At 31.9% G+C, this 134116-nt stretch overlaps 3 protein-coding genes across 4 annotated transcripts; all 3 read right to left on the bottom strand.

The window, feature by feature from the left end:
* Window positions 1-12702: 12702 nt before the first annotated feature.
* Window positions 12703-36719, bottom strand: LOC148604840 (cholecystokinin receptor type A-like). Of its 2 annotated transcripts, none has more exons than XM_088550583.1 (3): window positions 35992-36719; window positions 14993-15382; window positions 12703-13407 (listed from the first exon to the last, which is right to left on the bottom strand). In XM_088550583.1, exons 1-3 carry the CDS (start codon window positions 36305-36307, stop codon window positions 12788-12790), a joined length of 1326 nt encoding a protein of 441 aa, XP_088406709.1. In that variant the 5' UTR covers window positions 36308-36719; the 3' UTR covers window positions 12703-12787. The 2 variants fall into 2 exon arrangements, with proteins under 2 accessions (XP_088406709.1, XP_088406710.1); XM_088550584.1 differs by lacking the exon at window positions 35992-36719 and adding an exon at window positions 20222-20341.
* A 14276-nt stretch (window positions 36720-50995) lies between these two features.
* On the bottom strand, window positions 50996-94894 carry LOC148604839 (glutamate receptor 3-like). Its single transcript, XM_088550570.1, has 19 exons — window positions 94503-94894; window positions 93946-94011; window positions 83136-83294; window positions 71998-72252; window positions 67345-67535; window positions 66740-66793; window positions 65302-65460; window positions 63813-64031; window positions 61872-61979; window positions 60881-60994; window positions 59864-59939; window positions 58325-58467; window positions 56696-57051; window positions 55715-55913; window positions 54786-55030; window positions 53534-53642; window positions 52714-52851; window positions 52116-52238; window positions 50996-51728 (listed from the first exon to the last, which is right to left on the bottom strand). The coding sequence occupies exons 1-19, from the start codon at window positions 94633-94635 to the stop codon at window positions 51657-51659; spliced, it is 2919 nt and encodes a 972-aa protein (XP_088406696.1). The 5' UTR covers window positions 94636-94894; the 3' UTR covers window positions 50996-51656.
* Window positions 94895-132082: 37188 nt separating this feature from the next.
* On the bottom strand, window positions 132083-132978 carry LOC148604838 (snaclec 3-like). Its single transcript, XM_088550588.1, has 2 exons — window positions 132793-132978; window positions 132083-132411 (listed from the first exon to the last, which is right to left on the bottom strand). Exons 1-2 carry the CDS (start codon window positions 132911-132913, stop codon window positions 132212-132214), a joined length of 321 nt encoding a protein of 106 aa, XP_088406714.1. The 5' UTR covers window positions 132914-132978; the 3' UTR covers window positions 132083-132211.
* Window positions 132979-134116: the final 1138 nt, after the last annotated feature.

The raw sequence follows: 134116 nt of genomic DNA, 5'->3' as shown, positions 1-134116 counted from the left end.
TTAATCTCTGCATCACTGGCTTTGTTCAGAAATTTTTCAGTAGAATGTTAGAAAAATGAAGTTTTTGACAGAGTTATCCGCCCTTTAAATGTTCATTTTCAATTCATTTCAATGGAGTTGTAACTCAATGGGCCAGAATGATATGGAAAATCTTGTCTCTTTTCAAAGTAAACTTCAAAATAGTGGTTTTTCTCATACAATGTTTCACTCAGTGCCTGATTCTTACAGATACTGACACTTAATATGTTCACCAAAGAAAACCAGTATAAAAAGACGATGTAGAACAAAAGGAAAGTACACTAACAATATATAACAACTAGCAATGTAAAACTAGATAAAAATATAAATGACCCAAACTCTTTTAGTGTAAATTTTACTAATACACAGACAGATATTGTAGCATATTCACGTGAAATTCATGTGAATCGAGATTGAACATAAAATTATCATGAAACAAACGTACTTTTCATGTAATATTCATTTCACATGAACTTCCTGTGATAATTTCACGTGAAGACTCGATTCAACAGGAGTTCATGAGCATTCTTTCAAAGAATTTATATCCTTAGCTCAAATGAAAATGATATGAAATTCGTTTGATAATCATGCGGAATTACTTTGCTTATGTTGAAAGCCTTTTATCTTTTATATTTGAAATATTAATATGTCTTACAATTCAGGGGACCTGACCTGTTTTTCTCCAAAAAAAAAAACAAAAAACAAACAAAAAACAAACAAAAAACAAACAAACAAACAAACAAAAACAAAAAACAAACAAAACAAAAAACAAAAAACAAATAGTATCAAGTTCTGTTTATTACTCCAAACTGTTCTAATCGAACTAATTGGTAACCAAATTAGTTCATACATTTGTACATGTCCCACATTTGAATTCTGTTACATACGATTTTAGTTATAATACAAAATCTATTTGTAATAAATATGAAAGGATAGATCAATTCGTCTTGTATTGTGACGTGTTCTAAGACCATTATATGATGGTTTGCAAATTAGAAAGATAACTTCATTTAAACTTGTCTTGGCCGATTTGACATCATCGTCTATTTCGATCAATAAATATTATGCTAATTAAGTTACCGACGTATACTTAGCAAAATATTGGGTGTTTATTTGGCTAACGAAGAAGTTTCTCGGATGTAAATGAAAGTCCAAAAAAATGTAATTAAAGTAACATTGACAATGTAAATAAACGAAATAAACACGATTTATCATGACATTGTCGAGTCGACAGATATATAAACAAGGTTCTGTTTTGGTAGGTAATACTTAGATTAAATTCCCGCCCAAGCTTTTCGTTTGAATGACCTCTATAATTATCATTTGTTCTTAAACGAAATGTCTTTAATTCAAATCTGAATGTATTTACACTAACGCAATGTAATCCTATACATACGCATGAGGAATACTAAACAAATCCATCTACATGTAGTCTTTCCTGAAATAATTTGAATACTGTTTTATGTATTTTGTTCCTGACATACACTGAATACGGTAGTATGAGGTCCTTTATACATATAGACATACCCAGAATACTGTGCTATATGGTTCCTTTTTTGCATATTCCCAATACTGTACTATGTGGTTACATTTTTACATATTCCAAATACTGTACTATGAGATTCCTGTTTGACATATCTCGAATACTGTTCTATATGGTTCCTTTTTTACATACCCCGAATCCTGTAATATGTGGTACCTTTTAAACATACCCCGAATGCTGTGCTATATGGTTCCTTTTTGACAAACCCTGAATACAGTGCTATATGGTTCCTTTTTACATACCCCGAATACTGTGCTATATGGTTCCTTTTGACATACCCGAATACTGTACTATGTGGTTACTTTTTGGCATACCATGAATACGGTAGCATGAGGTCTTTTACTGAGATACCCCGAATAGTGTGCTATATGGTTCCTTTTTGACATATCCGTAATACTGTGCTATATGGTTCCTTGTTTACATACCCCCAATACTGTTCTATGTAATTCCTTTTTACATACCCTAAATATTGTACTATGACATAGTCTATGTTGTTCCTTTTTGCCATATCCCGAATAGTGTGCTATATGGTTCCTTTTTGACATATCCCTAATACTGTGCTATATGGTTCCTTTTGACATACCCGAATACTGTACTATGTAATACCTTTTTGACATACCCCGAATACTGTACTATATGGTTCCTTTTTGACATACCCCGAATGCTGTGCTATGTGGTACCTTTTTGACATACCCCAAATAGTGTACTATATAGTTTCTTTTTGACATACCCCGAATACCGTATTATATGGTTCCTTTTTGACATACCCCCAATACTGTACTCTATGGTCCTTTTTTTACATACCCCCAATACTGTACTATATGGTTCCTTTTTGACATATCCCTTATACTGTGCTATATGGTTCCTTTTGACATACCCCGAATACTGTACTATGTGGTACCTTTTTGATATACCCCAATACTGTACTATATGGTACATTTTTGACATACTCCCAATACTGTACTATGTGGTTCCTTTTTGTTATACCCAGAATACTGTCCTATGTGGTTCCTGTTTGACTTTCCCCGAATACTGTACTATATGGTTCCTTTTTGACATACCCCCAATACTGTGCTATATGGTTCCTTTTGACATACTCGAATTCTGTACTATGTGGTTACTTTTTGGCATACCATGAATACGGTAGCATGAGGTCCTTTACAGAGATACCCCGAATACTGTGCTTTATGGTACCTTTTTGACATACCCCGAATACTGTACTATATGGTTCCTTTTTGACATACCCAGAATACTGTGCTATGTGGTACCTTTTTTGACAGACCCCAAATAGTGTACTGTATGGTTTCTTTTTGACATACCCCGAATACCGTATTATATGGTTCCCTTTTAATAACCCCCAATACTGTACTATATGGTAACTTTTTGACATACCCCGAATAGTGTGCTATATGGTTCCTTTTTGACATCTCCCTAATACTGTGCTATATGGTTCCCTGTTTACATACCCCCAATACTGTTCTATGTGATTCCTTTTTACATACCCTAAATATTGTACTATGACATAGTCTATGTTGTACCTTTTTGACATACCCCAAATAGTGTACTATATAGTTTCTTTTTGACATACCCCGAATACCGTATTATATGGTTCCTTTTTGACATACATCCAATACTGTACTATATGGTTCCTTTTTGACATACCCCGAATACTGTGCTATATGGTTCCTTTTTGACATATCCCTAATACTGTGCTATATGGTTCCTTTTGACATACCGAATAGTGTACTATGTAATACCTTTTTGACATACCCCGAATACTGTACTATATGGTTCCTTTTTGACATACCCCGAATACTGTGCTATGTGGTACCTTTTGACATACCCGAATACTGTACTATGTGGTTACTTTTTGGCCTACCATGAATACGGTAGCATGAGGTCCTTTACTGAGATACCCCCAATAGTGTGCTATATGGTTCCTTTTTGACATATCCCTAATACTGTGCTATATGGTTCCTTTTGACATACCCGAATACTGTACTATGTGGTTCCTTTTTGTTATACCCAGAATACTGTCCTATGTGGTTTCTGTTTGACATACCCCGAATACTGTACTATATGGTTCCTTTTTGACATACCCCCAATACTGTGCTATATGGTTCCTTTTTTGACATACCTTGAGTACTGTACTATGTGGTTTCGTTTTTACATACCCCGAATGCTGTACTACGTGGTTTTTTTTTTTTACTTCCGTAGGTGGTAATAATTCAAAATGGCTCCTGAAAAATTCGAAAGATCTTCTGGAGATCCTCAATTCAAGATTATTTTCGGAATTAAAACCTATGATTTTTCAACAATTTGTTCTTCGATTCATCATACTCAGTTACAATCTCGGCTAAAAAAAACATTATATATCGTTGTTACTCTAAAAAAAGACGGCACAACTAGATACAAATATATAGTTCTTGGTAGAGATTCCTCATTGTAAAAAATGATTCCAAACCATCTTCCAAGTATACTAAAGGAACTGTTTGCAAAATGCTGGAATTTTTCATCGACAACATATTTGACAAGTGTGGTAGACGCCTTTTCCAACATTCTAATGAGAACAAATTTTGCTTCTCTACTTGCTGCCTAATTCAGTCACTTTTATGAGATTGACTTTATAGCTGATCTGATCCGAAAGAAAGAACACCGTTTACCTATATCTTTTAATCTCAGCTTCCGCTATATAGATGACGTATTAGCATTAACAATCCTTGTTTTGGGGTTGTGATACATCGCATCTACCCCAACGAACTTGAGATAAAGGATACAACAGACGCTGCGAAGTCAACATCATATCTTGACCTGTTGTTGGAGATCAATGGTAAAGGAAAATTATTGATCAAACTTTACGACAAACGTGGTGACTTTTCATTCAGAATTCTCAACTAGCCTTTCATCTATGACAACATCTTTTCAGCGTCTGGTACGGAGTTTTCATATCACAACTCATTAGGATTGTTTAACGATAGTACGTCATCCATATAGCGGAAAACACACAATCAAACATACTTGACACACACACACACACACACACACACATGTAAACACTTTTCTACACTCATTATTAAACTGTAATTTTTTGTCAACGAACCATTCCTGTCTCTGTTATATGTTTAAGTTTGACATAAAGCTTGCGGGAGAAATTTGTCTACGGTATACCACCGACAATACCAAACTTATTGTTTTGTTGAATACACAAAGAAAGAAGTTCTAACGTACCTGATATGTATCTGAAATGAACTAATGCGTGGGTCTGCTATAACTCTTTTACTACTGTCTGAATATGATTGTATTGCCATTGTTAAAACTCAAATAGGTTATAGCACAACGGTATTGGGGATAAATATTTGCTAGTGACCATTTCAATTGAAGCAAATTCGTCGCTTGTAGAAAGAATTGATAAACTATTGAAGGTTGATTGACCTTTTTTACAAGGATTTGAACTCAAATGAATTGATATTCTAGGACTGATCTCTGTACGTTTGTTTTCCAATGCCTTGAGGATTTACCAATATTACAAATATCCGATACAATTACCCTAGACTGTGAAAATAGAATTTCGAAAAATTATTAGCGCACAGAGATTTTTGCTGTGATGTTTGCTAACAATTAATGGAAGCATGATATTTTTATCTTGCAAATTTTCAAAGTTTTAATCAAGTATATTAAAGTTCCCCATAAAACCCTATTACGTAATCCATACATGTACAAAATACAAGGCATGAAATACCGGTATATATCAAACATTTATACCTAAAACTAGCTTAAATGTTTTAATGTATCAGTAATTTGTATAACATTCCTCATCTGCAATTGTTAATAATGAGAAGATCGGCAAATTGACATATATATGACTATAAATACATAACAAAACTAGAATATGTCAACAAATGTGTCTTGCATATTTTTCAACGGTAGATATGCTAATTATATGCATTGAGGCGGAGCCTCGCATTTCCTACCCGTTCCGTCGCCTCATCACATATCTTCAATAATTTTCGACAATGTACCTATATTGTTTTTGTCCTGTTATACTAATAGTTTTGTGCGTGTATACGTGTTTAAAATAAAATTTTAAAATGCATATCCCCCGAGGAGCCCCGATCGTTCAACCTGAAGAAAAAAAAATTAATACGCATGGCGCATGACTCAGTAAACATTGAAATTCAATCCGCACCATTTTATCCGTCAAAGCTGTTTGAAGAAAATAAGCAATGTATCAAAATTTATTTAATTCCAAGAGACAATTAAGTAAAATGAACAATAAATACAAATATTTTGAATGTTGTAAAGTCGATTTTAAGAACATTAAAGTTTTGAATTTCGCGAGGACGGTGGAAGCTGACTTGTTTCTGTTTGGTATATGGCAGTAGGGTACAGGGGTGAAATTTGTGCAATAGTTTCTTTGGGATTTGAAATATTTGTTTAAGATTTTTGAAGAAGAGGAGGCAGTTGTATGGGCAGATCTATAATGTAGTGTTCCTCTGATTCATTCTCTTGGGGTTAAGGCAGTAATAAATACAAGACCATAATAGTGTGCTAGTCATTTGTCTCTTCAAGAGTTTTATCATATTGTAATGCTTCAATTTCTTGAAGTGGGGACCAGTTTATGTTAAATTGTGACGGACAATCTGGCTCTGAGTCCGACATGACTGAAATGACAGGGGAAGTCGTCTGCAAACTGATAATGAATCAAATCTGAACGAGATTTGGGATTTGCCATATATATGACGATGAAAAAAATACAAACCAAATCATTATTTGGTTTACATAAAATCTTTTATTTCATTCGGGTGAAAACGAAACAAAACAGCAAAAAAAAAGGATTAACCGGATATGCAATCGCAATTTGTTTATATCGTATCTATGGTGGCGGCCATGATTAGTTTACGCATACCAGAAAAAAGTAGTTCCGATCACGTGAGTGGGAGAAGCCAGAAAGTCGATAACCTGCTAATGTACGGATACAGCAAAAAAAAAATAACCGTATACCTCTATTCGTTTAACAAATTACCTCTTTGCAGGATAAAATGTACATAACCGTTTATATTGTATTGTTTATCGAATGTAAATATTGACCTCCGGTCTTTGGAGAGGGGTCATGTAGGCAATGCCTGCTGCCCAATCGTATTCAGCCTTATACTGACAGGGGCGTAGCTAGGCATCAAACATGTTGTAGGAAAACGATTTTCGGCTTTTATGAAGTGAAATATCGCCTCGCTGGGAATATATTCATGTCTAGCATCCGATATTAATTGTGAAAAGAATCATTCGCAATGTAATGAATGGTTTAAAAAGGTTAAATAAAGTCAAGACGTCCGTTTTTTTCTGGTGGCAAAGTGTGAATACGGTCTAATAAGCAGACGATTATGTGATTGAATATGCATAATTGCAAGTTTTGAAAGTCTCTCGTCTCCCATTGTAGCTCGTAAATAATTATTGACCTGGCGCATTACGTTACATGTATGTTCGCTATCAGCGGAGGATGCAAGTATTGTCAACAACACGGCAAACATTGCACGCACATGAAGGGAAAGATCTTTGATAGTTGCATTTAGAGTTTTCAGTTATTGCATTGTCTACGATTCTTACAAACTCGTTTCCGATTATAACGCAGTCTTGAAGCTGGGATCAGCTTTCTTGTCGTTTTAATTCCGTTCCTCCATATTCCAACGCACTAAGTCAGAAAATAGTTTGCCAGACAATCGGATATTGCATTAGTAGAAAATACCTTTTCTCCACTGTCTTTGGTGAGAAAAGCACACAAAAAGTACAATAAATTGCATCAGTAATCATAAAATAATGCATCCATGAGTGTTCTCTTTGCCAGGAAAATTGCAGTTTTCTATTCTTTGACCAAAAAGTCCTACAAAGGTACATATAGTCCTTTTTTAGTGGTAGGCGGAATTAAGAGTACATGTAGCAGGAACATTTCTTGACAAGCGTAGGCATGAGATCGGACCAAAGACCTTTGTATGCGAGCACCTTGGCACGGATGAACACATGTGCTGTTCTATTTAAGTCTCAGTTATTGTCATATTTTAAACATCAGCGTGTAACGGAATGCATACGTTTTTTTTTCAAATAAAAACGCCTTTTTTCTTTAACATCAAACATGTCAGTACAAGACAATAATATTCCTTTACCACGTAAACGAGTTGAACGTATTATCTGATGTGAAGGCTACATAATACTTGATTGCCTATAACACAACTGTGTTGTGTGTGTTTATTTTTGTTATTTAAAGAAATATAAACCTATGAAAATTTAACAATATCAATAACAACTCCGCCAAAAATTGTACAAGACAATTCATCACACAAGATATCATGACCCTCCGTCCGCCGAGAAATCCGGCAATAATTGTCCTAAGACCTGTCCATTTAACATCTTGCCAAAAGGATCTGGTTATTAGAGAATTGAAATTTTTTAAAACCAATCAGACGAATGTTCAGTGTTTTTTTGTTTATTTGTTTGTTTGTGTGTGTGTATTAAATTTAATCATTTAAATCTGGGTTCAGAGAATATCAGTTCGTTATCTGATTGTTCACGATATTTTTTATATCAAAAATGGAATCATAACTGTTGAAGAAATGCCCCTAAAAAATTAATGGTTGGTCCCTATGACTACTGTATAGCACTATTTCATCGTTGGTTATCAGGAAACATCAGTTGTCTAGTTCACGAATCCCTCAGTATATGCTGGAGTGCTCATTGGGTAGGGGACCAGATTGTCAGCTGTGCTTTTAACACTTCAAGTGAGTCTTCACTTCTCACCTCTTTTCCTTACTTGATTTTCGTATATGTATTGGGAATATCTGTGAGATGGTAAGATGCGCTTGTTTTGACATACATGTACAATATGTCCTGTCGACCCTGCAAACTAAAAATATGCCCCAATATCACACCGTGTGGGATCAGTGGCGGATCAAAGGGGGAAGAGATCCTGGACAAAACGAGCAAATATTGGCCATGAATCCCCTTTTTTCTGGCATTCCTCTGGAATTAATCCTGAAACTTCCACTCTTGACATGGTTGAAATGTTATTTCATGGCAAAAATAATCTACCTGCTGGGTTACTTGGAAAGATAACAATCGTCTCACTAAACACTCAAAAGTTTTCTTCTTACTGCGTCATTAAAGTCTGACAATTTAGCCGTATAAGGATAAAGATGTTCGTGGTCGATATTCTGTGAAGAGGATAATTCAGGAGCGTTAATTTCTGGTGGATTTTTTGTTACTATTAGTAACTGCAATGTCTTTTTCAGGGTGAGAAGCTGCACTCTGAGGTTGTCCGCTTTAGAAATCTCTCTCATTCTTTTGAATATCTCATCCAGTGTCCTCACTTTTCGCTTGGATTCAGCCATGACTATACACCATCATAGTCACATACAATGCCTTTTAACTTGAGAGGTAAACCAAATTACTATAAATATCACGTGATGTCGTCCAAGAAACATGACAGAATACTTCATTAAACAGTATATGCAGGGAGAGTACTTTATTGCAATTTAAGGTCCCTTGTACAAAGGACCCGGATTGTTTTCACATTTTAGCTTTTGTTTCCACATAAAAAAAATTGTGTTGGCACATTCCTACATTGCTTAATGGTAGCTACGCCCGCGACGGAATAAAATATTGCTTAAACTAAATTGACGTAAACCAGAGTATGATCGGGTCAATTTGAAACAGAAATACATTGGTAAGGACATGTATACGCTAATCACTATAGAATTATACAGAACGTATTTAATAACATTTATTTAGACATATATATTTATGGTTATGCCAAAAATAAACATGCATACATTTTCAAAATTAAGTCTAAGCAATATTATTATATAAGTGAGTTATAAATTGTTTATGTTTTGAAGTTTTATTTTCGACATTTAAGTTGTCTGTTTGAAAAAAAAAGATATTCAATAATTATATCAGAGTTATTGGCATTTAAGTTGTATATTCAAAAATAATATATTCAATATTAAATCATTTCTGAGTTATTCACACCATTGAAACATTTAAATTATATAACGATGCCCCTGATTGGTAGTGCTCGCTACTTACCAAGTATTGAAAAGCAGGCGTCCTGCTCGTTTTGATGGATTTATAAGCTCCCTGTCCTTTTCTGTCAATTTTTCTTGAATAGATGTTATTACTTGCATAATGTACCTTTAATGTGCACCTTTTATATACCCTTTTGTATCTGGACCCATCAATCAGAAACATCAGAAATGGAGACAACCACTCTAAAGAAAATAAAGAGAAAAACAACGATTGCTTATCTATCATATATTTTAATTTAAGTGTCCTCCCTTTTGAAGAACGTCTCATGACTGGTTATTTTAGAGATGCACTTTGTTAAATTGTTTTTCGAATTCAAGTGCTACCCAAAATTAATACTATTGTCTTAGTTGGGATGATAAAGCAGAAACATTTGCGTTAAAACATCTTTAACTGTCAACAATCCTGTTTAAATATATTCGATATTGTGCCAATAGCCAGAACCACAGATATTAATTAATCGGTGTTATGTCACGTTAGCCTGCGTTTCTTATAAAAATAGTATTACAATAACACATTATAGCGCTCAATCTGGTAAATGATCCCTTTTATCATGATTTTATAACATCAATAAAGTGTGTTTATTGCCGTATATTGCCATACTGACATTTATCATTGTCGGTTGAGCGATGCTGCTTGTTTTCTTGTGTTTAATAAATTTCATGCAATCCTTTAGAAGAAAAATTTAATAATATAAAAGTTATTTACAATATTGCATTGACAAAGACGAATGTTTACCAATAGTAGTCCTTCGAGCAAAGTCACAGTAATAATACGATTTCAATCAAAATACATTTTTATATCAATGGTTTTTTTGCCATGATACGACAATAAATAATAGTCTATTGAAGTCACTAACTATCTACGCACGAACAAAAGCAATCAGTTAAACATATCGAGGATGATAAAATTGAATTGAGCAACATAAAATAATGAAAAACAAAAAATAAAACAAAAAATAAAACAAAAAACAAAAGACAAAAAAAACAAAAAAAAATATGGTTTAAAAGCTGGATTTGGAAATATACGTTACTTTTTAGGGGACGCTTCGTATAATTGCTCTATACCTTATCATATAGGCATGGATGAAGAAAACTTTCATATGTAAATGAAGGTTTCCTGAGAATTTGATGTGAGAAGCAGGTTATTTTCACACATTTCTTACGTTACGTCTGAATACTACAAAATAATGGCTTGAAATGTAGTTTCCTTATAATACATCCGATGATATTATCATTGGACTAATACTGCGACCTGTTGTTTCTCATTCAAATGTATTGCATTTTTTTTTATTGGGTTTTAAATCTTCTTACACATTTGTTGCTTTGTTAATTGTATAGTTTTGAGAACATAGCTTAGTCGACATTCTCAAAAAGAAGGGCGTTTTACAAGTTACTTACTCCCTGAGGAGGGGGCTTTGAACGTATAAAACATTAACAGATATGAACGTGTGATTCCCGATGATGCATGTTTTAAAAGGAAAATGATGCGACGAATTAAAAGTAGAGTTCTCTTTGGCATTATTTGACGAATGTAAGACAACCGGATGGTCACAAAAATTCCAAGCTTAAATAGTCGTTTCTATGGATTTTTAGAAAATTATTTTTTTCGCTATTTTCTATCGATGTGCTCTTTCTGTTTTTATCACATTTAAGCTTTTATTTGAAACATCATGAAATCATACCAAGTTACTTTGATGGTTACAAATGTACATGAGATTGATGTCAAATGATGAATACAAACGTTCTAATGATTTGTATGGGTTATTCCTTTACCATAAACTTCATGAAAATAAATAAGTTAATTTGTTAACAATGGGGTTAAATATACAGTTCGCTGACAAAATGAAATATAAAAATCAATCACATCAATTGAAACAACATATTCAAGTAAAGTTATGTATATTTCTCAATTTCTCATATTGATATGTTGCTAGGAATTAGTTCAGGTGTTTTTCTCCTACCCATAAATCAACATAGTAAATCCCTGGTATATGATCCAACAACACCCGAACATATGGGATCTGTTAAGACGTGTTCCTAGCTACTAAAAATCCTAGACGTTTATTATGGTACGGAGGAAAGCATTGTGTCTCTGCAGTCTTAAGTTTAATTGCCTAGCAACACGTTTACATAATCCCATTAACCCGGTTGTTGGTAGGCCATATATGTTCCCAGGTGTATAAAATATTACTTTATAGAACGCCACTAATTATATAGCACTATCAATGCTCATTTACGTTTGTTATTTTGTATGCATTATTTTGGCCATTTTATGTTCTTTGTGATGTATGTCTGTTTTCCATGTCTGGTCTTTTTCCCTGGATTACATTCTTTTGATTTACCGCTAGAAGCTTGGTTCCCTTGATTACTCTATCATAACTCATTAAACCATGTATTTGTGTAACATGTAGGGTTCTGTCAAAGGTAGTACTCTTTACTTGAATAAACGACTCTATTCTATCAAACTGGTAAAATATTGAAGTCGTTTCTTTAACGTTAGTATTTTTTGCCCTTGTATATCTACGGATATGCACGTAATAAACTTATTATATACAGATACAGTAAATATTTGTTAAGATACAGAAGATTTAATCGAATGTGAAAAACAATAGTTCTACAGTTATATGTTCACTGATGTTGTAAGTTTGTGTTTAGGTTTTTTATTGTATGTATCAATAAGAAGGGATTGACATTTGTGTTCTTCTTGTGGTCCTAAATCATTAAAATGTAGAACACTATATAAGAAGAAATTGAAAATACAACAGAGCAAAAACACGGACAAGAACAAAAACAAAATTTGAAAACAGAGCAAGACGACATATAAAAAGAACAATTCCGGTTATGCATCTTGTTATCCTTGCCTTTCAAAATAAAGTATACAGTCTTATTTCAAAAGGTAGTCGTAGGCGTTGTAGTTCATTTATAAGGATTTAGTTGACATCAAAATGTACTGATTCCGAATCTCGTTTCAAAAACAATTTTTGAATTCGATACTTTGGCAATTCTAGTAGTATGTAGTTAATGTATATTTGGCTTTATCAATTTAAGTAAACGACTATTTCATGAGTTTTCGCTTTTCTTTTATTACACCAAAATGTCATAACATACTATAATTACATTTCATGGCAAAATTAGATAAAACGAACAGTAGTATTTATACCGCAGCGCCATCACTCGAATTGCCAATTACCACAAGTAAAGATTGATCATCAGGAGAAACGTTTCTATCATTCGGTGACAGTCTACATGTGTTCTTTGACCTTACGATACTAAGTTTAGTCCCATTCAGTTTCATAGAAGTACTGTGGCTTGAGAATCTCCGAGTAAGTCTAGGACGACAGCATCCTAAAAGCATCATAAAAGACTGTCTAAACTTTTGATTCATAAAACAGTAAGTTATTGGGTTGCACATGGTTGACACATAGGACAAAACAAATATCAGAGTGAACTTTACAGGTGTAAAATGAGTTCGCAAACTTTCCACGTGAAACGTTTTCCAAGTTAAAAATACATACAACGGAGTCCAGCAGATGAAAAATTCTAGACAAACAACAACTAGCATTCGTATTACTTTCAACTTTGCTGCTCTGTTTCGTTCCGGATTCGAGCGCCTTATTCCTCTTCTGAAATCTCGATTACGACGTGCTGGTACTGAATCTGCGCTTACGTACCCATTATCAGGAGAAGAATTTTGCGTCCCATAGTTGGCGTACTTTGCAGAGTTTGTTTCATCATGGTGTGTAAATGAGCCAGAAAGTACACCGTTTGAAACACCTGAAAATAATTAAATAAATTGATGCTTAATAATAAAAAAAATACTTATTATGCTTTTGAAGTAACTAATTGGTGTATAGCGTTGAATGTTTATGGACAAGGAATGAACAGTTACTGTCTGTGGTTTTTTATTGCATGAAAGTCTTTTAGATCAATGAATTCATATGACGTTACTACACTACTATTGATAAAAAGGACATTTACGCAGATTTTTAAAATTTGCATTATTTTGTTTAGGTAATTTGTTTTTACGCACTTAATGTCCAAGTGGTTGTCGTGGTTGGTCCGAGTTGCTTCATTTGTTTTCTCGTATATGCCTCGTGAGTAAATAACTTCAAGTTAAACTACCCCTAAAAGCAATTAATGGAACGTTTTAAATGAAACTCTAGTACATTTTATAAATAAGTTTACGTGCGGTTGTCTTATTAGATAAACTTTTAGTTGAAATTAAACGTTACGACAATGACATAAATCTTGAACATAGTTGCAGTTTTTTTTCACCATTTCGATTTTTCTCAATGCATTTTATTGACATTAATTAATCCTTGCCATTCTCGCTGAAACAGTTATTTCATTACCGACCACTTTATGTCGATCAAATTTGACATTTACCGGGTAAAATGAATTACCAAACATCTTAAATTCCAAGAAAAAAGGATAACTATCTTAAGATCCTAATGAGTGATGATGAATTCAAAAGGATGTAGAAGCAGTAGCATGTCAGACATGTTTACCGTTTAATGGTAATGGCTGAAGAAATGCTCACAATGTTAGGACGACAGTAGTAACTGTATAATGGATGGGAGGATAATTTGCATATATATATATTGCGATGCTGTTTTGGTCGTTCCCTCTGCGGGACTCGAACTCGTACCGCAGTGACATCTATGGCCCCTAGCTGGTCTAGGGCGCTGGACTTAGTGGAGGCGGTGTTGCCATAGATTTTACAGCGGTACGAGTTCGAGTCTCGCAGATGGAACGACAAAAAATTTGCATCGCGAATTTGACAGTTCTAACAACAATGGAATAAATTTAAGTTGTGATGCCATAACTAATGGCAAGGTTTCCAATAATGAAATCGCCTTTTTGAGGATTGAATGAAAAGAAGATCACCAAAGGGTGGGGTATGGTGGTAAATGGTAAAACATGAGGAAAACAAAAGAATGATACTTTTATTTCAATTTATGCCTATAATTGAACATACAAAGGGAGAGTTTTGTCTTTGAATTGGGTTTGATTTTGTTAATATACAAAGAAAACTTCAAATATCAACATCAGCATAATAAACTTGAAACAGTTAAGAAAACATTTTACATGAATTTTCACTTAATCTTTCTCAAGATTTGTCATTTACTTTAAACATTACTAATTGACAGATTTTACCAGAAGACATCAGTTAAATTGTAGCTCAAAAGTCAATTAAAACACGTCTAAACAACCTTATAGTAAACATGCAAAATTATGCAGTTTTCGGGTATCTCGGTGACTGAATTGATAGGTCCTTCCGGATCTTCACTTATTCATGTACAGGTGTAAAATGTCCGCATATCTTTATTCAATAGGACTAATGTATATTTTAACCTACCATTTGAATCTTTCTGTTGAAGATGTGATGTAATACCATCCCACAATGTAAAAATGATGCATCCATACGCAATAACCATTAGCACAAATGGACCAAGAAGCAGAATTAAATTAAGAAAGACTGTGTAAGCCTTTTCCAACTCTTCACTTTCCCATAGTTCATCGCACTTATATTTAACAATTTCAATGTTTCTTATTTTCAACTTCTTGTACTTAGTACATATTGCCACTGGTATTACAACAATGGCAGCCATGAGCCAGCAGACAATGATTACTTTGTAAGAATGTGATAATGTCTGCCATCGCCTTGAACGCAACGGACGACATATACCGAAATATCTTTCCAGTGAAATGGCAACCAATGTAAAGCAGCTAACTGTAACTGACACACCTAAAAAAGTAAATGTACTAGTTATTTTTTTTAACTGTAATCATCACATTGTTCATGTCTTTAAAAGACTAAATTTAATTCTTAACAAAAGTGAAATATCAAGTACAGAACAGATCATATAATGAGTATCAGACATGCGTAAAGAAGTGTATTGAGTATATGTATATTGGTCAAAATTAACTTATCTTATATTAAGTGTGGCAGTATATTGGATATTGAAATAAGATTTTTTTACATCCTTTTTTATGCTCTAATCTTCATCCTTACAATATTTTTAGGCGTTGATACGAAGTCGTCAGTTTTTACCAATGTGTTAATTAACTCTATGATGTGTTGCTTACCATTGTTTACTTTTTACTTTACTAAAATAAAATAGCTGAACTTTGAACCTAACTTTAATACATGTCTTATAGTACATGTAGGTATCTGTAGGGATGAATACATGTATCACATGTATGTCAGTATCATAAGCCCTTTCTATGCATTGAGACAGGAAGTGCTTTCACAATATAATGGATGAATGTAGTGATTTCAAGATCCTACTGAGGTATTTGATGAATTGCATCGTTGGGCAGTGGTGTGCAATGACACAAACGAGTCTTCAAATCTAATTTCAAATTTCCCTTTGACTGCCGGAGCAAGAATAGATCTGACAAAAGTCAGTTATTTCAGGAATAAGGATAGTGTTTATATAATAGAATTTAACAAGCGTTTTAACAGATCTGATGTTGGATGATAATCGTCTTTAATTTACATGATATTTTTTTAAAAATCGAAATCCGATTCATATTATTTCCAAACTTGGTTAATGGTTACGAACAAAGAATGAATTCATTAAAACGTTATGTCTCAATATGTTAAATAAAAGTAGATAGCTCATACTGAGAAAGATATAGTAACGACCGTTTTTGATACAAATTCCTGCTGCTTGGTAATCACCGTAAATGTCGTCTATCTCTGATACGAATACTCTGCCATTATTTTTTGACAAATTAATAACTCATTGATTATACAGGAATCAGAAACTTAGATTCTCTGAATTATTATTTTCCAAGATAAGATCTGTTTATCAACAAGAAGTTTCTTTTGTCAAATTATCGTTTCGTTATCCAATAATAGTTGTCTTAGTTTAAGTGCACCGGCAGGGCAAAGTCCTATCTTTAATTTGTCATATTTATTTTTCACATTCATGAAAAGTCACATTATTTAGCAATATCAATGTTATATGTATAAAACATACAATTTGAAGATTCACAGACACACATTGGTAGCTTTTTTGGAATGCTGTCAAATGAAAAAAAAACCCAAAAAACAAAACAGTTTTTTAATGTACTTTATAAGAAGTCTATTTGCAAATCAGACAAGAGGTGATTCATATACATGTTACGGGAATGGATATGGTAAATACGTCAACAACTCCACCGGGATGAATAATGCTAGATCAAGGCCACCATGATTCTACAATGAATGACGAGGAAACTCTCATACCACAGGGCGGGCTGGGACTGGTCCCAAGCATTTTTTATACATATGTACACAGCTACAACGAAAGAGTTGCCTTTTTACACTCCAGCACAATGAAAGTAAACTGAAAGTGAAAACGAAACAATACATGCAGAAGCCAGAAAATTAAAAAAAAAAAAACACTTTAGAGAATTTTTTTTTAATTTCTTATCCAGAAATAAATACCACATAACCATGAAATAATATTTATGTAGATTGTACTGTACCATCGACTAGATTTACTAGAAATATGTTGGATATAAATGTACGGTGGATATGTATACCAAAAAACTATAGTTACGTAAAATGTGATGTGCCTTCGTTGTTCGATGGGTTTTTTCTGTGTAAATTATGTTGTCTACTATTGGTTTTGTCTGGTTTTGAAATGGATTTGTACTTATCAATATATCAAATGTTCAATGATCATGATAAAGATGATACGAATGGCGTACCATAGATAAATTTAGAAAGATTGCATCGTTAAAGTTTACCTTTAAGTAACAAACACCTATTTAGATAATTGCTTCCTGGTACGTTTAATGATTTCTGCAAGTTCCTGACAAAGTTATGAATTAAAAATGAGAACGCGAATTTCACCATAACAAAGGAAAGAACAGCTGTAGGCGAGACAAACAGAACAGTTTTCTGTATTATAATCGGAATTATATGAAATATGCTCTATATACTTGTAAAACATGCTCTATATACATGTAATAACTTCACGATATGACGATATAAATTGAAAACAAAATACAAATTAAACAAATACGGATACAAATGGTAAACATGCTGTCAAAGTCACTCTTTAGAAAAAGTATGTGAGTAAGTGCCAGTAAAACCAATGTTGCCAAGCATTAAAGCCACGACACTGAAGACAAATGTGAGAGATTTAAAAAAAAAGAAAAAAAAAACTACGCTAATATTATTCAAGAAAAAGCTTAGTTTCTATCTAATGGTGTGCCTTGTTAAGCATTCATATACTATCTGATAATTTACTAAAATAAATTACGAATTAAAGACAGCTTATTGCCTAATCAATTCGCCAAAATGCCAATTCTTGTATCTTCTAGTTTATCAGCAGTATATAGACAAAGATTTACCAATTCAAATATATATATATATCAATTAAAATACTGAGGTTCACAACTCTTATCTTTTATTTACTTTTTTTCGCAGCGAATGTCTTCAAAATCTATACTCAAAGAAACCTGTCTAAATCGAACCCTGGATATTCCAATCCAAAAACTTGTTTAAACCAGACGCATTGAAAAGTCCATTTGTAACAATTTAAATGCACTTTGAACCCTGTATAATCTAAAGTCTGTCTTTACAAAAGTTTCTTATCTTATCCGTATCTTATCTAAGTAATCGCCAAATTATGTGCAGTTGTCATTCAATCACATAAAAGCTCTCTTTAGCTAGGTTTTACATAATTCCATCTTAGGCAGTAATGCAGTGATGAATGATGATTGTTTGCCCTATATTGAAAGTCTAACGTTCGTTTTATACCATGTGTCCTTTCGTCTTGTTTTTTTATCTAATCACAGTACTGTAAAATATCTCTTCTCTGTAATTACGTTTAATGGCATTTCAAGATAAGCACATTGTTGATATTTTCAGTGTGTGGATTGCTGCAAACTAACATGTTACAGGTCTTTATACGTACGGCCTCAATGACCAAAATGAAGAAGGGTATCAAATTTCCTGTTGGGAATGATAGATTAATCAACTAGATTCTAACTTGCGTAAGTGCTAAATTTAGTACGGACATCAAAACTAATCACTCAATCTGTCTGGACGACTCAGTTATTATTGTCATTGTACAAAAGTTACATTGCTTACATAGCGTTCATTTAAGAACCATACATGGTGAGTTATTGGTTAAAGTATTATATTTTTTTTATTTCAGTATATTTTAATATTTGACTACGATAAGAGAGCTAAACTTGGTCAAACTGAAAACAATCCTTTTAATTTAATTTCTAACCGATTAAAGTTAAAATTAATGCGTATTTCTTCATCAAAGCCTTATCAGTTTGACATTATTTAATTTCCAGACTACGGACTGATCGACGTTAATGACGTCACAGTACCAAGTTAGTTTATGGAAAATAACCTATCTTGCCCATTTGAGAAATAAACAATCGAATAAAATTTTCATTTAATATCCTTCATATCTAGAACATAAAATTTAATCAAGGAATTCGTATATTCTTTTCTACATATAAATATATCAATATTTTTATCTATGCTATTTAGTTATTAGCTTACAGTTCGGGGAACAGGGAAGATTTTTCCTTGATTGGATAACAATCACCTGACGAATTTTTTGGAAGTCATCGGACATTTGGATAGGAGAAAGATATTTATACCTTTTTTCTGACATATAATCTTATACATTTAGAAAGAGTAATCAAGATAATTAAGATTATAGCGAAAATAAAAAGAATGTTATACATGGACAAAGACTAAAAATGGAAAACCGATACACATAATAAAGAACATAAATAACCAACATAATACGTACAAAGCAACAAAAGTAAATGAGCAACTTGCACTACAGTGGAAATTTGTAGCATCGACCAGGTACATCTGTAGGGTAAGCGTTATCTGTTTCTCTAGAAACACGAACGGAGTTGCTCATAAAAAGTCAAGTCCAGGGTACACGAAAGAGGAAAGGAAAACTATGACCCGTTGAACAAATAAATGAACAACTTTATTTTCTGATAGATAGTTTAAGTCGCCTTCTCTGTTGTCCAATCAACCTCTTTTAGTGATTTTCGTTTGATAAGCAAAAAAGACTAATGCTATTCACCAAACATCATCATTGTATGCGCTATAATCTATAGAATTACATCTATTGGTATATTGGTAAACTATGCTTGATTAGTTACAGAATCCATGATGGCAAAATTATTTATGTCTGTCTCTATTTTCATACACTGCCAAACAGCTTCATCAGGATGTCACCGAAGCTAAAATAGTCGTATTTATGGAATTTAGGTATTAACCAATACAGAAAAGTCTTTCTGAAAAGTGCATTTAAACACAAACTTAAGTAAAAACATCTTAAGAAAATGCTTGCTGTTTTAGTGACTGGCTGTTGTGTATGTGTGAAAATTTTTTTGTACGTGTGTGGGGTGGATGTATGGAACAACCAAATAAACGAAACTATCTATCCGTTTGAGTTACGTATCATACATAACTATCAGCATATCAGTATTTCACTGACGACAATCCAACTATTAAAGGTTCGTAATATGTAACGAAAGAGGAAAGATAAATGAACAATACATGTCGTCTGCATTGGTGTTTTAAGTTTAAAAGTACACTTACTTTGTAAAGTTTCATTTTTCTTTCGAATATGTTATATCTCATTCAATCCTGTGATATTCAATCACTAGATTTTGTCAACAGGAAAATGTTTTTGTCATACGTACTTCGTTACATGTCATTTAGAGAACTTAAGTTTAGTTAGTATAACCCCTTATCACTTTGTCTGTTATTAAAGGAAACAAAATGTATTTGTGGTAAAAACATTATATGGTTGAAGTTGTCAAGTTTCTTGGACATTTGTAAAAAAAAAACCAACAAAACAAAACAAAACAAAAAAAAAACCAAAACAAAACAAAACAAAACAAAAACAAAACAAACAAACTTAATTCACAATTTCTAATTTTCATTGATAAATCAATACTGGCAAATGAATGACAAACAAAATTCCTTTGTATGATTTTTAGTTTGTTCTTGCTTTGCTTTTGCTTGTTCATGAAGTAAATATTTCTTCAAATTAACCATCTTTTGACATCCAGGTCAATAATTTAATACATTAGAGGTTTCATGAAATCGACTTTGATTTCATTTTTTTTCAGCATTTTTGCTGGAAAATAATGTTATTACCTTTTCTTTATTTCACCAAACAGTTATTTAAGTAAATACTCATCGAATTTATAACATGCTTCACCTGTTTTCAGAATCAGAAGTATGTTCAATTCTCAATATGACACTTCCTTAATGGAACAAATTAACACCTTTTTGAACGAGAAGAACAAACCATGTGCAAGATTATTTGCCAAGTTTTTCAATCTGGTCGAGGGAATGTTTTCATTTATTGGTCTTGAAACATATATTGTACCGACGAACCTGATGTATTTGTTTTGTTACTAAGTCTTGTCATCAAATCAAATAGCAAATAATTTCATATTTTGCGAATTTAAGGAGGTAGACCTAGGATAAAAGACATAACTATTGAATTCAGTGATATGTTTGTATCATATTCAATTTCATCAAAGCTTATCAAGTTTTATATTTGAAACAGAATGAAATCAATCCAAGTTAATTAGATGCTTACATAAGATTGATGTAAAATACTGAAAACAAAAGTTCAAATGATTTTTAAGAGTTGTGTCCCTTACCTTAGGTCTACCTCCTTAAAATTGATTGCACAGTTAATTGCATATTTCATATAAGATGATTAATCTGTTCTAATTGTTTCAAACTTGTCCACAGTTACTTAAGGTTAAAATCTCATATTTCCAGCCTGAAAATTTCATTATATTTGACGTCGATACCGTCAAGCTGAATAACATTTAGGCAACTTCTTTGTATAGATACAATATTTGTCCAAAATATCTAATCTTAACATTCATTTAAATGTGCCATATTTTTCGACCTGGATTATTTTAATCATCAATAATACTTTTTGAAATATATTGACCGCTATTTGGACAACTATGTCTATTTATAGCGAGATAAACGCGGCAAGAAATAAATCACACATGTTATATGTTTGTACCTTAAGTAAGTTAGAGATACACATATTATCATCTACTAATGTTTAAAAGACTTTTGCTTATCATGAAAATTTCCTTTTCAATCAAGATTTTGATATTTGGCGTGGAAATGATTAAAATATTTCCTGCTAACTGATCTGCGGCCAATTCTGTGTAACTATATTTACTATGAATTTGGAAACGGATGTAACCTTACTCAGCCCATCTCGTAACCATATCAGAAGTCGTTTTATATATTGACGATAGTCATTTAACTGTAAACATACTATACCATAAACATATACAAGTCGTGTTCATAGCCAGAAATATCGATATAGAAGTTTCCTTTAGGAAATGGCCTAGACTCTAGAACCCGATTACGAAAATTGAGTTTGAAATCAAGTTATTATGGTAATGAGAAATATAAGTGTAAATATCGTTATCGGCATTCCACATTTGATAAAAATATATATATATATTTTTAATTATACAAATACAAAGTAACATCAATTTTATGACTAATCATTTACTAGCCACTCAAGTCTGTTAAAAGTCGGATTACAATTAATGTTTAATAATATGATGATGTCTTAAATGCATGAAAATACTATAATATTCGATATCGTACGTGCCACTGTATTTATTTATTACATTATATTCAAAAATAGATTAACCGATAAATAGAATTTAACTAACATATAAGAACATTAAAATTAAGTACTATTAGTTTAAGAAAATAAAACCAAAGTTATCGATTACAAAGGCAGCGTAAAGATGGTAGCAAAAGCATAATGGGTTTCCTTCACCATTTCCATCATCAGCTCACGAAAGACAGATAACCATAATTAAACATGTGTTTTTCAAAAACATCCTGAAACTGAGAAAAATCGGTCTGTCGTTAAATCATGCTTAGCATTTAACTATTGTTATTATAACATCGAATACAAGAAACTAATAAACCTTAACAAATAACGTGATCTATGGTCCAGGATTGAGCAGATGGGCGAAATTATAAGATTGAATCCAAATGGCTTCCAAATACGGCCATTATAAAATACGAAAGTATACCGCAAACATTATTTATCTCGGAAACACAAAGATAAAAAAAACCTTCTGATATTTAAAATAATAAAACCAAAGATATCAATAAAAAAGAAAGCATAAAAATATCAGCAAAAATAATGAGTTTCTTATACAATTTCCATCGCCAGCTCAGGAAAGTCAGATAAACGTGTTTTCAGAAACATCCTTAAATTGAGAAAAGTCGGTCTGTTGTAAAATCAAGCTCAGCCATGAAATATCATCAGTATGGCATCAAATGCAAAAAAGGATAAAAAAAAACTAATAAAAATCAATAAATTAGGTGAAGCATGGTTCGGTACTGAGCACATGGGCAAAATTAAAATAATTTAAAGGTTGATCCCAAAAGGCTCCCCTTTCTCCAAAACAAAAACAAAACACAACAAGTATATATCAAACTTTGACCCCTCTACCAAAAGACAACACATTTGATTTAGTAGTTACAGCGGCGTTGATTATACATTCTAAATTACGTAAAATCTACCTATAAAATAAGTGCTAGAGTAATATAACCATCGAATATGGTAAGATGTATGATACGAAAAAAAAACTTGCATTTATCATGCATAAAGAGATATGCTGAACCAAGAATATATGCAAGAATACATTAAAAAATAAATTAATCTTCTGGTAACCATTACTTGCTTTGATGTGTTTGTGGTTTTTCCTAAGCTTGAAAAACATAATTTAAGTTTCGTGATATTAAATTAGCAATCGACATAAGACATTAGATCCACCTTTTTGCTCTAAGGGAAAATCAAAATTAACATCTTTTATTAACTAGTTATGTAATAAGCGTTATATATCACAAGTAATAAAAATGATGAATATGGTATGCCTTGTGACTAAACAAAGCACAATACTGAAGATATCAGTATGATGTATAAAAGACATATAATACAGTAGCTCTTTCGAACATTGATTCCATGGTCTTTAATCTTTTTTTAATTAATTATTTTGAATTAGCGTAGCATGTGAAAAATAACTGAAAGCCGATCATATCGATAGTTATATAATTGTTTAATATATTTCAGTCTTGTAGCTCCCAAAAGTATTGAATAGGCGGATTTCAATAAGATTTAATCACTTAAGTGTTTTTGTTGTAGTGTTGCAATCAATAGAAACGCACCTTAGAATTGCCAGTTAATAAGGGTATTACAGAAAAGTTTCTTTTTTACACCTAAATATAAAGTTCTCTAGTTCTGTCACCTCAATTCAACACATACGCGTACGATTTACTAAGGATTTGTATTTCGATTTGTTATTCGTACATAAATATTCCAAACAATAAAGGTATTTTGACCATGCACGTACGAACCAGGCAGGATGCTTATTTCTGTCAAATAACCCATAAAAGTTAAAGAAAGTATTGTTGTTATTTCTAACGTTTTATTCTTGAATGTTAAATACGTGTACAAATTAGCGTTTAAAATCTAATAACTCAGATACAACACTACTCTTATTAAATATTTTCTTGATTGTATGAATACTGAAGTAATGACTATATGTTATATATATATGGGTGTGAAAGCTGCAACATATCGTTAGTAAATTTCAACGTGTTCCAAACCTATTTTCACTTTAAAAGTTATTGAAATAAAGCAAAATCCCAACATAGTACACGGAAAGAAGAGAGCCACAATATTACTCATTTCAATTTCCTTTGCTTTTCTTGTCTAGACTTCTAGATTAAAAAAGCAATAATATTGTTAATAAGACAGATCAAAAGATAGGCGTGTTTGACAGTCATTTCAGTTCTAAAAAGCAATACTATTTTATTATAATGATGGGTGTTCATAATCCGTGTAATTCTAAATACATACCTAAACGGATTTTGTACATTTTTATAGTATGAAAAATATTCAGAAGCATTCAATTTTGATAAGATATATTCTGTCATCTTGATATTTAACCAAAGCATTTAAACACCTAATGAATAAGACAAACTGTGTCATAGGACTGTCAGCTGTTTCCATTATGATGAGTTGATATCATAACCTATCTGCCGTTTTACGTAGTATCTGGTTTTTGCAACAAAAAAAACAAAAAAAACAAAAACAAAAAAAAAAAAAAAAAAACGGCGCCCAGAAGTATGTACTAAAGTATGGTATACAGTATACTCTTCTGTCAATTTTGCCAATTTGTAGAATTATACGGAGTTAGATAGGACCCGATGACACACCTGTCATTGCATACTTGTCGTGGTATATTAACAGCATTGCTCTAAGCTGTTTCTAGTTATTATATTTAATAACAAACTAGCATACCTTAATAGCTAAACCCTTAAACAAAAAAGAATATCATAGTGTGAAACAGTCAAAAACACAATGAACGCTCATTGTTCCGGCTATTGAGGTCTATGAAAGAGTAATCAAGGGAACCAAGGTTATAGCGCCAATCAACAGAATGTAATCCAGGGACAAAGAGCAGACATGGAAAACAGACAAACACAACAAAGAACATAAAGTAACTAAAATCATACATATAAAGTAACAAAAGTAAATGAGCAACTCGGACTCCACTAAAAACTGGGAGCATGGACCAGATGCACGGTTAGGGTAAGCGTCCTCTGCTTTTCTAGAAACACCCGCCGAAAGTCAAGTCCGGGGTAGACAAACGAGAAAAGGAAAACAATTGCCTCTTGAATAAATCAGTGTTCATGGTGCTGATCGATACACCATTTCAAAATTGAATGATTCTGAATATTTTTCATACTATACAAATGTACAAAATCCATTTAGGTCTGTATTTAGAATTGCACGGATTATGAACATCCATCATTATAATAAAATAGTATTGCTTTTTAGAACTGAAATATAGAAACCGAACAACTTTCTTGATTTCGATACAGAAATCTGGTGAGATAGGGCGAGATAGACTTTGACCTTCAAATTTCTGTTGTTTCGTCACAGGTAAAAACATGTTATGTTGTCCTACATAATTGTTGACATTTTGTTCTTCTACAGTTGTAGTTACCTCCGTTGAAATGTATCAGATAGTAAAAAATGGAAATGTGTTGAAGATGCCAAAATGTATTGCAATTGCTGATTTACATTGTAAATGTAACCGCGAAAAAATGTACCCGCAAAATCTATTTTAACACTTATATAACGCTAACTATTTTTTTAATCCGCGTAAAGTAGTACTCGCGAATATGTTCACTAGACAGAATCCAGGAAAATTAATACCTTTACAGTAATCTACATGTAAATTCGATGACATTTTTTTGGTTTTATTATAGGATTGAATAGCTATTTTCGGTCGTTCATTGAGTTTGGGAGCTCCGAGATCCGTTCATACATGCATGAACGACCGAAAATAGCTGTTCAATCCTTATAATTCTATCCGGTAGTCAAAGTTACCCTCTGAGAGCCTCAGTCGGTTATAATGAGACACTGTGTTTTTACGCTTCAATACACACACACACACACACACATACACACACACAAACACACGTATGGAAGCCCAGACGAATATTTAAACATAATCGGCTGTACAACAACAGTGAAGGCGGTATGGACGAAGTGATAGTTGGCATTGATAAATACGAGATGTAAACAATACAACAAGAATATAATTATTACGGAAATACAAGGAAGAAGAAAAATTATAACAAGGTGTTTTCAAGGGTCCTGTCAGACTCAGTTATAAGTTTCTTTCTCCAAGCTGAAAATTACTCTCTGTAAACGAACTTGACCGGTAAAATCAATGCGCATGTATTAAAATATTCTTACGGCTATATTATACCGTTCAGTTAGTTGCCACACTCTTCCAAACTACACAGCCGCCATATTGGTTTCAAGTTGACTGGCGTTCATGCATGTATGAACGATCTGGCGAAGGGCATGCATGTATGAATTTTCTGGCAACGACGTTCTCGGCCAATCAAAAACGGCCATAGGCATGTAGAATTTCATGAATAGAATTATTCAATAATAACAACGCTATCAAAACAAAACAAATACAAAACGTATGACATTTATAACGTTACAATTTTGTCGATCATTAATTTCAAGGGTCTGGTGTTATAATTAATAGATTTAGGAATATTGATATACCATTCTGGTAAGGTAAAGTTGTGCTAGTGGGATCAATTATTTCTATGGCAGTAGAGTGCTTTCGCTCATAAACGCGTTTTTGAAATTGTATGCTTTCAGATTAAGTTTCATTAATTTTAGAAAATTAGCACTATTCAATTTATTTTTCTTGACGAATAAACACCTCATCACTTCGAATAAAACATCAAATAATAAAGTTTCGCCAATATCATTGCAGTGCAACCTGTCTATGAAGACTGATTTTACTTACTTCAACTGCCATGGAACTAGATTGTAAAATATAAAAGTAATTCATAAATACGGTCCTGTATAATTTAAGATAATACGTTTTGAATTTATTTCAAGTGAATTATGATAGCTCATAAATTCTATTGTGTAAAACACAACACAATTAAAACAATTTAGAGAGCTGTCAGTCAAATTACAATATGTTCATTTACGTTACAGCTTTTTAGATGCATACATTGTTTAATCCATAAAATCCTCATTGTTTACAAAAGATGCATTTCAACATTTCGAATCAGAATAATGACTGGTTAAAGCATGAAAAATAGAAATCTAAGGAATGAAATTAATAGATATAGACAACACATTGTCATGTTTTAAGCATCGTATGATCGGTTCACTAGAAGACTTCGTTTAAAAAAACGACAGCCATTTGCACTATCACGAAAAGTGCGTACAGTGAAAAAATCGGAAGTGAAAATGACATAATACGGATTCTAAATGCTTACCCGCAATATGCTTTGCCCAAATGGAACAATGATCTTCATTTTGAGGTATTAATAAACAACTTTGAATAAGCTATGAAAGATAAAAAACAAAATAGACGTACTTGAAATTTCCAATTAAAATATATAGTATCTGTTTATTGATGTTTTTTTTTAAAAAATGAACCAGTTGCTAAAAATGAACTTTGCAAAGGCAAAATACCCTAAATATTGTGTCTTTATAAACGACAAGGGAGGTGTAATGCAAAAGGCGTTTTTTATTAAAATTATTTTATCTACTACTTTTAAATGATGTTAAAAATAATCACTTTCATCAAATGTTTAGTTGAGTATTTATTACAAACTGACATCGATGTCTTTGCACGAGTTGTCATTTCTATCGTGGGATCTTGACCTTAATGTCTATTTCGAAACTTCTTTCATATCCGTTTGATTACGATTTGTTTATTAGCCTTATCGTTGTTCGAACAATGTGACATAAATGCGTATTGCAACTTAATTTAGCAAAATAAAGCAATAGGGCATGGAGTCGAATTGATGAATTTCACGACATTCGAAGATGATAATGCTATGTGTTTAGTTAAGGAAGTATTACTTTCTAAGCAGCTACTACATGCAAGCATAACCCAGAGAATTCAATGAAATAGAATGATTTCACACTCTTGAAACACGTGCAATACGTAAAGATTTAAATTTGGAAGTGCTGTACGAAGCTCGATAAACCTAAACATTCATTCCATTTTCATTTTTAGCCCATAAGGTAAGATCATTGCCTTGAAAACTAAATCTTACATTGACAATCCCTAGGATAAGGAAACATTTTCATAATTTAATAAATGGCTTTCGCCAGGATTTTTATGGTACTTGTAATGTCCCTTATTTTTGTACTTTTATATTCGCTACAATTATTTCCTGCTGAATGGTCATTGTCTATTTATTTTTCTTTGTCCACGATTAAGTTATGTTCAATGATTTTCCATCTTTTGACACTTTAATGATCAGCATTTTTTAATACAAAATTATTGTTCAATAAATACATTTATATGATATATAATCTTTTGAAATCTTAAGGAATTATTTTTTAATAAAAAGAAAAAGAATAAAAATCAGAATCACAAAATGTAGGTAAATCTGATGAAATGTAACAGAAACCGGAATCCGAACTATTACGGAATAAGGACATCATAAAATAGAGGTAATTATTACAGGAAACAGGACATGTGTATCGTCGTAGATAAATCTAATGTCGTTATTTGAAAAGAAAAAAAAACTGACAACAAACTTGCTGAACCGGTTTTGGTAGTATCCTGTACAGCCTTATAACATCCGTTATGTGTCGCACGTGGAACTAACTGCCAATTTATATCAAACTTACGACCGCCGAAGGAAAATGATTATAAAGTAATGTTGAAAAACAGCATTGTCTTTTATGAAACCAATACATGTATTTAATCTGAAGTAATTGAAACATTCAGGCGCACAATATGTTATCAATAAGTTTCAACATAAATCTTGCCTATTTAAAAAGTAAATATTATACGTATAATGTAAAATATGTAAGCATGATTGACGTGTTAAAATATTGGTACAATTGTACTGCATTTATATTCAACAGGATACCTTCAAACAGTAACATACAATCTTATAATGTTTTACAAATGTAAGAGTAATCAAGTTAACCAAGGTTATAACGGTAATCAAAATAATGTAATCCAGGGACAAAGACCAGACATGGAAAACAAACATACACAATAAAGAACATAAAGTTACGGAAACCATACATGCAAGAACAAAAGCAAATGCGCAACTCGGACTCCACTAAAAAGGGTGTTCCAGTAAAATGTAGTTGGTATGACATTGTGAGAAAATTAATCTCACAATTTGTATATTATTATTGAAGTATATTTCGTTATAATTTACATTCATGCATTCTCTCTGATATTTAACTCACTTAGAAAATATGATTAAGAATTTGCAGTGTTTTTTTTTATATAGCTGCTTTGTGATCCTTACTAGATACAGAATTTGTAGATAATCGTTTTACTTTGTAACCGACTTTTACATTAAAAACAAGCTTGATCTCAGACCTTTTATGGTAACAAGGAGGAAACATGTACAAACTAAAAATTATTGATGAGCAATTTAGATATAAGACCTACAAAATATAAACTGAATTTGATGATAAGAGCAAAGCAACAACAACAACAACAACAACAACAACAACAAAATAAAGAAATTGAATGAACAATAAAAATTAAAATATAGAAAAATAATAACTTATCACCAAATTATATGAGATTCATTTTGACAGAAACATGGAAAATGATATTCTGTCAAAATGTAATAAATGGCGATGCATAATGAATGTGCGAAACATGAAAAAAAAGTTGTATTATTCCGTATCTTCCTATTTCTTGATCTAAACACAAACTGAGAGTTGGGAAAAAACATTGCATCATTTGTCGCAGTTTCTTGGAAATACCACGAGCATTTACGTCGAGCTGACAGTTGTAAACACGATTATCTTACAGCTTCCTGAAATGTTCAACAGCTACATGTTTAAATATGATAAAAGAAAACAAATACTACTCATAGCAATATTTCACAATCTTTCTCATAAGGAGTTTCATAGCTATTGGCTGATTGGTTGAATTTGGCTTAACGACTTATATCATATATTTCAGGTCGTGTACGATTATTCAACCAGACGTGCAATACTTTGCGCTGAATCGAATCTTTATTATGTTAACGCACTGATACAAAAACCGACAAGTAGGTATGCCACCTAACTTAGGCATATTCTGACTCCCATCCGGCCAGTCGTTACTCAACCCCTTAATACATACCGCGCGTGTGGTGTATATCGGCCTTGGATCAAACGCACGACCCCCCCCCCTCCCCCAAATCGAGGCGATCAAATTACCCCTACCCCGCAACCACCGATTACCAAACAAATATTTATTCTTTCAGGATAGAAAGGAAAGACAATTGTCACCCTAAATATCACACTTAACTCTTGAAAAGCGATATTTAAACATATCAAAACTAATAATCCCCTTTGAAACTTTCAATTTGCGATCTCTGTTTGAGGGTATTTCGAATTCAAATGATCGTCTCGTTGGACAGAAATAAAACGTAATTTATTACTTCGAATATGCATTTTGAATGAATATATAGGTTACAGACCACCAATTCAACCAATGAGCATTCGGAACGTACGCAAAAATAGTCCTACGCAAAAATTACCCCTGTTCCTCATAGTGCTGTGAAAAAAGTTCTCATCTTATTTAAAAAATTTAAACAGTTTCTGAAAGGAAAAACATTTCTGTACATTTTATAGGTGCATTTTGCTTCTTGTGATGTGAAGCCTAATCTCCATAATGATTTTTAAATATACCCCTATCTTGTGAAAACACTGGGATTTCCCATGCTATTTATAGACCCTTCACTTCCGGTGACCAGTACTGCACTGCAAGTCTGCTAACCCCACATGCCATTCTGAGGATTGTGAGCTGACATATGTAGAATCATGCTGATATATAGTCCTCTGCAGGTTAAAGTTAAGGTAAAGTCCAGAGAAGCCATTGAATATTGTGAAATTAGCATAGAAGCCTATGGAAAGTGGAATTAGTGGTTTTTAGCCTTAAGATGAAGCCATGGCAAAATGAAAAGTTTCTTGAAATAGCTTTAAACTACTTGAAGATCTTGTTAACTTTGCCATGAGAGGAATACACTACAAAAATCCTTCAAAATATGCATTTTTTTAAGTTATAGGTCCAAATTATGGAAAATTGGTCTTTTTGGCTGATTTTTATGTCCTATCTTGTAAAAAGTGTAGAAAATTTAGTAAAAATATCAAATATTAAACTTTAAGGGCTATATTTACCTAAATATGGTGGTAATAAGCACTTGCAATCAAGTTTTGTGTAGATTTGAGCAAAAATTAGGTTAGAAATGAGGAAAAACTCACTTTCATTACTGCGGTTAAGGCCATATCAGCATTCCCCTATGGCAACAAGGAAAATCCATTATTGAGTACTTTTTTTGCTTTAGGTGCTCTTTACTGGTCATGTTTTAATGTGAAAACACTGTATTTACCAATTTAAAGCCAAATATATCACCTTTTGTGAAAATTTAAAGATTTAGGACTTTTGACATGTGATCAAGACAAAGGGGGAGGCATGTCAGAAATAAATTTTTAAAAATAGACCAATTTCTCAGAAAATGTTTACTTTTAAAACTATTTCTTCATTAATATTGTTAAAAAACAAGTTGTGATTGATATTTTTTATTTGAAAAGTCAGAAAAAGTTCTTTGCAAATATTTAATGCATTTAAGTATGGTAGAATATTGTCACTTTTTTGCTCGCACAACTTGGTTACCCTATATTTAAAAATCAAATATTTAAAAAAGTGCTTGTCACATTTCACTGAAACTTTGCAAATGCATTCAGTATGTGTGTAGGAAGATACCTGTATAGTTATTTATTTTTTCTAAGACAAAAAGTGACTCTTTAGGTTACAGACCACCAATTCAACCAATGAGCATTCAGAACGTACGCAAAAATAGTCCTACGCAAAAATTACCCCTGTTCCTCATAGTGCTGTGAAAAAAGTTCTCATCTTATTTAAAAAATTTAAACAGTTTCTGAAAGGAAAAACATTTCTGTACATTTTATAGGTGCATTTTGCTTCTTGTGATGTGAAGCCTAATCTCCATAATGATTTTTAAATATACCCCTATCTTGTGAAAACACTGGGATTTCCCACGCTATTTATAGACCCTTCACTTCCGGTGACCAGTACTGCACTGCAAGTCTGCTAACCCCACATGCCATTCTGAGGATTGTGAGCTGACATATGTAGAATCATGCTGATATATAGTCCTCTGCAGGTTAAAGTTAAGGTAAAGTCTAGAGAAGCCATTGAATATTGTGAAATTAGCATAGAAGCCTATGGAAAGTGGAATTAATGGTTTTTAGCCTATAAATCTCTTCATCGTTGTTAATTTTTATTTTTCAATAGATATGTTTTTTAATTAATTTTCTTCGAACTCTTTCCAAACAAATATGCCCTTAATCGGCTTACGACGTTAAATATTCACAATTGAATATAATTTATCAAATAGGTATTCTTTGTGTGATTTTCTTTTCCAGTGATATGTGAAAAACTTTGGACGGAAGGTTCTATTCCTGGAAGATTAACAAATATATTATTTGTTTTGTTACTGTTCCACTATTATTGAGGAAATGGGGGAATACATCAACATAATCGTAGGTTGTCATGTTAATTTAATTAACTTTAATTATTCAGTGACATTATCATCGAAATTACACAAAGATATTGAACTTTTTTTTATAAAGCATATAAGTTGAATGAACAGACAATATAATTTAATTAGACTTCATATCTGTTATTGTTAAAATCAGACACTGCATGAAGAACATAATGAAACACTGTAATCTTTACTTTCAGTTTTGGTAAACTTTTTATCAGTAAAAAAATACTTTTTTTTTGTTTTGGATGCATTGTAACAAAACAGGGGGTTATGAAAAGTTCATATGGTAAGAAAATAGTGTTTAGATAATTGCAATACAAAAATAACCTGAATGAAATAATTAGTAGGTGTGATGTTTTTTTTTAGATTGTGTAAACAGTAAATTAAGATAAATAAGTTTAAATATGTTTTTTTTTCAAATACGATTGTATATTGATAAACCTAATTGGAAAGATAGAAAAATATACTGAATCTACACATAACACAAATCTATAACACATAGTTATAACGTTTCTTTCGATGATTCAAAAGTACAATATATGTTAGATATGCTATTTCACTACATTTCGGTCATGTTTAAATTAAGGGGAAATTATACAAAATTTTACCTTGTCTTATTGAATCAATGTTACAAAACTAATTCTTTTGTCGGGTTTGATTCTACATGACAAAACAATGAGGTATGTATCGTCTATATTACTTCTGAGACGATTACACAATGAAAAAAGTATATTTTCGTTTCGGAAAGAATAACAAATTTTATTTCTCGATCAGATTTAATATTTGGAACAAAATAATGTATGTATTGTAGCTTTAGCTTGAAACACACCAATAACAAAATTGGGTTCGTTTCAAGTTGTAATCACCGTTAAGATCATTATTACAGTTTTGATTCGGCTCATGTAAATACTTTGTGCTTTGTTTTACAGTCCCGTGCGTGTATATTCCCGTTGCATAAGTTGCATTAAGCTACAACAATTACACAATTGTTTTTAAAATGTCAATAAATTCCAGAAAATTTCAAAACAATATCCTCAAGGACAGAAACTTTTAAAGTAACAAATTGATATTCATTATAAAACACACAGGTGTATCTAATGCTACGTACTAGGTTCAAACGTAGTGATGTGTTATACATTAAATCTTATTCGTAATTCAGTTGTTCTTACTTGTAAATATTATCTACCTCAGGCTTCTGCTTTGATATAAATAATAATCGGCAATTTCTATTGACCATTTTGTTTTCAAATTGACTGCCGTGACTTCGCACATTAACGAACGAACGTAAAAAAAATGAACGTGCGTCTTTTCGGGCGTATCTGGTACTTTGACATGCTCTGTTTTGACACATATCCTGCCGTAATTCTGTATAATACTGGAATATTTTGACTAAAAATCTTTTTATAAACTGGGAAATCTGAATTTGCAAAGATGATCATGATAAATAATCATGCTTACTCTACTTTGATTTGATACTTCGCATCTATCAGAAAGAAATTAAAATAAAGGATAATGCAGACACTGATAAGTCGGCCTCATATCTTGACCTACACTTAGAAATCGATGGTAAAAGAAAACTATTGACCAAACTATATGACAAACGTGATGACTTTTCATTCAGTATTGCCAAATTTCTTTTCATATGTAGAAACACCCTTCAGCACTTGCATATGAAGTTTTCATATCAAAACTCATACATTATGCCAGAACATGTCGAAACTCCGCAGTCTTTTTGTATCGAACTAGACTTCTTACAATTAGGCTTTTGGAACAGAATTATGTCGCTACAAATTTTAAGTCATTATCACAGAAATTTCATGGTCGTCATCATGAACTCATGGATGGTGTATCCATCTGCACCATGAAAACTGATTTGTTCAACGTGTCATAGTTTTCCTTTCCTCTATCGTCTACCCGGACTTGACTTCTTATGAGCAACTCGGTGGGTGGTTTTTCTAGAAAGACAGAGGACGCTTACCCTATCAGTGCACCTGGTCCATGCTAGAATCTTGGTTTCCTTGATTACTCCTTCTTACGAGTTGAACATTTAATTATTAATGGTTATTTAAAGCCAAAGTCGTCGTTTCAACAATGTTTTAAGAACAAACCCCATTAAAAAACCTCCATTTCCGTTTTAGTCAATATGTATGTCAAACCAGTTAATGTAGAGATAAAAGTTTATATACAGATTTTTTTTTATTTTCCAATAACAATTTTTCGATCTATACCACAAATGTAACAGGAAAACAATCCTTTGTAAAAAGTCTCATTTGTCTATCTTATAGTTTACGTATGCATCAATAGTAAGATTTCTTTACCAGTTTGTGTCTTTTAAAATGTGCCTTTTCCTATGCCCGTTGCTATTCAACCTAAAGAATTGCTCAGATTTATTTAATAATTGAACAGAGTTTGATCAATCAAACAAATTTAAGACTGTTAGTTGTTCTGCTGAAAACATAACAAGATTTCGAAGGTTGTGAAATCTTTTCAGATCTTTCATACAAGAATATTATAAGGAAAAAACATTGTTGTGTCAATGTGCACGTTTTTTGTAAGATAAAATCATTTAAAAACTTGACAGAAAAGGATTTTTCTTGATTTCTTTTCTAGTTTTTGTATCAGTATGAAAAAAAACGTAAAAAAAAATAACAAGGATTTCGTAGAATAACATTATAGTGTGTTTAATGATATAAGAAAAGTGAGGGTCAATGGGCGAACAAATATCATTGCTATGAAATAGATAAAAAGGTCCGAAAAAGAGACAAGAAGATTGAACACGAGCAACAAACATCCTTAAAGCCAGATAATGTACGAAGAAATTATTTCCCCTTACTATAAAAACTATTTGGCTAATAAAACGTTTCTCATTTACCTGCAATTAAAAAATCCTCTACTAGTTCACTTTAGCGTAATGATAATCAAACTGATAAAACATGAAAAAAAAACTCCTTTAAGCGACACGAATTGAAATATTCATTCTTCTATTAGTTACATTTTATTTCTCATTCGAATACTTAAGTAAACAGAACATAAACAGTGATATCTACAGAAGATTTCAGTTCCTGCTGAAGCTATCAAATTTAACAACAATTGTAACACTTGTGACAGACTTTTAATTTAGGATTAACTTTTTATGTGGTAAAAGGTGTCTACTGCTAAAATACATTTAAATGTATAAAAAAACTCACCTTGTAAATATCGAATAAGGACACACACAGTTGCTCCAAATATGAAATTTTCCAAAAACATTGGTATAAGCGTAAAAGGCATACAAAATAGTGCCAGAAGCAAATCACTTATTGCAAGATTTAACAAAAACACATTGGTCACAGTTCTCATTCGTTTGTTATGTACCAACGTAAAAATAACAAGAACATTTCCTATAACGGCCGCTAAAAAAATTATAGCATATATCACAATCAGTATGGATTCTTCCACGCCAATTTTCGCTGGTCTGAAATATCGCGTAAAGTTTTCGAACGACGTAGTATTATTAAGATCCATTTCAAAGTATATTGTTTTTTATCTAACTTGTTTTTGTTGTCACAGTGAGTGAATTTACGGTAATACTAGTTTTACTTCGCGTTAAAACATATTTGTATCTTCTTTATATAACGAATTCAATTATGTCCCATTTGCTTGCGATAACATCTCTAAATTATATTTTACCATTCTAAATCGATTCGAATGGAGATAAATTTGTAAATGCAAATTCCTCAAACATTTCAAATCTTTAAAATATCAATTAGACGAGCTAACTACTTTTATATGGATGGTGTTATTGCAACATATTAATAAACAAATGTGTATTGGCTTAATATGTCCCTAGATGTATAATCATTTCCAATTGACTTGTCAAAGCACATCTAAACGTGGGTATTTATATAGTATCATTTCATAAACTATCAACAATAATGTCAAACAGCTGCACATTTCAACTTGTCAATAACGGGATGAGGGTCATCAAACATTTCCATTGGTTTTTCACGTTATCAGAGAATCAGCCATGAATGCTCTGTAGATGATGAACCACCTACTTAATGTTTCTTTAACAGGTTATTAGATGGTCACGAAGTTACCACCAATAAATCTCCGTTAGTTATCAATCTCATGCAGAAATTACAATAAGATGGGGTTTTAATCAACATGAATGTTAAATAACAGTCTGGAATTAGTTTGTGTTATAATTATACAGACTAACAGTATTGTGTAATAAGTGTCTATCTAATTTATTTTTACATACATGAGGAATTTGTACGTTGTTTATAATTTCCTTCAATGGTAATTTGCAATTTGTTTTCAGCTGAATTGATACATTTTGATAATACAAAACTAATGCATCTCATCTACAAAGTGTGCATTTAATAATTTTATCAGAAAAAAAATGAGCAAGCAAGCAACTTTCTTTTAGCAATTTTCATTCTGAATCTATTAATTGATTCCTCCATTACTAATTTCTGTAAAATGAAATCTATGAAAATAACGCCCGTGGTGAAAAAGAGTCATTATATAATAAATCTTTCATAACTGTGATGTGAAATTATTATTGGATCTTTCATGCTTTGCCTTTAACATCTGAAGTAAGTCATCCCTGTTATCAAAAACCGGACTTGTTAATTGTAATGTTCTACCAAGGCATTAAATCGTATAAAGTTTCGAGCTCGTTGTCATTTTTTCATACCGAGCATCGCATGCCGGGTTAACGATGGACGTTCAGTCAAATCGGAATAAATATCAGGCATACCTGCAGAAATGGATCGGGGAAGTGAATTCATGTGAAAGTAGCCTTTAAATTGGTTTAAAATTGAAGTATGTGATTCAAAAACAAAGAATTTTTTTTTTAAAATGTAGTTACTTACAGTATCAAGATCCGGTACGCTGATTTATTTATTTGTAAATGAACAACGGTTTACCTATTCTATTTCGGCTCTAAGGTCCTTTTTTTCAATGATTACAGACGTAAGAAAAATGTATAAGTGCGATGATCGGTTGCAGGAGTAATCAAGGGAACCAAGATTCTAGCGGAAATGAAAAGAATGAAATCTAGGGACAAAGACCAGACATGAAATACAGAGAAACAAAAATAAATTAACTCGGACCCGACTAAAAACTTGGAGCATGGACCAGGTGTACCGGTAGGGTAAGCGTCCTCTGATTTTCTATAACCACCCACCGAGTTGCTCATATAAACTCAATTCCGGGGTAGATGAAAAAGGAAAGGAAAACTATGACACGTTGAACAGATAAGTTTTCATGGTGCAGATGGATACACCGTAACGATCCACGAGTTCATGAATCCTTGAATTTGATGGTGCGTATAGTCAAATAAAACAATAAAAAAGTAGATTTTCTATCCTTGTTTCACCCACTGCCTGATCCTTACAGGGACTGACATTTAATACTTACATATTATGGAAAAGGGTAAATTTTGCATACAAAGGATATATATCTTTAGGGCTATATGTAGTTTAAAAGACATGTAAGCAAAGACAGTGCAGACAGATTGATGGGTACAAGATAATAACTAGATACATAGAGACGTAAAATGTAATATTCCCGCCAGAGTTTAAAATGATCTACTACTTGACCATATCGAATAAAAGTGCAAACTATTACATGTTACTATCGCTTTATTAATAAACCACTGATATAGTATATCTAAATATAACATTTTATTGTTAAAACGATTTGTTTGTATTACATAAAAAAACACGCAAAAATTATAAACCCACATATAATCGTAAAATCGTTTGATCTATTGAAACAAATTTAAATTAATTTGATTGCATTTTCAACACGAAAGTTTGTTTACAAATGTTAATGTCGTTAAATGAATTGTATGAAAAAGCCTTAAAATAGGCTAATGATGCGTGATGACGACATACAATTGTGTGTGTGTGTGTTTTGTTTTGCTTTGTTTTGCTTTGTTTTGTTTTGTTTTTATTTTCTTTATTTAGAGAGTAATATCGATAAATATCCTGAACTCGTTTTGCTTTCTTCGAAATGAATTGTTTTCAAGGATCGATTCAGTTATTCTTTAATTATCAGAAATGCAATACACATAGTTCAAATAATTAGTCCAGTAAATGTGGATGTGTCCGATACAAATAACTGGAAGTTCGTTTCCTCAAATCATGCAACATTATTGATAAGCCAACTATCCAATGATATATGAATGTTTTTATGATATGCACAATAAAATCGATTTGATTCGAAGACCCAAAAATAAAAATAAATTAGTTTTAGAAAGCAAGTATGATTTATTGTAATATATCCAGCTAGTTATTGTCAAAGCTGTAAATATTAAGGGGTCATATTTGTTGATTATTCATTTTATCTTTCTTTTCGGGGATCTGCTTATGACCAGATGTGTTAAAAATGCATAATGCATGCCAAATAGTATCAATTTGTTGACGAATAAGGACTAACATTCACTTATGATCTGTACATGGCTCTAATACCGCGCTACTATGATTAGACAGGACAAATTGCAAAGTATTTTAAGTATTGTAAATTTAAATATGTAAATTACCATACCATGTTGTGGGAACACTCTTTAATGAACACATTCGACGAAGTATTCGCACAGTCCCTGAACCGATTCGCGCAACGATTTTTCGGATCGATGACTTATTGATCGCTGACGGATCTGTAGTCGATGAACGGTGACCGTTCTGATCGCAGTTTTGTTATGTAAAATTATGGATGATCTTTTAAAAATATAACAAATGTAAATTGAAAGCATTAATTGATGTTTTAATCTACTGCATTTTGTTATATGTGTAAAATCGTCAAATACATCAACGGAACCTGTAAAATATATTGAACACTCTGTGGCCACGTGATTCGATCACCAGTTAAAGTGTTCGGTTTGACGGATCGATGACTGATCGGAAACTAATCAGTGATCGATAACCGATCGCAATTTATGTTTCACGGGCCGGTTCAGGTACTGTATGACATATTTTGTTCCGAAATTTGGGTTCTACATATCATCTTTACTCAATAAAATCTTGTAATGGATTTTAGTTTTGTTTCTTTGGCAGCTTATCTCTCATGTAGACCATGTATTGCATTTTGATGTATCGAAATAGTCCTACGGTTTTTCGCCGATTTTTTTCGGAAATATAAGAACGTCATCCCTAAATTGACCTTCTGTTGACTTATAACTTTGGTATGATAGTTGTTAGATATGAGTCATTATAATTGTGCATAATTAATGTATCACATTACTTCAAAAATCATTATGATAACACTATCTTTATCTGGTATTTTACAGCCTCTCGTATTTCGTCATTTATTGCATACCTTAAAATGATGGCTAAAAACACAACAAATACAGAAACAAATATGATGGATTTATTATTTGAGTATAGTGAGAATATACATGTTTATTAGAACTTCAAGATGGCGGTGTGGAAATGTTAAGAAAATGAGTTAAACATGCTCATATAACAAACAAGTTAAAATAAAAGCTTTCAATTATAATGTTTGAGTTAAGAAATGAAACCTACATCAGCGAAGGTAGATTGACATGTCACAAAAAATGTATATTTTTTATACGATAATAAGTGATTTCTATGATTTAGTCATTTTACTTACTTCTAAGTCGGCTAGATTTTTGCGATATTACACCATGGACGATGTGTTATGAACTAATGATATGAACAAAATTCATTGCAATTAGTTGTTGTGTGATGGTGTATCATTTTCTATAAATCCTGATTGGTCGAAAGCGATGTTATGACTTTCAAACGTTGATACTAATGATGAAGTCATAGACAGACTATCGCTTGAATTAGCCCTTGATATGTTCATTTGCAGTGCATTTCAAAGAAATTAAAACTCAATATACCAAAGTGTTACGGGAAAGTCTTGTTTTTTTCTTGACTCTGATGGTGCAAATAGTCAAATTGAACTTTAATATTGATAGTTTTGTTCCAACCGTTTGATTCCAACAGTGACTTACACTTAAAATGGAAATATGAAGACAAATATGTGTATGATAATGAGCAAAGACTAAATCTAAATTATGTTCTTTTCTTGATATAAATGAACTTATAATGCTGCATGAGCGTGAAAAAACGTGCTGTCAAATCCAGTTTTAGCAACTCCAAAACAATGCAAATAGTATGAAGTCGCGGAAAATGATATTGCTTTTTATTTTTTTTCTCATTTAATGCCGTTCATTAATATCTGGTTTGGGAAATTTGCTTCAATGAATTTATCACACGCAAAGAACATAAAGTCAAATATTTCATTCATTCCAAACATGGGAGAGTAATAGAAAGAAAAGAAACTGAAAGTAATAAAGACAAAAATGACTTGTAGGTCAAATGTTTGTAAATGTCTAATATGTATAATTAATAGTAATTGTACACATACTTAAGATGATTTTTATTCTTTCTTTGTTTAAAGGTTTGTTGTAAATCTGATCATAAACTGAAGTATCTGCAATTTTATGATAATAAACATAATAATGATAATGTCTAGCAAAACATGTTTGATATAAGAGAATAGCATACACAACTTACAACTTTGACAGATGTTTGTAATAAACGAAAATGCCAATATCGGATAAAAATAATGAATTGGTGTTCTTATCTTTCGTTATGCATTGGGCAATTGTTTATGATCGATGAACACTCGTTGGTACTTCTGAATCCTGGTATATGAATGTATTTGTGCTTTTGAAAACAAAAAGATGGTAGTCTCATTCCAATAGCAACTTTTGTCTGAATTGTTGGATAGTCGATGAACGCGGGTATGATGTACTTCCGGGAGGATTAACCTCAAGATAGTCAAGAGATATATTTATACTGTGAAAGTACTGTTGTTCGTGGGGTACATGTTTTCGTTGATTTGGCGGGTACGGTGAACCACGAAATTTTATTCCTAACTAAAAGGATTATTTAATCTAAATTATATGACAGGATCATCAAACCCACGAATTCAAAAATCCACGAAGCTTTTCCCCTTAACCTCGAAAACTGATAGCTACTGATATAAGTGCTTTTACAGTATTGCATACAAGACATATTATTCCACAATACAAGGCTTGGGATACAACAAAATGATTTTTATCGGAAATATATATTGAGCATGCACAAAGACTACTTCACAGTGAAGATAAAAAATGTCTATTTATACAAATCATTACTGACGAAATATGAGTTTCTTTTAAATGTCTGGACGGCACAAATTATTTTAGAATGGTTGTCTACTTTGTATAACCCCAAAATAAAACTCCCTGTCATCAGGATATGACATAATAGTGGTTATTCATTCAATAAAATACCGAGATATCTTGTTTGGAATTTATTGACTTGCATTAACTGAAAAACAAAATGGAAATTAATCATAATAATTACTGTTCTATCTACAGGCATTCCGTATAAAGAGCTGTCAATGGAATTGATTGCAGGACAATGAACTCCTTTGTGTTTACGTAATAAAAATGCAAAAATGTACTTTTGTTACACGTTACTTTGTTAAGACCCACACTACTACATTTACCTAAGGTCAAATATCAAACAAAGAAAATATGAATTTGTATCAAATGAATTTAATGTAAAGAATAAGGTGAATTTCCTCTGTATTGGGTTAGATATATAAATGTTGTATACATCTGGTTCAAATTACATGAAACATTTACATTACTTCTGGTAATAATATTCAAGAGTAGACCTAGGGTAAGGGACATAACTCATGAAATCAGTGATATGTTTGTATCACATTCAATTTCACTATAGTCTTTCAAGCTTTCGTTTGAAGCAGAATAAAATGAATTCAAGTTAAATAGATGCTTACATAGGATAAAGTGGTGAATACAAACGTTCCAAAGATTTTTAAGAGTTGTGTCCCTTACACTAGGTCAACCCCCCCTAAGTTAAGAAGTGATTGGTCTTTTAAGGTAGAAGAAAATTGTGTCTTAAAGGAAGTCTGGCATCTATCCGACGGTCGGTACATTACCTTAGCAAGATGACATTACAAAACATGAAAAGTTTGAGCAAAAAAAAAAAAATTAAATAAATAAATTGGGCAAACCCTAAATCATATCATTTCATAAAATCAAACAAGTTCCATATGTACCATACACAATTACCAACCATTTAAATATTGTAAATTTTGGTATTCTGTATACTTGTTTCATAGAGTACAGCAAATCAACAGAGTAAACCAAATACATAACAATAATTAAAAAAAAATGTATACACTCAAGAAGCACTCATAACTCATCTGTCCAAATATTTAAACTATATTATGAAGCGTCGGTGTTTTAGACTTTAGAATTTTAGATTTTAAATGATATGCATTTTGTGTGGCATATTGCACAGGCACAGATCAAAAACTGGACCCAATACACTAATCAACCCAATTTTCAATATTTTATCTTATATGTTAAATGCATTACACTTAAGCAGAATAAATAACTCGTGTATATACCAATTAATAAAGAATGTTGCATCCATCAATTTGAGAAGATATTTCAGCCCAAAACTTGGTACTTGGTTCTTCCTCGCAAACAAAAACATGACAAATTTCAAGATAAAAAATAACAAGCAATTAACCCCTTTTTGTAAGAGTAATCAGGAGAACCAAGGCTATAGCGGTAATCAAAAGAATGTTATCCAGGGACAAACACCAGACATGGAAAACAGACATACACAACAAAGAACATAAAGTAACTAAAATCAAACATACAAAGTAACACAAAGGGTCAATTTTGCTAGTCAAGTAAGAACAATCGGCAACGTGTCATATAGGGTTGGAAAATTGGAACGTTTTATAAAAGTCACTTTAAAAAAAACAAATATACGCGTCCCAACATTCAATATAAAAATATTTGTGAAGAAGACGGCAGTTTCAATTATGTTACAGTATTTTATGATGCATATTTTAGTTCTACGTGCTACACAGATGTACGAGCAATAGAACCGCTACAGTTGTGTTAACAAAGTGCCAAAAAATTGTCTTGAATGGTAATTTTTAAGTTATAATTTCTTTTTTGTTAAGTAGCATGTACTTATATAGTTCTGTTATCAATGTAAATTGTTACATAAAAAATTCCTACTTACAAACTAAAATCTTGACTTTGTATTTTCTTGCAACTAGCTGTTAATCATGATTTAACTCTTTAAATCTTATATAACATGTTGTAAATATTCATTACTCAGCAGCCTTACCTTCTGAAGAGTATCAATTGTTAAAACGACTTGGTGTAAAGTTGTTTTGTTTTTTTTTTTACCAATCCAATGTTATTATGATATCGCAATAAAATACGATAATGTGACAGGAATATTTGTCATTTCTTGATCATCTTCAATTTGAGCGTAAAATGTGCAACCGACAGAGACCTGTTACAATGTACAATATATGGCAAATGTGTTGTATATTTATGGCCTTTCAAATCCTATATAGTCTGCTATAATTCGTGTAAAGGGAAAATATATATATTATTAGAAAATAAAACAAGTTTGCTTATATTTTGTCAATAGAAAAGCCTGATAAAAGCAAGCACATGCAATATCAGATCTGTTCGTGTCTATTTTAAACAATATAAATGAAATATAACCATATGATATTATTGAAATAAACGACTAATGTTTCTGAATTATCCGCTTATTGTGTGGCTTAATGCATTTGTACAATTTGAAGGTCAATGATAAAAAATGATTCAATATAATGTGACATTATTCTGTTAAAGATATCTGTCATGCCAAATTCGATATAAAGTTATTAATTTTCTTATGCCAGCTACGATTTTTATAACGAAAATGTGCAACCAAATAATAAAAAGAAATGTTGATTTAGTTGCTTTTTGTTCAAATAATGGTAAATGTATGAATTGTAGGTGTGAAATATTAATTTAATTACAACAAGTTCTGATCACTCATATGCATGCCAAATCTGACATGAAGATGTTTATTCGAACTAGGTCACCATAAATTTCAAATGATAAAATTATAGGTGGTCTCAAAGCGTAGTTGTTCCGGATGAAAGAAGTCAGATCTTGAGCTCCATCAGTAGCCGAATAATACAAAAGCCTTAACATTGGTGGACACTACTTTTCCACCAATTACATTAAAGAGGTAGAATGAAGACTGGTTGGCACTAAGCTTAGATAATGTGCTCAAATTGGGTTACATGCTTATCTGTTGGTGGTTGTTAATGTAAGAAAACCGTTCACGTCCTGAAATGCTTAAAATATTTGCTGTAGTCAGTTAAACTATATTTGATCAAAACAAAATTCTAAAAATAACAAAAACATGTTCAATGTATGGAGTATCTACTATCCGTTTCATGATGTACAAATATGTTTTTCTTCTCTACAAAACACAAATAAAAATCTTTTGTAAAGTTGTAAAGATGTAATTGCGTGCCGATTACATGTATTTAGCGTAAAAAAATTCTCATTTAAAAAAGTCCTTTCCATTTCTTAGCCTTTATCACAGGTTTTCAAATATCATGAGATGATAAAATAAGTGCTTATGAGTTCTTTCCTTCCGAATAAAATCTTTTAATTTTATTCACATGTCATTTACCTGGAGATAATTATAAGTGAAACGTTATAGTCTACTAAAATTTATAAAGGTTGGACTTAATAAAATAAATGCTCATACGATAGTCTTCTGTATGAAAATTATTCCTTAACGTACCCAGGCAAAGTATAACGAGAATAGAAATGATGAAAATGTCAAAGAGACAACAACCGGAATGAAAAATGTTTTGTTTATTTCTCTTCTTATATTGATATGGTCCTCCTAAATATCACATTGTTTTCACGGCGAAAGATGAGATGCATGCATCAATAAATATAAATTATAAAATGTGACGTCTTGAAATTTCAAAGGAACTGTGTTCTGAATAGGCACACTTACAATAAATTTAATTTTAAAGATGGGAAAAAGAATCAAACGCCCCCAGAAGTTCAAGACAAGAAGATCTCAGACACTCATATGTTAGATATCGATGGTCTCTTACTCCGCATAGTCTCTTTAGAGAACTCGAAGTTTTACCCTTTGTGTCTAAGATCTCCCTTTCTTCTACTCTCTGCAGTGTTAGATTCTTAATATCTCTTCTCCTGGCCTATTTGTTTTTATATTCATACGAGACTGAATTTCATCTTAAACTCGTAAAGAATGAACGTATAAAAGATGACATTCCTAGAACCGTGGTTCCCTTGATTACGTTTTAACTTTACATACGAATTGATGATATATTGTCAATCAATAACCCTTCTTTTAGTAAATGGTTACCTTTAATATATCCTCCAGAGCTCGAGATAACGGACACTTTAGAAACAGTTAATTCGACATATTTTCTGCATCTACAACTCGAATTTGACAACAGTGATCATCTCAGCAATAAGATGTATGATAAAGGAGACGACTATGATTTTAATATCATAAATTTTCCATACCTGTGCACTAATATATGTTCGTCTCCTGCATATTGTTTTTATATATTTTACAATTGATTCGCTACGCTAGAGCAAGTACTAACTACTCTGATTTCCTTGATCGTCATAAATATCTGCGTAACAGACTCTTGAATCATGGGTATGATGAAATGCGTCTCAAAATATCAGTCCTTTGTTGAAAAATATTCTGTTTCTTCTAAAAAACATGAATAATGTTTGTTGTTTATAAATTGTTCTTTCTGCCGATATGACTGCTGATTTACCGATTATGACGCAAAAGCATGTAAATGCTATATCACCACTGTTATATTCACGCCACAAGGGAGGTTTTGCGTGCTGCAAAATCAAAATTTATCCCACCATTTCGTTTGAAATGACTGTACCAAGTCAGAACCATTGTGGTACCAACTGCTTCGGTGGCGTAATATATATTTTGATGGGTTTAAATTGGACTTGACTTGATTATGGATCAGACAAGTTTTCGGTAATATTGTTGTTACCCTTATACATTGTCCTTCTGTTTTTATGAGGGTTTATCTTAATCGATATTTTTACACGTGACATTCTGTATCATTTTTCTTCGTGAATATATCTGTACTTATACCAATGACCTGTTGGAATTTTCTTTTTTTTTTGTAATTTTGATTTCGCTCTATTTTAAGTCCTACAACTAAATTCAATTTGTATGAAAGAAAGAAATAAGGTTGTAATTATTCACATTTTCAAATAGGCTATTTAAATTATGGGGCAAACGAAGAGTAACTCTAACTTATTTTAATGTTAATATAAAACCAAATTAGAAATAAATCTGAACTAAAAACATGTCAATATTAAACAGTAGCTCGCCATTAATGGATCATAATTCTTTTATACTTGTAAGTTGCACATGGTTAGTTGATCTTAAAGAAATTTCGTCGAGACAGTTGTCGGGTTTTCAGCAAAATCGAAATCAAAGAGTAATCAAGGGAACCAAGATTCTGGCGTAAATCAAAAGAATGTAACCCAGGAACAAAATCTAGATATGGGGAACAGACAAACACAACAAAGAATATAAAATAACTTAATAATACATACAAAGTAACACAAGTCAATGAGCAACTCCGACTCCACTAACAACTGGGAGCATGGACAGGTGCACCAGTAGGGTAGGCGTACTTTGTTTTTTTAGAAACACCCATCGAGTCAAGTCCAGGGTAGACGAAAGAGGAAAGGAAAAATATGACATGTTGAGCAAATCAGTATTCATGGTGCAGATGGATACACCGTAACGATCCATGAGTTCATGATGACGACCACGACTTCTTGAGTTATGCTTTAAACAAGTAGAATCTAACTGTCATCTTTTTTTTTAAATGTATTAATGTATCAATACCATTGTACTTACTGTGTCATACTAGGAAGCCAAAATAAAAACAAACAAACAAACAAACAAAAACCAAACAAAAAAACAAACAAAAAACAAAAAAAAACAAAACAAAACAAAACAAAACAAAAAACTGTGCAGTAAAAAGAAACAATTTTGAATAATCATACTTCGGACTTAATCGGATATTTTGATAATGATAATGATAAAAATGGTGGTAAATATTCTTTGTTGGAATGATATCCGATCATTTAAGTACATCTCTGTCTAAAAATTGGGCAAAATGTATATAAATTGTGGCACAAGAAGGAAAAAACGCAGAGATTTCATTGCATTAACCAATTAATGATACATGATAATCACCGGAAATAACCATCAAAGTGTTTGTAATATTTGTTTTTTAGATATTGATAGGTCAAATTTAGTTGAAATGCACAACGGAAAAATGGTGGGAAAATTCTCCCGCACACTTTCCCTATGTGAGCAGTAAAAAAATATTTACGTCACAGGTGTTTCAGGTTAAACTTAAATAGCTTTTTGTTTTTTTTTCTAGATGTACTGAATATATTTTTAGGCAAAAATGACTAAATTGGGGAAAATGATGTGCCACCCATTGCCTGATTCTTACAGAGAATGGTACTTAAATACACGCAGAACAAATGATTATATATGACGTACTTTAACGACTACGTTCTCTTCTCTAGTAACTCTGAAATTTAATTGTTGTCATGTAGTGCACATGATTGAAAGTGCTCTCGATATCGACATATTCAAAACAATCTACCTTGTGAAAATGCCATTTTCGTTGTAGAAAAAATAATTAAAATAGGAATTCCCCCTTAATAATTTCATGTTGCTCAGAAGTTATAACATATTCAATAAACAACACATAACAACTATCTTCTGAACCGATGAAGAAGACACCACGGAGTACCCTGATAAAACATCATCGATGTGTGTGTGTGTGTGTGTGTGTGTGTGTGTGTGTGTGTGTGTGTATTTTTTGTTTGTTTGTTATACTTGTTTGTTTTATTTTATTTGATTTTCATTAATGTTTGTTTGATGTTTGTTTTTTTTTTCTTTTTGTTGGTTTTAAGTAATTAAAATGTACCATACGATTGAAGAAAACACTCATTAGGCTATGCAGAATTGGGCAAAGGTATATAATAAGAAAGGAATAAACGATGTATTTTTATCAATAAAACTAATAAAAAATCTTGGTACGGTACATTAAACTGTATTTTATGTTGATGCATACCTTTCATGAATAGAAAATAATGAATTAATGAAATATGAACGATCAATGAAAAATATGACTAATCGGATATTAATGAAAAATGTTTTTAAATGTAATCGGTTGACAAGTACATAATATTGGTCCATGAAAAGTTTTTTAAACAAAAAAATACCAATTTAATATAATTATTGCAATTTTTAATATACTGCACACGAACTTTAAGGCGTAACCTATCATCAGCAGCATTAATACCGAAAAGATCGTGATCCCAAAAAAGTTGTAATAAAGGAGCTTGGTTGCTGCATTGATATTAGAAATTGTTTGATGTAACATATAACCGTAAACAAGTCTAATTGTAAACAAAGTTGAACACGGTACAAGTTTTGAAATTTCGGTAAGCTAATTGATACGTAATATTCTCATACATTAATGACAAGCTGCATACAGGTATTGCATATCTAGGAAAATCGCACTATCTACATGTAAGTGTTGTACATGTGTTACAAGTTTTCCTTTATGTTGAAATCATATATAACAGAGTTTTTTTTTCCTTTATCTCAAGTTTTTGTTTAGGATAAATAAAACAATATTTATAATACATTCAGTTTGATTTTTCAAAATGTATTTTTAATCTATGAACGCAAAGTAAATATCATAATTTATCCTCAGCACCATCATTTATTATTGGAATGTAAAAAAAACTTAACTTTATGTAAAAAGCCAGAGCACCGAAACCAGGGATTACTACAAGATAGAAATATTTTTTCTCTAATTAGATTTAATGTTTTTTTTTTCTTTTCTTAGTTGTTAAGTTGTTAGTGTGTTTTGATTTGATTTGTTTTGTTTTGTTTGTGCTTTTTTTGCGTTTTGTTTGCACTTAGTTTTTTAGATTTATGTGTCTTCTGATATTCACTAAATGACTAATGCTGTTACTTGGAATTTCTTTTCATCGTGTGAATTACATTAATTAGGATAAATTGCGACATTTTTTCGCCAGGCTGATATAAATATCAGTCCGTTGTAATTGATTCCTTAGATTCAACTTGTATTACATGCGCAGAAACCGTATTTCTTACTGAATATTTGATCAAGGGTCATACAAAAGGATAATTTCTGTCTGAAATGAACATATTTGAATTTAATGAATGGTCATAATGAATTGTTTATTGCCTTTAAGTTTATGTTTCATCGCTTCATTGGTGTTGTAAAATATGGCTAAGAATATACAGGAAGAGGTATTGTGGAGCTCCCTTTTTTAATTGATTCCTTAGATTCAACTTGTATTACATGCGCAGAAACCGTATTTCTTACTGAATATTTGATCAAGGGTCATACAAAAGGATAATTTCTGTCTGAAATGAACATATTTGAATTTAATGAATGGTCATAATGAATTGTTTATTGCCTTTAAGTTTATGTTTCATCGCTTCATTGGTGTTGTAAAATATGGCTAAGAATATACAGGAAGAGGTATTGTGGAGCTCCCTTTTACAACAACGTAAAATGAATGAAAAGAGAGGCAAATCTCGTATATTATAGAGATAAACGCTGAAAGACAAGAATGATAGACGACGAATCAACTGATGCAGACATAAAGAATGTATCTGAACAAATAAAAACAATTCTTATCTACAAAAATAGAAAACAAATTGAAAAAGACTCCGCAATGAAAATGTTTCAAAACAAGTTCTTTACTTGATCTGTACAGAAAAAAGAATATATCTACATACCATAAAGGTCCATATATATCTACCACAATAACTATTGTACCCAACAGTTCAGCCAGGAAGTCTCAGAAAATGAATAACACATTTAGAAATTGGTAGCTGTGGATGTCATTAAGTTACTTTCACCTTCATTCTTCGGGGATTTTAATATTATAAAAATATTTTTCTGGTGATAATACATGTATTTGTGAATGGTCTTGTTGACGGATATTTTTCAGTCTGACATACATGACAAGATATTCGAAACTTTCCATCAAAACATTGGAACTAATTGTATTGACATTTATTTAGACATTGCATAGATTTTTTGAAAAAAACTATCAACTATCGATCTATGGTGTATCATGTGTAAGAGTTATCACGGGAACCGAGGTTATAGAAAAAAAATTAGTAACTTAGAAAAAAAACGTCATAAAAAGGAAAGGAAGACGAACAAAGCTACTAACTTCTACTTTCACTTTTAATAACGAAAATCATTCGTCTTGGAATGTCATTACAATTCGTACAAAGCTAACAAAAATAACAATGGTATAAATAAAACATAGAATGCTATTGAGCTATCAAATCCTTTTAGTAGAAAATTCACTTAAAAGGTATAACTTTTTTTTACATATCATTGATATGAATTAATCATAAAATCATTAGGTATTCTTCACTGATTGTCAAAATAAATCGTTTAGTCGTTGATGTATAAGAAGTTGACATGTTTAAATGATAATTAGAAAATTCTTTTTATTTTACCTCATTATGGACAACTGCACGGTTGTAGCAGAAAAGGCTGCAAATATATTGAGCAATTATTGATAAGCTTTCTCAAAAAAAGAAAACATTTCTTAAAGAGTTTTTTTTTCTTTTGACAAAAACAAACAGATGCATACAACATAATAATGTATGGAAATGCTTTCTAAAAAAATGTTAATAACATGTGGTCATTTCACACAATCTTTGGGAATCCTAATTTATTTTTTTTTTACATAGAATCAGGTGTTTGAGAAAGTATGACATAGAAACGAAGTAATACATGTACTATGTAACTTGGTCCCATTTAATAAAAGTAGTAGCACTGGAATGCTACAGTTTCGCTTGCTTCTTGACTTCCTGGATCATACATCAGAGTGCTCTTGTGTCTGTTGAAATGCTTCAAATCCTATCATTGGTGGTGGATTGTAAGTGTACTGAAATGATGTAAAACTAATGATAATGATTTAAATACGAGAATCACATAAATCTTGGATGAATACATTTTAAATTAATTAATTAACGTCAAATCAAGACCACAGTTGACAAAATAAGAAGCAACAAAAAGAAAACAAACGAAAACCAACATTATCTAATACTTCAAATGGCGTGTTGAATTTAATACAAAAATACTTGCAACCCTTTCTGTCTTCTTCATTATAAAACGTGAATCGTAAAATTGCTGTGTCTCTCTGCTTAGAAGGCTATGGGAGAACAAATCTATCAATAAATATCCTGAAGAAATGGGACAACGAACACCATACAAATCATTCGTTATAGCTCATATTGTCATAAAAACAATATCAAATACTTAAAATACTAACAGTTTGAACATCTTGGTTGGAATTAGAATGACCATTATTGACAGCATATTCGTTAAGACTTCCATTTCCTTTATCACTACTGATGGCAAGAGATGGTACTTGAAGTCCTTTTGCATAGTTAGTCTGGAAAACAGTTATGAAAAGTTAAATATAGTAAAGGGAAACAAAACCAACAAATTACAAAACACAGGTCTAAATAACACCGATTTTTCGTAACCTATGGGTGTGTTCTTTCTCAATGGTTGTCTTTTGGTTCAAAATACCAATTGCTGTACTGTAGTGGCAGTCTTTGTAAAAAAATGGAAATTGTGCATGTGTACAGTTTCCTTTAGCTTTTTGAGTGTAAATTCTTGTTTTCCTTACATTCAATTCTTATATGTAATTGTACTTAGATATTTAGGATACATTGTGTTGTAGACCATTTTTTCCCCTGTTTTCTCGTTAAGGCGACCCATTATTGTCGCCTCGGTACCCGTTTGCCAATACTTAAAAAAACTTTTAGTTAGCATCAGAATTGTTTTTTTTTAATTTTTCATTAGTATATATGATGAATGATGCTATCAAAGACTCGGGTTACAGTTGTATAACTAGAACTTACCACAGGAATTAGTCGTACTTTTAAAACAATGAATGATAATGCTCCATATACAACAGCAATAACTAATCCACTTATAAGTATATAAAACACACCAGCTACGTTGCTGAGTGACAATGGATTTTTCCCTGCAGATGACTCCTAAAACATAAAAGTACTTCAAAATGGCGGTACATGCACATGTAAGTCGCAGTATTCTGCAGTTAGGCAAAACGACAGAATAAAATATGGAATGATATCGACAATAACCCTTTCAATGTTGCAGAACAAGTTTTATAGCTTGACCTGTATAGAAAAAAGGAACCATGATACCCCCCTCCCCCATTTTGTGTTATATTTAGTATACTTTACTATTCTAAGAAAGATAACTCCAATTCATCAAACTATACAACTTAAAATGGCCATAACCTAATGACCGTTACTTTTGTGTCAATTATCTGATAAAACTGAAATTCAAACTGTTTTATTTTATGGTACTCAATAAGTTACCCAAGTTTGAAAAAGATCCGGAATCGTCAGGGGACGGACAGATATACAACTAATCGGAGGTTATAACAAAATGCCTTGCCACTTCGTATGGTAGGAATAAAGACCAGAAAAATTGCGGGGGGAATGTGAATGCAGTGAAATGAATGCACCAGTATATATCTCGTATTCTCGCTAAGTTCCCTATCAAAAAGGGGACGTTTTCATTACGAACAGTTTGTTTACTAAACAAACTTATCCTTCTTTTCTCATTTATTTCCAAAGCTGAGATCTGCGTGTTTTTTTTAAGAAGCCAAGAATCGTAGAGTGAAAATTGAAATTAGATACATGTACATACTTTTCCACCAATAGGAGAACACTGGCTCCTATCGCTCCACCATTTGTTCTTAAGTTTTATTAGTGTACTATCCTCTGTCAATTCTAGAACGTGAAGATTTAAAACATCGCTGAAAAAAATAGATAATGATTGAGTGAAAGCTATAAATACATGCACATGCACAATCGTGATCTTAAGGAAATCAGTTTATATTCAAGTCGTATATATTTTAATTGTCAATTTTAGTATACATGGTGAGATTATAATGCATGTCTATAGATAAATTTCATACGTTGACATTTGGGTGCAAAATGTGAAGAGATGTTAGCATAAAACTCTAAATTAATATCACTCCAGTTAAGTGGAATTGTGGTCTTTCGATGGCATATTCCATGCTTATTGATCCAAAGCCATCAATCAAACGTGCAAAATGATTTGAAAAAGAAGAGGATATTGATTGACATAACTAGCTAGTCTCCTTAATAATCCAGTCCGATTTTTTGTTATTGATTTAACTTCTATTCCTTTTTACAAACCTTATTGTGTTAAAATATGGAAAGGTAAACTTCGACACATTCTTGATGAAAACAGATTTCAAATTTACAATATCCAATCGATAAATCGACATAAAATCCAAAACCAACCTGACATAGTATTTGTCCTTTCGTGCTTTTGAAAATTCAAATCGCGATTATGATACATTTGTGCGTCACTATATCTAAATTGCAATTTTAAAAGAAACTAGACACGCTGTGAATAATTCTCTCCAAGTTGATACCCCAACTCCCCCCATTTGTACACTTGTAACATCAACCTTTTGACCTACTAATTGATTCAGTGCACAATGGCTAAAATGCATATATGTATATAGTAAAGATTCCGTGAAATTTTCGTAATATTCCTTATGGGTAGAGGTGTTACGGATAACGATGAATACCCCCTGTCAGGAAATAATAAGTCCATGTTTGCGGACGTTAGACCTAAACAATATTTAAATCAAAATCTAAAACAGAAGCTGAACATATTCAATACTAAATATTGATTATGTTAGGTTCATTCAATTCCATTCAGTGGTGTCAGAGGAGTAACTGAATTGAGTTGAAAAACGGGAATACATAATAAAGATACTGTGAAAGTGTGCTTAAATTCCATTCAACGGTGCATGAAAAGTAACAGGTAAGGAATGGGTACCCCTCTACGGAAGGGAGGACGGATGGAAGGTACATTTCTAGAACTGACACCCTTTGCAAGTGTGGCGGCGTACGAATATTACCGTAAATCAGATCCTTTGGGTGTCGCTACTCCAAATCCTTTGGTGTTTAGATTCCGACCAACTTTGAATGTATTGCATGGCTGTACACTATTCTCGTACTCTATGACATTACTCTCTAACAGGAAGGCATACTTCCCTTTCGATTTTCTGACTCTTTCTATCCCATCAGTTGTTTTATTCACCATGTTTTGTGGGTTCGACATCATGAAGTTCCACATTGTTTGATAAACAGGCACAGGTGAATTCTATTTTGAAATTTTCAAACAAGTATCAAAATCGAAAGTAAGAACTCATTGCTCAATACATATACATGTATTTCTTATTGTACTCATATTATAAAACTTATTTCAATGATGAAGAATGTCTATGTTTTGTTACATATATGGAGTAAACCACAAAACAAAACAAACAAAAAACAAACAAAAAACAAACAAACAAAAAAACAAAAACAATATGTTAGAAAATTAAGCATACATTTTAGCATCGCTTAAGAAAAACTTATATGCTGTTCTTTAACCACGCAAAATACAAAATGAATTTAATAAGCGAATTGGCTTCTATGGTTAAATCAACTTTTCTTTGACAGTTTTGTCATTTACCTTTGGATCCAATTTGGTTCTTGGTGATTTATCTGTAATCTTATTTCAAAACAAACACGCTTTCTGATTGAAAAGAAAATGTCTATCAACTCATAGACCAAATTTTGTCATATGACTGTAACGTCATCAACCTTGCTAGTTGAGTTTGTGCTAAAATTAATTTAGAAGGAATAACAGTTTTGCATATTTCTGTCCATTTGAAATAACTTCAATACCAATGGTACACACTAAATTACTTAGATTATTGCATCACTGACAGAAAAAAATATAACTGTCATTCCTTAAAAAATACTCACTCATACGACTAATAAACATTTAACATTATCTTACAGCAAAAAATTCTCTAGTGGTTCCCGAATTTAGGCAGCCATATTTAATTTCCGTCTGTTTAGCTAGATCATCAGCAGTTTCAATCGGAGAGACCATTCTCTCTATAGTAAGGAAGGCAGCAAGGTTAGCAGTGTATGATGATATAATTATCAGTACGAAAAACCACCATACTGTGCCAATAACTCTTCCGGATAGAGATCTTAAAAGAGATGAAATTATTATATTTTAGCGGCTAAATAACACCTAGAATTATCAAACGTAGATACAGACCATTGGTAACACCGTGTTAAAGCGAATAAAGAAAACCAACAAAATATTCCATGTCAGGAAAATAAGAGAAGTCTGGGATCGGTGTGATATAAATATATATAATTCCTTATGATATCTGAGTAATTCACCTTTAAACAAAAAAAAAATTCTCAATACCAAATCTTACAAAATACGCAATGATGACTTTTTCATTGGCTAAATCGTACAAGTGAATTGAGAAGAATATAGTTTAGGTTGGTGCATTTCTGTTTAAAACCTCTGTTATTGAAACTGATAAAGCTAATTTCATAAAAAATGAAAAAAAGGAAAGAAAAGAAAAAAAAAACAAACAAACAAACATCAACTTCCCTCGGGCAGGAATAATTAACTTGTCACATGTTACCTTGTTACTTAGGACAGGAATCAGTACAGTTTATCATGAAGGCGCCGGTGGAGACTGAGGGACAGGAATCACAACCGTGTAACGTGGAGGCGCCGATGGAGACTTACCTCTGACAGAAATCGCTACCATGTCTGTCACATGAAGATACCGATAGGCATTTACAATGTACATCGGACAGGAATCACTACTCTGTTAACATGAATGTTAAGGCGCTGATGGATACTTAACTCGAACAGGAATCACTACCATGTAACACAAAGGCGCGAATGGAAACTTACCTCGCACACAAATCACTATCCTGTAACAAAAAAACGTCGATGGAGACTTACCTCGGACAGGAATCACTACCCTGCAACATGAGAGCGCCGATGGAAAACCAGAAAGAGTTGAGTATAGAAAATTCTTCGTTGAGTTGTGGTTCTTTCTCTCCTGATTCGTTCGTCCATTCGTACGGACTAAAACGACTAATTATAAACAGCCCAACGCTGACTGAAGCATATGCCACAATAATGAATATCCAAATTTTAAAATTAAACGGCTTCATGAAGGAAAACACTCCTGGCTTCTCTATTTCCGGTTTTTTTATCATGATAGAAATACCAATTTCCATAAATGGTTTTGTAAAGTCTATGACACGTTCCCTGTCAAATGTTATAGTGAAATCAGCTAATGCCAAGTCAGCTTTCTGCAATAAAAACGTGTGACTAAATGATAACCTAAAAATATGGTTAAAAGTATTTGGAAGTGGAATTACGTGACTTACATGTATGTTTATATCAGTAAAATTCTGAACTCAGAGTTCTAATACCACTGTTACCATTTAATGTCATCACGTAAAACGTGTTGGGACGTGTTTTGTGCTGTGTTAAAATCTTTACCCTAAACATGGCAAAAATCTGAAAACTGCTTTAAGATCATACCTTTTTTCATTTTAAAAAATAAACACAATTATACTAATTTTGGAACCTTTCTAATTATAAAGTTGAACTGAATAAGACAGAGCCCTGTACAACCTGCCCTTTTTACATTCAATGTCAACCTATTTATCAGACTTAATTCCATATCAGGAATAAATGGGCTAAACATTCTGATGTGGTATTCAGGGGCGTAGCTAGGCCTGTTTTAGTTGTACGCAAAATTAAGGCGAAGGGGGGGGGGGGTGCGAAAGTACGCAACTGCGTATTTGCGTATAGGCAGCTACGCCCCTGGTATTCATAAATTTACGTTAATATGCAAACAGGTTAGTACCACATAGTAATACTGTCAGCGGTATTATCAATAGAATAAAAACAATGATTTCTTATGAATAAATTGAGAGCTCTAACAATGCACACTTAATTCCTTGTATAATAGTTGTTTATAAACAGGACATGTTCATAATAAGTTGACTACCCAGTTGACAGTGACCTCACTTTCACCAATGATAATATGCCTGCGAATCGAGGCATCATCAATGTTTCACGCAACATTACTGTCAATGGGGTAGTCAACTTATCATGATAATACCCACTTTATGTGCATCTATTATACAAGGAATTCAGTGTGCTTTTTGTATAATCTACAGCGAAATATGTCTAAACTGAAAGCCTTTTTAGCTTTAATATTGGTTTAGTTAAGACAAGTGTTCTGTTTATCAAGGTATGATATACTTTTAAATTGATATAAAGCGACACGTTGTAGACATTGACCTAGGGTAAGGGACGTAACTTACAAATAATTCGAACGTTTGTATTAACCATTTTACATCAATCTCATGTAAGCATCAAAGAAACTTGGACTGATTAAATTCTGTTTCAAAGGTTAGCTTGAAAGGCTTTGGTGAAATTAAGTATGATACAAATATATCACCTATTCAAAGAGTTGTATCTCTTACCCTAGTTTACAACCTTAAGATATGTTTTCGATTTATTCATGGTTGGGTTTGGACAGGTTTCGTTATACCTAACAAAATACATTACATGTGTAATAAGTTCCTGGACCATGCCATTCCACTCGCCAGTTGCTTCGTTTTCAATGCCATAAGTACCATCCTCTACCATTTTGAACTTGTATTTGAATCCGATTCTTTTCGAAAGTAATGCTGCGAAATCAGGAACAAAACCTACGAACATTAATGTGGAAAATAGCCTATTATTGAATTACTCAGTTAAATTCAAATTACAGTTAGTTTGTAGTCTGATCTTTTCCTAGGTATAATATGCATGTATATAAACCGAATTAAAATTTATTCACAAAGGGTCGAATTTGTAGGGCCAAGAGAAAAACAAGTTCTTACACGTACAGTATACAAAAGAAGTTTTATAATCACGTGAAACTACAGACACAGAGACCACCTTATGTAAAGTGCACTAAGTTTTTTTTTAATATAAACGTTTTCCTGACCAAAGGCGTAATCAAGGGAATAAAGATTCTAGCGGAAATCAAAAGAATGTAAACCAGCGACAAAGACCAGACATCGAAAACAGACGCAGAAAACATAGAACATAAAATAACCAAACTAATACATACAAAGTAACAAAAGTAAATGAGCATCTCAGACTCCACTAGCCCCGTGCAGGTCCGGGTGTCAAAAGAATAGACCTGCAGCAGTGCTAAGCTTGTCGTAAAAGGCGACTAAATAGTGCTCAGAACCCACAGAGCAACTGGGATGTGTGCCCCAGGTGGTGGAATGGGGTACCCCTGGCGTGTAACATGCTGGGGTTGTCAGGCTATAATACGGAAAACCTGACCGCAAACCATAGTGGTGCAACGTGTTGGGAAAGATGCCACGTTGCTCGCACATTAAAGAACCCTACTGTGGTATTCTCCCGGAGTAGGAACCATAGGGCTCCGCCATTGGAGGCTAAATTGCCCGACCCTACCGACCTCTCCCTATTTCCAGTGGCAATCAAAATTTGTCGACCCATTGTCCTTGTGTCCCATCCCTTTTTCATTTCATCAGTTCATGTTCATCTTATCATCAATTTCATGTTCATCGTCTGAATATAGCTGAAATAGTGCTGCTTGGACGTTAAACCCCAACAAACAAACAAACGAAACAGACTCCACTAAAAACTGGAAGCATGGACCAGGTGCAACGTTAGGTAGGGTTACAAAGCTTCCACGAATACAATTATAAGATGACAAGGCTCGGTGCAGAAGAACGCATAGATTTAAAGAGTGCGTGGAACTTATATGAACACGGAAAAAAATTCACATGTAACAGTATACATGATTTTTTTGTCATAACTAATCGATTTATGAAAGCTTTTTTTCCCCATAATTTATTCCTTTTTCAATATAAATATTAAATTTTGTCACAAGCCATTGATGTTTGTGATACACCAGACGCTTTCGCTGAAGAAAGTGCGAACGTGAAAGTACAGAGTTTATTCCACAATGTGCACGTGAATTATCGAAATAAATTATACAGAGAATTATTGATAAATCACTGCTATCTGTAAAATAAGTAAATTTAACTTGTAATGTTTTGTTTTAAATACATAAATGCATAGTACCTTCGTATATGTCATTTCCTGTTAGATTTTTTTCTGCAATGTCCTCTTCTGACTTTCTCATCATCATCGGTTTAGACTTGTCAATAGAAGGAATCAATATATTACACGAAACAATAATCATTCGTGCATACACCATGTAACTCGTGTGCAGGATTATTTTTGCTAAATTTTCTAAGCTAATGAAGAAATTGCAGATTTGTTACGAATAAACAGAGTAATTTACTTTTTTTACTTGCTTTGCATTTTTACCCTCAATTATTGCCAATATACAAACTTAATTAGTGTTACCAATAAAATGTAATACTGTAGCATTTACTTCCCAAGATGGTACAGTCAATGGTGTCGTGTACAAAACTCCTTTGACATTGTTTCTATTAAGTACGCATGCGCGTCCGGACATTATGATATTCCGATTAATTCTATTTTTAGTCTGTCTCAGACATCCAAAAATTCATGTTAAATTTTATCAAAACCAATGTAACGTTTTGGATATGTTGTGCATGTATACTCAAGCTGAGAGACAAGGTGAGTGACTCCTAAATATACCCCAAACCACTTAACTTTTTCGCTTGGTTATAATGATCATATATACATGGTTCTTGAATAGTAAAGGTGTTGGAAATATTAAGACAGTTTTCATTGTATTACAGAGACGTGCCAAAAGTATTTCAGTTACTCATAAATTTCCCATTACTTTCTATGTAAAATCTTTCTTTTTACAAAAAAAGATGTCAACTAAAAACAGTAACTTCTCAACTGATTCTGAAGAAATTTTACAATTTATAAGAAAAAAAAAACTTTTGTAGTTTGATGAGGTTCTACATTGTCATTTTCAGAAGTGTCGGAGAGTTTCGTATAGTGTAAAAAATTGCATCATAAATTAAGTTGAAAATATTGTTAAATTGTAATGTCATCAATTGTCTCGGTAATTAAAATGACAAATATTCATTCATTTCAGTCAGTAATTCTTTTCCAAAGTAAATAGCATGTTCATAATATAGAAACATTATAGCTTACTATTATAGTAGTAATAATTTTAACATCTCTCTCTGTTGTATTCTCGTAATAAGGTAAATCGATAATGTTATCTTCACTACTGATAAATCCATGTCTTTTATTCCATGTCCCAATCTGAAACAAACAACACCTTAGTTACCAAGCTCCACGCAGCGGCAGACGTTCGTTTCCTCTCTTACTAACCGCTGCAGACAAGCCTTTCGAAATTCTCGGATATTATTCAAATCAAACGTCGTTTGACAATCGGATAAATAAGCGTAAAATCATTCATTTTTTTCCGACTGTGCAAGACTCTTATTTTTTTCCGAGAGGGCTGGCTGCAACGTCTAGAGTGAATTTAGAACGTCAGACACTGTTTGGAGCTTGCTTATTAACCTTCTTAAAGAGGACTTAAAACGGACTTAAATAATATAGGTAACATATTTTTCTTCTATATCTATGTAAATCTTGGAAATAGGGACACAATATAGACAAGTGAAAAGGATGACTAATCAATATCTCATATTTCACTGTTTAATCCTCTTGATTAGCCAAAAGATTAGATTGTAAATGAAGAATAATCCTAATAGGACGTTATCGTTGCACCTGACCCGTGCACTAAGTTTTTAGTGGAGTCCCGTTCTTCATTTACTTTTGTTCTTTGTACGTGTTATTGTTGCTTTCGTGTTCTTTTATGTGTGTGTCTATTTCAATTGTTTAGATACAAAAAATACCAATCATGTGGATATTGAAAATTAAGATATGCAGTACTAGCCGTTATTTTTATCAGTAATTGTTAGCCAATTAATAGGTGTTTGAATTCTGCTTAAACTTTACCATTGTGAGACCAGGCGGTCAAAACTTTGAATGATAATATGTTTCTATTTTTCATGCTTGTTAAATTCCCCTAAAGAATGGTCTTGTTTTACCCTTATTTCATTATTCAATTACAGGCTTAGTCGTTTTAGGCATATCCATACACAATGTATGCAACGTTGACAATTACATGTACCTTCTGTGGTGTTTGATCAAGTCCAACGCCCAAAACTTGCAGTGTGTAGTCATCCCGAAAACCAGCATCGGTAAACTTTACTCTGCCTGTTATCCCATGGAAATCTACCTAGTCAATTAACAGAATGACTACTGTTATTCTCATGTTTTCGTATGCGCAGTATTTAAATCCTGAACCTTGTGTACTTTATAAAAAAATATGTGGATTTATACTTTTTTATATGAGGAGGCAATAGAAGATCTTTCTCTTCTCTGTCGTATCTGACAATTAACCAAGACATTTTATTCGCACTAATTTAATCAATTAAAAAACGTAACACTGTAATGTAGTGGTACCAACCCAACCCCCCCCCCACACACACACACAAAACAAAACAAAAAAAAATTATAAGTTAAATGATTCGCCTTTGCCAGGTAGTGTCAGTTGTACATGTATTAGTTGCTTAATCTAGGTAGTGTAAGTTATAGAGTAGTCGCCTAATACAGGTAGTGTCAATTATCGTTGTCGTCTAGTCCAGGTAGTGTCAGTTATATTAATCGCACAATCCAGGTTATAATAAATTTTATTAATATATAGATAGCAGTGTTTTATCGAATATTCCCAGTGTAATAAATTTCGATAACTCGCACTGTAAAATAACTTCGGGAATTTCACTCTCGGACTTGCTCCCGCCAAAACGTCACATCTTTGATATCAATCCGCAAATAAAAATAAAATATCGATAAAACATGAAGAAAATCTTTATAATAAATAGGATAATCGATTGGTTATCGTGAATAACCAAAATATGATCACTCAGTCGTGCCAAGAACGCTTGAAGATTTAACTCGTGCGCAAAACAATTTCGCCCACTCGTTAAATATAGGCGTTCTTCGGCACTTGTGATTATATTTTAGTTATTTAGTCTTTCCAATTAATTATCCTAATATCATCATTAAACTTCATGCCAATTTACTATTTTGATTGCTTCAATACGAGGGTGATATTCTGTTCATCACATGTCTAAGAGCGTGATGTTTTTTTTTCTTTTTCTTGTCTATTACCCTCTCGTAAAAAGCTAAACTGGTTTTGGTTAAAATAGGGGCCAGTTCAATCGTAGTCAGTTGAATCAATATGCGCAATGTACATACCAGTAACATCACTTAATAAGTACCCAACCATTTCTAGGTTTTTTTTCAATTAAAAAGTGATTGAGTCTGGAATTGCAAAAGATAGTGTAGTGGTCAAGTGAGAATTTATGTCAATGTTGTTCAATTTCCATAAACCGCATTAATTCTGGACCATTTTCCGAAGGGATCGGTATAGTTTCGCTTTTAACTCATCGGGGTGGCAACGATTTTCTCGGGGTAACAAACCGCTCTAGCTATATGTTATTTATACCATGTCAAAATGCATGTGGGTAAATTACACAAGTCGCCTTATCCAGGTAGTGTCAGTCATTTCTTTTGTAAAGTCTCTGCTTGGTCGGAGTCTTTATTACAAAGCCCTTATTACTTGGCTATTCGTGCGAGACTGGTATAAGTAGTCAAGGACGTTAAAACAAACCCTTAGTAGTAAATAGTCTTTATTTTAAGGAATAGACCTTTTTGTGTTAACTGTGAGGTGGTCGATGAACATGCACAGTACACTTCCGCGAGGGAATTTTATTTTATTCTAACCTTAGCCTTACCTCATGGAAGTGAAATAATGTATTATATCTCACACATGCTCATCAACTGTCCCAAGGTTAAAACGACAGGGTCTATTGCTTTAAATTTAATGCACGATGAATCACATCTACCATTGGCAATGCCTGATATTTATATGGAATGATTCTTAAGGATTAGTTTTGCTGTAACAGTTGCACGAAATACACAGTATAGCGATACATGTACATGTACAAAGACCGGTGGACTATCAGATACAAATGCAGATAATATATACATGTATAAAGTACGGTACCTTTTTCATTGCGTCAAGTATTTCAGGTCCTTGTATCCATGGTGGTGGTAAGGGTTCCGAATAATGCTGTCTCGTACATGGTATTCCAGGCTTTGTATAGTTGTTATATAATAATCCTCCTCTAAAATTCTTTTTGAATCGCTTTGGTTGTTCTGCTAACATGTTATTGATAGTTTCTATGATAAGTTCTGCTCCGTCAACAGCTAAAGCTGACCCAGACTGTAAAATATAACAACAAATGCAACGCAAAAAAAAAATATATGAATCATTGTGGTCCGTGCTTTAAGGAGGTAGACCTAGGGTAAGGGACATAACTCACGGAATCTGTGATATATTTGTATTATATTCAACTTCACCAAAGGTTCTCAGCATTCGTTTGAAGCAGAATAAAATGAATCTAAGTTAATTAGATGCTTACATAAGATTGATGTAAAATGCTGCATACAAACGTTCTAGTGATTTTTAAGAGTTGTGTCCCTTACCCTAGGTCTACCTCCTTAAGAATTTATCGGACAACATTCTAGATTTATTATAATTTATTATCTTCTTTCGGTTGATATATTTTGTTATTTTTCTCGTGTCGTTAAAATGTTATTGATGTCGAGACTCACACAGTAGTCAGTGCTGTTAAAAAGAAAAAAAAAAAACTTTGTGAAACGGGCAACTTCTTAAGAGACATTCAATGTATAAAATAGGCAGTTCTTATGATATGGATGGCTCATTGTAAATTTTATCCCAACATTATTTTTTGTTCTAATGTAAATTAAATGTTAATACCATATATATATCAAATAATACAAAGACTTCCCTAAGTCAACAATGGATGGCTCAGAAAAAGATTTTAAGGAACAAAATTTTGCACAAAATGGAAGAGTTATCTCCCTTATTCAATGAATTCTAATGCTTTCTATGTTATTTTTTTTCTCTTTAACCGTTAAAGTAAACCACCAACCAACGTTCAACTTGAGAAAGGATGCATTTGCAATATGAAATGGATGATTTTTTTTAAACAAAATTTGTCATGTGCAACCCACTGCCTGTTTTTGCGTGGACACTTTCTTAAAGCAGAAGACACAATATACATGCATAGAGTTCTCATAAACTTATGTCACTGTGGTTTGCAGACAAAATAAAACAGTGAACTTATATTGTGCAAAACTTTTGATAATTTAAGCTCATAAGAAAGGTTTCCGTTTTTAAAGAATCTTTTCAAGATGCATCTAACAATTGCGCACACATTTTTATAATCACAAATATTTTTTTAAAGGAAAACCTCTGTCGTGTACTACAAGTGTACATGCTATGTTCATGATAAGACTGTACACCAACCTATTTTATAAACTACGCTAAAAGTAATAATATATTTCGCTCTTTAAACAAGTGATACAAATTTCACATTTAACCCTTCGTATAACGTTACATTTATAGGTAGTTTCTTTTTGTTCTTTTAGATATACTTGATCAAACATGAGTTTATCATAATTATTACCATCAATTCACTTCCAGCTGCATTATATTTATTTCTATCGGCAGATACCCAATCTCTCATAAAATCTTGGTATTCAGGAATGAGGGGATCTATAATGTCGAAACCAGTTAATCGAACGCCTCCGTGAATAAAACGCCTAAAATCCAATCTTGTAAAATCCTGTTAAAAATTCCGGAAAGCAATATAAACAATGACCCCCTGTATTGTGGTAATACGGAGTAGACATGACATATACACACAGCATTCTTCAATATAAAGGGAATTATAAACAAGTTTATAAAATCATAATTCAAATGTAATATAAAATATGTAAATCGTTTGAACCCCAGATGCATTTATTCATTTGCCTGGCATTTAAATATATTTTTGTTTTCCTGAAACGAATGTAAAAGGGTCGAAATTAATTACGATACATTATTTTCGGTGCATCCTACCGGTGTACATGGCCTATGCTCCCAGTTTTTAGTGGAGTTCTAGTTGCTTATTTACTTTTGTTACTTTGAATGTCTTATTCTAGTTATTATATTTTTTGTTGTGGTGTCTGTTTTCCATGTCTGGTCTTTGTCCCTGAATTACAATCTTTTGATTTTCGCTAGAATTCTGGTTCGATTAATTGATCTTTCGACATTTTGCTGTTCTAATCAGTTTTCTATGTGCTGTCTATTCAAGATTCCTTTATTTTAGCTCATAGTAACATGTAACAAGATAAATGGTTTTTGTTATTTTTACCTGTGTCACCAAAGGCGGAAGCAGGTCTAGGAGATTGATCACTCCGTCCGTCCGTCCGTCCGTCCATTCGTCTGTGACAGAAAAAAATATTAGCTTGTCATCACAACTCCTCTGAAACTACTCAAAAGTAATTCCTGACGCTAGGTATATAGCATCATAATAATAGTGGAAATTATCTGAAAATTTTTATTCTCTAATTTTTATGGGAGTTATTCCCCTTTGAACTTAGAAATAGAGTTCTGAACTACCTTATTACACACCATATGAAAAGTGTTTAAATATTGAAGTCGTCTGCTAAAGCATGCTTTTCTGTCAAGCTTGACATTTTTAACAGTTTCGCAAGTTTGACTTTTTTAATGTACACATTCTATCATTTTTTATGAGGGACTGGTATATCCTTTTTATATTTGCTTCGTTTTTTTTTTTTTTTTTTTTTGTGAATCGGATCGGAATTGTTCAGTCGTTTCTGTCCCGACATTGGTATTCAGCGATTGACCAATAGAATCCCATATTTTTTCTTTACTATTTTCGAGTCGTAGCTTCTGATTGCAATTATGTAATCTAATCTATTCAAAATGGCATGTATATTATTCAACCAATTCTTCGTTTCTGGAAGCGAAGCAAAAAGTAACAGTTTGAAACAAACCTCCATTTTAGATCGTATTGAAACTGGGTTATGGTTATGACAACGTCATAAAAATATCCTTACCAAAGTTGCTAGCAAATAAAAATATTCATGTTTGTTCATTCCAACTTCTGCAATCTAAAAAAAAGCAAAGTTTTTGAATTTTGAAGGTGTTTATATCAATATAACATGTTCAAGTGAGTACATACATGTGAACGCAAATGCAAACACTACATGTATGTATGCAAATTTGCACGCTGTATAATAATTTTGAACCAAGAACTTCAATTTATTTATATTTTAACCATAAAAGTTAATGAACTACATGTACATGTAGTAAGTGCTAATTTTTACCTTGGTCTGCAAATATATGTATCAACTTGAAGGTGGCAACATCGATTTTTTTTTTTATTTGATGTAAATTCAGGACGGTATATTATGTGGACAAAACTTAGTGCACAGAAAGGCGCAAATAATGTAGTTTGAATTGTTTTTTTTAATTTTCTTGACATATTCCAAATACAGGATAACAATCCCTATTATTGACACACCTAGAAATCAATCGTTTTCTTCCTACTTTTATCGATATTTATTTTGGTTGAAAAAAATGAAAATGACCCAGCAATGGGATACAGGGTAAAATTCCTCATTTACTCATGTACATTATATTAATTAAATCATTTAAATACCTGTCGCATAACTGACTTAAAGGCATGATATGATGATAAATCTAAAATAATATTTTTATCAGGCGTGTGCATTCTGTCTAGTGTCCGCAACTCTTCGTGGGAATGATCTACATCTTCCAGCTTTCTGTACGTAAATCTGACATGTCTGTCTTTTGGCATGGAAGTAAATATGTCTTGTATTCTCATCAATCCTTGAATATAAAGAGAAAGACACTTTTAAAAGAAGTAGATTTAAACCTGACAATGCAGACATGTTTAAAATATCGAACTAGCTTAAAACGAGTTCCGTATACTTTGGAAGATAGTCTTTACATCTAGCACCACAAAACGTATTTACAGATTGAGAACATGAGTTGTGATGTACCACCAAACTCGATACCCTTCATGGCTCTGGAAAACTGTCAAATGAAAAGCTTGTACTTTTTCATGATAAATCAACAACGTTTTTGTAAGCAATTTCATATAATAGGTAATTATGTAAATAGTCCATGGTCTGGGAGGGTTCAACGTGCAGCCCTCTCCCACTCATCAACTTCACGATTTTCATGTACCTTTATACCTCCCATTTAGGAATCCATTTGTCGCCTTTGCAGTTAATTTACCCATAAAATGTAAAATGATTACGCCGACGATCGTGTAATAACTTCTTAAATCTGTATACGTTTACTGTAATGTTGTTTCTAGTCCAGGCTCAAAAGTCCGGGTTGAATTTTGGACTAAAACATTTTAAAGAATCTGATTTTTCTCCCGTAACTAGTGTGAATGGTTGTATTTTCTTTCAATTTTGTTCTGATCTTTAATTTATCATTTAAACGTTTTAGTTTACAATTAGGTAAAATGATGTGTTTATTTTTGTGTGTAGATTCCATTACATACATTGAAAGGTCAAGTTGAAATATTGGCGATTCTTTTAGCTTGTATTACCATTAAAGATAATATATCAAACACATATTTTATGTTTCATGGCTTAACCAACGCTTGTGTGGCCTTGTTCTTCATTGAGACAGATGACGATCAGTTACAGCAGTTATTCAGGGATGATGACACAGACGGCGAACCGTAAATGTTTCTAAGTGATTTTTAGAAATGTGGAATTGTCAAATAGTTCTGGTTAATGGAAAAAGTTATTCATGCCTATACTATTGCTAAATAGATATTGAACGGATGTGTCAACAACAAGGAGCGTCGAAAGGCATTGTAAATTGAAATTGAATATAAAAGATATTATTATTTGTTGTGGTTTATTACATGCAATGTCATGTTAGACACCTGATGCAAGTTTGCAAATCAAAACATATCAGAAAACATGTACATGTATCTAATTAATTTTTTTTTATTTCACTAGTAGTAAGTCTTGTCAGAATTTTCTGTCAATTAATGCAACAACATGTATTAGAATGAATACTAGTGGTGAGCACATGTAATATCAAGGGCATTTCATTCGATTTTTAAATGATTAAAAAAAAACTGTTAATAAAATAGCACACATACTAAAAGAATGAGTGAATATTCTGATTCCATAGCCAGCATTCGCTGACATGTGATATTTATTCAAGCTTGGTATTCATTATGAGTTATATTAAGATTTGTTCCCTTTAATCTTCATTCACCTGTTGTATACAAAGTAGGATTGATGACTCGATCTGATACCGTTTCTAAATATTCCGAATGGTAATTGTTCTGTGGGTGCATTTGGGACACCTCAATGCACAAACAATTAAAGTTGCTGATGAACTGATTTCAACTTAATTCCCTCGGGAGATCCATAGCTGACTAAACGTTTTATAAATCAAGATAGCGGACTTACGGTGTATTTATCCGGCCTGGAAACTTCACGGTATTGTGATTACCATGGATAATACAGAGTATTAGACATAAGATATCTATCAATTACTTCATTTTTCATGCAAAATATTTTTCATCGGAAGTTAAGATCTTATCATATTTTAAGAGTACATGCGCCCTAATAGGACATTCACAACTAAATGATGCGTATGTAAACTATTTAGAGACTGTAGACTCTAATATGAATTTGCTTTGTGTGAGATTGCTACACGCCAAAACCATTTTCTTTTTTACAAAATTATTTTTGAAATTGTTACTATTGTATTATATGTGCTTTTTGAATTAGAGAAAGCTAACTTTTATATTTTCGATTCTCGCCTAAAGCACTTTAATTGCTTATGATCCTTGTTGTGTCCAGGGTTATTTTATCTAGGTAAACTACTTCGGCCATATACACGATAAATCATAAGCTTTAATGCAATTTTTTATGAGTGTAAATTATTTAAAGAAAATATACATCCCGTTTATAAGTATAAGTTTCTTTTTGTAGGGCCAGTGGTATCCCGTGATGGTGCTATATTATTATTAGGGATCCCTAAACTGTAAAGCTGAGACTTACGGATTTTTTAAATTATATACATTTTTTTTTGTAAGGTACCACCAGAATGTGTGTCTTAAGCGTATCTAACGATATGATGCCCGTTGCTATGGAAACCGACTTTCCCGCCAAACATAAGAAATTCTCCAGATTTGGATGAAATTTAGTTTTAAGGGTAAAAATGACATAGCAATTTTATTGTTTTGAGAAGATTCAAAAGTCACTGTTCCATGGCAGCTAATTTTCAACAAAGGTATTAAAATACTCAAATTGAAATGAAATTTGGGTTTTAGGTGGAGAATGATATGTGGAATCCAAATATTTAGTTTTTGAGTCGGTATGGAGTCATAGAAGAGGCCTGTTTTGGGGGGTCCTTCATGATCCTTCAGATCATAATCATCTTTTATTGCATTTAACATTATGTTCGTGGTTGCAATCCTAAACTACATTTGACATGTGCTATTAAATACGTACATGTATCGGATATAGTCCGGAACTCGTTAATTATTAAAAAGAGAAAAAGAGTGGACACGAATTTGCTAACGCTGAGGAAAATTTTAATCTCCATCAAGTCTGTACCATAGTCTCTTACTTATTGTAATCAAATTCAAATATTTAATTGTCGCAGTATGTTGTACCAGCGAAAAATAGAGCTCGTTGATACTTTAGTAGGATTTAAAGACATTGTTGAAAAAGCACAACGCAGCAAAAAAACCAATGTAACACAAATCGTCTCTCTCTCTCTCTCTCTTTGCATTAGCACTGTTCTTATCCCTTGTTTATTTATGGATGTTTTGAACTGGTCACAAAGCAACGAGAATTAAACACAGACATTGTCATGATTATGAATTGATAACGTATGACCTCAGCGTGATTCACTGATAATTATTATACCAGAATACAACAAAATCAGACCAGTTTTGATTAGAGTACAGTACAGTTAATGCCTACAGTTGAGGTTAGTATACAAGATTATCACAGATATGCTTAATCTATTTATTAATACCGAGTGTAAAAGTAAGTTATCAGTCCAGAGCAATAACTTTTCAGTCAGAGACATTGACTGAATATCAGCCGGGGCTGAAAGCCAGTTTTTCGTTCCGGTTATTGGGTCAACATGCGCCTTATTATATATTATTGCAGATGTGTCGAGTTATAATACGATTACATGTATCGAACATTGTCAGACCTCCACATCGAACTTGACGAGAGTTGCCATCTTGTTATACAGTTTAAATGTATGACCGATCAGCAAGATTTTGATTTAAATATTATAATATACAGTGCTTTCTAAGTTCTTGGCGTATGTCAGGGCTAGTATATTTATTGGGCTGACTTTTTAATGCGCCATCGTTGCTTTGGAGACAATCTTTTGAACCAAGTTTATATAAAAGTACATTAATTTTCATTAGCTGGCTAAAAAAAGTTTTATTTCCGATATCCGGGTCCAATTGAAAAACTATTCTGTTTCTGGCACACAAATAATAGATGATTCATAATAATAATAAAAATACTTTCTATGGTTTGTGCTTGCGTTGTGTGTTTTTTTTTTAAATTCTTGAACGTGACGCGTCTTGCTCAGAAAGTTCAAGACTAATTTTGAAGCCGGTTCTACTTACTTTAACGTGTATAATTGTATCCAGTTCCTTACAGTTCCGTTCCTTAAGTGTATACAAGTACTCAAAAACTAAAACTATCGAAATAGGAAGCCAAAATCCACCACCAAGAGGTTCTATCATGTTGAATACAAGAAATAAAGCCTTAGTGTTTTTTAGCTATTATGAAATTTGTAATGCAACTTTGATAAATATGATAAATACGAAGTGATATAATTCGGGGTCAGACAAGTCTGAAAATTTGGTTGTTGAATTCCCTCGGGAACCTCTGTTTCACCCGCAGTAGCATCGACCCAGTGGTTATTAAATACATTTTCCATATCGACTATGAACCAGCCCTCGATCAGTATCAGTCCCGACAACGTCTTTGGCAGGATAAAGTCTCGGGCTTATATCGAGGGCGATACCAAAAATGCCATGTAATAACCTATTTACAATATGTAGTATAAAAAGCAGGCAAAGTAACGGAAAAGATTTGACAAATTACCGGTTGAAGCTGGGTTATTCTTGAGGGATAGTTGGCATTTATATTCAGAAAAAGGTATTTTTCTTTGGAAGGTGGTATTTACGTAAGAAAAGTCATAAAATAGAAAAACAAAAAATCTTTGTAAACCAATAAAAATAATTTTATAGGAAGTATGAAATATTAAATACCTTCGTTAGAATCGTATAAATAGTGAACAACGTCCCATTGGAAGTATATAATCATGTTGATAATGGCATCTGTTAAAGGTGGCTTCATATTGATCTGATAACTTCCCTCCTCTAAGGAAGATGATGTTATCTTAGACAGAGTAGGCGATATGAAAGGCATCTGGAAGCGTTTTGTGTAGTCTTCTACTAAATCTCGAGATTCTACTGTTCTCGTTCCAAAGAAAAGGAAGACACCGGTACTCATTTGGTTGCATACTGAAAATAGTATTGAAAAAATTCGCAATTATATGTACAAGATGTAAGAAAATTAATTCCAATCAATTATAGAATATGGCTGTTTGGGGACATTAAGCCGTTGCCTTTGTTACTCTTTTGTTTCATTTGTTTTGGCACAAATGAGTGAAAAAAGAACTACACATTCAAGATGATTTTTTCTAAAAAAATGATATTCTCGGACGTGTGTATCTAATAAGTCTAACGTTTTACCATTGATGTTCATTATCATCAAAATCATTATTTCATGTTAACAAATAAGACACTTTCAATGACAATGAAACGTTTTAGAATAAAGTTTGAGTTCCATTGAAATGTTCATATCCCAGTCACACTTAGTCAGCCAGCTTATTTTCGACGAACGATTAAATACAAAACGAATATTGTTTCTATTCTATCATCTTGTATATCCAGTATCACACAAAGAAATGAACAAATAAATACATCAAGATATAACCGAAGGATACTGCTGTAATCTTTCCATACTAAAAATATAATTTGCCCATTCGTTCCAAAAACATCTGTTCAGAAAAGTTCATAAGGTTATTTTTTACATCAAATAATTATTTGAGAACCCAATTATGGAATCTCCGAAACATCGAAGAGATATTAGAAAAATACTCTACAATTTGCTTATTTTATACTATGGAAAGACCATTATATCTTGTGAATATAACGTTTATTTATTGGAACCAATTTGTCAATCAAATTAGCTTTATTTATCGATGTTGCAAAGTGGAAGCTAACGTGATCCTATAGTAAGAACATCAAATTATCTGGATGCTATAACGATTTTCCCGAAGAGATGGTAATACATAGTTTAATTGAAGCTAGCGTTATTAATAGTAGGCTAAGCTGGCTTTTAAAGGAGATGTTTAAAATATTTCTTCATTCGGTTTTTTTTTCGTTGTTAGTTGAACCTTGAAGAACGTAACTTTATGACCGATCTGTATGAAAAAAATAACAAAAACAAAAACAAAAACAAAACAAAACAAAACAAAAAACAAAACAAAACAAAACCAAAAAAAAAAAGCAAAAAAAAACCAAAAAAAAAAAAAAAGAAAGAATTATGTCTGCATGAACATTTACCTAATGTAAACCATTACTACTGCTCCTATCTATTTCCAATCCTTCAAACAATTCTTTAATAAATTTTGAATATTAAATTATTTCTACGCAGGCAAACCAATTGATGTGTAACTCAGGCGAACCTTACTCAATGTTAATCAAATATAATACATTGAAGTTAGCATGACATTCATTGTTATACAATCAAAACTCAATTTCCCTGATTATCACAAGATTTGCGAGACTTTCAGATGAAATTCTAATCAAAACATTATTCTGAAAGTCATGTAAAATTCATATTCGTTGATTTCTAAGGTTTTGTATTTGATTTCATATCAGAACTTTAAAAATATTGGTACATGACTGCGTGGGTTAATTTCTCCCGAAACGTCTATTTTCACATCCTACGGAACTGTTTAGAATATCGAAAGCTGTTGATTTTCGTATGAAAAAAGCAATTTATAAACATAAAGCCATCGCTTCTAAATCAAATTCTTCAGATCAGGATACAGCAAAAATACCGTAATCATAATCATAAATCGTGAAGGAAGATTTTAATGGTAGACAAACTGGCAAAATCAGGGATAAACCAGGAAACTTGAAATTAGCAACTATGTACTTACTTGGTACCAACATTTTACATTAACATTGTGATTTAAGCCAGGTTTTATGACTAGCCATATTACTGACATCTCCAGCAAAACAAAAACAAAGAAAACAAAAGAGATAATATTTTATCAAATTCATTTTCTAATTTAAAAGACTTAAAGATTTTAAAAGATTTAAAATGAAAATATTGAGTTACCTGAACTTGTAATTTTCTAACTTTTTGATATATTTTTAGCTTTCATCATCCAATTATTAAAAAAGTCGGGCAGAGAAATGAAAGTCATGCTATTTTGTAATTAACTTGTGAAATTGTATGTAACCAAACCAAGGTATTAATTTACATACTGGAATGTCAAACCCGAGAGCTTTAATTACAACTTAGGTTACACATTACAAAGTCGAAATACCCTACTTATTACACCATACAATTAAAATCGTCACGAAATGATCATTATGCTGTTGTGATCATATAATTATAACAGTGAGCGACATTTCATAAGATTCTTCTGCTTCATAAGCGATGTTACAGTGTCATTAAGTAACAAACTTTGATTTGATTTGTTCAAGTTTTTATAAAAGTGTTAAATACCAGTCCATGCTTTTGTTAAATAAAAATAATGATATTATATCTTGTAATAATCGTCATGTTAAAATACAGAGGATCGAGTACACTTTGAATAGTAGTCTTATAAAGACAGGAAGTGATTCGAACCAGAATCGCCAAATTCGATATACAAAACTTCATTCGTAATGATAATACTTTTTTTATAACAAATATTAAAGCACTCAAAATGTAGTTTTGATTTATATTTAGACTGCCTAGAATGGATAAAAGAGTTATCTAAGGAACAAATATTTGGACGGTAATCAAAATAATAAATTGCAAGTATAAAGACAAAACAGGGCAAATAAACATACATAAATAGAAACATGAAATAACCAAACTATCACTTACAATGAAACAAACATAAAGGACCAACCCTGACTCAACTCTTCAGTTGAAGGATAAAAAGCATATTACTGAACAGAGAATTACGCGTGTGATTTCGACAAAATATTACATTCCCATAAGCATCATAAACATTCTACAGTATCGGAACACTGAACAAAAATATGGTGTTACATGTACTTATTCGGACTAATCCTTTAATTTCAAAGTAAAAGATTATTGTGAAATGGTACTCGCAGGTTTAACCTATGTCAACTGAATTAAAATCTGGTCTGTTCTCTAGAAAGGTTTTTATGCAAAAAGGCTTGTAAAAATCTTACTTCTGATGTTAATTAAAACGTCTAATTACCAGGAAGAAGAGACTGTTAACTTAGGAACTTGTTTTGTTTATTAAATTGTAATTTATCTTTGACAAACAGACTTTCAGTTATAATTGCTTCAATATAAAATCAATAGAAAAAATAAATAGGATTCTACAAAGAACGATTTTTTTAATGAACAAAAAGAACCATGGATGTTTTAAAACAAATTGAATGAAAGCTTCCTTCCACAGCTTAATTTGAATGTATTGTTGAATCAACGGTGTGATTTATGAGTTGATTATTTAATACGAACAGTATGTCAGTCAAATTAGCTTTATTTATTGGTGATATACAAGAGAAATAAAAAAGAAAAAAATAACACTGTAAGGTAGGAAAAAACCGATAAAATACACGCAGTTTATCACTCGAATATGATTTTAGGCCTTGCCTATGAGAGATGAGGGTAATTGTTTCCAAATATAAATATTTGAATATATCACTTGCATATATTTCACAGTATTTTTACATTCAATCCACGCATGTCGAGTCTTTTTAAACCTCGTAATTTGTTGATATTTAATAAAAATGTCCAATTTGTGAAGTACTAAAATGAATATTTGTTTTTTTTTCTCACCTATTCCTCGGGCAAACTGGTTTTCAATGTAAATCATTTTTTGAAACCAATCCTTTATATCATAAACAAACCTATATGCTTAAGGCTGGATTGATGCTTTGCTTATGTGTAATTTGAGCTAAAAAATATCACAGAGAAAAAAGATATTAGGCAATTTCAAAGTACATATCACATCCTAAATATACAAAACCAAAAAAAAAAAAAAAAAAAAAAAACAAACGCATATAATTAAAAAGATGCAATTAATGATCATTTAAAGCATACATATATGATTATCATATTGTTTTTTGTACGATTTAAGCAATGCAATCGTTTTGTAATGAATCTGTTTTGTAAGTAAACGTCATTACACAAGACGAAAGAAAAAAAAATATGCATACATTTGATCAGTTGATGTATAAAGAGCAGACAAATTACAAATGCTTCAAATAAGGAGTATCAGATAACCCATTTTCCGGCACTCAAAGCAATTACCATTCTATTAATATTTAAAAGTGATTTTTATCATACTGTCAAAACCGTTGCTTTCAATTAGAGTAACGTTTGATTCAATAACACCTAAATTGAATTTCAGAACAGAATCAACAAAAATAGAATTAAGCAATGTCTTCTTGTTACTTCATTAGAATCTGTATTTTTTAAGGATAACTTTACATGGCAAAAGTCGAAATAGGAGCAAACTTTAAACTCTTTTAATTTGTAGTGGCAGAAATAGTCACAGACACTTAATATGTTGATACATTTCATTGTCGTTTTTAAATACTCATTTCTTTTCATTTATTGCGAGTAGTATTATTAACTGGGTATAAAGTTGGTCTTCCCTGAATTGAATTGCTATTGCCTAATGGAATATCTAAGGTAGTTAACTTAAGAATGAACAAGGATATGTAACCTTTTTTGTTTTGTCATTTTGGCCTCAAAAGGTCTCTTACCAAATTCTTTGTCAGATATCAGTCCTTGCTTGACAAAAAATATCAGTTATTATCAAATCAAAAGAAGACCAACTGTCTTGCCGAAAGTAAACTATATACCTCGCTTTAATAAATTATTTCCAATTTCATTGGAGTAAACAAAATTCTACTAAAACATCTAAATTTATAATCACAGAATTAAATACTTGTTTTATACAATATCAAGTCAAACGATATCATATGTTGAACGATTACACACATTTATAACAATGCATGCTTTATTATTAAATTTAGTAAAACTCGTTCATTCGTGGGCGAGCAGTGAAAACAACCCATTACAGATTATGCAACTTTGATATCAAAGTTATTATTTAGAAAGAATCGTGTCAAATGGTGTTGTCACTGAATCAATTATGAATGAGTATTGAATATCCTTAAACAAGACTTAATGACCAGTCTAGTCTCCTATATTAGTGAAATGGGACTTAATCGAACTGAACAATCCCAGTTTCGGGGATTTGATACATCGTTTCTACCCCAACAAATTTGAGATAAAGGATGCTACAAAAAATGTGAAGTCAGACTCATATCTTGACCTACATTTAGAGATCCATGGTAAAAGAAAAACATTGACCAAACTTTACGATAAACGTGATGACTTTTTATTTCATTTCATTGCCATGACTACGCAGACTATTTGTATCGCACTAGACTTCTTATAATTAGGTTTTTGGAACAGGGTTGTGTTGCTACAAGATTGAAGTCTTAACTACAGAAGTTTTATGGTCGTCATCATGAACTCGTGGATCGTTACGGTGTATCCATCTGCACAATGAAAACTGATTTGTTCAACGTGTCAAAGTTTTCCTTTCCTCTTTCGGTTACCCAGGACTTGACTTTTTATGAGTAACTCGGTGGGTTTTCTAGGAAAGCAGAGGACGCTTACTCTACCGGTGCACATGGTTCATACTCTCAGTTTTTAATGGATTCTGAGTTGCTCATTTACTTTTGTTACTTTGTATGTATTATTTTAGTTTCTTTATGTTCATTGTCGTGTTTGTCTGTTTTCCATGTCTGGTCTTTGTCCCTGGATTACATTCTTTTGATTTCTGCTAGAATCTTGGTCACCTTGATTAATCTTTCAAAACAAAATATATGAAATCTTGCTTTGAAAACAATGAAAAAGATTGATTGAAATTCATAGTTTATTCTCGTGTTAATCTGCGCTTTATTTGTGCAAAAGACGAACATTCTCAATATTCATGAAGGAAAACCGTTAAGTCTTGAATAGGAACGTGTGTAAGGACTACATGTTGGATTGTTCTATTTAATTATGTCAACTTGGACGGTTGTTTCATGGACTATTTCATAATCTTCTTTTGTTAAGATATGTGTTTATCGTTTGTTTGTTTTGTAATACCTACACAGTAACAGATTGATTGCAATGGTAGATTTTTATTTTCCGTCTCCATCTTTTTGTTTTTTATATTAAGCGTTATGTGGTGTTCCCTTAAGCACATCCAAAAATTCTATCACTCTGCCATGCACAGTAACAAAATATGGAAAGACTACGGAACACCGAACAGTTTTGTGAAATTTTGTTAATGTCCTCATTCTGCACAGCAAAGCAAAGAGATGTAACGTAGTGAGGGCAGGAAGAAGTAACAATAGTTTAATAACGACGAGTTATTGTCCCTTACGTTCTGTTTATGAAATCTTTTTTTAACTCAACAATCAAATGATGGCCCGGCTTTTCAATGCTGAAGTTGCTATACTAAGGAAAAAGCGAGTGTATATCGTTAACAAGACTATTAATATCGTAAATATCAAAATTAAAACATATTAACACGAACATATTTTTTTCTAGAAAGAGGTTTGTTTCGTTTCAAAGATAAAACTTGTCATTTTCAACAAAGATAAAATTTTGTTATTTTAAAAAATTCTTACTTTTCAAGAAATCCATATGGATTTGAATTAAGGTGTAATTCCGGATACGTCTATCATATAAATATGTGATGTGGATGCATTGGATAAAATACATTAGTTTTCTATTATGGAGATAATATCAACTTCGAAAAAAGATGTTCATTTATTCGTTTTCCATGCTTTTGTTTCTACGGAATGCATTAGACTGTCATGGTTTCAGCAATAAATCGCTTCAAACATGACAGTTTAATATGAAATTGCCAATTCAGCAGTGCAACAAATTGCGAATAATCACAAAACGAATTCTATGTTATTATTATTCTTAAATCTTTAGCAATTTTCTTGTAATAAACAACACTGCTATCGTTTAATTTTAACTTTACTAGCATTTTTTCTGTTGAAAAAAAGGATAGAAATTTACGTTGGTATTCTGTTGTTTCCTTTTAAATTGGTAAAACGTTGATACGAGCATTTTTAATGGTCATTAAAAGGTGGTGTATTGCATGACATACTTTTAAAAGCTCCTGTCATGTTGTGAGCCTTGTAAGTGTTTCTTGAAAAACAGCTCTTACTTTACCTGTATAACTGGTCCGTGTGCCAAGTGTTAGGGAAGTCAGGCATCGGTTTCACAAAAAGTCGTAAGTGTGAAATTGATCGTAAATTATGACATCACAGTGCTATATTAGGTTGTGACGTCATTACTTACGATCAACTTTACACTTACGACTTTTTGTGAAATTGATGCCTGGGTTGCTTATTTACCTTTGTTACTTCATGCACTTTGTCGTGTGTGTCACTTTTCCTTGTTTTGTCGTTATCCTTTGATTTTAATTGATGCCTGGGTTGCTTATTTACCTTTGTTACCTCATGCACTTTGTTGTGTGTGTCACTTTTCCTTGTTTAGTCGTTATCCTTTGATTATGTTCTTTTTCATTATCGTTTGAATCCTGATTCCTTTGATTTTCGTTTTAGCCGCCATAAACAGGAAGTGGAAAATCAACCAATTAAACAAGTAAAAGTTACCAATAAAACAAATTCTTACTTTCCTAAATAAAGGCGCAATCAATAATCAGCTTTAAAAATTTACAATGTCTACATCTAAATCTTGTAGAAGAGAGCATTTAGATAAATGATTGCCTTATGCTCATTCAACTTTCAAGAAACATTTAGATAAACGTCAAATAAATCATCATTATATCTAAATTTCCTAATTATTCTTAATTAAGTTTAATAAATACAGCTGCAAATCTCTAGTATATTGTCTAAATGTAATATAACTCATTTATCCTCTCATTAATTGATTAAGCACGTCACATGTAATTAATTACTTCATAATGTCATTACAGCCTTAAAGTCTATCAATATTATGGGGTCCTTTCAAAAAAATAGAAATGATGTATAGGGGGAACGGCTCTTTCTGATAAGAATCAGGGATTTGAATTTGTTATGTAAAATGTAGTATCAAAATGCTATACCTTTTAACTAACACAACTGCGGGGATTGATTCGTCGGTGCCTTACACTCGTGTTAAAATGCAGAATCAATATGCTATTCCTATTAAAACAATGACTGATTGATAAGGAATATAGAAAAGAAAGCATTCTTGGCTTATATTATACATGTAACAACATACTAATGGTTGTTGGCAAAACAATGACTAAATAATCTAAACAGATGTCGTCAGAATCCAGAAATTGGAGAATCATGCAAAACAGGAAACAGACACGATATTCCCACGTAACTTTGACAACATGATACACAACAATTAAAGGTAAAAAAAAATGAAGATCAATAAAACAGGAGACTAAAAACTTTAAAACTTTCAACAGGATTGTCGGGAGTGACATCGTGTGTTCTTGGGGGTTAATATACCGATAATGGAAATGCTGGATATGTCAGAGACAACAGCCGACCGGAATAAAAACGTCGGCACAAGGATAACATGGGTCTTAAAAGAATATCCAGCTGCGACACCATTCATCATGGGTCTTAGAAGAGGATCCAGCTGAGCTGCGACACCCATCATCATGTGTCTTCGAAGAGGATCCAGCTTCGACAACACGTCATATTGCAAGGTCTTATAAGCGTAAGCTCGATTGTTTTCTCTTCGATAAGGCAATAAATCTGCAGATATCATGCCTTATCAGTCAGTTGAATATAATACCAGTCAATTATATTATGATGTAAGCCATTAACACCTATGTATCCACATAAGCAACGAAGACTGAATATACCCCACTTTGAAATAAAAAAGAGAGTACTGAGCTTGGTTTTGCATTTGTCACAGTGCCTAAGAAACTTTACGAATATCTGTTTAGACACCAGGTAATTCCTATGATATGGATGGCACATGGTAAATTTTATCCCACGGATTTTTTTCTTTCAATGTAATGTATATATTATATGCATGTAAAAGTATAAGGTTTGTTTTAAATCGACATCGGATGGCTAAGAATTTTAAATGACTTGAGTAAATAATTGAATATGATGCTACCTAGTTTTACTCGACTTCTTATGTTTCAGTATTTAAAACGTGTCTCAAACAATCCATTAATATTTGAATGAATTTGGGTTAAACTAGCGAATAATTTAATTATGACATTGTGCAAGACATGTCTGATTGCTGCAAATTAATGAAAAAAAAAACATCTTTAAAAAAATATCAACTGAGTTGACGGCCATAGAGTATAAGAAGTATAGTTTGTACATTGATCTATTTTTAGCTCGATCAATACAATTATGTCATTACTAAATATAACTATAGTTTGCGTACATACATTTACAAGAAAGCAATTAACGCCGGACACATAACAAAGCTGCATAGTTGAAATGAATTAATATATTGACGTATCTATTCAGTTGTCTTAATTTCCCTTTTAAGGAATGGAATAAGAGTGACCAGCAGCTACTGACGCAATTGCCATCTCAGTTCAGGCGTTTGACGTTAACAAGAATTGGTCACCTGTTTCCTTCAACATACATTGAAAAATTCCTAAAGGAAATCAATTAAACTAGTCTGAAGTTGATATCTGAACTTCGCTGATTAAATAAGATCAGAAATGATGAAAAATATCAAATGTACAGAAATGGGACTCCAGGGAAATGAAACGTTCTAAAGAAATATAACATGTCTACTTTAGTATGCAATGGTCATCCATCACTTTATACGTCCTTAGACCTTTATATTTTGGCCCAGAGAATGATGTATTTGAGCATTTCTTGATGAAATACGTAGGTAAACTACCCTGTCTATTCATTTATAGTAGTATTACAAGTTTAGATATTAAGATGATGTGTTCTAGCATAACAAATTAATAAACATCCCAATCTTAATTTTTTTGTCAAGCATTCTGTAATAATAGGAGTTTATCTGACTGTCAGCTTTTGAAATATATGCGTATATTTATCCAATACTACAACAAATTTGTTTTTTAGTCTTTTTTTAAGAAAATTGAACTTTCCATAATGAGACGGAAATGCCTTATTCAGGATAAAAGATAAATATTCTTTTGCATATCCTTATGCTGAGGTTTCGCAAGTAAATTCCCTTGGTTCTCACTCAAACTCAAGTCTCTTTATCATCGGAACGCTATTACATGTCTTATTGAATGCTATATGAAAAAAAACGGATAATATAACTTACATTTATTACCTTTATACATCATTTTAATAAAATGTATTAATAATTGTCGGCACCGTATTCACTTAAGGAGGTAGACCTGGGGTAAGGGACATTACTCTTGAAATCAGTGATATGTACGGAGACTTGAGGAAGGCAGTTACTGAAATGCATACCTCGCTTCCTTCAGCAAAACGTAAGTTGGCATCTTTTAAGTTTCAGGTTAAGGAGGTAGACCTAGGGTAAGGGACACAACACTTAAAAATTATTGGAATGTTGTATTCTGCATTTTACATCAATCTCATGTAAGCATCAAAGTAACTTGGATTGATTTTATTCAGTTTCAAATGGATGCTTGAAAGACTTTGGTGAAATTAAATAAAAACAAACATATCACTGATCTTAAGAGTAATGTATCTTACCCTAGGCCTATCTCCTTGATATGATAATTTAAGTTATTTGGCAATATTAGTACATTTTACAGGAACTATTGAAACATGAAGTTAAACGTTTTTTCGTGATATGTATCCCTGACTGGCACAAGAAGTTGATGTTGAACAGCACCAAATTCTCCCTATCTGCATATAGCCACATACACAATTTGAAATCAATTCATTCATAAAAATCAAGTCATTGAGAGACGAAATTAGTTTTTCTGTCATTCCTTATAGAAAAGAATGGCCAACAAAACAGAAAGTTGATACTTAAAATTGAGACCAAAAGATATATAAAGAACACACTACATTTGAAATAAATTCATCTATTGAGAACCGAAATAATTACGACGGTGTAGTAGGGGTATAATGACGTGCTGTCCAAATGCAGACTAGATCAGATTTCTACTCACAACTAGAGGCAAGCTTGAAATTGTTGGCAACATCGGTAATATTTATAGACTGGTTCAATGTATAAAGTCGATTGGGTAGATCATGTTTCTCATGGAACTGATCTATTTGGAATCTGAATGCAGATCTCATCTGGGTATCTTCAGAATTAAAAATAGTTCCTGAAATGAATAAAAAAAAATATGCATATGTAAATACTGCAATTTCAAATCATTAAAACAGTAATTGTAATTTACGTAATTCAATTGATTTACAAGTTTTTAATTCATTACTTGTATTTTGAAGAATTGTAGACAAAGTTCAAATAAGACATTTTGTATGTTTTTGATTTTGTTTTAACCTTCCGGTTCTTCCAGTGTGTTTTTGTTCAAAACTTCTATACAAATAAATATTTTTGAAAATTGGGAAAATTTATACAAATCCAAATCCAACCTATCAAACGTTTATAGTTTCAATTTTAAACTGTCATACATTTCATATCTTCCAATTTCCATAATTAATTGAATAAGCTTGGAATACCAAAGACTCAAACAATGAGAAATCGGTTGACTGTACGTAAACAAACAACAAACAAACAAACAAGCAAATAATTGAATAGATATAATGAAATAAACAGATAAGGAAAAAAGACGACGAATTATTAACACAAGACATACAAGTTACCTTATACACAATTACGATTGCGAGAAGCACATTTTTGTTTTCAAAACAGGGCATTAAATACGGAACAACATTTTGAAGTCGAGAAAGAAAATATAACAGTGAGAAGGGTATTGCGGTATGCATTTTTTTGACTAGATATTCAAAACTAGCTTATACGGATTATTGTCCATGTCATAGTTAATCTAACATTGTCATTGGAAACTGTCCATGTTTTCTAGAATCACGGTTTTATCGTAAGACAATATGAATAAATGGAATACAAATAAGGAACTGATAAAACAAAACATCCACAGTTGTCTTAAAATTAATTTTAGAAATTATTTTGCTTCATTATTGATAGGTTTGTGTTTACCAGTTTTTAATCATGAACGTTTGTGTCTTACATCATTTTTTATTCATGGTTTCATATCATCCGGTTTGTATATATTGGTAAATTTTGACACAGTTTTAAAAAATCTATTAAACAACACAGGAGTATTTAGAACACGAAACGCTCAAATTCCAGTCAACACTCATATAAATTAGAATCAATCACAAGATATAGAAAAAAGTGTCAATTAATGGTTGCAAAATGTTTTTAAATATGCAATTTTCTCCCTCACTTGATTCACTAATGTCTAAAACTTTTCTTGACAAAACAAATTTCCTGAGTATATGTATCACAGTATACCTAATCTTAAAATTTGTCTAAGTCCCATTCAAATCAGTGATACAGACAATACTAAAGATTTGTTTTATAAAACAATCGATTATAAATTAATGCCATGGGTAAGATACTGTTGATATGTCTAGCTGTATTTGAGAATGAATTTCCGATAAGTGATTCTAAAAATCAAATAAACTTATTCTCCCTACTGACAATATGTAATTTAATTTGTAATTTTGTTCCCAGCAAGACCATTGTGTAAGGAAAATAACGGTTGTAGACAAAGTAAATGTCTTCTGGTTGACTTCATAATTCTCTCGAGGTTGAACATGAATACGAAATGTTGCCGGTAGATAAACTGTATTACAAGATAAGAAATTCAAAATAAAATGAGCTTAAAATAACACAAAAAGGATGATGGATTAAATCGATGAACCTCAAACCAAAATTGGAATAATATACACATACTCACATCGAGGAAGAGTAATCAAGGGAACCAAGGTTATAGCGGTAATGAAAATAATGTAATCCAGGGACAAAGACCAGACATGGAAAACAGACATACACAACAAAGAACATAAAGTAACTACAATTATGCATACAAAGTAACAAAAGCAAATGAGCAACTCGGACTCCATTAAAAACTGGGAGAATGGACCAGGTGTACCGGTAATTTCTGTGGTATATGTTAGTTATGAGGAACGTATAATAGAAAATTATCCATTAAAAAATAAATCAGAGACAGACACCGAACACCATTAAGATTCATATATAAAACATCCTTTATAGAGCCCTGACACTTCATGTTAATAAAAAGATGTATTATTATCTAATTAAAAATCAGATTGAAAAAATATGAGAACCCGAGGGGTCAAAGGTTATTTTGTTTATTACATATATTATAAAAAGAAAACCACAAGTTACTCAGGTTAAACTGGATTGATTGAAAACGATTTCTTTTTAAATAATATGGATGTCAACTTCTCTTCCCTCCCCCGAAAAAAGACAAGAATTTGAATAATAAAAATAAATCGAAGTCAATGTATTCACTTTCATGATACTGCCATTGCAATGCTTCCTGATGATGCCAATCAAGTTTCGTCCACATCATTTGGCATCTTTTTTTGTTAATTTTAATATTTGAAATCGATATTTAAAGCAGATGTTCAAGGCAACTTTATAATTACATGAACAAATAAATCAAAGAGTAATCGAGGGAACCAAGGTTATAGCGGTAATCTAAAGAATGTAATCCAGGGACAAAGACCAGACATTGTAAGGAGTAATCAGACCTTACAACATTGCTATATCTTAACTCGGTAACTAGTGATCACTCAGGCCAATAACTTGACAAGTCTTTCAAAAATAACTTAAGTAATTAAAAAAAAATATCATTTTCCATAAAATCAGAAGCGCCAAACACTGAACATATCTTTTTTTAAATGTGAGTAGTTTTTTTGTTTGCACTTAGTTTTGTATTACTACTAGTTGTCCCTCGGTGTTTTAATTTGGAATATCAATCAAACAACTACTGACTGTCAATGTGTTATTCGTTTTCCAACAAAGCTATTGAATATACAAAAATAACAGTTTTTGGTGCAGTCAAACGTTTTGGTATCGACTTTTAAAATTCTCCCGAGAACTACTTTGGATAGGAAATGTAACTTGTAGGTAAATCGTCTATCTAAGAATAATACTTACTAGGTCAAATTATGGCAAGCATATTGATCGTGATCAGCACTGATGCGTAAAATCAGTTACGTAGTTTCAATGTGCTTTAAGCTTTATCTTTTAGCAGGAGAAAAATATTAAAATTAGGCGTGTGTTTGAAATAAGATTCCTTGTAACGCCTTAAAGATATAAAACATATCTATAAAAGTACAACTGATTGTTTTACCTTAAAAACGATGAAAGATACATTTTATCATAGAACTGTAAGAAGTTCATGATGAATGCAGAGAGAGAAATAGATGGGATTAATGACCTATATTTGTTCACAATGTTCTATAATATTTTCAATCAGTCCTGAATAAAAAAAATATAAAAAAATAATAGCGATTTTCGTGCTATTTCCTATGAGCTTCTTTCTGTATGTTTTATCTCAGCAGTAATTTTAAGTTTAATACATGTACATTTTCCACACACACACGACAATAAAAAGTATATGTATTGGAAATTTACATTCTTTAGATGTAATTCAATGATGACTGTATAGAAATAGATGAGCTCTTCGAAAATGAAATTCTTAAGACGAGTGTTTGATGTGATGAGCTATTATTGAAATAGGTGTTTCTTTGTTTTATTCCTTACAATCTACATTTTTCAATTATCTTGACGATGCATATTACAAACGAATGCCTATAAATGATTACCTTTTTATCACCTCTTTAACTGATGCATTTGGATATGTAACAGCTTATAAAATATCCACAATACGGAAGTCGTAAAAATATTGTAAGTTCTAAGTACCATTCTGTGTAAAAGTCATGCGGTGGCTGACACATAATTTTTCGCAATTTGTGCGTTTTTGCCTCAAATGAATTTAATACATCTAGTAAACCATAAAAAAGCTATATTAATTTATCCTGAAACATCTGTGGCGTTCATATTTTCAACTGCTTATATAGGTGAAAGTGATGGAAATTTTCCAGCCATTTTTACGTAGTGTGTTTCTAATAAATTTGACATATCAATATCTAAAAAAGGTAAACCTCACAAACATTCTGATTGTTATTTCTGGAGGTGATGATGTATAAGTAATTGGATGATGCAATACAATGTCTGTTTTTTCTTCTTCATATGTCACACCTATTACACAGTTTGCCTGTTTCTTGGACAGTGAAGTACTTAAATTGATATCCCTTGTTTTAAGACGTAAGTGAAGAACCAGCTATCAGTCCCTTATTGGAACGTTTCAAATAATGAAAAGCTGTTGTATACATTTGCTCACAATTGCCTTCCGTAGACTTACTATGGGCGTAATTTTCATTGTTCAGGCAATTATTTAACGATGTTCAAATTGACCATAGTGCCGAGTTTGTTGTTCGCATTGACATTTTTTTTTGTTGTATATGAGCGTATTACTAAATACCTTTCTTTATGTATATTTAAACAGCTCCAAAAAATACAAGGACACATTACGTACGAGAAATTCAACAATATGCATTTGCTAGAGCATTTCCATTTGCTTTCAATTTTTTTCCAAATTTGATAAAGTTTTAATTTTAATTCAATTCTAACATCAATACATTACGATGAATTTACTCATTTTATGCACTTTTACTTCAGGTAAAATAAATCAAATTATTTAATTAAATTGTACCATTTCTCTGTTTTCTCACCTTTATATCTTAAAAGAGTAGTCCTTAAGACAACATTGTGTATCTTTAATGTACTGTTATGATTGTACAAGAAAATAACAGTAACGTTTTATATATTAGTATAAATTTATTCGATTTGTACAATTTGATTTTTGTTTTATGAATATTGCCTTCAAAGAAAAAGGCAGAAAAGTGTAAAAGTACCGACACAGTCTCATTTAAAGATCATCGTTCATATTTGTTAAACAAAATGTCAATTTATAACTCAAAACAATATAGCGGTCTTTAGACAATGGACATACAGAACAAGCTTGGTTAGCACTAAACACACATTTTGTTCAAGGCTTATAAGTGTATTAACTATTGTTACAAAATGTATGTCGTCTAAGTATATTAATTCACAGTTACAAAGTTCAAGACTGATTTAAAGAAATTTACCTAAAATGTGACGATACTGAACCGCACTTTTTAGAATGACTTAATAGATGCAAGGAGGTGAAATGGCATAACTTGTTTATATGATATTATTAATATGTAACAATGCCAATTTCAAAAGTATTCCATATATTTCGATACTCTACACCTATGTTTCAATGTGTTATCTATCATCTGCGTCATTAGAACAAAATTTACTTCGGAAATTAGAATTATAATGATAAATTATATACAAGGAGTACTCAAAATAAAAAAAAATATTGAAATAAGAAACCAACATCAAGCACTGAGAAGTTCCACCATGAGGAAAACATTAATAAGCCTAAATATTTTTGGGGGTTTCTTATTTTGTACTACTTAAAATTTTCTTGAAATTCTGATTGAAGACAAGTCTGTCTACTGGACAAATATGTATCATCGGCGACCTATTTTCAGCCAACAGTGGCAATTGACTCAGTGCATGGTTTCTTAATACTTAAAATGCATTTTATATTATCTTTAAGTGTTGTCCCCTTTTTAAACCAAATTTGACCTGTGAAGCATGTTGTCACATCCTTTGCCATAAATAAACAATTTTAATTAAAGTTACATGATGCTTAAAGTGAAACACTTTATAATATTAATTTATGACATATTACATCGTTCAAGATAAAAAAAAACTGAAATCCAAACTGCCTTATGTAATGGTTTTAATTGAAATTTTCGACAGTCATCGCATATTATCGTTCTAAAAACAGACTACTAAAACAATCATAAACATTATCTAAAGTATCCGGAGATTCAAGATATTGATTTGTGATTTATTGGTTTTAAACAAATCCAATGTTAAATCTTCATTGTTTTTTTAATGTAATCAAATACTTGCGGTTGAGTCTCCTAAGCAATAAAGATTTGGTAAGTGTATTGAACTATGGTTCATATGTGGATCGGCTGATATGGAACATTAGCCTAAAAAGTTGCTTCATTGTCCGTCATAATTTTAATGCATTCTATCGGAATTGATTTCTTTTTAAGTGAATTTGTATACGACTGCTTAAAGGTTGCTCTCTAGCATTGACTGTCGTCACAATAACCAACCATGTCGTCATTGCTGTGTTTTCTATAAATTCTGCTAGTTTCTAACGAACATGATGAAATGCCTTCGAAAGCATTTTAGAAGGCATGATCGGTTATGTTTAAACTTCATAACTGCCGCAAAAAAGTATGTTAACATATGTCTTTGCAAAAATAAACGAAACAAAATACGGAAAAAAATACAAAGCAAAACGTGAGAACCAACTAACAAATTGTAAATATGTAAAAACCGATTTGAATTTTACTTGAAACACAATTTAAAAATTTCAGCATTAAAACTAAAATACTATATATAAGAGTGGGCATATTTCAATTTGATTGAAAATCTCTGTATGACATCATTTGCACAGTGAAAATCTTCATCAATTTCGTACAAGATTAAGATAAAATATACATTGTTTTTGAAAATTTTGCTTTTACAATATTTCCATTTTTTGTGTTATTGTTTCAGTTAGTTAGCTTATACTAAGGTGAAAATTAATTATGATGATTTCTGAGGCTAATCCGTATTTGTTTTTCACATTCAATTTCTTTGTTAATACATGTTCTGTATCTACATGTATGTTAAATCTGTCTTGCAACTAACATTTCGGCAATTTTAGAAAATGATAATTAAAAAAAAGATGATACACAAAGATATAAATATATAGTTCTTGGTAGAGATTCCTCATACTTTGTAAGAACTAATTCCAAATCATCTTCCGAATATACAGAGGAAGATGTTTACAAAATGCTGAAATTTTTAATGGACAACATATTTGTCCAGTGTGGTGGACGTGTTTTTCAACATACGGTCGACATTCCAATGGGAACAAATTGTGCTACTTTACTTGCTGACCTTGTCCTTTATTCTTATGAGGCTGACGTTACAGCTGATCTGATCCGAAAGAAAGAATATCGTTTGGCCAGATCCTTTAATCTCAGTTTCCGCTATATAGATGACGTATTATCTTTAAACATTCCTATTTTCGGAAATTTGATACATTGCATCTATCCCCAAAGAAGTTGAGATAAAGGATACAACAGACACTGTAACGTCAGCTTCATATCTTGACGTACACTTATAAATCAATGGTAAAAGAAAACTATTTACAAAATTTTACGACAATCGTGATGATTTTTCATTCAAACTTGTCAACTTTCCTTTCATCTGTGGCAACATCACTTCAGCACCTTCGTATAGAGTGTTCATAACACAACTCATACGTCAGGGCTTGCCGAAACTATGCAGACTTCTTGTATCGCGCTAGAACTCTACCAAATGGGCTTCTGGAACAGGCTAATGTTGCTACAAGGTTGAAGTCATCACTACAGAAGTATTATGGCCGCCATCATGAACTCGTGGATCGTTATGATGTATCCATCAGCACCATGAAAACTAATTTATTCAACGGGACATAGTTTGCCTTTCCTCATTTGTCTAACCCGGACTTGACTTTTTATGAGCAATTCGGCGGGTGTTTCTAGAAAGGCAGAGGACGGTTACCCTACCGGTGCGCCTGGTCCATGATCCCAATGTTTAGTGGAGTCCGAGTTGCTCATTTACTTTTGTTACATTGTATGTATGATTTTAGTTACTCTATGTTCTTTGTTGTGTTTGTCTGTTTTCCATGTCTGGTCTTTGTCCCTGGATTACATTCGTTTGATTAACGCTATAACCTTGGTTCCCTTGATTACTCTTTCGAGCGAAATTTCATGCTTGCCCAAAAATTTTCAAGGTCTATTGTGTTATTGATCGAAGCTTATTTTCATTAATCATGTAGGCATTTATGTAATTGTATTTTTTTATGTAGTTATAAACAAGATAAGCACTCGTATATTATGATTTTGAGAGATTTCCATTTAGAAACCAAGCAGTTCCTATAATATGGATGAATTGCATCTCATAGACTTTTTCCCCCAGTGTAATGTTTATATCAAATATATGTTGAATAGCACGAACAGTTGTTTAAATCAACAGTTAATGGCTCTGAAAACGACTTTACATTTCCTTAAGAAAGCAACCTAATTTTGCACATCTCTCTTTTAAATTAATTTCAGTGCTTCCTATCTAATTTGTTCCATTTAAAGGAGACGTACTACAAAAAATATCATTTTATAAACGTTTATAGTTATAAAACTATAGTATGTTTAGAGTGTAACAAACGTTCTTTCAACAGGTTAGCGCTAAATAAAGTTAGAATGATTTATGTTTTCATGACGAACTTGTTATTATGCCTATATGAAAACCAGAAGTAATGCTCTATTACTATGTATGAAAATGCTACGTCATTGGTTCCCAATCTCCATTTGGGCGCATTGAAAATGTACACGTGCCCCCCCAAAAAAATTATTAGATCTTCGGAAATACAAATGTAGCTTGCCTATATGATGCAGAGTGGTCCACTGAGCTGTGTTTGGATAAAATAATCGTAGAAGGTCTAAAGTTCTACTCGTTTTCTCTCAGCTTTTCATTATTGCTAGGCATACATGCCCACATGGTGAATACACAATTACTTTGCATATCTTTGCAACGTTCTTGTTCTATCTTTGCAGCTGGGTTAGATTGATAAACGAGCCCGGTAGACTTGATGATGACCAAGAGATAGCGTGGGCGACCTATTTTATCTTAACATGGTTCGGCGACCCGTGACACAGGTGTCAACACAGGAGAATGACTTTGATAATAATTGAAGTTTAATTGAATTTCTATTGTTTTACGGATTTTGAAATAAAACAATTTACATGGAGAATTTGACACAATACACAGTACATAAAAGGTGACCCTAGGTGATTTATTGGAGCTTTTCTGGTAAGGACAATACTTTTATAGGTCAGTTAAAATATCTAATTTTAGCAACAACAAAAAAAGATTTAGAACACGAGCACGCTTCATCACGAAACTCTTATGGGATATGGGATGAAAATATCAAAAATCGATGAAAAATGAACATGTTCGTACTATCCTCTGTACTTGCAGGGTCTTTATATGACACTCCCTGGTACTGGTACACTTGTTAGGAGCAACGTTCCGTAAAAAAAGGAGTGAAATAAATATTTTCTTTGGAGATCGATATCGGAACAGTTTAAATCTTAGAATATGAATTCAGTTGACTTTATTTAAAAAGTTCAATCTTACATGACAGAACATAATGAAATATTTCTTTGTAACCTTCGAACAGATGTAGTGTCGTTTCACTTTAGATAGTCTAGTGTTCATACATGTAATAGTTTAATATTTCTGACACTGTTACTCATTTTCTTCTCGAAGTGGTTTAAATTGATACTACTGTAAGTAAGTATATATTCGCTGGCAAACCAAAACTTCTAATATTTTCACTCTCAGTTGTAGAAATCATGTAACAAATGCAGAAGCCCCACGCATTTCAACCACTCGATATATGAAATGAGAACCATTGACGTAACGCGGTCACGTTTCTTCAATTTAATGAGTTAGTGACTAAAAGGGGTGCTTTGATTTTATTTATTAGAAGTAATGAATCAAATAAACTCAAAATTTTAAAAATAAAGTTTTGTGTCACGCCTCTTTTAACTTTTGCAGTTAATCAAAAACCAACATTCAACTTTGAGAAAGGATACATTTGTGATATGAAATAGATGAAAATGTATTAAAAACACTCCGTGGGTTTTGTGTGGACACCCTCCTAAATGATTGGGTATTGAACATTTATATATATTGACATTTCAATGAACGGCAATGGCAAACATAACAACATATTCCTCTAACTTTGGTATTGGTAACATTGAACAGGAAACATTGAGAGTTCCATGGACCTTACGCTTTTGTTTTTTTTTTTCTTTTTTTTCAATTCTGGATTCTAACTTTTTTTCATCAGCAGTTGGATTATATCTGCAAACAATTCATTTAAAGGATACATGGATATCATATATCCTGGTTTATAATATAAATTTAAACAAATTACGAAAAATGAAAATCTTTTGAAATGTCTTTTCCTATAAGACAATAAAAGCACTCTCTATCGCACATTGTACTGAAATACTTTAAATTTTGTATGACGATATTAACACTTAAAGCTCGTTTGTAACATGTCTGATGCGACAGCAAATATAAGCTTTCCCTTAAAAACACTGCTGGAGTTACAGAAGTTGATGCAATCTATATTAGGCTCTGATACAATTCAATTAAGGTATTGTCAATGTTTTTCTCAAATCAAATTTATCTTGGGACTGGATCTACTTGCTACTTGATGTAATTATTCTAATGATATAATTAGAATATATTTTCTTTTACTTAAAGATTGTTCCTGAGCGTGCTGTTTGCTATAACTGCCCTACAACTTATTTTGTTTAATGTTATTTTTAGCTGTATTTAGCTAGTTTTAGCTTAGTGATTTTACATCATCATAAGTATTTTGAACAATAAAGTACTTCACTTTTTTGGGGGTTTTAACATTGTCTTGTCACGATCTGTGTTATTGGTAACATAACGATCTACTGTATTTATACGTTTTTACACTCTATCTATTTTCACTTCAGTTACTCATTACAATTATTCAAGAAACTAAATCCGCGCGAATATGTATATACATGTATGCATTCAGTATATGATAACTTTCAACATAACGCGTACTTGAAAAAGTGCGTAAAGAATGGGAAAAAACCACTTATCTCGAAAAGAATTACAAAAGTTACATCAAACGTATAAAAACTCACCTATTGGAATAATGATTTCTCTGATACTTCTGTCAATTCGTTCAGTACACATGCTCTGGAAAGTTCCTAAAAAACAAGAAATGGCTCTATAAATATAAGACTTTTAACTTATGATAGCAGTTCTTTTTTATTCTTATGTCGATAAGAGATGATAACAAATGCTTTTGCTTTTAGTGAACCTCAGAAAGAAAACTGTAAGTAAAAAATATTCAATACATTCGATATCATTATATTCTTAAAATAAATTCCTGTTAGGACAGACAATTTTGTGCCCAAATAAAAAAATGCTCACGGAGCATGTTTCAAGACTTCAATATCATATTAATTTATCAAGCATACCTTTACACACATCAACTTGGAAAGTTTCAAAAGGAAAGTATGTTTTATAAGCTGATTACTGTTAATTGTACATTATCAAACAAAACTATTTACAAGTTTATTAATAGTTGTGGTCTAATTGTATAAGTCCTTCCTCTAACACAGAACATGTCTTCATTGACTAGTTCATAAACTGAACTAAACGTTTGCAAATGTGCTTAAGTAGTTGCTAAACTTACCATCTTGAAAGTATTTTGACGAGTTAGTCCAAGGGCACACATCATCCTTGTATGATAAAAGTGGCTCGCCGAAACTGTACAAACTATGCAAAAAAATACAAGCTAAAATTGTTCCACCGTTATCAGGCACCATGTTTTTTGCTAGCTTAGACAAATTTGTACGTAGATAGTGAAATCAATAGAAGCATTTTCTAGTTAGTTCCCAATCGAAGACGTGGAATGTACAAAAGATGAGCTCTTTTATTCTCCGGAGAGAAACGTTCTGCAAACAATAAACAGTCTTGTCTGTTGAGGCATCTATAACTATAATGTGACGAAGTGCTTATGCTAGGATCGATATAGAGGGAACAAAATATTAACGTAAAAGCAGTTTACGGCTATCGCTGTATATTAGCAAATCAACTTTAGATATGACAACTATCGAAGCCATTCACAGAGTTATATTTACTCGTTAGTGATAGTCAGTATTGGATCCTGTCCCTACTCTATCTAATTATTGTCCCGTTTTATTTTCCGTCCGTACTTAATTCACGAATGTTATAAAATTAGGCAAACAAAGTCGTTAAGGAAAAAAAATAATTTCGTTGGTATACCATTTGATAATATTGATCACTTTGTTAAGACAATTATTATGTTATTTTATATGAGTTATACATTAAGCAGCTAGCAGCATTCTTGTTATTTGATTATAAGAAAACAGATGTAGGAGTTCTTAGTAGTGATTTTTTGTAAAAAAAAATGTAGAACCCTGTTATTTCAATATACCTGATAATGTAGTAGATCCTACATTATCTCATCGACACTGGTAGCAGTGACCATTGGGATTTTGTAGATCTGTGTACATTTGTATCACTGTCAAATTGAGAAAACCATTTTCATGACTATACTATTAAACTTTATGTAAACCGTGATGTGAAGCCAACTAACATCTAATTGATATTATGGACATTTTGGATAAACTAAATGTTCCATTATATTAAAGATTTAAACCCAGAGTAGCAGATTCTTTAAAACTGTATATGACTCCCATATAAAGCGAGTAACATATCCAATCTGCATACAATAATATCGAAGGTTATTTCATATACCCATTGTACATAGCACTGCATTTACAAAATGATGGCCTACAGCACTTTACATTTGACAGGCGTGACGTGGATGAACAAGTTTGAAATCTGGAAGTAAAAAAATCACGTATATGCAACGTTCTAAATAAAGTAAAATGTACTTTTCAAATAGTTTCAGAACACTGCTTAACGGACATAACATCACTTTGTTCATTATACACCTGATACTTTATTTATTATACATCAAATTGTTTTTCACCGTATAGTCTCAACTACGTATTTTATACTTTTAAGTACACTCCCTCTAAGAATCATGCAAAATGTGATTTATGGGTAAAAAGCCTACATATTTTTTTAATGTTCTGTTTGAATTGCCATAGTAAACAGAAATTGGCATTCGGTTTTTCCGATTACCCGTGTTAATAGCTTTAGGAGATAAAAATTATATAGAATGCATTGTAGATTTCAAAAAATAAGGGAGATAACTCTGTAAATGACACTCAAATACAATAGAAGCTATTGGATTTTCAATGCTGTTTATCTTCTAAGAGCAAACAAATTGGAATGAATAAATTACACATTTCATAATAGCGACCCATAAATCATAATTACAAAAAATAAAAATAAGAAGCCTTTTTTGGGTTGTATGACATTTTTTTCATATTTTGCATAATTCTTACAAAGACTACTACTTAAAACCAATACTTTTCGCCATCTTACCAATTACTTCATGTTTTTATATAATGCTAAAATCGCAAGGTTAATCTAATTAAGACCATTACATGGTAAAATATCTTAATTTGTTCTGATCGGTAGAAGTAAGTTAGTAATAAGTATTTATTACCGGACAACCAATATAGCATTTCTCTGATATAAGATATTTGGTCAATACAACTTGGCTACAAATCAAGTGATTGGAAAATAGCCAAAGAAGACAAAGTGTCATAACATCTGAAGTAAATAACAAAGTAAATAATCTTCAATAATTTAAAAGTTTACATAAACTATTCATTATAATATGAATAAAATACCACTCTCTGTGTCAATATCGTAAATATTGTACTCTTTTTCTACACTTCTTGAAAAAATTTGTCCTAAAAATGAATATGGAATGAAACGATAAAACACTGTCTGTTGCGGTTTTGTCTTCAATTGCTGAAAAAAATGTACAAAATTAAAGTTGTGTTCATTTCCCTTAATAATAATTAAATGCATTTGTTCTTAAACAAAAGTCAACAAATCAAATTAAAAGTCGAGTTTAACAACAACCATAGATATCCAAATATCGCAATTACTTTGTTATCTCTTAAAAAAAAAAATAGGATAGCAGGCTATCGATTTTTGAGAATCTAAAGCACCAGGATATAATAGGGCTACATTATATATCGAAGGAAAGCTTATTTCAAGCCCTATCGTACGCATCGATTGTGGTCATGAGTGTAACTAAATGGGGTCAAATGTCAATCATGATTGAAAGGCCGACCTTGACCTTTGAGTAATCGGACTGTAAAAATTAGAAACTAAATATTTAAAAGGCTCATTCTGAAATTATTTTTAATACCTAACATTTACATTTGAATATCTAATTTTCTATTTAAATAGCAGCTTTGAAGTATCATATCTCCATTAGTTCAGGTACAAGTTCGCACTTGGTTCATGGTATGAATATTTTGTATATTTGCAAAGATAATCATATAGTACTAAACAAAACAGTTATGTATCCCTATGTTTTATATACAAAACAAAATTTGTTACACCAAACATGTCTACTTATATTGGCTATAATGAAAACTATCAGTTTAGTGGAGAAACGGAAGGCATATATTAATTATGAAAAAATAAAACAATACCAATGATGCAATGAATGCAACTCAAAGAAAACAGCAGAATCAACACTTCGTTATTTGCTAAAGTTGATTTTATTGCACATAACAAAACAGTGCATTATTGTATCCTAATTGATTTGTACTTTTTTGTTTACTTCATATTGCCAATATTAGTCTTATACACGCCAGAGCAAACCAAAAGAATGAAGCAAAAAGACATTCATTATATTGTATGATGGTACCAAGTTTTTGAAAGATCATAAAATGCGAAAAAAAACCTGCACCACCAAGACACCTTTTCTGACCAGTTAGTGTCAGCATTTTTTTTTCTCGGTTTGGAAAGCTTATTATCCATTGACTTGAATACTTTCTTGAAAATCAAGTTTGTGTCAAAAGAATAGGTTCTGAACAGATTTATTAAACGTTAGTAAAAGAATTAAACGTTTTGGCTGGTAAATTCTTATTCATCACATAGATCTGTTATGAAAGTATATTTTGTGACTGGATACCAGGGTAGCTTTTGATCTAAAGTCTGCATGTCAGGTATTGTGAATATCTTGCACCGGGTTCTTGACAGGATGGTATTGATGAAAGCGATCAGTTCTAGCCCTTCGTATACCAAGCTAACATATTTCATATTGGAATAGTTTTTTGTAACCTTCAAGGTTGTTTTATTAATACGTTTTCCGCTTCAAACGATTCAAACGAACTAAATAAAAAGAAAGGTATTTCGGGGAGGCTTGGATGTTTATGAATACATCTAAACATAAGTATATAAAAAAATATAGATATGAATACTTGCGTCGGCGTGAGTAAATATGATAAATATGAATATTTAAATGTTGTCAATCTAACTCCTAGTAAGTTTTGTTCTACGTGTTTAGTTTATGTTCCCTTTGAATCTAATGATAAAGCAAAATGGCGTTTGCTACATGTAGCATCAAGTGAAACAATATTATTATGGTTTAAGCCTGACATAGGTCTAAAATCATAAATATGGTTATTGATTGCTGTGTAAAGCTTTCGTTCACTGATGTATATCGCGATCTGTTACTGCATGCATGAGCGGCAGAGAATTTTTGAATTACCAAAACTCCTTGTTTCCTTGTTTATAGATTTACAGTGACTTTCTTACAACTATAACACTCTTTTGTTACCAATCGGCAGAACAATACAAGGATTGACAAAGCTATTGGGACATTTCAACTGACCAGTTGTTATTGTAAGGGTTGATGAATAGGTAGCCACTCACTCATGAAAATTTACTTGGTCGGGTGTAAGGCAGCTAATACATGCTATGTTTCTGAAACATAGACAGTACTGGCTGCCTTACAGCTTCTGAATATTACTCACAATGTGTTTTTTTTTTAATTTAATGTGTTTTTTTTACATAACTCGTATTTTTTTGTACTTGCTTACACAGGAAATGTACTAATGTGGAAAACTATTGGTTGTGAATATTGTGTATATTTTTTCAAGAAAAAAAGCTTTAAACCCACAGGTTCCCAAGTGGATAGCAAGTATGAAATGGAAAATTAAAGTAAAATGGTAACACTTTCATGGAATAAATAATAACTTGAATGTGCAATGTTATGTTACTATTTACTTGAATTTTCCCATCTCAAAGCTGAATCCATTGAAAACTGTTACAGAAATGCATTGTAATATACTCCTTCAAAGTATCTACTTTCACAATAGTTCGGATTCTTATAAATTTATTGCACATGATTTCATATTATTTAAAAAAAAATACATGTACAAAAATTATATATAGGTTTTATGAAATTTAATGTACTGCAGCCATAAGTATAATCCCAATAAAATAATTTTTCTCATAAAACACTCAAATCAGAGTTGTAAATCATAGCACTTAATCCAGAACAACAAATGTATATCATTGCACGTAATCCAAAGCTGCACTTCCATAGAAAAAAAGAATCCAAACCTTTAATTTGAAAATTACCATTGCACTAGATCCCAAACTACATTTTACGGTAATGAAAATCATTCCACTTGAAAAAAATGTACTAAATCCCAAACTATTACATTTGAATGAAAATCATTGCACTTAAATAATCCACCAAAGTTTCAAGGAAAACAACATTTAAATCCAAAGCTATAAATTCAATGAACTGCACTTAATCAAAAGAAGTTTCAATATAAAATAATTCTTATCCCAAATCTTAAATTTCATTGAAAATCATTGCACTTATAATCCCAGATTATAATTTCTATGAAACTCAATGCACTTAATCCCAAGTTATAATTATTCACAATTAATAAAGCACTTAATTCACGTTTAAGCTTACTCATACTCAAAATTGAATAAAATAAACTCATATCACTATTTCAAAATTTGTAATTCACGTGAACCTCAAACTGTTTGCATTTTGTATAACACTTGTTCCTTAACTATAGTATGAATCACATACTTTCTACTAAAAGGGCACCTTGGTAGGCCTATTCCAGTCTTATGAAGGAGGGAATAAATACTAATTGAGATTTCCTTTTTATAATAACATATAAGACTTCTGTGCAATGTAGTTAAGATAAAATAAATACTTTTATATACTATCCTAAATCATGGTTTTCAACCTTGTCAGGACAATACAAAACAAAATATTATTTATTAAATTTGAACTCCCCTCACCAATGAGAAATAAAATAGCCCATGTAGCTACTTCAGATATAAATAAAGAGGAGCTAGCTATGAAAAGATTCATAGGTGAGTATTCATCAACTCTTTCAATAGCAACTGGTCAGTTTAAATGCCCTAATAGCTTTGTCAATCTTTTGTATTGTTCAGCAGATTGGTAACAAAAGAGTGTCACGGTTGTAGAAAAGTCACTGTAATAATGATATAAGATTCGGTATTATGGTATGTTATACAGTTATATATGTAATGTATATAATCCCTGTTCTTCACGGGTTACACACAAATGTATTATAGCGAAAGGGATAAACAGAGTATCATAAGAATAACTTCAATTTTCTTCTTAGTCCACTAACATAGTACAATATATAATGAAAAGACCTTTGGAATCAGATATTCCAAATGAACTGGAGCCCCGCATAAGACTGGTACACTATTTATGAATTCCTAGGTTTGTGGATATAAAGAAAATGTTGCGGGTCTACGCAAACATATTTTATCGGATCTATGCTATTAATGCAATTGCAATATTTCACTGTGCCTTCTTTTACATAAGAAACAAACAGTTCTATTTGTAACATTCATTGAAACGTTCACATTTTCCTCTATTTTATTTGACTGTTATTTTTACATTTTATGCTATGCAGCTATCATTTTTTGTATTTTCATTAATTGTATTTTCGATTTTTACCTCCTTCATAAATATTTGTTAATATTAATATAGTTCTTGGTCGTCTATTGTGCGTTTAAACGCTTGCTAAGAGCATTCATTTAACGTGCGTTTGATGAGCGTTTGGCGTGCGTTTAGGTATTGTGCGTGCGGGAAACCTAATCGTCTCAAGCCGTGTATAGGTTACAGACCACCAATTCAACCAATGAGTATTTGGAACGTACGCAAAAATAGTCCTACGCAGAAATTACCCCTGTTCCTCATAGTGCTGTGCAAAACGTTCTCATCTCATTTAAAAAATTTAAACAGTTTCTGAAAGGAAAAACATTTCTGTACATTTTATAGGTGCATTTTGCTTCTTTTGATGTGAAGCCTAATCTCCATAATGATTTCTAAATATACCCCTATCTTGTGAAAACACTGGGATTTCCCATGCTATTTATAGACACTTCACTTCCGGTGACCAGTACTGCACTGCAAGTCTGCTAACCCCACATGCCATTCTGAGGATTGTGAGCTCACATATGTAGAATCATGCTGATATATAGTCCTCTGCAGGTTAAAGTTAAGGTAAAGTCCAGAGAAGCCATTGAATATTGTGAAATTAGCATAGAAGCCTATGGGAAGTGGAATTAGTGGTTTTTAGCCTATATTTACTCCTTTTCAAATGTTCAGTCATACTTATAATTTCTTCTTTAGCTGAATCACTGATGCAGTTCTCTCTTTTTATATGCTTAATGTTTTATTGACTAAGATTTGTATTAACGCCCATTTAAATCATCTCTCAAATCTACTCGTTTTAGTACTATTCGTCAAAAATTTTAAAAGTCTTTGCATATTGACTGTAACAATCCGGAATTGAACCGTATCATACTCAAATTTCGTCCGAGTCTTATAAATGTCACTTGAATAAAAAAGAAAATTTCCAAATTAGAACACAAATACAGAATTCTATAGAAGATTTCTTGCAAAACCTAATAAAGCCAACCCAGCAAATTAAATAGTACACAAGATATCATTAACAAAACGCAACAACACAAGAGTGTAATTTTGACTACGCGTACTAGTTATTGACTGGCCACAATACGCAATAGGTTATACACGGAGCACGCACAATTCCGCATTTATAAGGTAGTTTGTACCACCAATATTGATTTTTTTGTGTACTAATTAAAAATACTTCTTATCATTACACAAAATTGAGATTTAATTCATAAGATACCTGGTTACAAAATCTATACATATAAACCCACTGTGGTCGATAGACATGCAAGAGTTTCATACAATTGATGAAAATTGGCTTAAATATTGGCACAGAAATACAGTCTGCAAAAACTACGTCAATATTTTTCTGCATGACAATATTTTATTCAAAATTACAGCTTCAGGTGATCTCAAATGCTTTCTTTGAAAGACACTTAGATCTTTAAAAAAACTTTTTTTCATATTTTCATAATCAAAATTGGCTTTTTAATAGCCTGTGCTTGTGGAGGAAAGCAAGGAGCCCTCACAAAACGCAAAATTTCTTAAAAATTGTGACCAGAATACGTTTGTACGACAATTCAAATTTGAATGTAGAATGGTTTTCCAAAAAATGATACCAAAAATAGCCGTATTGAATATCGGTGCGTTAAACTTCGTTATTTGACGACGTTTTAAACCACTGCTATCCTACTAATGGTATTCATAACTGCGTCGATTCCATTAATGTAATATTAAAGGAAACAAACGCGTGAATATATAAGAAAACAATTTATATGACCAAGAGAATTTAAGGGAACCAACCTTTGGGTTGTAATCAAAAGAAAGATTATGTAATCCAAAGATAAAGACTTAATAGAAAAATAGACAAACACAACAAGGACCAAGAATTTAACCAAAATTATAAGTACAATGAAACAAAAGTAAATGAACAAACCGGACTCCACCTAAAACTTGGAGCATAGACCAGGTGCTGACATAGACAAGTATAAGCGTCTCCAGCTTTTTCACAAACATCTACCGATCGCGAGTTGCTTATTAAAGGTTAAGTCCAAGGTAAAGAAAAGACGAACATTAACATGGTGAACAAATCGTTTCTCATAATGCAGATGAATACATCATAGCGACCCACGAATTCATAATGACAGCCATGAAACTTTTGTAGTGATGACTTCCATCTTATAGCAAGCAACATGACCCTGTCCCCGAGACATTATTGAAAGATGTCAAAGATGGTATCAAAATCCGTGAAACTTTGGAAAGCTCTGACATAACGTTTGAACTGTGATAAAAAAACAGCAAAAAACTACCCTGTGGCGTGGTTGTTTTCCTCTTTGTTAATTGAAAACTCCTGGACGGTCTTGAGTTGACATTATTCATCCCGGATGCTTTGTTATCTCTTAAAATACTAACCACATCCATGTTCGTTATAAAAGACTATGTAATTGATATTTTTTTTAATGCAAGTAATTTCTGTAGTTTTAATCAGTAACAAAACATGACACCAATCAAGAAGTGTAAAGTATTTTTTTTAACTACTGGCATTGACGTTTTAGAGAATCCAAAGTAGGCCATTTTAAAAATGAATAATTTAAGCACAATTGTTTATACAATTAGAAATAGTGCTTCTTCTGAAATTGAATATGTAAAAAAAAAAAACGATTGTCTGTAATCACTCTGTAAATCCAAATTATGAAAACTTAGTTACCAAGTTAGTAATTGTAAAGGAAAAGATATATGCCAACAAAATTAGTAAATTTTAAGGGCTATAAATTTGGGAGATACTATCTTCGAGAAACGTTCTGTAGGTCACATGACCAAAATACCACAGATTACTTAAAAATAGATTTTGGAACATGACAAAGCAGGACAACCTTTTGTCACAATTTCTAACTACGTGAATACTTCATATTTACATCTGTGCTTACCCACGCATTAATCAAATAAGGGATGTTCGGTCGTAGAATAAAATAATTTGATTTAGCAGACAAAATTAGTTCTTATTCAGGTTTTTATTACAGGGCAATTGTCAGACACGTTTTCCGTTACACACAAGTTGAAATTGTGATCGTGTAATTATACATTAATTTTAAACATTATAAGTGATTGGAAATTTACCAATCAGGGCCTATTGATGCTTGTATGCATTAAGTTGCCATAGAAAAACAACAGAACTATTTGATGAAATTCCTGACAGTCCTATAAAACACCTAATTATTTCAGAAGATAGTAAAAAGTAATGAAGGGAACCAAGATTCTGTCGGAAATCAAAAGAATGTAATCCAAGGACAAAGACCAGACATAAAAAAAACTGACAAACACAACAAAGAACATAAAGTAACTAAAACAATACATACAATGTAACAAAAGTAAATAAGCAACTCGGACTCCACCAAAACCTGGGAACGTGGACCAGGTGTATCGGTTGGATAAGCGTCCTCTGCTTTACTAGAAACACCTATAGAGTTGCTCATAAAACGTCAAGACGAAAGGAAAACAACTATGACCCATTGAACAAATCAGTATTCATGGTACAGATGGGTACACTGTAACGGTCCACAAGTTCAATATGACGACAACAAAATTTCTGTAGTGATGACTTCCATCATAGCAACATGACCCTGTTCCAGAAGCAGAAAATTCGAACCACGGATGAAAATAAGAAAGGTAAATAGGAATAAAGATTAGAGAAACACTGCATTTATGGAGAGTTCTGGACTTGCCAAGAATAGACGACCGTGTGAACAGTCCACACAACCATTCAATATATACAAAGATTATTCATTTAGCTCAACTCAGTGCCAATACCATAATCTCAACCATACCATGATAATTTCATTTTATTGTTTATTATTTGTTCTAGGCAAGATAGAGTATTTCCAAAAACTAACTTGGTACCGATACCGACGATCGGTCCGCAAACTGCTACTGAAAAAACTACAAACTAATAAAACTTTGATGTAGTGACAAATATTGGTTTTGACTATAACCGATTAGAAATTAAAGTATTAATTTTTATTAATTGTTTTAATTTTTTTTTTAAATTATGCTTGCACTACCAACTTTAGGGCAGTTTACGCTTGTTCATATACAACTCTAAAATATTAGGTTGTTAAAGGGAAAGCATATATACAACTATACTATTAATTACGTGAAAAAGTCACCCCTTTATACATTCCAAACATGTGGCATATCTCTTTCCAGTATTTCTACATTTTTTGTGATCTTTTGTTGTGAACCTTTTCCTTTAGTCATACGTTCGATCTATAATTAAGAAATGTGTTTATGAAATTGTAAAAACATGTATAGATATCATAAACACTGTCATGAAAATAATCATATTGAAATGAAAACAGCGCCCGTAGATACATCATAGAACATACATAAATAAAATAATAATTCAAAGTAATATAGAATTCATGAGATTACATGTATCAGCTGCAACTACTATAGTTATGAATAGATATTAGTAAGAGGTTTATGCTTAGAGAATGTTTCATTTGTATATGAAATTCCTCTATTCCACTCACACTAGTATGTCAACACAAGCCGAAAATCAGAAACTGTTCCAACTGCACATCTGTATATACCTGTATTTATGAATTGCTCCCCCATCCCCGTTTAACATTATCATTAATGTTAAATAACTACACATATAAAAAGGGTTGCTCCAACATTAAATTTAAAAAAAAAAATATTTTAGAACAATACCGAACTTTTGCTGCATGTAACCAGTTAAGACATACATGAAACACGCCTATAAGTAGTGTGTCCTTCCCATATTTCTTTATCGTATCATGAACTAAAATAAATATCCTTAAGATCTTTAATTCTTAAGTTCTTTTTTTTCCTGCATAAATTGAATATATGCAATTTAGAAAAAAAAGTATATTTAACCGCCTTCACAATTCAACCAATTCAAAAACCAGAAGCCTCATTACTCCTGACCCCCCTTAACTCCATATTTAATCAAGTGAAAAATTTGCTCCGTTTAGCCAAATATTATGCAAGGTATTAATATGATTATTTTTATATGCGTGAAAAGATGATAAACTTTCAACCACATAATTTTAAAATCATACATCAAAATTTAATCTTATATTAAAGACAAAATCGCATAATCTTGCTATTCCCAATCCTACAAATTTACAGAGGAAAAATACTTAAACTGCCAGAAAACGTCAGAACATGCGTTGGTTATCCAGAGTTATTGCTAATTCTCAGAGACAAATAATCATATTTTATTGTCGAGTTGTTCCACTGATGACGCAAGAACTACAGAAGCTAAGCAAATTAGCCTCAATATCGAAATAAATTTCATCCCATGTCAATTACTTTATTGTAAAAGATCATTTTAATTTCACGGTTGTAAACAAGAACTCTTCAGTTGATCCACTTTCGACAAAATATGTTATATATGCTCACACAAGGGGCTTATAAACTTTCCAAAAAATGCAAGAGCCTATTTGTTAATTGCAAAACTTTTCCTCTAAGTTAAATCAACGGACACAAATATGATAATATGTAGTTGAATGATACTAAGTTTTACGATCATATTGACTTCACATACCTGTAAATGTAACGTTCGTCAAACCCACTTTGTACAATAATACTAGCACCGTGTTGACCACTTTTGTATATAAGAGAAATCAATTATTCTTTTATAGTAAACTTATGCATTCAAAATTGCGATTATCTTCCGCTACGTTTTTCAGAACAATTCCCTTAAACTCGAGTCTCATAGTGACTATTTCATTTCCCTTACTTTCTAAATAAAATGTATACTGCATGATTACGTTTACTCAGTTAATAGAAAACATTATTGCGCTGAATGTTTCAATTAATACTATATCAAATGGTACTAAAAAACTAGAGCACTGCTTTAACAAACTGTTTTTCAACCTTGACATGTTTAAGATTATATTTCTTAGTTTAATGAAAACTCTTTCATCTGCGTGACAGAAGTATGCATGTCTTTTTGTAATTGCGGAAGACAGATTATTCAGGCAGCATTTATTATTGAAATCATGTTATGTGTTACTCCAATTAAGAAACTCCGATAAGCAAAAAGATGCAATGATATAGTCAACTCGCTCACGCGTAATGGCACTGTAAATATAGAAATGTTCTTATTTAATGGAAAGGAATAGTAAATGAACAGCATAAAAGCATTTATTTTATTGAAAAGCAAGACTCTAAAAGAACCTAAAACACTAAAAATCATTACCTTTATCGTTCCATCAACTTTGAGACAGAACTTACATAGTGTGGTAATGGATAGACGAATATGTACAATGTTTATGACCTTCATAATTGTGTAAGTTAACCTATCTTTCCTACCGGTGCACATGGTCCATGCTTCCAGTATTTAGTGTAGTACGAGTTACTCATTCAGTTGTGTTGCTGTGTACGTATTATCTTGGTTTCTTGTGTTCTTTATTATGTGTCTCTGTTTTCCATGTCTGGTCTTTGTTCTTGGATTACATTCTTTTGATTTCAGCTAGAATCGTGGTTACTTTGATTACTCTGTCTAACCTTGAAGTGGTTATATAAAAATAAAAATAAATAAATGTCAGTTAAAAATATTTTATTACTACATGTATGTCTTCTGTACCTGCATGTCTGTATATACCTGTAATTATGAATTGCTCCCCCATCCCCAAATTGGCAAATTGGAGAAATTTATTGTGGTAATTCCTTCTTCTTTTAACATACGATTTTCAATACTTAATATGAATTAGGCACTAAAAGAGGACGACAGCTGAAAGACGGGAGATATTAAAATTAATTACAAAATTAAACGTGCCGGATCCACATACTGTATAAGATATGCAGTCCTACGGTATGCTTTTACATAGGCTTATGACTCTGGACTTCTTTTAATACAAAAGTTAAGTGTATCATGTGTAATGAAAGATTCTTTTCAATGTCACAGATAACAAATAAAATTTACTATTACATTTTGGGTTAAGTCAAAGACAGATGTCTGAACACAGCATCATGCAGTTTAACATTCGCGCATAAGAAACAAATATGATCAAAAACTCTTCCTTATTATGGGGCAAATTAAACCATTAAGATTTTCGGGTGAAAATGACTGAATTTTAGTATTTGTTTTTGTGGGTAGATTTAAGTTTAAAGATTTAACGTCTAGAAAATATTTAATCATTTGAGATATACGAAATAAGATAACCCTGTTAACAGTTTTGAGGACATATCAACAGACCTCAGAGCAAGGCTTGAGAATACAACTAGTTGGAAATCTGGTTAAAACGTCATCCAAATCGCATTTACAAATTATAATGGAACACAGAAATAAAAAGCACACACATACAGAAAAATAAAAGTAAATTACAAACCAAATAATTCATAGACGACTGGCACATCATGGACATCAAATAAGATATATGGTATAGTAAGGAAGGATCTCCGGTGTAGGAGTCACTCTTGTCATGTCAGGAATAGTTTGAAAGAGAAATTTAATGGAACAGGAAAAATGCAGACTTTAACTATGAATAATACTTTTTTGGAACTGCCATAAAGATTTAACGTAATATAATCTACCTAATTATTTGTGTAAGTATAAATCAATCACCAAAATGTTGATTACAATCTTAAAGCTGCATTGAACTTCAAACTAATGGAAAGTACCGTTTGTATATCAAATAGGTGCCAGATTTCTTGTCTAACCATGTACTTATATAAAAAATTACGTTTCTTTAAGTCGTTAATTCTTACTGAAATCAGATAATATTCCATACAATAAAAGTGTTAGACAGTCGATCGGTTCAGTGGCAGACCGGAAAGGCTACAAAATGTCACAGCATGATGGATTAATACGGCGTTACTCTGTCTGGAAAGACATCCGTCAGGTCATTCTACAGTAAGTCGAAAGGAAAATTATCTGTTTTCAGTTCTCTTCCCAGACTTCCTTTGATTAAAATTTCTGCTAGTTTGAGCATTGGTAGAATATATGTGATAATCTTATTCTTACATTGTTCCATATTTTAAATGATTTACATGTATACAGTTTTGTTACACTTCCGATTTGTCTGTAACGCTTTGTACTTTGTATGCCTATGTGCTATATTGTGCCCATATATTATAATGTTAACATACAAATCATACTCTCATATCTGTAAATTAGATTTAAATTTTACTAGCATTTTCGATAATCTATGTTTTTTATACAAAATTTGACACTATTGTAATACCTTTTGTTGTTTTTCCTGTCCAATAATATGTTTTAACTTGAAGTTTTGTTTAATTGAATTCTAGTTTTGGTGAAAATGTTATAACAAATATAACAAATAAAATTGAACATTCATTTTGAATGTCAATTATGCCATTTATAAAGGAAATGCTTACTTAGATTTCAAGCAAACACCTATTACATGTAATTTGCTTATTTTAAGAGATGATTTAAAACTATATGTAATGATTACCTTCAAGGAAGTCGTATAAATACTCAACGTTTATTTAATGAGTTTCCTTTCATAAATTTTTTTCATGATTTAATAGATTTTGTGTCTTTCGAAAACCTTCAAGATTATTATTAATATATCATTAATCTAAATGACCCGATTGAAGAAAGGGTATAATTATTGCCTCGTGCTGTAATTAAGACAAAAAGTGTATTTTATCAGATTCGTTTTGTTAGTATTCTCAGTAGTCAAATAAGTCATTTATTTGAGCAATAACCTCTGAAGTGGTCATATGATGCGACATCCTGGTTAACATAACTTCGATATATACTACTATAGCTGATAGGCAAATCTTGAAGATAGAAAGAAAAATGAAACAAATTTCTGTACCTGTGCCTAAACGTCCAATAACCGAATTTCACAATTATCCACAACGTGCAGTATTATAATTTATTTTGTCAATATGATCAATCCTAGAAACAATTAACTCCATTACTTTGATACATAAGCTTATAGCCAATATCTTATTATTTTCTCATTTTTCTGTTTGTTGCGTCTTTACTTCGACTTTTGTAATTAAAAGGTTTTCTTGAATTAACCCAACATAAATGTATCTGTGCACTGATAATCCATACACGCCATTTGCGTTTTGCCTGATATTGTGTAATTTACTATTTCATGTAACAAACGTCAGTTAAAGAGGTATTCATGTGAGTATAAAAAATATCTCTAGTCATGATCATAGGTTGATATTTTTTTCTTAAGTAACCTAGTCCTAATACAGATGATTCTATAAATAACATCTTCTTTGTGGCATTGCCTTAGCTTGAAAGGTTGTATTATGATTTTCGTATTGGGCAATGTTTCGCGAATGCAAAATTTTGCGATTCCTTTTACCAAAGAAGGACTTAAAAAAGTCACCAGTTCTATTTGTCTAAGTCTTGATGTTTTGTGAAACGTTTTGACGTACAGAGAAGGTAAATTGAGCGTTAATGTATTTTATCACTACCAACAATCTTTCGAATAAAACCAATAAAAATTAAATGTAAATATTACACATCATGCGGTATTCTAAGGATGTTTCACATTTTACATTATATGGAGGGTGTCCAAACTGTACATGTATTTGAGAGATGATAATGTATTTTTTCAACTACAAATTTGTTCACATCTAGCAGAAAAAAGACAACTTATTTTGATTGTTGAAACTGTACTTTAATTTTCGAAATCAAGCTTTTGGCGTGAAAGCATTAAACAAATTATATCCACATGTGTTTCTATTCGACAACTGATATTTCCGTCGCACGCATATTATGCCATTATCAGGTATTGTAGTACGTTGATGTATTTATACACTTTTCATTACCAAGAATATAACATCTGATTCTGACTGCATGCATCCGTTGTGAATCGAACCCATAACCCTGGTTATAGATTCTATCGAGCTTATGTGGACAAGGAGGGAACAAACGGAGAGAAAACTATAAAACAGCCATTTTTCAGACGAACATTACATTATTATTATTATTTTTTTGTTATCATAATTCACAGTGTTTGTTTGCCAGTAAGGCATCTTTGTTTTTTTTAGTATATTTTTATCATTGTTTCATTTTATTATCATTATTTTCTTCCTGTTGTCGAAATTAATAGAAACTTATATAACATTTTCGTCATTGAATCTTTTGTTGTTCTTGATGAAACATTTGTACTGAAAAGTAATATAGAAAAAATATCATTTTGTAATATTTTGTATTTTACATAAGTTCATAGTTCAAAGTTCATGTTCAAAAGTCTAAAGTTGGATTATATGAAACTTTACAACACAACCTCTAATGAGCTCTAAATACCGACATAAAAACAGAACTGTAATACACACAAAACACACAAAATATACAGCATTAAATACACACAAAGCAGCAAGACATGCAGATAAAATGGCAACAATTCCAAAGACAGAACATATATGAAATTGTCACGCTATTCAGACTATAAAAATGAATTAAAACTATAAGTAAATGTTAACTAAGGCTAAAACATAAAGCAGTTAGCAATAATCACATTAACCTATTAGTATTGATGGTAGTTGATTAGCACTATATGCAAATAATATAAAATTCACAGGAACATAAAAGCACTAATTTAACAAAAGCATGAGGTTAAGTGCACGAGTAGCCATTCCGTGCATTAATGACGTTTAACCTAACTGGAGGAAGTCTGGGTTATAAAGTGGTTTCGGCAGCTCTTTCCGTAACTTGGCTGCAGTATACATAAATGATGTTATGGCATTTGTGGCTGTTCTCACTAATGGAACTGCTGCTAAATTTTGGTATCTAAAAGAATAATTGATATTTTCAATGTTCATTAAGTCATGTAAATATGATGACCTTCTTTTGTGTTTAAAGTTTAATGCTTCGGTCGAAATTGATTTAATGTGTTGGATTTCTAATGTTGGAATTTTAGCTGTTTTTTGTAGTTGTTCATATCTATTTTGCTAGTCTTCCATAAATACATCTGAGAGTTCACTTTTGTTATTTTCAATTTCAATTATGCTTGTATTTTTTTTTTTGCAGAACTGCTAACTTAGTGGACGAAAGCTAAAGTTTGATAATATGTAAGAATGGTATATGGTGAGCTCGTTAATCTGTTCAGGTAATTTTTCAATTAATTTGAGAATATCAAATTGTTTGGTGCCTTTTGCAACTATTTGAGATGTGACTTTTGATTGTATTTCCAACCAAATAAAAGCTAACATTTGTATCGCTTATTTTTTTTCCAGCGGCCGAAACCTGAACTTATTCTTTGATTTGCCTTCATTGGCTATCGTTACTTTTTTAAAGGGAATTGTTTTTTCAGTGTAATGGTATGACAGGGGCCTGTTTCAGTTTGTTTTGAAACACAGATTTTTTTTACATGATCAATTAAACAATTCTGTGATTTTTTAATTACGTGTAGTTTCAATAATTTTACAGATATACCAGCATTGCTTGTAGCATTCTGGATATTTGTTAGTCTATTTGCTTCTGTCATTCTGCGTCGATGTTTTTAAATTGAAATTCAGATGTGGGTGACTTTCATCGATATGATCCATGTTTTCGATACTTATGAAAAAATGTGTTTGAAACTTTAGTTTGATTGTTAATTATATTTTCATTTTTATAGTGTCTTACACGTTTCAACTCTCGAAGAGCAATTGTTATAAGAAAATATGCGGTGTTTTTATCCAATTTGATACTGTCATCTTATTCATTAAACACCCCTAAAGTATACAGGAACCAAGTTCAATTAAGATGTTCCTTTATTTAGCAGTTGTCGTGTCATATAATCTGTAAACGATTTACCAATTGTCTATGATGGAATAGAAAATTAAACAGACGTTTTATAAGATTTCGCAGATCAGTGCCGTAATGTTACAAACTGAATAAGCCTCAACATATTTACTTTCATAAACTATTTAAAATAGTGAATGCATTCTGCAAACAAAACATTATAAAGTTATTGTTCTGCAAATTAATTGCTCCAATTTACGAAACTAAAACTGGGTCACTATGCGCACGATTGCTGTATGTTTTACATTGTGTGCTTGAAAATTGTCGGTTGGTGGTTTTTCTTCGCACTTTTGTTTAATTCTGCCAAATGATGTTCCAGTTGGAGCACCATTTACATGCATTAATTCTTTTTATTTCTCTTCTTAACTGACCTTAATGCTTTGTGATATATTGAAATTGCACAATTGAGAAATTCAGAATATATCTTCGTATAAATTCGTATAAAACCAAGTGAATCATCACCATGTAGAGATACGTATACAATATGTGTAAGTGAGTAATTTCATACCACTATGAATCAGAATTTTTGTTTCCAACTTAAATATATTATACATTTTGTAACTAATATTCTTAAACTTGCTATTTTCCCCTGTGGTTTTAATTATTGAACACTAAGAAGAAGGAATGATTGTGAACAATTCCTAATCGCGTCTTTTCCTAACAGATAATTTGTTCATTCATTTAGCATTCATCTTGTATGCTATATTTAGAAATGTTATATGTTCTTTTTCTGTTACTAACAGTCAGATAATAAATCAGTATGATAATGTCTTTAGGAGTCTTGAAGCGTATAAGGTTTGAATTATTTCTAAAACGACGTGGAATAAGAGTCCCTTGTTTACATCAAGGTAAAAGAAATACAAACACATATTAAAATAGCAAAAATGTCAGTAACGCGATTTGCATTGTAAACTCTGTGTAAAACCGCACTTCTACCATTCGCTTTATACATGTTCACGATACATTGAAACCAATACCAATGAATACCACGATAGTATCTAGGATGCATGTTGGCATCGTGCATGGGTAGTCGTAGATTTGATCCGCATAAAAACACAATGGTGTAATTTCTCTTGCATTGTCCTACTTGAATTAGTTGAATTGTTCGTTGTCACATTTGTTTATTTGTATGCTTTTAATTGAAGGCATCAGGCAAAATGGGAAAAATCAGAAGCATGCATGGGAAAACCACACCAATCTAACAATGTAATATTACTCAAGTATAGTTTCTTCCTTTGAAAAGACCATTATTTGATCTCTGCATCTCTGGCTTTTCTCGGAAATATTCAATAAAATGTTAAAAAAATGAGGTTTTTGACAGAGTTTTCTGCCCTTGAAATGTTCATTTTCAGTGCATTTCAATGAACTTATAAATCAATTTGCCAAAATTATATTGCAGATATTGTCTTTTGTTCTTGATGCTGATACATAGTCAAAAATAACGCTATCAAAATGAGAAATACTGGATACGCAGAGTAGGTACTGCAATATGTTATGGGTACAATGACAACATCAAAAGTAAGCTAATATAACAATAGCATGAATGTGATGAATTCATTTGACAAAAATCAAAGACGGGAAAGGAGTTATTGCCATCGCCACTATACAGCACCCAAGATACATGATGTCTCCATGGATGGTCTTCCTTTTATACAAAAACCTCTTGGACTTCATCACATTCGAACCAAAATCTTTTCCATACCGCTCACTCTTCTACACTTCCTTTACAAAACAAGTCTTGACACACCTGTTTCTGAACCTACCTCATATCTATACAGACTTGTTGCCATTATTTTGAATATTGATTTCCACAGATTCTTTAAACCAGTTTGTGCAAAATGTCAAGATGAAGAAAAAAGATCATTTCTTCCACTACCGTTTGTCAACAAAAGTATAGACGGTTATATATGTTAATTTGGCTAACATTCTCCATCACAAACACGTAACCAACATAATTCCCCTATATTTCAGGAATACAATCAAATACCGATTATTTCATATTCCTATACTATACCCATTGCTGAACTATCCCTACACTCTTATGAGGCTGACTTTATAGTTTATCTGATTCGAAAGAAAGAACAACTTTGGCTAGGTTCTTTCATCTCAGATTCCGCTGGGTAGATGACGTACTTTCATTAAACAATCCTAGTTTCGGGACTTGATACACCGCATCTACCCCAAAACAAATTGAGATAAAGGATACTACAGACACTGTGAAGTCATATCTTGACCTACAGTTAGCGATCGATGGTAAAGGAAACTATTGACAAAACTTTACGACAAAAGTGATGACTTTTAATTCATAATTGTCAACTTTCCTTTCATTTATAGCAACATTCCTTCATCACCTGCGTATGGAATTTCATATCACAACTCTACGTTATGTCAGAGGTTGCCGTATTTACGCAGACTTTTTATAACGCGCTAGGAGTCTTACAGTTAGGCTTCCGGAACAGGTTTAAATTGCTACAAGATTGAAGGCATCACTACAGAAGTTTCATGGTCATCATCATGAACTTGTGAATCATTATTGTGTATCCATCTGCACCATGAAAACTGATTTGCTCGTCGTGTCATAGTTTTTCCTTTCCTCTTTCGTCTACCCAGAGCTTGACCTTTAATGAGCAACTCAGTGAGTGTTTCTAGAAAAGCAGAGGACACTTACTCTACCGGTGCACATAGTCCATGCTCCCAGTTTTTAGTGGAGTCCGAGTTGCTCATTTGCTTTTGTTACTTTGTATGTATTGGTTTAGTTACTTAATGTTCTTTGTTGTGTATGTCTGTTTTCCATGTTTGGTCTTTGTCCCTGGTATACTTTCTTTTGATTTCCGCTAGAACCTTTCTTCTCTTGATAACTCTCCCATACCAACTGCTGATTCTTACAGAGACTGGCACATACCTTTATACCTTTGAGTGGATTTGTTTGTTTTTTCTCCTTTTGTTTTTTTATGTGTTTATTTCCTTTTGGTTTTTTTATGATATGTTTTCTTTTTGAGGTGTTGTGTTTTTATTCTGTTGGCGTTTGTATCATTGTAAAGCAAATAGTATTTGAGACCTTAGTGCTTGGTTTTTTTATTCAATGAGTTGGTTAGTATATGGATACTAAGGAATTATTCACTTTAGAAAATGAACATTGCAATTCAATCTCATGCAACATTTAACACATCCCAAGATAATATTGAAGAAGAACCCTATACTATGAGAAACCCTAGAGAATCCTTATTCCAAGTTATTTATAATTTTAAAGCTTACTGTAACTAATTCCATATTGATCATATCATAAAAGCCTCTGCCAAGGTCACATGCTGTCACTTCTGGATGGATTAATTGTATGTTCCAATATTGTGGAAAGATTTCATCTGCCAGACATTTCACGGGGATTACATTATCTTTCCGTTAAACCAATTCTGTGGTAAAATGAATTTCTAATATTGCACGTCACTGTTGGCTTACTTGCTTTTAAAGTAGAGAGTATATATAGTATCAGTTAATTTCTGTTTTAAAATTTGAGGATGGATATTAAACAATGAATTTAGTACATTGAGCGGAAGGTTTTGATTGCTGTATCGTTAATCATTTGGCTTATTTGTACTAATATAAATTTTTTATTGAAGTTTGAAAACCGTTCAAAATTATAATGTTCTCATGACAAGTCGGCTAAAAGTTGTTTCTAGACATAGCTCAAGCTTTAATTTGCCTAACTTATCATAGTTACATCATTTTTATGGGTACTATTGTTATACTTAAGTGATAATGTATGATATCCTACATCTGGCGGGAAATCCCCTGAAACATGACACTGTTATGAATATTATTTCATATAACCGTCTACATACGATTTTTATTAATAATGTTGTCTGATATATCCCCATGTGCTTATTATCAAAACAAATACGCGTGACATTATTTAATAAGTGTATTTTTACAGTAAGCAATATATGACGACCGAAATTGTTAGAGAGTAATTAAGGGAAAAAGAACCAGCAATAGAGTGGTTATCTAAAAAAATATATTCCAAGGGTAAGGATTAGACATGCAAATAGCCAAACACAACTATGAACATGAAATAACCGTAATGAAATAACAAGTACAATGAAATAAAAAATAAAGGAGCAACTCGGACTCTTTTAAAAACTGACCAGGTGCACCGATAGAGGAAGCATCCACTGAGTTGGTCATGAAGTTAACATTTGTATCCTACTTAAATTTTAATAAAAAAAAAACATTCATACACTGCCTATGTAACACTTGAATGACAAACGACGACTGATTATGTGGTCTGTAACTGTTTCTGAGAGAGTAATAAAGAAAATCAAGATTCCAGCGGAAAACAAAAGAATGTAATCAAGGGACAAAGACCAGAAGTGGAAAACAGACACACACAACAAGAATATAAAATTACTGATATAATACGTACAAAGTAAGAAGAGTAAATGGGCAACTAGGACTCGACTAAAATATTGGAGCATTGACCAGGTGCACGGGTAGGGTAAGCATCCTCTTTTTTCTGAATGAGGAAAGAAAAGTGAAGTGGGTTTCTTCCTATGATGTAGGAATCACCTCCTATCTGATTGTTAAAATGGTTGTAATTATAGCTACTTAAAACATTATTATTACATTACATGAGATGCATTTATATGAATTGAATATCTGTATCAGTTTATTATGTTTGAAGCAGAAAATGATACAAACATTTAGTCGACCAAAACATTAGTTCAATTATTGTTATTCTATTAACATACCTGTTTACCACTTAAAGTTTCATTTTCATCTTGTAAGAAACAGAAAGAACGAGTTACAGTATGTAAGTTTTCACATTTCATTGGTCCATTTTTACCGTATCATATATGTTGTGTTTGACTTTGTTTTTGTTCATATTTTACACAAGTAAATATAGTTTGCAACAAGTAAACCTCAATACAAAGATGATAGTACAGTCCCCGAACCGATCCGTGCAACCATTTGACGGATCGATAAGCGACGATTGACTGTTCGTTGACGGATAGGTTACCGATAATCGACTGATTGTTAACGAATCGATAAACGATGAACAATCTGGCTGCGGTTTTATTATACACACCATGTGATGATGGATTGATGAAAATTTAAAAAATTAATAATTTTCATTTGAACGATTTTAATAAAATGCTCTATTAAATTTCCTTTGAATTTAAAATATGTAATTCACATATTGCATTTCATTTAAAAAGGCAAATATAAAATAAACGTAATTAATGTTTTGTCTTAGAATATTTCAATTACTAAATCTACCCGGATTGTTACATTTTGTTTTACTTTTTTTAAGCTGCGTTTCAATTGCTCGTGTAGCTCCATTAATAAAAAAAAAATGTTGCTTTTCTCATGCCACTTATCGACTTAGCCAAAGCACATATACCGCTATATGGCACTTTTCAATTTGTTCCCTGATCAAGTCTTTGTTTCCTCAAGCATTTTGCTCATTTTAACAACTAGCTTTATCCCTACAAAACTGACGAACATTCCGAAATGATGCAATGTAATAATCGGATTTGCATAATATTATTGCTTTGTCTCGAAGTCATTTATCAAAACTCCCAATAGTTGTAATGTATCTAATTAACACGAACGAAATGTTTTGAATATCACAATCTACAGGATCAGAGACTGATAAAAACAAATGCCTAAATAAACTAATTGGATTGTACTTCAAGGATTTTAATACATTAATTAACTGTCAGGTCATTGCCTGACCTTTTTGGTAATAATTGATGGTAAAGAACTTGATATGGAGTAGACCCTTCATAAGGTCAGAAAAACGACTGACTATTCATATTAATAAAATGCAGTTAAATCGACTAAAATGACTAAAATGGAATATCGATATGGGTAAATCAAGTAAGTAAAAACGAGAAAATACATACGGTTCAATAAACATACCGGTCGATATTTAAAAAAAGTAAATAATAAATGAGAAAATGATTCCGACGACTGTCTTATTGTCTAGATCATACAAAGACATAAGATAAATACATATATGAGTAGAAGTTCTCATGCACAGTCTACACGATGATCTGAAACATGTGTAATACCACTTAAATTAGTTTATGACTGTGTGCAGTGTAACTAAAAAAGAATGCTTTTATACAGCTACTTAATTTGCCGAAGTTCTCCAGAGGAAAAAAAAAACACTATAGAATAGACAGGGATTTCTTACAGATATCAATATATTATTGAGAAAATGGGACAAAGTTTGTTTTAAGTCACAACAAGAATATTATTTTCGTTTTGACTCTTCAATTGACTTATCCTTTTTACATTTCGTTGTTATTATTTGCATATAAGAAAAGTCTTTATCTACGTGAATATGGAAAAAAAACATATGATATTTCTTCACGTAGTATGACATTATCTGTTCGTATAAGCCAATGTCATTTTTGGCATTCCATTCTTAAGCTTGTCATTTTATTATTCTTAAGAGTGTAATGTCTGTCATCTTCTTTTCATCTCAGCTGACTGAAGATTTGAAGCAGATAGTTAAAGGGTAAAAACAAGTTGTTGTTCGTACTTGTTTGTTAATTGGCTGCAAAGAAATATGAGCATCCAAGTCTGAATGTTGATTTCCCATCCAGACAGGACTACATTATCTAATCATCTCTAAACAGCAATTACTATCTTCATATGGCATTACGTTATATTAACCTAGTTATCGTTATACCACGAGGCAACGGCGATTTGTCCCCGTTTTTAGAATTGTATGTCAGTTTTAGATATAAATAAAAGAAAAAAGCAATACCAAGATGTCTTAAGATTCATTTGCCTATACAGCTGTATGCGTGTGACGTTCATTTGCCTATACAGCTGTATGCGTGTTACGTTCATTTGCCTATACAGTTGTGTGCGTGTTACGTTCATTTGCCTATACAGTTGAATGCGTGTTACGTTCATTTGCCTATAGAGTTGGGTGCGTGTTACGTTCATTTGCCTACACAGTTGTATGCGTGTTACGTTCATTTGCCTATACAGTTGTGTGCGTGTTACGTTCATTTGCCTATACAGTTGTGTGCGTGTTACGTTCATTTGCCTATACAGTTGAATGCGTGTTACGTTCATTTGCCTATAGAGTTGGGTGCGTGTTACGTTCATTTGCCTACACAGTTGTATGCGTGTTACGTTCATTTGCCTATACAGTTGTGTGCGTGTTACGTTCATTTTCCTATACAGTTGTGTGCGTGTTACGTTCATTTGCCTATACAGTTGTATGCGTGTTACGTTCATTTGCCTATACATTTGTATGCGTGTTACGTTCATTTGCCTTCTACAGTTGTATGCGTGTTACGTTCATTTGCCTATACATTTGTATGCGTGTTACGTTCATTTGCCTATACAGTTGTATGCGTGTTACGTCGTTGACATTAGCTTGCTTGAGAAATTTGCTATTCAAAATCGGAGACATCCATGTGTTTAACTCGAACAAGTAAAAAGTGAACAATGTGGGTAGGAATTTATATTAAAATATTTTTCATTAAAAACATGAAGTTATTAAATCAATTTCTTTTTTTTTATTTAGATGTCTAATAATGTCACGTTTAACAAATTAACACATTTTTCGTTATGTTACATATATGCAAGAAAATGATCACTTAATTGCTGTGCATATTGCATTGTCACGATAAATCGACAGTTTTTCTATTGTTCAGAGAATTGAAAAGAGAAAGTGAGCATGTTGTAAAACTTTCTAGTATCATTGGAGTCTTTTTGCTATATCGCAAATCGTGTGCTATGCTGTTGCTACTAGCTTGCGTTACTGATTGAAGAAAAAATCACATACACGCAATGTAATTAGCCAAACAAGCTCTTGAGTATCCTATGAAGAAAGAATTGCATAATCTTAGTAGGAATACACAATACACATTAAATTCTTTTTTCATCAATTCAATATAAAATTCTTTTTCATATATTTAGTAATGTTCCGTTACAATGATAAATAAATATCGAACAAATAATTTTAATTCTCTTGTCATAAAACTAAAAAAAATAACCCGCACACATCCATATTTTTCTCTCATTCTATTAAAACAAACATATGTGCTATAAGTCATCATCAGAAGGAGACTTTCTGAATTATGTTCAGATTCAAAGAATGAAAAACCAGTGATTTCGAAAATGGTTTCTACGACAAGCAAGACATAAAACCCAGACAGAGAACACAGTGCTGTATATCAAATAATCGTCTCTACATTAGTAATAATAATACATAATATTATCAAATAATTATAGCAGTACAATAACAATGTAGAGTATTTGTATTGCTAGTCTATTTAGCTCTTTGATACATCCTTTCCTCCTTCAATTTTCTTTCCCCTTTGTTGTTCTTTTCTTTAATTTCCGTCTTACTTTATTTGTTAGTGTTGTATATTTGTTTTTTATTTACGTAGTATAAACAACAGGAAACATTTGTAGATTTTTGTTCACATTATAAATACAGCAAATAGCACAATTCCGAACTAGTTACATGTGATTTATAATCATATTGTTTACATGTATTGAATACCTGGTTATATCTTTGTCAAAAAAAAAGAAATACAAAGTTTAATTTGATAATACTTTATAGTTTTATTCTTCAAAGATTTAAGACATAAACGCATCCGTTAATCATTTTTTAATATTCCTGAACGAATACGATATAAATCATGTATGTAACTTTTCCGTTTGGTCATTGATTTTTCTCTGTAAATAAAGACAGGATTTACATTTTGTAGTATCACAAATTTGGGCTACTGCATCATGGAAACAATTTGCCAACTTAAAATTGCAAAACAATCTCAAACTAGGATGCCACAGTTACATCACAAATCATTTTCATGTGGTTAGAACAAAAATATCAAGACTGGTGACACATCTGACAAAAGACAGACATCGTATGACGACATAATATCATGACCGTGCGATACGTCTTTTATGCATGCTCCAACGCCCATCGAATGCGAAAAATATAACCCGAAGAATACCTGATCGTCATAACAACAAAATCTCGCTATTTGATTCTGCAAATTAAAATGTTTGGTATTTATTTTGATTTTACCTTACAGAATTTATCTAAGACGTATAGATTGTTTTCCACATATCGTGTGAAATTGTGTTTGATAAGCATTTTGTTTCATTTCTCTAATTAACAAATATACTATGTTTAAGTGTTAGAGTTATCATCCTTATATCAGTAGCGCATCATATAACTACGTTATATATAGAGAATAGGAATTTCAAATTTCAAATTATAATCTATCGAGAAAAAACTACGGCATAGGGTTTACAAAAATGTATAGTTAATTAATTAAATTTGAATAATGAAAAAATAAAAAAAAATAAATATATCTTTTCATTTGAAAATAAAGTAACATGATTATTAAAGAGTAATCAAGGGAACCGAGATGCTAGTGGAAATCAAACGATTGTAATCCAGGGACAAATACCAGACAGGGAAAACAGACAAACAAAACAAAGAACATAAAGTAACTAAAATTATACATACAAAGTAACAAAAGTAAATGAGCAACTCGGATTGCACTAAAAACTGGGAGCATGGACTAGATGCACCAATTGGGTAGGCGTCCTCTGCTTTTCTAGAAATACCCGCCCAGTTGTTCATAAAAAGGCAAATCCAGGGTAGATGAAAGAGGAAAGGGAAAATATGACACGTTGAACAAACCAGTTTTCAAGGTGCAGATGGGTATACCGTAACGATCCACAAGTTCATGATGACGACCATGAAACGTCTGTAGTGATAACTTCATTCTTGTAGCAACATAACCCGTTCCAGAGGCCTAATTGTAAGAAATCTAAAAAGAAGTCTGCGTATTTACGGCAAGCTCTGGCATAACTCCATACACAGGTGCTGAAGGGATGTTCCCAAAGATGAAAGGAAAGCTGACAACTTGGAATGAAACTTCTGTATATTGATATTGAAAAAAGGAAATGTAGAAAGGAGAAAGGGATAAGAAAAAAAATGATGAATTGTTTCGTTTTCGGTGTTTAGATTAGATACGAAAGACAAGCCTTAGTACCAGGGTTGTATAAATATGTATAATCCTTTTTTTTTTTACCACGTGTATATTATAGTAAACCAGTAATAAACAACCGTTATGGAGATTTAGCGCATTTAACCAGTACGTTCCTGCGCGAAGACGGGGTCAGTATTCAGTAGTTTTTGAATGTAAATAGCAACATTTTGCATAGATAGTTTAAGGATAGTATTGTTAAGAATATAAGAAAAATATCAATATTGTGTTAGGCCCTAGAGTAGACGAATATAACTAAATAATAGTCGGGTCCATCTTTAATAAGTAAACATAGTAGTAATTCATTCACTATGTAGATTTATGATTTGTTTTAGTTCAATCAGAGTCCTTAATAGAAAATGTGTATTGATTTTATGTGAATTTAATATTCTACTACATTATTATCATTTTAAAGAAAGTGCATTGATGCTCTTTGATGATTTCGTTTGCAAAACATTTAACAAAGTTTAAATAATATCTGCAATTTGTATGTCCAATTTAACAACATTCCGTATAAAACATAAAAAAGATCAGATTTGAAAGTGCATTTACGTAAAACGATGCAATGTTTTAAATTAAAAAAGGGAACATCTATTATCAATGTACTAAAAGCTTTTTACAATATAAATACAGAAGGGTTAATTTTGCATGGGAGTAAAAGGTCTTACTTTCGAGTCAACAAAGTTTTATAATTAAGTCAAAATATAGGCAAATATTTGTTTAACCTTGGACCTTTAAAAGATAGATTGAAAGGTCACAAACCAATGTAAAACAAGATAAAATCATTCTCAAAATGTTATCCATGAAAAATATAGGTATGGTTTTCAAAAACAATAGGGGGACAGAAACATGGTAACTATAATAGCGCACATTTCAACTGATAAAAAATAACAGTAGTATCATGATATTTTGCAGGAAATTGGTCCTGTATCGTATGAACGCTTCTTTCAACTACGGCATTTTAACAAAATGACTAAACCGCGTGTAATGGAAAAAAAATCTGAAATTATGAAAATTCAAGTTTATACGATTATACTGTAACCACAAAACGAAAAGTCATGCACCTAGACTGAGCATATATGCAGTAACCATTTTATTTCATATTATTTTTAACTTTCTAGGAAGTGTTTTACATGAAAATAAGCTTTTCCTGGTTTCATGATTGGACAAAAATCGGAGACGTTTTCGTTGTCAATATCTTGTAGAGTTGAATAAATAATACTTTTATGGAAAAATTGAAAATCCCATTTATTTATTTATTTATTTCTGCAGAAAGAAGAAGGTGGAAACCTTTAACAAAATGGATTTTTGCCGCAACAAATGTGTAAAAAGTGACCAAAAATATAAAAATGCTTCCCCTCGTTTTTGGCAACATATTAATTCGGAAATGGTTTACTTTGGAAATCGTATCTGAGTTGATGAGTGGGATGGGCGAGGGTTATCTCAGCATATGTACTAGTACGCTAAAAGGTATCATACAATTTATTTCGAATTGAAGAAATATAGATGTGTTTAATCTGATATTAACTGTTCTTTGGAGTATTTTAAAATTCGAATCTAAAAGTTTTGTTGTGTATCCTGGTCTTATCCCAGCCATGTTATGCATCCTGGTCTCTATCCCAGCCGTGTTGTGTATCCTAGTCCCTATCACAGCCGTGTTTTGTATATCCTGGTCCTTATTCCAGCCGTGTTTTGTATCCAGGACCTTATCCCAGCCGTATTCAGTTATAAAGGTAATATCAAAAGTAAATAACAGCCATTTGTCAGAACACTACATTTCCATCGTTTTTATAATTCAAGTTGTATGTTTACCAGCGATGCTCCATTGTTTATTTTTTAGCATGTTTTTATTTCTTGATTCTTTGTTGTTGCTGTAATTGATAGAAAACAAAATAACATTGTTTTCATTGAATCGTTTGTTGTTCTTGATATGTATGATAAATATTTAGAAAAAAACTCATTTTAGAACGTTTTCTATTATACATAAGTTTATCGATTCCTAATCTGAAACATGTTTGAAAGCTTTATCTTACTCATCAAAGACGCCTTAAGTATACAAGTGACAAGTTTAAATAAGATGTTGCTTTATTTAGCAGTACTTGTGTCACAAAATCTGTAAATAATTTACCAATTGTCTGTAGTGATGAATTAGAAAATTTAACAGACATTTTGTAAGACTTCTCAGATCAGCACCGTCCGCTGTTACAAACTGAACAAGTTTAAACATAATTGCGTTATAAACGACTTAGACTATTGAATGTATTCTGCTAAAACTGTTTCACAAAGTTATTGTTTCTGACCTGTTTGCTTTAATTTGTTAAATTACTTATCTTGTTTTAATTTTGTGTTCAATTGTTTTATTTTTATATCGTTTGCTTGATATTTGCAGGTGGTTGTTTGTTTGTTTGTTTGTTTGTTTGGTTTTGTTTTTATTTTTTTATGCTTTTTTTTATTGCTGATTTTACTGATTTTGATTGACGGCAATTTTATGCTGCTTAGAAATATGAACTACAATGGAAGCGAAATGTTTAGTGAGCTATAAAACATGCTTTAATCCATCTTTTTGAAATGCCTGTGCCATGTCAAGACCATTGCAGTGTTTTCAATTGTTCCTGCTTTATCTTAATTGTTGTTTGTTATATTGAATTTCCTTTTTACTATTTATATTGACTACTGCCTAGATTTGATCAGATCGATAGTTTTCTTATTACCTTCATTTTGTGTGCCAAACTGTGTTCCAGTCCTACTGAAATATCACAACGAAGTGTAAAACTAATGATGAACACAAATACCTGACAAATGTTTAGAAATGAGTAATTTCATACGACTGTAAGTCAAAATTTTGTGTTACGACTTGTATCGTATCAAAACGTAAAAAACCGCCCTCAACTTATATTCTTTATCTTATCTATTCCCCATGTTGTGTGATTACTGAACAGTAAGACGACTAAATTGTAAATAATCCCTTATCGCGTCCATTCGTTATAGATAATGTGTCCATTCATTAAGCATTCATCTTTTATTCTATTTTAAGGTATATAAAATGTTTTTTTTTTAACTAACAGTAAGGTAATAAATCAGTATAACAATTTCTCTAGGAGTCTTGAAGGGTAAACGGTCTGAGTTATTTCTATAAGAAATGGCATCATACTATGTACTTCTAAGTAGAAAATTACAAACCTACACCATTAAGGTATACATGATCAAAATACACTGAAACCAACATGCATGACCGCCTCGATGGCCTGTTTCCAGGAAGCAGGATGGTCTCGAATGTGGGAGGTCGCAATGTATTTAAAGTTTTCTTGTATTGTCCTGCTTTTATCTGTTTTGGTTTTGTTCTTGTTTGTTTGTTTTTTTTTTTTTGCTTTGTCATATTTGTTTAAATGCATATTCATAGGAGTGGTTTGATCTGTATTTTACGTTTTGTTTTTGTTCTGTGTTTGTTTGTTTGTTTGTTGACGTTTTTTTTCTTTTTTTTCTTTTTTGTTTTGTTCATTTTGTTTCGTTTTGTTTTCGTTATGATATGTTGCTGTTTTGTGGTTTTGTGTTTCTTGTGTTTTTTATTGTTTTTTTGCTATAGCCATTTAAAATATTTTCAGCAGCTGGATAAATTGTTTAAATAGATCATTGATAACAAAACATTTGTTTTCCATTCAATAATTGGGTAAGTAGATGAATACAGATGTATTATATACTAAGGATCATAAATATTGCAAATTCAACACTTCTCAAGAAAATATTCAAAGAAGAACCCTCTACTATAAGGAACTCCTAAAGTATCCTTATTTCAAGACGTTTTTCATAATTCCTTTCCTCTATCCTCTACCCCAGACTTGACTTTTTATGAGCAACTCGACGGGTGTTTCTTGAAAAGCAGAAAGGACGCTTACCCTACCGTTTCACCTGATGCATGCTGGAGTTGCTCATTTACTTTTGTTACTTTTTATGGGTTTTTTAGGTACTTTATTTTCTTTGTTTTGTTTGTCTGTTTTCAATGTCTGGTCTTTGTCCCTGGATTACATTCTTTTGATTTCCGCTAGAATCTTTTTTCCTTGATTACTCTTTAAAGCAAACCGTAACTAAAGCAATATTGATCACATCGTTAAAGTATCTGCCATGGTCACATGCTGTCACTGCTGGATTGATAAATTGTACTTTCCAATATTGTAGAAAAGTTTCATCTGCGAGACGTTTTATGGAGATCATATCTTTTGGTTTAACCGGTCATAACCAATTTTGATGTTAAATGAAAGATTAAACGTCACTCTCAGCTTACAAGATTTTAAAGCAGAAAGTATAAATTGACATAAATTGTATTTTGATATGTGGAAGGAATTTCGAAGGACTGGTAATAAAATAAGTTTACTCGTGTCGTGCAGCTTTTCACCTGACAAAACCATTTTTTGTAACTTCGCTTCTAACACAGTTATATGGTGTGCTAACTGATCAAAACACTTAAGAAACTGTTTTTGCCATTGTTGACTCGTTTATTGTATACTCTGACTAGTAAACCGCATTAATAGCACGAATCAATTTACTATGTTGAAAGCCCACGCACATAGTGAACTTTATAAACTATGCAATATACCCCTCTATATATGACTTTTGTATGTTTCGTAAAGTTTAATCATTTTTGGGTATTCTTTTCCGGGACATATACAAATGTAAATTTCTATTTTAACATGTGAGTCTCAAGTTATAGCAATAAATTAACAACGCAGACTTTTTGTACCGCGCTAGACTTCTTAAGATAAGGCTCCTGGAACAGGGGTATGTTGCTACAAGATTGAGGTCATCACTATAGAAATTTTATGTTCGTGACGATGTTTTAAACTGCACTATGTGAACCGATTTGTTCTACGTGCCTTAGTTTTCCCTTTCGTCTATCGTCTACCCCGGACTTGACTTAATCAGCAACTCGATGGTTGTTTACAGAAAAGTAGAGGATGCATACTGTCCCCGTGCACCTTGTCCATGCTCCTAGTTTTCAGTAAAGTGTAAATTGCGGAATTTTGGAACGAATCTAATAAAAATGCACTATTAAATTTCTTTAAATATAAAATATCAAATATACGTTTCGTATTTCATTAAAAAATAAACATTGATGAAAAGTAATAAAACATATGTCTTAATTCAAATTAATCACCAGATTTAATCAGGTTGTTAATCTATGTTTTGTTTTACCTTATAATGATGTGTTGCAATATTGAGGCAAGCAGCTTTACATATTGCAATGTTTTTCTGTAATCAAAAACCACCTAGACCGAGGAACATTATTCATAGACCGCTTTATGTCATTTCTTAACTTATTTCTTTTAATCAAACCTTTCTTTCCTCGGAAGCTTTCGCTTTCCTTATTTAAAAAAAAACAAGCTTTGTCTCTACAAAAATAACGAGCAATCCCGGATGATGCAATGAAATAATGTACTTTTCATAATAGTAGTGCGATGTCTCGAAGTAATTTATCAAACACCTAATGGCTGTAACGTAATTAACATAAATAAGATGTTTTATTTATTGCATTTAAAGGATCAGAGACTAATAAAAACAAATGCCTTAATTAATTAATTGGATTTCACTTTAAGGACTCCATAACGTTTATTTGCTATCGGGTCATTGTCTGACTTTTAAAAAAATATATTGATACAGAAAAAATGATATGGGACAGATCCTAAATAATTCAATAACAATGATTGTTTTCAAAAAGATAAAATGTAGTAAAATCCCCTAGAAATGATCTTTCAATATCAGGAAATTTGACGAGTCAAGTCAAAAAGAAAACACACACATTAATGGAAATATACCAACCACTATTTCAACAAAGGGTAAATAATAAATTGAAATTGATTACGACTATCATACTGGGAAATCAGAAAATTTATATATGTCAGTCGAAGTGAGTGTGCACAGTCTACACTCCTGTATGATCTAAAACATTTTGTTGTTGTTTTTGTCTTCTTTGTTTTTGTTTTTTTTTTCTTTGTTTGTGTTTGTTTCTTTTTGTTTGTATTTGTTTTTGTAAAAGCAGAGAATCGAAGAAGACTATGAAATAGACATAATTTGCGTTCCGATATTAATATTTTCTTTTAAAATGGTGTAAATAATGAGTTTTAATTTCGAATCATAAGCAGAATTTATCTTTGTTTGACTTTCTAAGTGATTTCCTTATTTTACATATTGATCTTTTTTTTTTCATATTTTATGTTCATTATTATTATTTTGCACAACACGAATAAAGTCTTAATGTATTAACAAAAATAGCTTATTTAGTTATATATTTTAAGACGAGCTTTCTATATGAATGAATACTCTTCTGCTATAACAATGGCAATGTTTAGTCATTACCATCTTAAGCTTGTATTTATTAAATTATGCTAATGGTAGAACCCTAATAATAAGATAAATAAGGATTACTTACCGTGTGTCATCTTCTTTGAATTTTGATTGAATGAAGATTCACTGCAGATATACAACAGGTAAAAAAGTTGTTGTTCAAATTTCTGAGCTAATTGGCTTTAATGAAATATGAGCATGCAAGTCTGAATGTTGATTTACCATCCAAACAAGACTGCATTACCTCATCATTCTAAACAGCAATTATTATCTTTATATGGCATTACATTATATTAACCTTTTCTCGATATATCACGGGGCAACGGCGATTTTTTTGACCCGTTTGTTGAATGGTATGTAAGTTTTAGATATATATATATAAAGCATTTACAAAGAAATACCAAAAAGCCTTATTACCATATTCAACAGAAATTCTTTATCTTATCCAATAGTGTTGCGATAAAGCAGTTCAAAAAAATAAATTTGTTGTGATAAAGGTTTTTTTTTTTCACACAACCGATACAAAATTATACTTACTGGACCTGTTAGGACATGATTTTTCCAGTCCATTTTCTTTGGGACAACAAATTTATGTGCTGTAAGTCATCATAAGAAGAAGACTTTGTCATTATGTTAAGACTCAAAAAGTTAATAAAACTGTGATTTTGAGTTAATTGGTTTATACGACATCTAATTAACACACAAGGACAGTGCTGTATAAACTCTTCTCTACAATAGTAACAATAATACATACACACCTTTCCTCTTTTTTCTTTCCTTTTTTCCTTTTGTTTTATTTTGTTTCACTTTATTAGTTTGTTTTATATTTTTTTTTGTATTTCTTAATATAGAAAGCAGGCCACAAAGTGTTAAAAAAAGTGAAATTTCAGATTTTGATGCTAAGGTAACTCTGAGCTTGTCCCTAAAGTGTGAAAAGTTTGCGGTTGGATGACGCACAATTACGTTGATGATTATTTTCATGTGATAAAAAAAAAACAATATCAAGAATGTTGAACCGTCTGACGAAAACTTGATTTCGAAAGGAAGACCCAGACGCCGTATGATGGCGTGATGTCGCGACCACGCGACACGTCTTTTATACATGTGCAACCGCAGATGGGATGTGAAAAAAAAAATCTTAAAGAATTCCTAATCACGGTAACCAGTAGCAGATCTAGCAGTGGGGGTACAGAGGGTTAGAACCTCTTTTTTTGGACATATTGTCATTTTCATGAGTAAAAAGGACAAAAATGGCAACTAATGTCCTAGTACCCCCTTTTCCGAGAAACTCCGTTTTGTACCCCCTTCCCTTTTCAAAGTGTCTGAATTCGTCCCCGATAACTAAAATTTTACGGGTTAGATGTCAGTTGCAATAATCTCGGTATTGAAAATTGCAAATTCCGAAAATCTATTTTGCTCCGCCTGTAGTTTGTACAGGATCTATTAGAGACGTTGATTTATTGAATTTGTGTTACGTTAAACGTTGAAAACTACATATTTTATCTATTTTGTATCGTTTACTACACTACGATAAATGTTTTTTTCGATGAAAATGTTAAATTGTTTCTTTTATTGACATATATACTTAGAGTTATCATCCTTACATCACAAAAGAGTACACAACATAAAACAGTACAAGAACTGCTGCACTGAGATTTCTTCTGAGTCGTTTTTGAAAATGTAGGTTATATTAAGGAAAAGAATTAATATCGATCAAGAAAAAGACTCAAGCAGTTGGTGTAGAATGAAATCAAGATCCTTTTATAATTGAAACAATAAAAAAAATTAAATATATGTTTTCAATTGATATCAAAAGTAATATGATTATGACATTTCTGTATAATGAAAATGCATAAGGACATACACAATCGGAAATGGGATAAAAGAGATGACTGCCTGAAAAGATCGTATAGAGAGATTTTACTGTTTCTGACAAACAGGTTATAGATGATAGATGTTTATAGTGTCAACATATTTTTTGTATGGTTAACTAGTATCTTTTTCTATATTATTCTTGAACGTGACGCGTCTCCTCCTCAAAGTTAAAGAATTATGTTGAAGTTGGTGTCTTGTTTGTTGAATTTGTATTTTAATTGTTTTTAGTTCCTCCATTAATTCACTTTATTATTGTACGTCTTCTGTGTGTAAACTGCTTTGACTACTGATTTTACTAATTCTGACCGGTACCAATTACTGCTGCCCGTTTATGTTGCAATAACCTGGAAATAATTAACCGTAATTGACGTGGGAGGTTTAGCTCGCTGTTAAACTTGGTTCAATCCAACATTTCTATTGGAAAAAAAAACATGTACTAAGTCAGGACCATTGCGGATGTTTTACTAGATACTGCCGTATTTTACGGACTTTCCATTTATAACGAGAATAGGTATGGTGTATTTGTCAAGACTTATATATTACTTTTGATTATTTACTAGAGTAAAAATTTTGTTATTTCCCTTCATCCCAATAAATCATGTAAATGTACAATATTGATCAGTTTCAGATTTCACTATGGTATTTAATGTATTAATAGCAATACTTTTAATGGCCTTAGAATGGCATTAAACAGTGTTGTAAACAATATAAGTACTGAAGAAAGATATAAACATTTTGTGGGGTCCTAAAATATAAAAATCTAATTAAATATTAATCGGGTCCATGTAAATGTCGAATCTATAATGAGCAATGATAGTATAAATTTTTGACAAAAAGTACATTTTTTTGTTTTTCTTTTTTTATTAAGTCAGGGTGGATAATTATGTAACAATAAGTTTGTCTACATACCATAGGTATGTCAGTTGAAATGCTTACTGCATTGAGTATATTCAATTTAACCACATTTCCGTTTATTTAACGTTCTTCCTTAAAATAAAAAAAAAAACGAATCGATTTTGTAGGGCCAAAAAGAAACATTTAAAGGTCATACATGCATGTCAGTGAAGTTTTATAATGAATTGACACTGAAACAGACAGATATATATTCCATCTGACACCTTCGAAAAAGGGAAATCAAACGGGCACATGTCGTTCTCTACATATAATCTCTGAATTATGTAAATGTGGTTTACTAAAAAAAAAACAAACAAACAAACAAAAACAAAAAACAAAAACAAAAAACAAAAAAAAACAAAAAAAAAAAACAATACAGGTATAGATTGACTACAAAATCATTAATGGTATAATACACTACGTAGTTATAACCCAAGATCTTCTCGCAGATTTAATTGCTTTTAAGTCAGTAAACTCCTAAATACTGGCAAGTTTTATAAACAAAACGACCTTTCCTGTGTGAAATACTAGTTAAGCATTGTTATTAATATGTAATTCATATGTTCCTGACCAAAAAAAAACTACAAAAACTACATGAGTGAAAATAAGACCACCTTACTTTAAATAAGTTCACATATAAACTTTCGTGTTTGACTACAGTATTGACGTTTCAAAATCCCATCTTCAGCAAGTTCAGAACGAATGCGAACACATGTCCCTACACCTTTTGAAACTGTTGAAATACCATATAAAGGAGTATATTCCACTCCAGATACCCATGTTGTTTCTTTCAATCCTATCCATATTCCACTAGTCGTACCTTGAAAAAAAAAAACAAAACACAGATAATACCTAACATTATTATTATTGATCTTATTCATGGATGGTTTTCTGACCGTCAACGAAATTGCGGGTTTTTGATGGGAAACAATGACTACTCACGCTATAATATGGTTAATAAGTGCACTTAAAGGTTTGTTGTTGTGTATATCCTTTCTGTGTTGAGGTAGGAGTTTGTTCTCCGTAGTTTGTACTGTTAGTTGTATCGTCTTTGTCACTTGACATTTCAGCCCTTTTACACTCTGTAATCTACATAATTTACTGATTTAACCCGGATTAAATTAAGAATACAGTAGATTCTGCATTTCAAAATATTACTACTAAAGCCTACGGTAGATAAGCCCTTCAGAATATTACTTACAATTGGTGATCATTCCACGTATCATGTCAGCTTTATCCGAGTCCTGAATTGTCACAAGATCGCCACCATCTGATTGACATTTTGCTCTAGCATTTGACCAGGTTTTCTTTATGTTGTACATCTGTAGACAGCTGTTAGTTCGATACTCAAAATAGTACCCGGACACTGTGCAACCTACCAGAATTTTATGTTAAAAAAACAAGCTTTTTAAAATATTTGACCATCAACAAAATTATGAAATTATAAATCTCCAACGTTCAAGGTTAAATATGAAACTGTTTCAGAAACATGGCCTAATCTAGAGGGAGAAATCAGCTAATACTTCTCTTTGTGCCCACTTTGTGTTTGACAGGGAGAAGTTTCTTTCATAGGTTGCATATAAACAAATATCAGTAATGTTTTTTTTTCACACTGAATATACTTAAACTTCTCATTTTCACTGATGTCTTTATGTTGTCCTGTCAGAAACCCACAAATGTTGACAAAATAAAACGCCTGGATTATTTGTCTGGATTTTGACATAGTTCAACGCTCATAAATAGAGTAACGATATTTTTTTATATAACGAATATGAATCCTTCTCATCTAATCAAATTTCCAGTTTGATTTTGATTTTGTATTCTAAATCCCTAAAATATTTGCTATTTTGCCGAAGAAAAATAAAAATTGAACGAAGACATTGACAAGACAAACATTTATGTGTATTCGACATTATATATTTTAAATATGCCAAAAAGAACAAAACTATTTTGCATTCTTGTAGTAAGAGATTTTCTAAAGAAGGTACCACGTACATTTTTGCTAATAAATGTAGAACTAACCTGGCATTGATTTTGTATATATTGATATCCCGTTGATATCCAATATTAAAGCGTTAGAGACAAACATGTCACTAAACAGTAGACAGTTTCTTGTTGCATGTTCATAGGCAAATTGTGGACAGATAGGGAAACTGACAGTACAGTATTGTGCACATTTTAATTTTGAAACAGCCGTAAAACTTGCGCTTATGACTTTGTAAAATGGACAAACAGATGCATTTTCCATGAAATAATCAAATCCCTGTAATACCCCAAGCATTTGGAAAACTAACATAACGAAAACAAAACATCCTTCATATACCATTACTGTCGATAAATAGAAAAGATAGAAAAAAAGGTTTTGTCCTTTTGAAATATTCTTTTTTAATGACAACATAACAAACGCTACTGATATCTGTTTGGTTCTTCATCTATTGTGATTGGTTGTAGCAATTCTCTTTCATGATCCACATCAATATAACAATACATTTAACAACTTATACTTTGGTACTACTTATGGTTTA

This window comes from Perna viridis, chromosome 10 (assembly GCF_037379345.1).
Source record: "Perna viridis isolate PV_CMFRI_1.1 ecotype Kerala chromosome 10, ASM3737934v1, whole genome shotgun sequence".
In the NCBI taxonomy this organism is placed as follows: Eukaryota; Metazoa; Mollusca; class Bivalvia; order Mytilida; family Mytilidae; genus Perna; species Perna viridis.
Note: the sequence above shows the minus strand (reverse complement) of the source record. Positions and strands in the feature narration are given on the sequence as shown.

Coding starts and splice junctions, on each gene's coding strand:
- LOC148604838 (XM_088550588.1), bottom strand. CDS start 132,913: ATGTACAACATAAAGAAAACCTGGTCAAATGCTAGAGCAAAATGTCAA. Junction 132,412..132,792: donor ACGTGGAATGATCACCAATT/GTAAGTAATATT, acceptor TTTTTTTTCAAG/GTACGACTAGTGGAATATGG.
- LOC148604839 (XM_088550570.1), bottom strand. CDS start 94,635: ATGGTGCCTGATAACGGTGGAACAATTTTAGCTTGTATTTTTTTGCAT. Junction 57,052..58,324: donor TCCAGGAACTTATTACACAT/GTAATGTATTTT, acceptor TTTTTATTGCAG/AAAGCTGACTTGGCATTAGC. Junction 55,031..55,714: donor CCACTAGAGAATTTTTTGCT/GTAAGATAATGT, acceptor ATTTCAAAATAG/AATTCACCTGTGCCTGTTTA.
- LOC148604840 (XM_088550583.1), bottom strand. CDS start 36,307: ATGGATCTTAATAATACTACGTCGTTCGAAAACTTTACGCGATATTTC. Junction 15,383..35,991: donor CCTTATTCGATATTTACAAG/GTGAGTTTTTTT, acceptor TTACTTTTTTAG/GTGTGTCAGTTACAGTTAGC. Junction 13,408..14,992: donor TCAACAGAAAGATTCAAATG/GTAGGTTAAAAT, acceptor AATTATTTTCAG/GTGTTTCAAACGGTGTACTT.